At 44.9% G+C, this 144,179-nt stretch overlaps 1 protein-coding gene across 1 annotated transcript; it reads right to left on the bottom strand.

The window, feature by feature from the left end:
• LOC110437542 (uncharacterized mitochondrial protein AtMg00810-like) lies at positions 34,239-120,253 on the bottom strand. The gene is made up of 3 exons (XM_021466013.1): positions 120,016-120,253; positions 119,471-119,937; positions 34,239-34,454 (listed from the first exon to the last, which is right to left on the bottom strand). Exons 1-3 carry the CDS (start codon positions 120,251-120,253, stop codon positions 34,239-34,241), a joined length of 921 nt encoding a protein of 306 aa, XP_021321688.1.

Here is a 144,179-nt window from a genome sequence, read left to right as displayed (position 1 = left end):
GGTTCTACATTTCCGTCCATACAAAGCTTAAAGACATACCATCTGAAGGCTCTTCTACTCACTGTAGTTCTAAGAAAACTTCGCATACGGTAAACTCTTTGCACCATACCGTAATACACAAGCTCACAACATATCTTCTAAGTAATCTTTGTAGTTCCTGTGGTTCCCAAATGAGTAATTAGTAGAGCTCCTTTGGCAGTACTAGTGACATCACCCAGTTCAACACTCAACCCTTCAAATTTCAGTGCCATTTGAACTCTTCTAGCACACTTTTTATGCTCTGAGCATTTGCAAAGGCTTTTTCTCCTTCGAGTGATAGCATTTTTTTTCCAACCATAACTCTTGATTCACTCAAATCCATCGACAATGCGACCAGCTCAAATCCAACTTCCTAAAGATGCCCTTTAGATTCATACGTTCTACACAGATATCACTCCTTAGACCCAAGAAGGCAGTATCTCCATGCTCCGCTATGGATACCTCCACCTCACCTGTCAGTTAATCCAACCCACTTAGTTGACTTATGCACCAGCCACTACTTTCCTTGTATGGAGTACATCTAAGGTCTTGCTGGAATAGAACAACTCTATTTGTCAATCTTTATAACACCTTCTGTGAACCACTGATAGAATCTTATCATTCCAAGTCAATCTCTTAGTCACTCTTATGCCAAGTTCACACTGGCTCTAGCAAACCTATGATAGCCTCTTGTCATATCTATAAAACTCTAAGTCTCATTCACTTTCCTTTGGTTGTTTCCAACTCTTGCATCTTTAACTTTCTTAGGTCCATCATTAAAGATGACGTCTCCTAGATGAGAACTTCGATTAACTAGAACATACTGGTCATGCTCTCTTTAGCAATGAAGCCTTTTGAATCTCAGTAGAATCAAAAGTAGATGCAGCTTATCCACTTCCTAAGTTGTCAAGTGACCAATTTTCACTAACTTGAGCCAGAGTAGATGATTATAATCATAGGATATCTCCGGAGACACTTCTTACTTCATGGTAAATTGAGAGGGCATTAATCTATCATATCAGGGTACTACCCCCCCTTAAAATGAGATAGGTCGGGGGACAGTTTGGACTAGCTCTCATATTCCATGTATAACTTTGTAGACTTTGGTGTCACCTGATTCTCATAAGCACCACCTCCAAGCTTTGAGTATCGGCCATGACTTGTACCTCCATCCATATTATCACACTTTAATGGAACAATTTCTTGTACCAAAACCAAATTTACCAACCACTTGAGGTCCTTATCGATGATCCAACATTAACCAATACTTCTCCCTGTAACTCCTTTGATAAGACTACCCCCCTTAGAAAGGTAAACTAGGGCTTAAATGGGTAGTTTGGTCCATCTTTCAAGTGGGTTTCAGATCTTCTAATACCGAAGAGAAACTCATGTGCACTGATATGTACAAGTAGTCTGAAATTCCTCACAACATGAGAAACACCAGCGCAGTAAAAAAAGACATAACTCCTTTTCTGTTAATCCTATAAGGTCTTAGCTTATACTGTTAGAAACCTTATAAAAATCCTTACAACTTTCATATAGAAGGCTTCCTTAGTTTCTGTCATTAAACCTAGGTAAAACAGCCATATATGATATCCATCCCGACAATGTCTCAGCATTCGGTGCAGCAACTTGCAGAAATCATATCTCGAGTTACTTAGATCATATGGGGACGAGTCTTACATGGTTAAAAAGCTTATGAAGTCCTCCACAACTTCTGTATATCACACTTTTCCAGATTCTGATGCTAAGTTGGCTGAAAAGTAGGAACTGACTAGAACTGTCCAGATTTTGAAACTGTGCGGAAGCATTAACTTGTAGAGGTCATAACTCAAGTTCTATTGATGCGGTAAAGTTGCAGCTTGCATCGTTGGAAAGCTTATCAAATGATCTACAACTTTATTATAGATCCTTTTCCCAAATTCCGGAGTTACATTTGCCCAAATCAGTAGGCAACTGAAACTGGTCCTGATTCCTGACAGCTCAACTATACTGTCTTGTGATTTTCGTAATTCCCTAACCACAACAGCTATGAGGGTGATTCTTGAGGTCACAGAAGGATCTTGAAGTCTACTATTACCCAGAATTTTCACATGATTTTATAGTCCTCCGAGATTAGGGATTTGAACTGAATAAGATAAGTTGCTCCCAAAAGACAGGGTAGAGAAAACAAGAGAAACTAAAACCCATCTATTTATTCATTAGTCCTTATACCTTAGACCTATAAACTAAATGAAATTGTGGAGAAACCCACAAGATCATTGCACTCATTACAAAAATCCAACTCAAACATAAGCACTAAGACAAACCAATCAAACATTAAAGGTTCACAAAGCACACACATATGACTAAACTCAACTTTTGCCACTAACGTTTATTACAAAGGGGGACTTCCTACTTCTTAAACACGGTGTGACTGTAGCGGCATCCAGGGTAGCATCTCTTGCATGGAGTTAAGCGAGGTACGTCCTCCACCTCATTGATCTTAGGTAATCCACCACGACTTCTCCACTCATCAATCTCATCAAGGGCTTCCTCATAGTGTTGCCTTACTTCTGCCAATTCCAGTTGACTATCTTCTAGCTTTTGATGCATGACTTGGATAGTCAAAGCCATCTCCTTTAGTTGTTCATTCTGCTCCAAGTAGGGGTCAGCCATCACACATTGCAAAGTGCCTGGTGGACGACGAGGAAGATACTTCTGTTTGTCATTCTTCCTCCCTTCGTAGTGCTTTCCATGATATGCCAGAAGAGCTTGATGAGCAGCATCAGATATGCTAGCATGCTTACTGAAGCGGTCACTAAGAGACGAGTGAATAGATTCCACCACGCGTGAACCAGTAAACGCATTCCACCTTGTGATGTGTGCTTCTGTTCTCCAGTGGCTCTCATACTTAGGATGGGTCCACTTAGTGCACTTATATTCCACCTTGGCTTGCTGTTCAGGATAGTGATCTTGTAGTATACGCATAAGCCGAGGGTGAAAGAAATCTTCCCCACTAAAGGATGTGGTAAAATACTCCTTCCGTCAATAAATATGTCTTGATGGGACAGGGCGAACTTCTTCATACTCTGGTTCCGTTAATCCATAGATTCCCCGAGTCAAACATGGTCTTCCAGAGTTGTTGCGAGCAAACTTTTCGTTACGAACCATCTATGGAATTAGACCAAGACGGAGTTAGAATAGAGACAATACTTTTAGAATAGAATTGGATGACAGAAGCATAAGAATTTTAGCAAATAGCAAGGGTGAGATAGTAAGCATGAATGTAGTGAAGCAAAGATGACTAAAACGACCATTACTAACTAGGCTTGCGTCCTACAGTCAGCATTGCTCTGATACCACTTTGTAGCACCCAGTTTTAAGAACAAAACCAGATACACACCATATCTGAGCCTAGGAAGTCAAATCTCACATATAGCCACAAATAGGGGTAATATCAATAGACAATGCTTATATATAACGAGCTTAGTATAAAAGATATAACCTTAGATAGCAAACAGCGGAAAGACACTCCGTTCTTCAGGCGAAAACTCCAAATCCACAGGGACAACTGACTCGTTGAGCACAAGCCTAAACTCTTCTCCAAACTTGCAAGCTGGTACCCATCCGGGATTTTTATCCAAATAAAATGTAAAGGCAAGCGTAAGTACATCTCGTACTCAGCAAGAATAACATAGGGATCATGAGGCTCAAAGGCTAAACACTGGTTTAACTGCATGTAGCTTTTAGTTGTCACAATTTTAGCATAAGAGTAGCATCAAGTTGTCAAGACCCATAATAAACTCATGATCAGTAAGATGAATAAAGAAATAGCATAAACAACATATTAACAATAATAACATTAATGATTTGCCATTAGTTATCATTTATTCTGTATTGGTCCAAGGCCGCTCGTGACCGTGAGCACGGCTGATATATCAGTTTTACACTCTACAGAGGTTGTACACTTTCATTGTGAGTCGTGATTTACCCTTTCGCCTGAGGTCGCGAGTCTCTTAACCCCCTTCCTAGGGAGGCCAGCAGGGTTCACTATGAAGCCTTTCAAAGGTTCTTCTAACAAGTTAGGGCCGCTAGGTTTCGTTAGTCAGTCCGTGTGACTCACCCGCAGGAATCCACGGTCTGCTATCCCCCACTTGTGCCACAAGGGTAACCACTAACAAGCTAGAAAAGGTCCTCATACTGAGCTAAAGCCAGAGCCATGTAGCCCTCACAGTTGTACTGTATGTCCCGGATGGTCAGATATAGATAAGTCCTTATGGAGAGAAACTAGAGCACCATAAGATAGCCCAATCCTCCAGCCCTCTTTTTCCAACGTTGCTAAAAAGTCATCTTTTAATGTTTATTGCATAATTCTTTAGTCATATTACAAGATCATGGTTTAGTGGAGCACTAGCATAAGCTACCCAATGCAAAACCATAGGTGACAAGGTATAAGATCAATACTAGAAAATCCTTAGCAAGAAGACACATGCAATATGAATTGTGTGATTAAAGTTATTAGGAAACAAGGATGATCCCATACTATACTTGCCTTGAAACTCAGATCTTCTTTTAGTTCCAAACCTTCCACAAACTGCTTCTTGAACACCACGTAAAAGCTCACCGACTAAACTCAGTCATCACATCAACAACAATCATCGAGAGGCAATCATACAAAGCAAAACAAACCTATAATTAGAACAATACACCAACAGTATAAAATAAAGATAAAAAGTTTATAAAACAAATCTACATCGCTCTACGATCACACAGACGTAAAGATCACGAAAATCGGAGCTATAACGGAGAAGATATGAATTTTATAAGATTTCCTTTAATAAAATAATAGATTAAAACTAAGTTCAGATTTTAAAAAGTTGGAAGCATGTATAACAGAGCTACTAATATATAGATTACGCAAAAACGAATCTAACGAAATTTGAATGGATCAAAACGGAGTTAAAACGAAGAATATATGAATTTTCTAAGATTTTCTTTAGAAAAACAATTAATTATTTTGGGTCACGGAATTAAAAAGTTTCAAACTGAGAAAACAGTGTTACTATCACGTAGATGTTTTGAATACAAAACCAACGCAATTTGAACGAGTCAAAACGGAATTAAGATGAATATTTTATGTGTAAAACAAATCCAGTGGCAAACTTGTAGTTTCCTGAAAACGTATTTTGAATAAACCAGCACGGAGTACGTTTTTAAACTGTGAAAACGTATTTTGAATCAGAACAAACGGGAATACGCTTTCAGAGTTAGGAAGCGTATTCTGGAAATCCGCAAAGGACTGCGGGTTAAGACTTTAAAAAGCACGGGGGTTTTCTGCAAATTTGGCGGCCGAAGGGGTATCCTTCGATTTAGGTCGTCGGATCGCGAATGGGTGGCTAAGATTAGATCGGGGGGAATGAACGGGTCGGCCGGCCGGAGTTGGGCGTGCCCACGGCGGCGCCATGGCCAGTGATGGCCGGAGCTTGCGGTTTGGGGGTTTTAGGGCGGTAGAACGCGAACCGATTGCGCTGGGGCGTAGAGGAGCGTGATGCGGACTTACCTAGGGCAAGACCGAGGTCGGGGAGAGACTAGGGCGTGCTCGCGATAGAGATAGGCGGACGGCGAGCTTCGGCACAGGTTCGGCGAGGGTTAACTACACATAGGAAACACGAAATCGCGAAAGGAGGGGTTCAGCGACTTCGCAAGAGAGAGACGAGGCTCGGCAAGGTACTCACGGTGATCAAAACGCGTCGCGGCGGCGGATAGCTATCGGGGTGGATCTCGGCGAGAGCTTATGCGACCGGCTCGGGGATTGGAGTAGGGGGTCGCGGGGCAGCGGAGGCCGCTATTTAAAGGAGCAAACGTGCGGAGCAAGGATTGCTTGCGCGAATCGCGCGCGGTGGGTGCGACCGGACTCGTGTCCTACCCGGACTGAGGTAGGGGACGGTTCTGACTGCCGGGCCCCACCTGGCAGTGACGCTGGAACGTGGGCCCGCTCTATCAGTGGAAGAAGGGAGGGAAGAGCGCTGGCGTTGGGCTGTGCGCAGTGGGCCAGAAGCTGGGCCGCGAGGGGGGAAAGAGAAATGGGCCGAGCCCGAGACAGGGAGGCATAGAGGAAATTCTATTCCATTTTCTAAATTCTGTTTCCCTTTTTCTTTTAAAACAAAACACATTTCAAAACCAAATTTGAATTCCTTTTAAACTTTAGTCAAAACCACTCATCACAATAAACCCAATGCAACGGCATGCATGCTCAAACAATTTGTTAACTCCTATAGTAAATTTTAATTCAAAGAAAAATATTATTTTTCCTATATTTCATGGGCACAAAAATACACAATTTAATATTTCATCTTGTTTTGGAAATTGCAAATTTTGGGGTGTTACACTTTTAGACATCCCAGAATGATTCTCAACCAAAATATGCTAAAACATACAAAGTTGGCTGGCTGTCCTGGAAAATCCAGAGAGCAAGCACTTTGCAGCAGCTACTTGCAACATTCATAACTTTTAAACTACTCAGCCAAATGTAATGAAATTTGGACACGAAGTAGATAAGTAAGTTGGCTACAAGTTTGCTATAGACATGTTTTCTAGAAAACTTTATCTTTCAGCTGTTCTTGAACAAAAGCTATCAGCTACTCAGGAATGCTCTAGGAAAGGCATAAATAGCAAAAATAATATTTTACACACATAAAAAATGTAACATAGGTTCAATCCAAATGCACCAATAGATAGAACATGTCTAAGAAACACCAGAAAACATCATTGCAAGGTCTAAACTCATTTCTATTATCACCTTTTCTATTTCTTTAATTATTAAGGTGATTTAATGAGCATGCACCACAAGTGCTCCAAAAATCCTAAGAAAATTACAGCAAGCTATTTATAATATCATAAGGTTACTGTAAACTTTTCAGGGCACTTGCACATGCAGATTGTGAGCTACAAAAATAACAAGTTAGCAACGGCATGCAAGGCATAAATGTGAAACCCTATCAAAAAGTGTCAAACAACAGATTTCAGATTTTTCATAGCTTTGCTTACATATGGGTACAACACCCATCAAGTTTCACCATAAAATGAGTTATAATTTATTTACTAAAAATACTACAAGAAACTCCTATTTAAACAATAAGTATTTATAACTTCACAATCAGACCTCCAAAAATCATGATAAATGTATCAGAGCCTGTTTATGCCATGAGTAACAACACCCTAAATTTGCATAGCCATCAGATCCACAGATCACAAGATATAATTACCTCCCATTTAATCAAGATTAAATCATATCTATTTATTTCTAAAAAAACATGGCATGTTTCATATTTTTGATAAAAACTAGATTAACACAGGAATCTAGCAAAAATTGGAATCACATCATTTGGATCTGTAAAACTCGAGTTATGAATTTTTCAAAAAAAAGCAAAGGATCTGTTAAACAGTGAACTACAGGGGTGAGAGAGAGAGGCTGACAGGGGGACCCAATGGTCAGCGGGACCTGCTCGATAGCGACACAGAGACAGGGGAGACGCTCGTCGCCGGCGAAACTCGACGACGGCGAGGTCTCGGTCGGATCCAAAGGCATCTACGCGTTCCTCTCTTCAAGGCGAACTTGTTGACCTACTTTACCCGCGCTCTACTGGACCCTAGGGTGCTCGCCGTCGCGAATGGCGGAGCGGCGGTGCTGCGCGGCGTTACGCCGGCGAACCTAGGAAACGGCGACGTGGTAGAGGTTGCGGACGAGCAAGAGCGACTCAAGGCGAAGCTATAGGAAGAAGAATCACGGGCAGAGGTTAACCAGAGAGATTTGGCCACGTTGCCGGTGATCTCTGTGAACTCCGGTGAGGTGGAGCTCGCGACGGAGTTGGCAATGCGGCCTCACCGGTGCTCGGCTAAGGGAAGGAAGTGGACGTCAAGGTAGAGGACGTCGAGGCGGAGCTCTGGGGACTGCCTTGGCCGGATACGTGGTGGAGCGGCCGGGAGAGCTCGCCGAAGCGCGGCGGAGCTCGCCGAGGACGATGGTGGGCGCAATGTGGAGCACTGGAGGGGTGAATGGTGCGTCTAAGGCGTCCACTCGGTGCGTGGCGACTTGTGGACGTCGTGGGGACTGACAGGAGGTACCGTCGACGGTGTACGGCCGACACCTGGCCGGACACGCGGCGGCGGACGGCGACTGTCCAAACTGAAACGGTGTCTGAATCGCCCGATTGCAGCGACTGAATCCTGAAGTTCGTCGACGTTTTACTCTTGATCTACTCGACGGTTTTGGCTCAGATTTGTTCCATTTGGTAGAGCTACATGAGATCTACAGGTTTGCTTACAAAATCAAAGTCTAAATTGGCCTAGATTTCAAACCAGAAGGCTCCCAAGAACCCTATATCGAAACTGCCGAATACCAGACTTAGCCAAATTCGGCTGTGTGAAAACAGCACTGATTTTTGGCTTGTGGGCTAAATTTGAATGTGTTACAAGCTTTTTCATAAAAAGTCATCAACATAACTTTTGTAGCTTATGAAATTTACTACAACATTGTTTTAGATGTCATGTACATGCAAGATCCCTAACACCAGTTTCATAAAACATCTTTGAAAAGAGGTCTAGGGGGTCAATTAGGTCAATCTAGGGTTAACCATGACTTAGGGGTATTTTTGGACAAAAACTCCAACATAACTTTTGTTCAAAATGTTATGCTAAACATGATTGAAGTATTTTGGAAGAGATTATACATTCACATGCATTGGTCACCCATCATAGTCACTCATAACAAGCCATACAAGCAATTCAAGTATGCATAGTATACAATAGATGACATATGATCATGATGGATGCTTATGAATGAGCATGATGATGCTTATGTTGATGCAATGCTCATAGTTCACATGCAAGCTAACACTAGGAGTGTTACAATCCCTACCGATCAACCTCACTTCCAATGTCTCGACCCGTTAGGAAATCCAGATCCCACCGATCTAATAAACGTAGAGACAAATAGAATCCCCTTCAGAGCCGAAAACATTTCCTTAGATCTTTGGAAAGATGCTTTTCGTTCCTAGCCCAGTCCTACCAAGGGATGGAAAGACTGGTTCCTGAGAGTCAGTCATTGAAATGAAGTCCAATGGGGTGAACGGAAATTAGACCAGTGCATCAGATTATCTCTTGCCGATATGGAAAGAAACGAGTCACTGCTGATAGCTGCCTCGTACTTTTGGTCAGACACGCTCAATGCTTTTGTTTTCGGCCATGGTCCTGCTTCACCTACTCTTGCCGATGTACTCATGCTCACCGGTTTAGACATGTCCACTGCCGATAACAGTCATTTGTTTGACACCAAGCCCAGTTCTAAGGTAGAGACTCGCGCTATCGGCGGTTGGTCTAGATACATTCAGAACTACCGAAAAACAGGATCTGTCGGGGAAAGGGAGCAGGCAATTTTCTTGAACATGTGGTTGGATAAATTTGTATCCTGTGGCCGATCGGCAGGACCAACCTCTGTCTATCTATCGACAGCGGAAAGACTGGCTAATGGTGGCCGATTTCCTCTTGGCCGATACTTGCTCGGCTCTGTTTATCACCTCCTCCACCATGTAGCTAAGAAACTCCTGCTAGGCCAATCCATCGGCAATTTAGGGGGACCCTGGTGGTTCATCAACATGTGGCTAAGTGTCCACATGCATAAACGCCTTGGATTCGACCTTTTTACATAGCGTTTTCCAAGAGACATAGTCGAAGATCATGAGTTGGATGAAGAAGAATCGGCATCTCGCTCTCCTCCGAACTTTGGTGAAGCTGCATTAGTTCTACCTGGTACCGGTGGCAACGAGGACTAGGTTAGCCAATTCTTTCAGACTCGTTATGAGGGCCTGGCCAAAGACCAACGGGCATGGATGCCTTATGAGGATCCAGAAACCAGATTCCCGCTCACTTTCCACCCCTTCGACAATGCTCTCAATAAGGACCACGATCTGATGATGGCAATCATCACTCCGAGAGCCATACCAGTGAAGTTCTTTAGTAGCGGGAAAGCCTCCAATCTGACCTATGAGTTCTATAACCCATCGGCACTAGCTCGTCAACTAGCCTTTGGACAACTGCCGATTGCACTCTGCTATGCCGATGTGGTGAAACCAAAGGAAACCATAACCAGCGGTCTCGAGTGGATCAGAATAGCTCAACTTCCACCAAATGCCGATACAGATGTCGATCTATCGGCTTGGATACCGGCTCTCTTCATTACCCAGGCATACAAGCAGTGGTGAGAGGAGTGGAAGGAACACCTGTTCTGTAGATCAGCCCTCACATACCGTGGCATGATCGACCCAAAGTACAAAATTCCCGAGAACACTATAAGGTTTCAACCGATGCTTCAATCTTCTTATATTACTTTTATTTTTATCGGTAACTTACTTCCTCTCTCTTTAATCAGGTCGACGATACACCACCGATAGTCAGCAGGAGTGGAAGGTCGATCAAACTTCTCCCATCGGGCCCGATCTCTCTGATCGGTAACAATACGCCAAGCTTGGCGGCCTTAATGCACCGGGGTGTGCGTTTCAAGAAAATTACCACCAGACGAGCGAAGACATCCCCATTGGTAGCTGCTACTGCTTTGGCACAAGCTTTCAAGGTAAATTCTTGACTTCTTCAACTTATATCGATTCATTCCATAGTTACATAATTCTTTCAGGACACATCGGCTGCTATGGGAACTTCATCGGTAACTTTTACTATCCCAACCAGAATTTCATCAATTCCCTGTCACGCTTGTACTTACAAAACTTTTGTTGTTGTATCAGGAATCCGGCAAATCAGTAAAGACCAGAAGTACCAAGACAAGTGCCGATGCCCCCCAAGCCAGCCAAGCTAAGAGAAAGGGCCCCAAGAGTACTAAGTCACAGGCAAAGCGTCAGAAAACAGCGAGACCTCCTCCCCCTCCTCTAGGGTCACCGATTCATGTGGAATCGTCCCCTTCTTCGCTAGAAGCTCAGACACAACAAGTACCGTCTCCACCTCAGCCACAAGAAGAACCTCAGCCAGAAGAGACATCAGCCGATGTACATGAGCAGACCACCGATCTAGTAGGTTCAATCATAGCATCGGTAGTCTCCTCAATTCAAACAAGCATTGCACCCCCTCAAGGTAATGTACTATCTATGAAATTATTGCCGATGGACCCATTTTTTCACCTTATAATCACCTCTTTTAATTTTCAGCTGACATTGCCCCATCGGCAACTCCGGCTGATCAACCTGTGGTACCATCGGCCTCAACTAGCCAGAGACGAGAGATAGCTTTGAAACAAGTAAGCTATTTGATTATCATCCTTCATTTTACTATCATTTCATCATCAAATAACCTATCTCCCTTTCTTTTTCAGGAACAAGATTCTCTCGACAACCTGTTCTCCTTTGCCATCGAAATTTCCGATGATGAAGGCGAGGAAGCAATCTCTTCTCAAGCAATCGGGATTTCATCAGCAGAAATCAGAACAAAGCTGGAAGATTTGTTGGCCCTGCTTCATCAGGATACAGCCCAACTGGTTGATGATTCCGATCCAGCCAAGGCTCTATTTAAATCTCTCAGAGGCCAAATCCCTGCTGATGCCGAGGAGATCCTCTTCAAGGCTGCACACTTGGAGAGTCGACAGCTTCAGTACCAAAAGGCCGCTCAGCACCTCGCCGATAGAGCCACTCATGCCTAGCTTGCAGAGGAGGTAATGAAAGTAAAGCATCCTGCCGATGAGAAACACAAGAGCATCGACATTCTAAACTCCTCGGGAGATACACAGAAACAAAAGATCTCTGACCTATCGGCAAAAATGGAAGCCCTGTTGGCAGAGCTTAAACAAGTAGAAGAATCTCTGTCCCAAGCTCAACAGGAAGAAAGTCAGCTACCCAAAACGATCAAGACCCTCAAACAAGAGCAAAATGTCCAAGCTCACAAGGCACTGCAGATGAAGAGAAGCTAAAACCGGTGGAAGGCTCTGCCGATGAAGATATCAAGGAGATAGAAGAAGCTCATCAAATCCGTCTGCGCGCTATATCGGCCATCCAAGCCTTGCTGAATGTATGAACTCTTCATCAGCGGCGTGCTTTGCTCCCTCTCTAAAAACTCCTGAACATTTTGGTCTAGCCGATAGGACTATGATCGGCATCTTTTAAAACATCGCATTTAGTTCCAGTTACATTTTAATCCAGCCGATAGGAGTGTTATCGGCACTTAAACTTTTCATGCATCGACCCATAAGCTCGGGTAATACTTCTTTAAATATTTTCCATTTAATGCTCAGGGAAATTCAACTACTTTGAGAGTTTCCAAGATATAGGCATTACCGGGAGCAGACCGACTTATCCGATAAGGACCTTCCCAATTGGGAGACCACTTGCCAAATTTTGAACTCTTAGTCCCAATCGGTAATATTAGTTTCCATACCAAATCTCCATCGGCAAATTCCTTAACCTTTACCTTTTTGTCATACCATCTGGCAACATTCTTTTTATTTTCTTCTATACTTATCAGAGCCCTTAGCCGATGCCCTGCTAAATCATCTAACTCGTCTTTCATTAAAGTAGCATAATCATCGGCAGCCAGCTGATCTTGAAAAGATAGTCGCCTAGATCCGGTCTTAATTTCCCATGGTAGCACCGCATCGTGTCCATACACTAACTGATAAGGTGAAACTTTAGTCGACCCATGACATGCCATTCGATACGACCATAAAGCCTCACTTAGCAATGTGTGCCATCTTCTAGGATTTTCTTCAATCTTTCATTTGATGAGTTTAATAATTCCTTTGTTAGACGCTTCGGCCTGCCCATTAGCTTGAAGATAACAAGGAGAAGAATTCAACACTTTAATTCCCATACCGATTGCAAATTCATCAATCTCTCCCAATGTAAACATAGTACCTTGATCGGTAGTAATTATTCGAGGAATACCAAATCGGTAATAATATGCTCTCTCACAAAATCAATAATATTGGCCGACGTAACTTTCTTCAAAGGAATAGCTTCAACCCATTTAGTGAAATAATCAGTGGCAACTAAGATGAATTTATGCCATTTCCTCGATGGTGGGTAAATCTGGCCGATCAAATCATTTGCCCATCCCCGGAACGGCCAAGGTTTAATAATGGGATTCATGGCCGATGCGAGTGCCCTTTGAATATTGCCAAATTTCTGACATCCTTGACATCCTTTGAAATACTTAAAACAATCCTCAAGTATGGTCGGCCAATAATACCCATTTCTCTTGATCATCCATTTCATCTTAAAAGCCGACTGATGTGCTCCACACACTCCTTCATGGATTTCTCCCATCAAACTTTTAGCTTCATCGTCACCTAAGCACTTGAGAAGAACTCCATCGATTGTTCGATAATATAGTTCATCCTCGAGGAACACATACTTGGTAGCTTGAAACCGAACACGCCTCTCAACCTTCTTAGATGGATCTCTTAAATAATCAATGATCTCTTTTCTCCAATCATCGGCACTGATTGCCGATAACGTATTCAATATGGGTTGATATCCCGAGGCATGCTGAGCCAACCGATTAGCCTCCTCATTATATAGCCGAGGAACATGCTCTAATCGGAAATCTTTGAATTCCATTAATAGTTGTATACTTTTTTCGTAACAAGTTATTAGGACTTCACTTCAGCATTCATAACTTCCAGCCAATTGATTTATAACCAGCATAGAATCCCCGAAGATTTCAATAGCATCAGCATGAATTTCTTTTAACAATTCCAACCCCTTGATCAAAGCTTGATACTCGGCTTGATTATTCATTGACGTGGCAACAATCGGCAAAGAGAACTCATACTTCCTTCCATGAGGGGAAATTAACACTATGCCGATTCCTGCCCCCCGGTCACACGTCGATCCACCAAAGAAAAGTGTCCAAGGCACAATTTCCAAAGTCTCCACTACACCGCGATGTTGAGTCACAAAATTGGCCATGATCTGCCCTTTAACCGCTATAGCTGATTCGTAACGTAGATCGAATTCCGACAATGCCAAAATCCACTTACCGATTCTACCACTCATAATCGGCATAGATAGCATATATCGGACCACATCATCTTTGCATATAACGGTGCATTCGGCTGATAGCAAATAGTGCCTCAACTTAATGCAAGAAAAATATAGGCATTGGCATAATTTTTCAATAGCCGAATACCTGGTCTCAGCATCAATCAATCTTCTACTTAAATAGTAAATCACACGCTCCTTCCCATCAAATTCTTGAATCAAAGCCGAACCGATAACCATCCCATCGGTAGACAAATATAATCTGAAGGGCTTTCCTTGCTGAGGTGGAATCAAGACTGGAGGATTTGTCAAATAATTCTTGATTTTATCTAAGGCCAACTATTGCTCTTCTCCCCATACAAATTCTTGTTCGGCTTTTAATTTAAGTAAAGGACTAAAAGCATGAATTTTACCAGACAAGTTGGAAATAAATCGTCTGATAAAATTTATTTTGCCGATCAGAGATTGGAGCCCAGTTTTGTTGGTAGGAGCAACTATTTTGTTAATAGCATCGATAGATCTTCTGCTAATTTCAATTCCCCTCTGATGTACCATGAAACCAAGAAACTGCCCTGCCAACACAACAAATGCACATTTGTTAGGGTTCATCTTTAAACCATGTTTTCTTGTGCATTCCAACACTTTTCGCAGATCGGCAAGATGCTTCGTGAAATCTCCAGACTTAACCACCACATCATCAATGTAAATTTCTACCAGCTTGTCGATGAAATCATGAAAGATAAAATTCATGGCTCTCTGATAGGTAGCACCAGCATTTTTCAAGCCAAAGGTCATGACTATCCATTCAAACAGCCCAACATGACCAGGACATCTAAATGCAGTCTTTGGAATATCTTCTTCAGTCATGAATATCTGATTATATCTTGCATTACCATCCATGAAGCTAATAATTCGATGTCCAGCTGCAGCATCAACTAGCAAATCGGCAACTGGCATCGGGTAACCATCCATTGGCGTAGCTTTATTAAGATTTCTGAAATCAATGCAGACTCGAAGCTTCCCATTTTTCTTGTAAACTGGGACAACATTGGAAATCCACTCGGCGTACCGACACTGCCGAATAAATTTAGCTTCAATAAGTTTAGTTATTTCAGCCTTAATATTAGGAAGAATATCAGGATTACATCGACGGGCTGGCTGCTAATGTGGCCGAAATCCAGACTTGATAGGTAATCGATGTTCAACAATGGATCGGTCTAAACCAGGCATCTCAGTATAATCCCAAGCAAAGCAATCTTTATATTCCTTTAACAAATCGGTTAACTGTTGCTTACACTTAGAATCTAATTTAGCACTAATAAAAGTAGGCCTGGGCTTATCACCACTACCTATGTCTACTTCTACTAAATCATCAGCCAATGTAAACCCCTGGCCTAACTTTCCATCATCAGCGAACCTATCCATTAAAACTCCTCATCAGAACCGACTGCTTGGATCGGTGGAATTTCATAATCAGCAACTTTGAGGAAGTCCTTCTCCCAAATCTCCCCTGAGATGCACCTGGTCCTTTCATACGTACCTGAGATGCAACAATTGGCATGGATCTAATCTCTCCCTAGTAACAGATTATAAGCACCTTTTCCACTGATCACAAAGAAAGTTGTCAGCAAGGTTTTGCTGCCGATGGTCAATTCGACGCATATTGCCCCTTTAACCGGAGACACATTCCCTTCAAAGTCCTTCAGCATCATATCGGTCTTGGTCAAATCTTGATCTCCTCTCCCAAGTTTCCGATATACTGCATATGGCATAATATTAATAGCAGCCCCACCATCAACTAATATCTTGGTCATTGGCTGCCCATCAACTCTTCCTTTAACAAATAGGGCTTTAAGATGCTGCCTTTCATTATCAGCAGGCTTTTCAAAGATAGCCGTCATCGGATCAAGAGCCAACTGAGCTATCTGGTCGGAAAAATCTAGCTCCTCATCATCACTAGACGGTGCAAGGAACTCCATCGGCAACATGAAAACCATGTTAACATCTGCTGATGGCCCTTTTCCCTTGGGATGCGGCTGCTGCTGATCTCCAGATTTGCCAGGATTCTCTCCTTTGCTCAAATCTTCTCGTCTTTCGCGCTGCAGCCTCCTTTTCTGTGTCCTAGTCAACCCCTCTAGACACCTTGGAGGAAGTTGTGGCTGCCTTGCCGACGGGCGATGAGTTTCCCTTGACTCCATTCGATAGGTATTAGCATCCCTACAAAATATGAACTCATCGGGAACTCGTGCATTGGCCATCTCCTCAAGCTCCTCTTGGTTTCTGGGAAAATATCTGATACGCTCACCAAGTCTGTCATGCACACTGAGCCTCCCCCCCAGCCGATCATGAACTGAAGTTCTTCCCCTAATCGGCCCATTAAATCGCCGACCATCGTTTTGATACTGCCGATTAGGTCTATCATACCGATCATAACCATTGCAGTCAGGGCAGTCTCTGACAGTGGGCAACTTGATGTTCTGTTCCCAACAATGGATAAAGAATGGGCAATTCCAATGATCTTTATGCCGATTCCATTCCTGTCGGCGTCTTTCTTCTTCCCGATGATAGTCCTCCTGTTGGCGCCGATACCGATCCCCACATTGCTGCCAAGTCTCCCGAGGCCTTCTATGAGTTATCACAATGCCAGATCGGGGAGGTTTTCCTCAGCTAGTTCTTTCCTGGATCAAACCCTTTCCTTTGGTATCGGCAGCAGTAATTTGATGCTAAGGATCCACCGATGCACTTCTTTTAGCTGCTTCTGACGTCAAGACCTTGGTTTTTCCCTTAGCATCCAACATATTTGTTGGGAAAGGATGTTGATCGATTTTCATCGGCTTCTGAGCTTTGGAATTATCGAAGTTAATTCTCCCAGACTCTATGGTCGGTTGCAGCTGTTGCCTGAAAACCTTGCACTCATTTGTGCTGTGAGATGTTGCATTGTGCTACTTGTAGTACTTCATCTTCTTTAATTCTTCAGCCGATGGAATCACATGATTGAGTGATAACTTGATTTGGCCTTCTTGAAGTAGAAAGTCAAATATTCTATCGGCCTTGGTGATGTCAAATGCAAATTTTTCTAGTTCTTTATGCCCAAAAGGACAAGACATTAGCTTCTTATTTTTTACCCACTCTGGCAAGCCGATGACTGGTTTCTTATCAGAATCTGAGCTTACCGCCTCATCGACAAATGATACCTTTTTATTCTATGCTCTCTTAGGTTCAAAAGGTTTAATGTCTTGGTCAGAAATCCTCTGTACCAAATGACTCAGACTCTCGAACTCCTGAGAAGCATACTTGTCTCTGATATGTGGCAGCAGTCCCTGAAAAGCCAAATCGGCTAGCTACCGATCATCCAAAACCAGACTATAGCACTTATTCTTAACTTCCCGCAACCTCTGTACAAAGCTTTCAACCGATTCATCATTGCGTTGTTTCAGTCTGACTAAATCGGTGATCTTCTTCTCATGGACTCCAGAAAAGAAGTATTTATGGAATTGTTTTTCTAGATCGGCCCAAGTGATCACTGAGTTGGGAGGTAACGATATAAACCATGTAAAGGCCGATCCAGACAAAGATGATGAGAACAAGCGAACCCTTAACTCATCTCTGTTAGCAGCTTCCCCACACTGGATGATGAACCTATTGACATGCTCCATAGTTGATGTATCATCTTGTCTAGAAAACTTAGTGAAATCTGGTACCTTATACCGATTTGGAAGTGGAATTAAATCATATGCAGGAGGATACAGTGTCCGATAAGAGTAAGTGTTGACTTTGGGTTTTATCCCAAATTGGTCTCTCATTACTTCAGTTATCTTATCGGCCCAATAAGCATCGGCATCTTGCTGATGAGGCGGTTGTGGATCTGGCACCTGCTGATATGCTTCCACGTGTCTCTGAGGTGCACGATCTGCATGGAACATCGGGTTAATCATCTGACCTCCAATCTGCTGACCAAGATTGATCAGCTGATTGACCAACCCTTAATTCTGAAGCCTAGGTTGGATTTGGCCTTGTTGAAACCCTATAGCCTGATGATTCTACTGAGGCATCTGTGGAAAGACTAACTGTCCTGTCCATCCACTATTAGCATTCATCGGCATAAGCCCTGTCGATGACTGGTAATTGGGCATCATCATTGAATTGACATACCCTAGCTGTGTCATAAACCTCTATTGCATCGGCATTGAATCTGCCGATGCGTTAGGCATCTGGAACGTTGGAGCTTCAGAATTCCCACTGTAAGGTCTTGCAGTAGTAGTCATAGAGTACTGGGGACTCTGATTCATCGGTGGATTTGGAGGTGCTGATGCCATAGGAGTCTTGCCTGTCAAGTCAACCACTTGAGATGTTCCAGGACTCTTTGCCATCAAATCTGGGGGCATACCATAACCCCACCAGTTGGGAGGAACAGACCCTGACATTGCCGATGCCAATAGATCCGTGGCAAGCTTGATTTGCCCATCTGATGTTGATGGATTGGTCGTCATCGGTGTAGATTGCGCATTAGTGATCCCTAATGTGCTTGGAGGAGAAGAAGCTTCTGTACCCGCAACGGCTGTAGTGGCCGATGGAGCTGTAACCAATGATGACCCTAGCTGATGATAGGCAGGACCCACGTAATTTGGTGGCAATTGCCCTTCATTGAAAGTTCTAGCAACCGCATTGAAAACCGTGTTGGACAGCACACCAGCTTGATTGATCAAGGCGCGGTTAATAGCACTGTCAACCATGTCTTGAAGTTTACCAGGATTGGCTTCAAAAGTTATCTACCGAGGTGTCGGCAATGCTTCCTTTTGGATCACTTCGCTGTTGACGGCCCTTAAGTATCAAATTTAATTATCAAATAAATAAAGAAAAGGATCCAAATGCAACCAACATCCAGACTTAGGGTTTTATCTGATAGAATTCCACGAGTTTTGGTGTTTGTCTATTTCTACAGGGGGTTATCAGAAAATACGGAAGAAAGGCCCACACGTCGAGATTACATAGAGATATCAATGTGCCGCGCAATTATATTACATCTAGAAGACTCTAGAAGCCACAGGAAGGAAGCGGAGGCCGAACGGGGCCTGGCCCTAGGCGCCCGCCCAGGAGACTAGGGCGCCCGCCCCCCTTCTGAGTCCAATCAGGACTCTCTTTCAGGATCAATCTCCACCGACCTAAAGGATCAAGGATAACCGTTCAATCAATGTCGGTTAGATCCGACGGCCCATATTCACTTGGAGGGACTATAAAACCAAACCCCCTGGCCCCTGGAGGAGAGAGCCTCTCAAACCTAATTCATTATTCTCAAGGGAGAAGAAGCCTCTGATCAAGCCTAGAGCCACCACATCTATTAGACATCTAGATTAGCATAGCTACATAGGATTAGAACTAGAAGGAGTCAATCTTCGATTGGTTTCCGGATCTATCAAGAGGATTCTTGGTAATTCTCTAATTGTTCTTCTAATTGTTCATCTTTGTTCTTCAATATTATGAATATGACTTTGTTCTACTTCAATATATTGCTTATGACTTTGCTCTACTTGTTTATATTCAAGATTATATTGTTCTTAGTTTATCATGGTTATATACTTGGCTTAGTTAGATTTGATCTACATACATGTTTAGGATCGTATAGCGTTTATCCATTGGATCCATGGGTAAATGATAGATATTGTGTAGGCGTGGTGCTTATACCGTATTTATCTGCGATTGTACCCAATATGCAAGATCGTAGGGTAGTTCGTGATAGTGACAGCTTCATTGATTCTTATATAGTCCCCATCTCGTGTATTGGGCTGGCAGAGCAACATTATTACAGGGGTGTGATTGCTATGTTTCTCATATTCCTTGATAATATCACTATGCATGGGCGTAGTCTTTTCTCACAATGATTGCTAAGTATACTTGCACTAACTATGATAATGCTAGACTGTATAGTTGAGAATAACTTAGGAAATATTCTTGTAGTTCGTTCTAATACCATGCTAATGACTTGCTAGAATATCTAATTGAGGTGTTTATCATATTTATTATGTGGCTAAGTTATGCTGATCAGATTAATTATCTTTGTCACTATTCATTACTTTATATATCCTTTATGTGACACTTATCCCTGTATGAAAGAGTTAGATAAATTTTCACAATTATATATGCAATGATAGATACTCAGTCTCATATTCCATTCTATAATCAACATTGATGATTACTAATCCCTTCTCAGTGGTAAAAATATAAATAACGATACCTGGAATACTTCCCGGTTAAAATGCTACATCGGTATTAATCTGTGCGCTTGTAGATCCCATTCATTATTTATTTAGATGAGCAATTGCATATTTCAATACCGCGTCTATCATGTCATGCTGGGGATGACAACTTGGCTTAAGTGGTATGAGAGATAGGTTTGGCATTTTTGGCACCATTATCAGAATTAGAAACTGTCTACTTTTGGTAATGATGTTAAGAATACCCAACAAGCATTTTTGGCACCGTTGCCGGGGAAGGTTGATTACTAATCAGGAATGAATATAGGATTTTGAGTTATCATTTGCATCAGTAATATGATTGAGCTTATCAATTCTCCTATACAGTTTTACCCCGATATTTTTCTATTTTATCTTATGCAGGGGAATGAATGAATAGAAGAGATCTTCCAGGAAATTTTGTTGACAATCCCGAAGCATTATTCAGAAAAACAAGAGCAAAGCTTAAGAAGAGATCATCAACACTTCAGCAAGAAGATCATCGGAACTTGTCTTCAGAATTCGAAGCCATGGCGAACAAATCGATCCGTGAGTTCTCAGCTCCCACTACGAACAACATCCGTACTGGACCTGCTGCAGAGATTGATGACAACTTTGAGCTCAAGCCTGGACTTATCAACATGGTGCAATCCAACCAGTTTTGTGGGAAGGCACACGAAGATGCTAGTGCTCATCTCCAACGCTTCCTGGAGATTTGCAGCACATTCACCATATCAGGAGTCCCCAGAGATGCTATACTACTTCGCCTCTTCCCATTCTCACTGTTAGGAAGAGCGAAGCAGTGGTTCTATGCTACGAAGGAGAAGAATACTACGTGGGCACTCTGCTCCACGAATTTTCTGGCTAAGTTCTTTCCCATGGGCAAGACCAATGCTCTCCATGGGAAGATTACAAGTTTTCAGCAACAACATGATGAATCTGTTCTAGAAGCATGGGAGCGCTTCCAAGACTATATCCTAGAATGTCCCCATCATGGAATGGAGAGTTGGCTATTGAGGTAGACGTTTTATCATGGGCTCGGCAACAGTGCCCGAGAAACCATGGATGTTGTAGCTGGAGGAGCATTCCTATCACTCACCATACCACAAGCCACAGCTCTTGTGGAGAAGATGGCGTCCAACCAAAGCTGGAATGAAAAAAGGATCCAGACACGCAAGAAAGGTGGAGGTATGCATCAGCTCAAGGAGGTAGACATGCTGTCTGCAAAGCTAGACCTGCTCATGAAGAAGCTCGAAGATAGAGCTGGAGATAAGAAAGAAGTTATGCGCATCTATGACTTGTGAGGAGTGTGGAGATACTGGACACTCAGGCAATCGCTGCCCTGAGATGCTTGAGGATGTGAACTACATCAACAACAACAACTACTACTACTACAACTGTCCTCAACAAAATCAAGGTTGGAATCAACAGAGGTCTAACTACTTAGGTAATTATCAAGGTAACAATTCTTACAACAATAATAATAATTTTCCACCTCTGAGAGAGTTAGTGTCTAATCAAGGAAAGCTAATGGATAACCTATCTAAGAAATTGGCATCTAATGATAAAATGCTAGAAAATATAAATAATAGAATGGATAATTTCTCTACTGCCATCAAGAATCAAATTAGCTTTAATAAAATGATTGAATCTCAGTTAAATCAAATAGCTGCTGTTGTTCCTGCTACTAACCCCGGTATACCATCACAACCGGAAAGATTAGAATCTGCAAATCTTGTAGACATGTTTGATGCAGGTAACTGGAGTAACCCCGTCATTGAAGTTACCACTGACCTTCTGCCGGTCAAGAGAGGCGATCTAGGACGCCCCGTCATCCCGATCTCCATCGGCATGGTGGACTTCCCAGAAGCACTCTGTGACTTTGGCTCTAGCGTCAACATTATGCCTAGGGTACTCTATGAAAAATTCTTTACATATCCTTTATTAGAAACAACCATGTGTTTGCAGTTTGTAGATCAGACGTTAAGTTTCCCAAAGGGAATATTGAAGAACCTTTGTGTCCAAGTTGGTACCTTGTACGCCCCAGCAGACTTCGTGGTGATAGAGACCGGTAATGATGAGAGGGCACCCATCATCTTAGGGAGGCCATTCTTAAACACCTCGGGAGCTGTCATCTACGCTAGTGCTGCCAAGATCAGTTTCTACATCAAAGGGAGAAAGGAGACATTTTCCTTCAAGAACAAGACTACACAAATCCTAGACCAATCCAGACGTGAATCAAGGAAGAGGACCAACAGGAGGGACAGGAACAAGCAAGTGTGGACCGAGTCAGCTAAGATGGTCACTGCAGTTCATGGAGGTCAAGATCATCAACTTAAGTCACCATTTTTGACCAAGAAGGATGACCCAGGAATGCCAAGCATTTATTGCTCCATAAATAGATATAACTTCTACAAGACGACTTGCGACACAGGATCGGGTGTCAATATAATGGCCGCAGTCACCTATCGGCTCTTGTTCGGAACCATGCCCTTAAAATCAATATACATTCAACTCCAGATGGCAGATTAGACATTTCAAGAAGTTAAAGGAATAGTAACTGATGTCCCTGTCAAAATAGACGATCATTTTGTCTACACAGACTCTCAGGTTATTGACATGGGAGAAGATGAGTACGATCCACCCATCATCCTTGGAAGACCATTCCTCAGCACCGTTAAAGCAATCATCTACATTGGAACTGGAGAAGTTCATATGCACTTAACCTCAGAGAAGGTACGCTGCTATTTCACTGACCCTAACTATATCGTTGAAGACTCTAAGCAGGTCAGAAAACGACGCAACCGCAGAGGAGGCAAATCATCAAGGACGGATGGGCAGACTATGAAGGAGAAGTGATAAGGTCTGAAGACATACAGTTTACACAAAATTATCCAGAGGAGACCGTAGCACCGAGTAAGGAATTGAAAGAGAAGATAACTATACATGAAGAGGAGGCGCTGCCGGAAGTACCGACTCCGCCACCCAATGAATTCCACGACAACTAGAAAATGAAGAGTCCCGTTCGGAGGACTTAAAAACACCGAATGCCTTGGCAAGAGGTAAACTTGGTAGTTATCCTTTTCCTTTCAATTATTTTAAAATAGTTTGCTTAGTTAAATCAGGTTCATACTATCCTAAAAAGAAAATAAAAATGTTAAAAAACAGTAAGCCCATGTGAGTATACGAGTGGCATAAAACCCATAAGTATATTCACTGTGGTGGCATAAAAATAAAATAAAAATTTCTTTTCTGCTTTATAAAATGAAATATAAAAATAGGGAGTAATATTTATTGAGGAGTCTCAACATGATAAAGGCTAGATATTTATGCTAACACCTAATCAGTTCCGCAAAGCTTTGTTGTCTATTTGAGCTCCACATAATTGAAGAATCAAGAAGACTAGTAGACGGAGGACATTCTAATCGGTGTCAGGATACTGCCGACTTTCAAATACACCTCTGCAACCTACTAGCAACATCAAGAGAAATTACGTTAAAATTTAGCTTGGGGGAGAGCACCCCCATTTATCCCGCTAAGTATTTCTACCTATCTTTATACTTATACTATTTTAAAATATAAATATACATAACTATGGAAAACCAAATAAAGATTTTATGCTTATATATATATGTCTTTTGCTTAGTATGTTTAATAAATAAATAAAGTGGCTATGCTAATCTGAATCTTAATAATAAAACTCTTGCATGGATATGATGAATAGTTGTTCTGCCTAATTTTTAAAATTTGAAGTTCTCTCTCAAGTTTAGACATAGCTGTTATAATTTAAAGCTTGCTCTAAACCTAAACTTGTGGGAAGAAAACTTGATCTAAAGTCTAAGTTGTTAACGAATATGATATGGGAAGGTTGAGCTGCTGTTTATCTGTTCCTACAGATGCTAGAATTCTAGAGAATTTTATCTTTGAAAATCTATAAAATATTACATGATGAGTTCCTGTATGATGAAAGTTTAAATTCCTACCACAGCCATATATAAATGCTTGCTAGACTTTGAGCTACACATTTACTTTTTACTGCTTATGAGCATTGAGTGTGGTCAAGCTATGTAGACCTTTAGGAGCTTGTCATGTGGTTAAATCAAGATTCACTTACACGTTCACTCACACATGCTGCTTCTACTCCGGAAATATCATCCACATATATCCACCCATTTCCATCTCCAGAACCACCCAAAAATATTCTACTTATAATCTGGGAGAGAAGGACGAAAAATATTTCTGTTTTTTCCCCTATGAAATAAACGCTCAAGTTATCTTGTTACTACCATTTGCTATATTATCTCAAGAGATGAGTGCTCTAAAAAAATAAGAAACGAGGAAATAAAAAGGGGCAAGTGCCCGGAACCTCAAAAGAAAAGAGAAGAAAAAGTGAGACGAGAGGTAAAAATGGACAAGTGTCCGATAGTAGAATTAGGGGTACAAGATACCCACCTGAGAGAAAAAGAAAAAAGAGAGCATCTCATTCTCCTCAAAAAGTTTCAAAGAGCAAGAAAGGTATGTATCCCCTCAATAGAGCAATAAGTAGAATTAGATTTTCACCATTGTTATCACCATCATCACCACATACCATTCATTCGCCACACATGCACATCTTGATTTGACTTATTGATTTGTTTCTTTGGATCCATGGTTTGTAAGTATGTATAATAAATGTCTTGTAAGTATGTATATTTTATCTCCCACTTATGAGCTCTAGATATTAAAGCCTTATTAGAGTAGGGTGAGAGAGAAGACAATGTCACTATGCTTCATACCACAAATACTACATATTTTGAGAAAAGGCATATACCATCACTGCCTTGGTAAGGATCCAAAAATACCACAAAAGAGAGATCTAAGAGAGTCATACAAGGAATTTCTGAGTTTTATTTGAAAATCTTCAAAAACTTCAGAGCTATAGCTGATCAAGAATAAGAGACATGGCACTTGATTAGACCGTTCTATCTTTTAACTACTCAAGACAGAAGAGACGGTTACAAGTCCCATGGTGAAAGGCATTACAACAACTTCTGATCCATCGCTGAGATTATCTTTGCTCAGGGACGAGCAAGAGGTAAGCTTGGGGGAGTTTGTTGACGGCCCTTAAGTATCAAATTTAATTCTCAAATAAACAAAGAAAAGGATCCAAATGCAACCAACATCCAGACTTAGGGTTTTATCTGATAGAATTCCACGAGTTTCGGTGTTTGTCTATTTCTGTAGGGGGTTATCAGGAAATACGGAAGAAAGGCCCACACGTCGAGATTACATAGAGATATCAATGTGCCGTGCAATTATCTTACATCTAGAAGACTCCAGAAGCCACGGGAAGGAAGCGGAGGCCGAACAGGGCCTGGCCCTGGGCGCCCGCCCCCCTTCTGAGTCCAATAAGGACTCTCTTTTGGGATCAATCTCCACCGACCTAAAGGATCAAGGATAACCGTTAAATCAATGTCGGTTTGATCTGACGGCCCATATTCACTTGGAGGGACTATAAAACCAGACCCCCTAGCCCCTGGAGGAGAGAGCCTCTCAACCCTAATTCATTATTCTCAAGGGAGAAGAAGCCTCTGATCAAGCCTAGAGCCACCACATCAATTAGATATCTAGATTAGCATAGCTACATAGGATTAGAACTAGAAGGAGTCAATCTTCGATTGGTTTCTGGATCTGTCAAGAGGATTCTTGGTAATTCTCTAATTGTTCTTGTAATTGTTTATCTTTGTTCTTCAATATTATGAATATGACTTTGTTCTACTTCAATATATTGCTTATAACTTTGCTCTACTTGTTTATATTCAAGATTATATTGTTCTTAGTTTATCATGGTTATATACTTGGCTTAGTTAGATTGGATCTATATACATTTTTAGGATCGTATAGCATTTATTCATCGGATCCATGGGTAAATGATAGATATTGTGTAGGTGTGGTGCTTATACCGTATTTATTTGCGATTGTACCCAATATGCCAGATCGTGGGGTAGTTCGTGATAGTGACAGCTTCATTGATTCTTATATAGTCCCCCTCTCGTGTATTGGGCTGGCAGAGCAATATTATTACAGAAGAGTAATTGCTATGTTTCTCATATTCCTTGATAATATCACTATGCATGGGCGTAGTCTTTTCTCACAATGATTGCTAAGTATACTTGCACTAACTATGATAATGCTAGACTGTATAGTTGAGAATAACTTAGGAAATATTCTTGTAGTTCGTTCTAATACCATGCTAATGACTTGCTAGAATATCTAATTGAGGTGCTTATCATATTTATTATGTGGCTAAGTTATGCTGATCAGATTAATTATCTTTGTCACTATTCGTTACTTTATATATCCTTTATGTGACACTTATCCCTGTATGAAAGAGTTAGATAAATGTTGTGAATTATATATGCAATGATAGATACTCAATCTCATATTCCATTCTATAATCAACATTGATGATTACTAATCCGTTCCCAGTGGTAAAAATATAAATAACGATACCTAGAATACTTCCCGGTTAAAATGCTACATTGGTATTAATATGTGCGCTTGCAGATCCCATTCATTATTTATTTAGATGAGCAATTGCATATTTCAATACCACGTCTATCATGTCATGCTGGGGATGACAACTTGGCTTAAGTGATATGAGAGATAGGTTTGGCATTTTTGGCACCGTTATCAGAATTAGAAACTATCTACTTTTGGTAATGATGTTAAGAATACCCAACATTCACCGCTCCTATTGATACTGAAGGATTTCAAGCATTGCTGCTTGTATTCCTCCATGGCTTTTGCCATAGCTTGCTTTTGCTCATCTCTGAGATTGGCCTTCGTCACTGGGATGACGTTCTCCAAGTCGAAATCGGTGTTCGACATATTGATCTTGATCTTGAATCTATCCCACTAGGCGTGCCAAAAGATGTGTTGGTGCAAAAGCTGATCTGCAAACACAAAGGGCTAATACCCGATTCAAACGTTAAGGCGTGCCAGCCGATTTGACCTTACAATCGACAAAGGTGATAATTCGAACACTGAGGTGTTCACGTGGAACTTGAGAACACGCCTAGTTTGACTCGACGAATTCCTAAGAACTTGTAGCAAAAGAGAAAATATGACGAAGTCGTCGAAAAGTAGATGCTGGAATATGAGTAAAAACTTGTGTTTGATGGATTGATAGATGTGTCATTACATTGCCCTAGGGTCTACATTTATACCCTGTCCAAAGAACTACAACCAGACACGATTAGGACTCAAATTCCAAATTAAACAGAAACCGTATACAAAACGAATTCTAATAACTAAGGAAAACATTAAACTATCCCCCGTAACCGATCAGGACACCGCCCTGAATCAATCGGCAACCTCTGCGCTTTTCTTCAGAGTCATCGGCGGATTACCCGTCTACAGTCATCGGCAAACTCCGGCATTGGTCATCAGCACAAATACGTCGCCACTTCTAGACTTGGCCATATCCAGTTGTTTCCCATCGGCAGCCACCTTTATCGGCAACTTCCATGCAGACTAGTCACTACTGCTCCATCTGCCGATCTACATCCCATTTAACTCCAGATGTGTATCAAAAGATATGTATCCAAAAATGGTGTCAACACATTCGACATCAAGTTTCATAAAAAACAAGGCCTATCGGCCCTTGACGATCTTAAACAAAAAGAAAAAACTAACTACAAGGGCCTCACTGCCCTGATTCTCCAGGCCCCTGCGCGCCGAGGGGGGAAGCTCCACTTCAGCGTCGAAGAAGGTGGCCAGGGCGTCTCCCAGGGCGTCCGCGGCGTCACCAAGCTTCTACAGCTCCTCCTAGGCCTCCGCCTCGTCGTCAGGGAGGACATAGCCCTCACAAACCGCCGGCAAATCGATGTCGACGTAGTGAGAGCTCACCACCGCCAGGGCTTTCTTCACCCCGGCATGAAGCGCCTCCCTCATCCTCTCCCCAGCCCGGGAGTACAGAGCCTCAACACGGCTCTGCAAAGACGACCCCGACGCGCTCGCCAGTACACCGAGCCCCTCACATGTCGAGGCGACCACGGCCTCTAGAGCCGAACGGTCCGCCACCTCGACATCAAGTGACTTCTGTAGGGCATCAGCGGCAGAGGCTGCCTCAGCCACCTTCTTCTCCTGCTCTGTTGAAAAACAGAACGAGAAGACAAAAATTAGGAAAATGAATCCAAATGTTAAACAAGCTAAGGTAAAAGACCCAGTTCCTACCTTCCGCCCACTTTCCATTCTCCGTCGAGCTCTGATGCCAGAGGAAGACCTCGCCCTAAGCCACGGAAAGATCGGCCTGGGTTTGGTTAAGGGCAAGGTCTTTCTCGACGAGCAAAGCTTCCAACCGAGCGACCTCACCCGTGTACCTCTCGGCAGCTGCGCTCTGCTCTTGGGACTTCTGGGTACGGTCACTGGCCCTCTTCTCCAAGGGAGCAACCTTTTCCCGGGCTTCCCGAGCCTCGGTCGTGAGATCTGAGCATTTCTGTCGAAGCTCGGCAGAAACCTCACACTCCTTCGCGAGCTCCCCCTCGGCCGCCTCCCGCGCAGCCCTCTCGTCGTCGCAGGCCGCCTAGGCGCCTCGCTCCCCGCGGAGGAACGTCAATTTCTCCAAGGATGCGGCATGGAGCGCCTGCAAAATTAGGTATTATGTGTGGAACCAGTCCAAAGACATAAAACAACACTTCACCAAAGGGACGGAGACCTTACCTGGGCAAACTTAAACATGTCTCGGCTCACGAGCTCGGATGCTCGGTTAATCGCCTCGACGCTGGTGCGCCCGCACTCCTCAAGGCCCCGCCAGAGATAGGCCTCTGACGGGTCGTCCAGCATGAACCTGGCCCTCCCCTCCGGATCATCTGGGTTGCGCCAGATCACAGGACTCTGGCCCTAGGCCATGCTCCCTCCCCCTCCCTTGCGGGGGCCTCGGTTCGGGCCAGCCCCTTCCCGTGAGACCTCTCGGAAGGCACCACATTCAGCACCACCTCGGCCCTGCCCTCCTCGGCCTATCTAGGTTGACCCTGACCTCCTAGCTAGCGTCCCCTAAATGGGGAATAGCCTCGAGGGCCAGGACCGTCCCCTCTGGCTCTTGGGGCCTCGGCGTCCCCGCCTCCTTCGCCGGGGGATCTGGCGTCTTCCCCCTAGTCTCCTGCCCCCCTTCCTCGTGGGAGAGCTCACCCTCTTCGCGGCTCGAGGGGGCAATGACTTGGGCCTCGCTGACCTAGGGGTCGACTGAGCCCCCTCTTCACGGCCTTTAGGAGAGCAAGTACCACTAAAGCCACCTTGTGCTTCCGGCTGAAAGGGAAACAACGTGAATTAGAAGAAAGAGAAAAACAAAAAATCAAAAGAAAGATCAAAAAGCCAGTACATACCTTGCTCGGGGGAAGCACTGTTCTGGGAGCTTGGATCTCCCTGAGCGCCTCTCGGAGCGCTGAGGGTCGTTAGGCGGATCCCCGTCTCCCCAGCAGTTGGCACGGGGGCTTCGACGGTGGACTCGGCCCATGGCGCCTCTGCCGAGCCTTCCACCTCCGCCCCAGGCGCTGGGCAGGGCTCAGTTGGGCCCTCCGGCGCCACCGGCTATGGGGGCATCTCGGATCCGCAGCCTGGCGCCCTTTCCCCCTCTTGGGGACCTAGGGGGACAGAGCCCTCTTGCGGGGCTCCATCCTCTTCATCGTCAACAATAATATAGGGGGCGATTCTTTCGCCCCCCGGTGCCTGAGACCCCTCGGGGGCCTCCAACCCCCCTCAGGCCCTTAACCCCTCTGGGATCTCAATCGCCCCACCAACAGGGGGGATCACGTCGTCCTCCTCCTCGTCCACCAACTCGTTGAGCCAGTGCGTATCTCCCCCGCCCTCTATCTCCGAGACCAAAGTCTCGGGAGACTCTAGCGCGGGGAGCCCTGCCTTCTCGGCCTCGCGGCGGTTCATGTTGGCGGTCTCGCGGCGCTGCGCCTTCCTCGCGCTCTTCGCCTTCTATGCCTACTTGGCCCTCTTCTGCTCCTCGTTCTGGGCCCGATTCCTGGCTCGGAGCTCCTTGTTCTCCGAGACTAGGGGCAGGGAGTCCTTGACGATCCACATTCCCTGCAAACGAGTGGCAATCGAAGCTAAGGCAAGGAAGAAGAGAAACGGGCACAAAATCAAAGACAAAAGCAGAGTCTTACCAGAGAAATGTAGCCCTTCTCGGGGCGCATCGGCACCACCCGGGAATCCTTCAGATCTGGGTGTGTGGTCCTCGAGAGCCGGGTGGTTATCTCCGTTGCCGACACTGGCGTTTCCAGCATCCGCGTCCCAACCCAGGGGACCTCCCGGGTCATCTCCCACATGAACGCCCTCCGCTGCGCTAACGCCGTCGCCACCGTAGCCGCGGTAACCCTGGCTTGACGAAGCTTCTCAAGCCCCACAAGAAGGGGACTGAGCCTCTTCTAGTCCTCCATCTTCCCGGTGTACTGTGGGAGCAGCCCACCATCATTCCGGAGGTAGAACCACCCGTTCTGCCACCCCCGGTTTGATGTTGGCATGTTGCTCCGGATGTACAGGTGGGAGCGCGACTGGCGGAGCTACAACGTGCAACCGCAGCCCGCAGGGGCTTCTTCTCCCCTCCCTCATTGCGGGAGGACAACTCTGCCTTGAAAAGGTGAAGCCAGAGGTTCCAGTGGGAAGGGACCCCCAGGAACCCCTCGCACACCGTGGTGAAGACGGCCACCTACATCACGGAGTTAGGGTTGAGGTTGTGCAGCTCCACCCCATAGTGGTGAAGAATGGCTTGGATGAGCCGGCCGACGGGTGCTCCAAACCGCCACTCCAGGAAAGACAGGAAGCAAACCACATAGCTCGGAGGCGGGTTTGGCTCCCTGTCGCTCACCGGGGGAACGATCCACTCCGACGACCCCTCATCCGTGATAGGGCGGAGGAGTCCTCCCTTCACACGCGCCTCCAGCGCTGCCCTGGTCGTGTTGTAGGGGTACCAGGCGTCGTCACCGGCCATCACTGCGGGCGAAGGAGGATGCTTGCAAGATAATGTCGAGAAGGCGGCGGCAAAAAGATTAGGAGGCAAGAGCGTTTTGGGGGCAAGGGGAGGTAGAAAGGGAATAGGACCCCCATGGCTGCTTTTATAGAAGGAGCGCGCCGCGGCTTCACCTCCCACGCAGAAGATCAACGGCGAAAAGAGCAACCGTCGCTCTCTCTCTAATCAGGTGAAAAAACCAAAGCGCATAGTTCTCCCGATTCTCACGCGTACTGCGCCCACGCGCGCATTAATTTTGCAGGCAATGCGTCACATCCGGCTCAGGCGCAACAGCACGGTCGTTCTGACTCCCATGCGAGTCACCTCAAAAGGGGCGCCCTAAAAAGTCATGTTAGGGCGGTTCCTTCCAGGGCAAGCGGCGCCCGACCCCCCGCTGCGCCCGAGCCGAGCAGCAAGGCGGTTCCTTCCAAGGCAAACTCCGTCTAGCCCGACCCCCCTGGTGCAACCGGTCAAAAAACCTCTTAAAGGTAAAAAATTCCCAGGCCATGGGCACCTACATTCCAGAGGTTGAGAGACTGACCCATCAAATGGGTTCGAACAGTCGCCTCAGGATGACCGAGCGAGGGATGACTGAGGATGAGCACAATAGAGGCTATGGTCCGAGCGCCCCAAGCGATCGGCGCATCTTTTCCAGTCATATCCGAGACCCATGCGGGTGTCACGCGAGTGGGATCCCATCGAGGGAGGCACCGAGCCCACAGAACCTAACGAACGGTTCCGACATCCACCGTGACTGCCCTCGGGTACTTTGAGATGTGCCCATAGGGCCACCAGCCGACCCCTATCGAATGGGGCTCAGGCATCCACTTGGATTTACTCACCTGCAGCTCTCAGGGAGTGTGGATACTCGCCCATCGAGGGTAGTACGGCATCTTCCATCCCTCCTCCGAGCGAAAGGACGAATGAGGGGCGTAACGACAAGACGAGAAAGAACCTGATCGACCCTTGTGGGGAAAGGGCTCGGGGGCTCCCTCGCATAAAGGGAACAGCCACTACGTGCAAAGAACACGCAACCTATCCCTCGAATACTCCCGACTCCAACACTCAAGGGTAAAAGCCTTTGAAGGAATAACACCATTCCTCCAAAAGGCTCAGGGGCTACACCTGGCGGATGCGCTCGTGCGCACCCTCCGAAGGAAAAAAGTAGCTCCAAAGCAACTAAAATTGTCCCATAAAAGAGAGCCTCTGAAGGGGAGCGTTCACCCCTCCAAAGGCTCGGGGGCTACTATTGGGTACAATAAAAAGGGATACCCAAATTAAAGGAATAAAAAATACAAAAAAGGGGAATAAGGCAGATCACCCAAGATCACCAGGGCTCGGGCGTGGGTTCCGCCTCGCCCGACCCCTTGGCCTCAAGCGCAAGCTCTAGCTCGACCGACCCCTTGGCCTCAGGCGTAAGTACCGCCTCGCCCGACCCCTCTTAGGCTCGGGCGCAAACACCGCCTCTCCCGAGCCCCCATCTCGGAGCTGGGCTTCCAAGCACGGTGGTCGTACCCTCGACATGACATGCGCTGTGATCCCCATACTGCGGCGGGGCATGGCAACAACTATTCCAACCACCCCAGCCACTGTAGCCTTACCTCTTTCACTATGCAGCCTTACCTCTTTTACTGTGAAATACCACCTCACAGTAAAAGAGGTATCGAAGAGATTAACCAGTGCCACTCTTGGCTATCTTCTACTATTACAAGACATGTAGCAGTATCAGCGATCCGACCCCCACGACCTCAACAGGGCTCGGCAACCCTCCACAGGAGTAACCATGCTGCCAGCCATACTCCAAGGACGGGATGGGCAAGCTTCTACAGGGTCGAGACTGTGGCTTCACCATTCACCAGAAGGAGATCGCCGGTCGACACATGTAAAAACCCTATGTCCCCTTATGACTATAAAAGGGGAACCAAGCCCCTTTTATAGTCATAAGGGGACATGTGCTCACAACACTAGAACTCCAAACATGTGCTCACAACACTAGAACTCCAAACAAGACCACACACATTCAGAGTAGCAAGTAGTGCTCTGTCCACCACATAAAGTTGAGACCTGGGACTTAGCCCTCTCTCGCAACCTGCTTGTACACCCCTACTATAAGCACCTTTGGGTGCAAGGCAATACAGACCCCCGATCTCACACTAGACGTAGGGCACCCTTAGCCCGATCCAGTATAAACCCTCTATGTTCCACTTGCATCACCATCCGGGTTTAGGAAGACACACAGACTTATACTCGTTAGTGTCTAGACCACGAGTCTAGACGCTGACAGATAGGATATTTGATTTCTTGCTATAGGAGGGGCAAATTAAATTGTCACCTAATCATGTGATTCCATCGGCAGAAGAGTTGAAGAAGATCAAGTATTGCAAGTGGCATAATGCAACATCACACAGCACAAATGAGTGTAAGGTGTTTAGGCAACAATTGCAATCGGCTATAGAATCTAGGAGGATTAAGTTTGAGAATTCCAAAGCTTAGAAGCCAATGAAGATTGATGAACACCCTTTTTCTGCAAACATGCTGGATGCCAAGGGTAAAACTAATGTCTTAACATCTGAAGCAGCTGAGAAGAGCGCATCGGTAGATCCCCAACATCAGATCACTACCAATGATGCCAAGGGCAAAGGCTTTATCCAGAAGGGCAGCAGCTCTGGAAGGCCTCCTCGATCTGGTATTGTGATCACTGATAGGCGGCATCGGGAGACATGGCAGCAACGAGAAGATCGGTATCGCCATTAGCAAGAGGATCGACGCCGAGAGGAAGAAAGACGCCGACAAGAGTGGAATCAGCATAAACATCACTGGAATTGCCCATTCTTTATTCACTGCTGGGAGCAAAATATCAAGTTACCGACTGTCAGAGACTGTCCTGAGTGCAACGGTTATAATCGGCATGATCGGTTAGATCGACAATTCCAGAACAATGATCGACGCTTTAATGAGCTGATGAGGGGGAGGATGTCAGTTCACGATCGACTGGGGGGCATGCTCAGCGTGCATGACAGGCTTGGTGAATGTGTCAGGCATTTTCCAAGGAACCAAGAGGAGCTTGAAGAGATGGCAAATGCACAGGTGCCCGATGAATTTATTTTCTGCAGGGATGCTAACACTCATCAGGTGGAATAAAGGGAGGTTCGCTATCAACCAGTGCAAAAGACACAGCTTCCCCAATGGTGTCTAGAAGGGTTAACCAGGACACAAAAAAGCAGGATACAACGGGAAAGGCAAGAAGAATTAAGTAGGGAAGAGAGTTCTTCTGATTCAGAGAATCGGCAGCAATCAAATCCCAAGGGAAAAGGACCATCGGCAGATGTTAACATGGTGTTTATGTTGCCGATGGAGTTTCTTGCACCTTTCAGTGATGATGAAGGGGTAGATTTCCATGACCAAATAGCCCAGTTGGCTTTTGATCCAATGACGGCTATCTTCGAAAAACCTTCCGATGATGAAAGGTAGCATCTTAAAGCTCTGTTTGTCGAAGGCAGGGTTGATGGGCAGCCGATTTCCAAGATACTCATTGATGGAGGGGCTGCAATCAACATTATGTCGTATGCGGTATATCAGAAACTTGGCAAAGGAGATCAAGATTTGACCAAGATCGATGTGATGTTGAAAGATTTTGAGGGGAATGTGTCTCCAATTTAGGGGGCCATATGTGTTGAACTGACCATCGGCAGCAAGACTTTGCCGACAACTTTCTTTGTCATCTGTGGGAATGGTGCATATAATTTGCTACTAGGAAGAGATTGGATCCAGGCCAATTGTTGTATTCCTTCTACAATGCACTAGTGCCTTGTTCAGTGGGTAGGTGACAAAATTGAGATTGTTTCGGGAGATTCTTCATATGTCATTGCATCGGCAGGGTCAGATACTTATGAGAGAACCAGATGCATTTCAGGAGAAGTTTGGGAGAAAGATTTCCTCAAGGTTGCCGATTATGAAATTCCACAGAGCCAAACAGTCGGTTCTGATGAGGAATTTTAATGGATAGGTTCGTCGATGATGAAAAATTAGGACAGGGGTTTACATCGGTGGATGATCTAGTAGAAGTAGATATATGTAATGGTGATAGACCAAGGCCTACTTTTATTAGTGCTAAGTTAGATTCTGCGTGTAAGCAACAATTAACCGATTTGTTAAAGGAATATAAAGATTGCTTTGCTTGGGATTATACCGAGATGCCTGGTTTAGACCGATCGATCGTTGAACATCGGTTGCCTATTAAGTCTGGTTTTCGGCCGCATCAGCAACCAGCACGTCGATGCAAACCTAATATCCTACCTGATATTAAGGCCGAAATAACCAAACTTATTGAAGCTAAGTTTATTCGGCAATGTCGGTATGCCGAATGGATTTCTAATGTTGTCCATGTTTATAAAAAGAATGGAAAGCTTCGTGTTTGCATTGACTTTAGGAATCTCAATAAAGCTATGTCGATGGATGGTTATCCAATGTCAGTTGCTGATCTGTTGGTTGATGCTGCAGCTGGACATCAGATTATTAGTTTTATGGATGGCAATGCAAGATACAATCAAATATTCATGGCTGAAGAGGATATTCCCAAGACCGCATTTAGATGTCCTGGTCATGTTGGATTGTTTGAATGGATAGTTATGACTTTTGGTTTGAAAAATGCTGGTGCTACTTATTAGAGGGCCATGAATTTTATCTTCCACGAGTTCATCGGCAAGTTGGTGGAGATCTATATTGATGATGTGGTGGTTAAGTCTGGGAATTTCATAAAGCATTTGGTCGATCTAAGAAAGGTGTTGGAGTGCACAAGGAAGCATGGTTTAAAAATGAACCCTAATAAATGTGCATTTGGTGTATCGGCAGGACAGTTTCTTGGTTTCATGGTGCATCAAAGAGGAATTGAAATTAGTACGAGATCTATTGATGCCATCAACAAAATAGTTACTCCCACCAATAAAACTAAACTTCAATCATTGATCGGCAAGATTAATTTTATCACACAATTTATATCTAATCTATCAGGTAAGATTTGTGTTTTTAGCCCTTTGCTTAAGTTAAAAGCCGATCAAGAATTTGTGTGGGTAAAGGAGCAACAATGAGCCTTGGATGAAATCAAGAATTATTTGGCAAATCCTCCAGTTTTGGTTCCACCTCAACAAGGAAAGCCTTTCAAATTGTATTTGTCTACCGATGATATGGTCATCGGTTCAGCTCTCATTCAAGAATTCGAAGGAAAGGAGCATGTAGTTTACTATCTAAGCAGAAGATTGGTGGATGCTGAGACAAGGTATTCGGCCATTGAAAAATTATGCTTATGCTTATACTTTTCTTGTGTCAAATTGAGACATTACTTGCTATCGGCCGAGTGCACTGTTCTATGCAAAGATGATGTAGTTTGGTACATGTTATCAATGCCAATAATGAGTGGTAGAATCGGCAAGTGGATATTAGCATTGTCGGAGTTTGATCTACGCTACGAATCAACTAAAGTGGTTAAAGGGCAGATTATGGCCGATTTTGTAACTCAGCATTCTGGTGTGGTGGATGCTTTGGAAATTGTTCCTTGGACGCTCTTCTTTGATGGATCTATATGTGATCAGGGGACAGGAATCAGTATAGTTCTAATTTCTCCTCTGGGAAAGAAATATGAGTTTTCTTTACCGATTGTTGCCACCTCAACAAATAATCAAGCTGAGTACCAAGCTTTAATCAAGGGATTAGAGTTATTAAAGGAGGTTCATGCTGATGCTGTTGAAATTTTCGGTGATTCTATGCTCGTTATAAACTAGTTGGCTGGAAGTTATGAATGCCGAAGTGAGGTTTTGATAGCCTATTATGAAAGATGTGTACAACTGTTAAAGGAATTCAAGGATTTCCGATTAGAGCATATTCCTCGGTTACATAATGTAGAAGCCAATCGATTGGCTCAGCATGCCTCGAGATATCAACCCATCTTGGACATATTATCGGCAGTCAGTGCCAACGATTGGAGGAAAGAAATTATTGATTATTTAAAAGATCCATCCAAAAAGGTTGAGAGACGTGTTAGGTTTCAAGCTACAAAGTATGTACTCCTCGAGGAAGAGTTATATTACCGAACGATCGATGGAGTCTTTCTTAAGTGTTTCGGTGATGATGAATCTAGAAGCTTGATGGGTGAAATTCATGAAGGAGTGTGTGGAGCACATCAATCGGCTTTTAAGATGAAATGGATGATTCAGAGGAATGGATATTATTGGCCAACAATACTTGAAGATTCCTTTAAGTATTTCGAAGGATGTCAAGGGTGTCAGAAGTTTGGCAATATCCAAAGGGCAACCGCATCGACTATGAATCATATTATCAAACCTTTGCCATTCCGAGGATGAGCTATTGATCTCATCGGTCAGATTTATCCACCATCAAGCAAAGGGCATAAGTTTATCTTAGTTGCCACTGATTATTTCACCAAGTGGGTTGAGGCTATTCCCTTGAAGAAAGTAACATCGACTAATATGATTGATTTTGTAAAGGAACATATTGTTTACCGATTTGGTATTCCCCAAACAATAACTACCGATCAGGGTACTATGTTTACATCAGGGGAGTTTGATGAGTTTGCAATCGGTATGGGGATTAAGGTGTTGAATTCTTCTCCTTACTATGCTCAAGCTAATGGGCAGGCCGAGGCTTCTAACAAAGGGATTATTAAGCTCATTAAGCGGAAGATTGAAGAAAATCCTAAGAGATGACATACATTGTTAAATGAAGCCTTATGGTCGTATCGGATGGCGTGTCATGATTCAACGAAAGTATCACCCTATTAATTGGTGTATGGACATGATGTGGTATTGCCATGGGAAATTAAAACTAGTTCCAGGCGGGTCTTTTCTAAGGATCAACTAACTGCCGATGACTATGCTACTTTGATGAAAGATGAGTTGGATAATTTAGCAGGGCATCAGTTAAGAGGTTTAATTAGCATAGAAGAAAATAAAAAGAGAGTTGCTAAATGGTATGATAAAAAGGTAAAGGCCAAGGAGTTTGTCGATGGAGATTTGGTATGGAAGTTGATTCCACCGATTGGGACTAAAAGCTCAAAGTTTGGAAAGTGGTCTCCTAATTGGGAGGGTCCTTATCATATAAATCGATCTGCTCCTGGCAATGCTTATATTTTAGAAACCCTCGAAGGAGTTGAATTCCCTAGAGCTTTAAATGGAAAATATTTGAAGAAATGCTACCCGAGTATCTGGATTGATGCATGAAAATTTAGATGCCGATAACAGTCCTATCGGCTGGAAAAAATGTTGAGTGTATTTGGAGCAATGTATGGAGTTTTAGTGCCGATAACAATCCAATTGGCTAGACCAAAATGATTGAAGTTTTTGAAAACAGAACTAAACAAGTTATCGATGAAAAGTTCACAGATTCAGTAGAGTCTGGATGGCCGAGATTGCGCGCAGACGAATCTGGTTGGCCTCTTCTACTTCTCGAGTGTCTTCATCACCAGAGCCCTCTACTGGCTTCAGCTTCTTTTTCATGTGCAATGCTTTGTGGGCTTGGATGTCTCTTTCTTGCTGAAGAGTCTTGAGTGTGTGGGGCAGCTGGCTTTCTTCCTGTTGAGCTTGAGTCAGGGCCTCTTCCACTTGCTTAAGTTCAGCTAACAGGGCTTCTCTTTTTGCCGATACATTGGAAATCTTTTATTTCAGCTCATTCCCTGAGGACTGTAGAACGCCGATGCTCTTGTGTTTCTCATCGGCAGCATGCTTTACTTGCAGCAAGTCCTCTGTGAGCCGGGTATAAGCAGCTCTATCGACAAGGCGCTGGGTAGCCTTCTGATACTGGAGTTGGCGACTTTCTAGGTGGGCAGCTGGGTAGCCTTCTTCTGCATCGGCTGGAATTTGGCCACGGAGGGTCTTGAATATGACTTTGGCTGGATCAAAATCATCCACTAGCTAATAAGTCTTCCAACTTGGCCTTAATCTCTGCCGATGTGATTCCAACTGCCTGAGAGGAGCTTGCTTCTTCGCCTTCATCATCGGAGATGTCGATGGCAAAAGAGAGTAGGCTGTCTAGGGAGTCTTGCTCCTAGAAAAGGAAGAAGATAAGTTACTCAAGATTAAGTGTTGATAATGCGAAGTTTGGAAAATTGGATAACTTACCTGCTTTAGGGTGATTTCCTGTCTCTAACGTGAAGATGCAGCTGATACTATAGTTTGATCAGCTGGGGTTGCCGATGGAATGACTTCAGCTGAAAAGCTACGAGGATGATTATAGCTTATAAATAAATTCATTAGTTTTAATTCTGTGATCAGTACTTTACCTTGAGGAAGTATGGTGATGGTCTTTTCTAGAGGGATGACCGATGATGTGCCCAGATCAACTGGATCGGCAATCTGTTCAGATACATCGGCTGGTGTTTCTTGTGGCTGGGGTACTGATCGAGGGGGAGAAGGTGCTTCTTGCGTCTAGAGCTCCGATTGAGAAGGAGAAGATGCTATTTGGATTGGTGATACTGGACGAGTTGGAGAGGGTGGTATTGTCTTCTGACGCTTTGACTGGGTCTTGGTGCTTTTCGGACCTTTTCTCTTGGTTGGAGCTTGACTGGGCTGGGGGGCATCGGCACTTGATGTTTGGGCGCTCTTGGTCTTTGCCGATTTGCTGGTCTGCTGTTACAACAACTAAAAATGTCATGAGTTGAAATATAAAAGGATATTGGTGGAGTTTTTTGCTAAAGAATAAAAGTTACCGATGAAGTTCCCGTTGCAGCCGATGTACCCTGAAAAGATAATGTGAGTATGGGATGAAATCGGTATAAATAAAGAAAATTAAGAGTTTACCTTAAAAGCCTGTGCCAGAGTGGCAGCAGCGACCGATGGAGATGTTTTCGACAGTTTGGTGGTCGTCTTTTTGAAGCGTACATTGCGATGCATCAGAGTCGCTAGACTTGGCGCATTGCGGCCGATCAGAGAAATTGGGCCTGATTGAAGAAGTTCGATCGGCCTCCCACTTCTGCTAATTGTCAGCCCTAGGTCATCGACCTACTAAAACGTGTTGGTGCAAAAGTGAATCTGCAAACACAAAGGGCTAATACCCGATTCAAACATTAAGGCGTGCCAGCCGATTTGACCTTACAACCGATAATGGTGATAACTCAAATACTTTGGTCCTGACAACAGCGATGCGCCCGGATGCCACGGCCAAGAGGTATTCACGTAGAACTTGAGAATTCGTCGAGTTTGACCCAATGAACTCATAAGAACTCGTAAGTAAAGAGAAAATATGCGAGTTGACGAAGTCGTCGAAAGTAGATGCAAGAATATATGTAAAAACTTGTGTTTCTTTGATTGTGTTGTTCTTCTTACATCGCTATCAGGTCCATATTTATACCCTGTCCTAAAGAGTTACAACCAGGTATGACTAGGATTCTAATTCCAAACTTAGCAGAATCCGTATACAAAACAAACTGTAATAACTATGGAAATCATTAATCTACCTATCCTAGGCGATCGGCACACTACCACCATTTTCCCGACGATTCCTACGCCCTCCTCCACTATCATCGGTACATCATCCTCCATCGGCATCGGCAATTGTTAACATCAGCCATCGGCACAGATCAATCATTACACCTAGACTTGGCCATATTCTGCTGCTTTACCATCGGCATCATAACCCATCGGCAACTCCTCTGTCAACCAGTCATTACTTTTTCTCCTACCGATCCACATTTCATTAACTTCCCAGATACGTGTCCAAAAACGGTGTCAACACATGCCCCCCAATTTCGGAGTATAAAGTCATTAATGCTCCGAAATTCTCTCCTAATAATGACATCATTTTTCACAACTATTTCCTTCTGATAGCAATTAATTGCTAAATCCAAACAACCTTAACCCGGATCTCCAGCATGCACCTCGAATTTCTCAACTGCTCGAACCAAATCTCCTAAACACCCGCTCATCGGCAACTTTTCCGTTAGAGTGGACTGCCGATGAGCCAACCAGGAGATCCCGCACAGTAAAATATCTCCTAAAATCATGACCGCTTCCTATCAAATCACTTGTACAATCCCTTGATTACCATGCGAACAGTTACCATATCCACCTACACACCCTCAAATTTCATAGATATGGCAAAGAGATAAGTCAGAAATGCCCCTGCTCATTTTACCCTATAAATACTTCCTTCCTTGGTACTCTTTCTCCACCTTGTCATCCTGCATCCTCGAAACCCATCTCTCTAGCGGCGACATTGTTGAAGAGCCCAACAACTTCAACAAAAATCTTCCCCAACGGTTCTTCAAGTCTCCAGTCTTCTTCTACCCCCCGAAGAAATGGCCGTCAACTTCATCGTCCCTAAGGTTAATCTATTCCCATCTTTCCTCTCTCTATCGTACTTTTTACCTTTTTGCAAGTCTGCTGACTTAGCATTTTCTTTCTTCTTTTTCTCTGTTCTTCCAATCTTCAAACCTTTTAGGAATTGAGCGAAAAAATTGTCATCCCCACCGAGCAACCTCATCTCCAATGCCTCGGTCCATTGGGTGACCCAGATCCCACTTATTTGATCAACGCAGAAACCAATAGAATACCCTTTAGGGCCAAAAATTTTTCATTAGATCTATGGAAAGATACCTTTCGATCCTGGCCAAGTTCCACCAAGGGATGGAAGGATTGGTTCTTAAGAGTCAGCAATTCGAATGAAGTACACTGGTGTGAACGCAAACTAGATCAGTGTATCAGGCTATCTATTGCCGATATGGATAGAAATGAATCACTACTGATAGCCGCCTCATACTTCTGGTCAGATACTCTCAATGCTTTCCTTTTTAACCATGGCCCTGCTTCTCCCACTCTTACCGATGTACTCATGCTCACTGGCTTAGACATTGCAACTGCCAATGATGGTCATTTGTTCGACCGCAAAGCCGAACGAAAAGTTGAAACCCGCAACATCGGCGGCTGGTCAGGGTATATCCAGAAATACCAGAGAACAGGACTAGTTGGGCAAAGGGAACACGCCACATTTCTGAACATGTGGCTGGACAAGTTCGTCTTCTGTGGCTGATCGGTAGGACCAACCTCCGTCTACTTATCGGTAGCAGAAAGGTTAGCTGATGGTGGCCGATTCCCTCTTAGCTGATACCTGCTAGGTTCTGCTTATCACCTCCTCCACCAAGTGACTGAGAAGCTCGTGTTAGGTGAACCCATCGGCAACCTAGGAGGCCCCTGGTGGTTCATCAACATGTGGCTTAATGTCCACATGCACAAACGCCTTCGGTTCAATTTCTTCGCACAGCAATTCCCCAGAGATATTGCCGAAGATTATTTACTGACCGATGATGAATTGGCAACTCGCCCACCCCTCAATTATGGTGAGGCTGCTATAGTTCTTCCCAGCACCGGCTGTAATGAAAACCAAATCGGCCGATTCTTCCAAACCTTGTACGATGGCCTTACCAAAGATCAGCGAGCATGGATGCCTTGCGAAGATCCAGAAACTAGGTTCCCGCTCACCTTCCACCCTTTCGACGATGCTCTCAATAAAGATAATGACTTAATGATGGCAATCATCACTCCGAGGGTCATCCCAGTGAACACCTTTGGTAGTGGGAAAAACACCAACCCCACCTATGAGTTGTACAACCCATCGGCACTAGCTCGCCAACTAGCTTTTGGCCAACTGCCGATCAGACTCTGTTATGCCGATGTGGTGAAACCAAGGGAGATTATAACCAGTGGCCATGAGTGCATAAGGATAGCTCAGCTTCAGCCAAATGTCGATGCGACGGACATCGATCTTTCGGCCTAGGTACCAGCTCTCTTTATTACCCAGCTGTACAAACATTGGTGGGAGGAATGGAAGGAGCACTTGTTCAACGCATCGGCCCACACATACCGCGGCATGATTGACCCCAACTACAAAGTCCCCGATGACATTGCAAGTCTTCTACCGATACTTCAACCCTTCTGTTATTTCTGATCCTATCGGCAACTTATCTGTTTTCTGTTTATTTCAACAGGTCGATAATCCAGTGCCAACAATCAGCAGGAGTGGGAAGCCGATCGATCTTCTTCAATCAGGCCCAATCTCTTTGATTGGCCACCACGTGCCAAGTCTAGTGGCTCTGACGCACCACAACGTGCGTTTCAAGAAGACGACCACCAAATGGTCAAAATTATCCCCATCGGTAGCCGCTGCCACCCTAGCACAGGTTTTCACGGTAAAATTCCTTAATTTCCTTTGCTTGCATCGATTTCATCCTACACTCACATCATTCTTTCAGGGCACATCGGCCGCAACAGGAACTTCATCGGTAATTTTATCTTTCAACAAAATTTCATCAGTATTCTTTTATGCTTTTACTCATGAAATTTTGGTTGTTGCAACAGCAAACTGGCAAATCGGCTAAGACTAGAAGCGCTCAAACGTCAAGTGCCAATGCCCCCCAGCCCAGCCAAGCTCCGGCCAAGAGAAAGGGTCCAAAAAGTACCAAGACCCAGCCAAAGCACCAGAAGACAGCACCATCCTCTCCCCCTCGTCCAGTGTCACCGATCCAGGTAGCATCATCCCCTCTTCACCAGAAGTCCAAACACAAGAAATACCTTCTCCTCCTCGACCAGCACCTCAGCCACAAGAAGCACCAGCCGATGTTTCTGAGCAGATCACCGACCCGGCTGATCTGAGCACATCATCGGCCGTTTCGCGGAACAGACAATCACCGTACTCCCTCAAGGTAAAGTACTGATCACAAAATTATTACCGATGAATTTGTATTTATAAACTATAATCATCTTTGTAACTTTATAGTTGAAGTCATTCCATCGGCAATTCCAGCCGATCAACCCATAGCACCGGCTGCATCCCCACGCCAGAGGCATAAAATTCTTCTGAAGCAAGTAAGTTATTTGATTTTCAAATTTCACATTGTCAATACTCAATCTTCGAGTAGCTCATCTTCTTCTTTTTTTAGGAACAAGACTCTCCAGACTGTCTGTCTTCCTTTGCCATCGAAATTTCCGACGACGAAGGTGAAGCAGTTCTTCTCAGGCAGTCGAGATCTCATCGGTAGAAATCAAAGCTAAATTGGAGGACTTATTGGCCCTGCTGCACCAAGATACCGCCTAGCTGGTAGATGATTCTGATTTAGCCAAGGCTTTATTCAAGACTCTTCGTGGTCAGATCCTAGCTGATGTAGAAGAAATCCTTTTCCAGGCTGCCCACTTAGAGAGCCGTCAACTCCAGTACCAGAAGGCCACTCAACATCTTGCTGATAGAGCTGCTCATGTTCAGCTCGCAGAGGAAATGATGCAAGTGAAGCGTACCGCCGATGAAAAACATAAGAGCATCGGTGTTCTGCAGTCCTTAGGGGATGAGATGAAGAAAAAGATTTCTGATCTATCGGCAAGAAGAGAATCCCTGCTATCTAAACTCAAGCAAGTGGAAGACGCCTTAACTCAAGCCCAGCAAAAATAAAGCCAGCTGCCTGAGATGCTCAAAACTCTTCAACAAGAACGAGATGTCCAAGCGCATAAAGCATTGCAGATAAAGAAGAAGCTGAAGCCAGTGGAGGGCTCTGCCGATGAAGATATTCGAGAGATAGAAGAGGCCAACCAGATCCGTCTGCGTGCCATATCGGCTATTCAAGCTTTGCTGAACCTATGAACTCTTCATCGGCAACTCGTTCAATTCTGCCCTCAGAAAACTTCTAATCATTTTTGGTCTAGGCGATAGGACTGTTATCGGCACTTAAACATTATGCATGATCCTAGACATATTTCATCTAGCCGATAGAAGTGTTATCAGCATTTGAACTTTCATGCATCAATCCAGATAGTGGGGTAGTACTTCTTTAAATATTTTCCATTTAGTGCCCTAGGAAATTCGACTCCTTCGAGAGTTTCTAAAATATAAGCATTGCTAGGAGCAGACCGACTTATCCGATAAGGACCTTCCCAATTAGGAGACCATTTCCCAAATTTTGAACTTTTAGTCCCAATCGGTAGAATTAACTTCCATACCAAATCCCCATCAGCAAACTCTTTGGCTTTCACCTTTTTATCATACCATTTAGCAACTCTCATTTTATTTTCTTCTATGTTTATCAAAGCCCTCAATCGGTGCTCTGCCAAATTATCCATCTCATCCTTCATCAAAGTAGCATAGTCATCGGCAGTTAATTGATCTTGAAAACACAACCATCTCGAACCAATTTTAATATCCCATGGCAATACCGCATCGTGCCCATACACCAACTGATAAGGTGATACTTTGGTTGATCCATGACACGCCATCCGATATGACCATAAAGCTTCATTCAACAATGTATGCCATCTCCTAGGATTTTCTTCAACTTTTCACTTAATAAGCTTAATAATCCCTTTGTTAGAAGCTTCGGCCTGTCCATTAGCTTGAGTATAATAAGGAGAAGAATTCAACACTTTAATTCCCATACCGATTGCAAATTCATCAAACTCTCCCGATGTAAACATAGTACCCTGGTCGGTAGTAATTGTCTAGGGAATACCAAATTGGTAAATAATATATTCTTTTACAAAATCAATCATATTAGCCAATGTTACTTTCTTGAAAGGAATAGCCTCAACCCATTTAGTAAAATAATCAGTGGCAACTAAGATAAACTTATGCCCCTTGCTTGATGGCGGATAAATTTATCCGATGAGATCAATAGCCCATCCCCGAAACGGCCAAGGTTTAATAATAGGATTCATAGCCGATGCGGGTGCTCCCTGAATATTGCCAAACTTCTAACATCCTTGACATCCCTTGAAATATTTAAAGCAATCTTCAAGTATAGTCGGTCAATAATATCTGTTTCTTCTGATCATCCATTTCATCTTGAAAGCCGATTGATGCGCTCCACATACTCCTTCATGAATTTCACCCATTAAGCTTCTAGCTTCATCATCACTCAAACACTTGAGCAAGACTCCATCTACCGTCCGATAATACAACTCTTCTTCAAGGAGTATATACTTTGTGGCTTGAAACCTAACACGCCTCTCAACTTTCTTGGACGGATCCTTCAAATAATCAATCATTTCCTTTCTCCAATCATCAGCATTGACTACCGATAACATGCCCAAGATGGGTTGATACCCCGAAGCATGATGAACCAATCGGTTGGCTTCTTCATTATGCAACCGAGGAATATGTTCTAATCGGAAATCCTAGAATTCAATTAAAAGTTGTAAGCACCTTTCATAGCAGGTTATCAAAACTCGCTTCGGCATTCATAAAATCCAGCCAACTGATTTACAACAAGCATAAAATCGCCGAAGATTTCAACAGCATCGGCATGAACCTCCTTTAATAATTCCAACCCTTTGATCAAAGCATGGTACTTAGCTTGATTATTCATTGACGTGGCAACAATCAGCAAAGAAAACTCATATTTCTTTCCTCGAGGAGAAATTAGCACTATGCCGATTCCTGCCCCCCAGTCACATGTAGATCCATCAAAGAAGAGCGTCCAAGGAACGATTTCCAAAGCACCCACTACACCGCAGTGCTGAGTTACAAAATCGGCCATAATCTACCCTTTAATTGCCTTAGCCGACTCATAGTGTAGATCAAATTCCGACAATGCTAATATCCACTTGCCGATTCTACCACTCATAATCGGCATTGATAACATGTATCAGACTACATCATCTTTGCATATAACAGTGCATTCGACCGATAACAAATAGTGTCTCAATTTGATGCATGAAAAGTATAAACATAAGCATATTTTCTCAATTGCCGAATACCTTGTTTCAACATCCACCAATCTTCTACTTAGATAATAAATTACACGCTCTTTTCCTTCAAATTCTTGAATTAGAGCTGAACCGATGACCATCCCATCGGTAGACAAATATAAACTAAAAGGCTTTCCTTGTTGAGGTAGAATCAAAACTGGAGGACTTGTCAAATAATTCTTGATCTCATCCAATGCTAACTGTTGCTCTTTCCCCCACACAAATTGTTGATCGGCTTTTAACTTAAGCAAAGGACTAAAAGCACGAATCTTACCAGACAAATTAGATATAAATCGTCTGATGAAATTTACCTTGCCGATCAACGATTGAAGTTCAGTTTTATTGGTGGGAGCAACTATCTTGTTGATGGCATCAATGGATCTCCTACTAATTTCAATCCCTCTTTGATGCACCATGAAACCAAGAAATTGTCCTGCCGATACACCAAATGCACATTTATTAGGATTCATCTTCAAACCATGCTTCCTTGTGCACTCTAACACCTTTCACAGATCGGCTAGATGCTTTGTGAAATCTCCAGACTTAACCACCACGTCATCAATATAGATTTCCACCTGCTTGCCGATGAACTTATGAAAGATAAAATTCATAGCCCTCTGATAAGTAGCACCAGCATTCTTCAAGCCAAAGGTCATGACTATCCATTCAAACAGTCCAACATGACCAGAACATCTAAATGCAGTCTTGGGAATATCCTCCTCAGCCATGAATATTTGATTGTATCCTGCATTGCCATCCATAAAGCTAACGATCCGATGCCCAGCTGCAGCGTCAACCAACAAATCAGCAACCGACATTGGAGAACCATCCATCGGGGTAGCCTTATTGAGGTTCCTAAAGTCAATGCAGACACGAAGTTTTCCATTCTTCTTGTAAACGGGGACAACATTGGAAATCCATTCGGCATACCGACTGTCACGGAACCGACCAAATTATAAGAGTTCAAGTGTAGAAACGATGGACAAGCAATCAAGTTTCCAAACTTGAGCCCATATAATCTCGGTAGTCAACTGAAATCACGAAGGACTTCAAACCAACTTGCAACAAACCATGATCGTAATAGTTCAACATACATAGCGAATGTTACAAAGTCATGCATTGCCATCGAAGCGGCACCACATCGAAGTTACATAGTTATTACAACACATGTTCGTAGTAGCGGAAGCAAAATACTTTACAACACATACTTCAAAGTTCATTTCACAAGTTCTTGTTTGGCCAGGGTCTCATACCATCCATCCAAAAGCAACAGGAACGAAGTAGTTAGAGAACCGTGCCCAACGGTTTAGTCCTCATCCCCAGCGGGATAGAGACATGTCTTGCAGAAGCCATCATAAAAGATATCATCTGCTACAGGTTGGAATAAACCCTGAGTACGAGGATGTACTCAGCTAGACTTACCCGTCTAGTAAAACATAAAAGACACCAAGGATCATGCAATTTTGAGAGTAAGTGTGGCTGGCTTGACTCAATATTTGCCAAAAGCTTAATTAATTACCTACAAATTGGTATTAGCATCATATTGATCATCATTCACCTACCACTAGATTAGCACCTGTACTAAAACACATCACTTGATTATTACAAGCAATAATAACCATATCAAGTTCATCAAATGTTTTTCCTTGCTATCATCATTATCACGAACCATTGTTCTTTAGTGGATGCTACGTTTGCCGCTGCTCTGTCAAGTTCTCACTATCTAGGAGAGACGACGATTTGAATCGATTCCTATCCAGCTGGAGGGTTATTCATAGCACTCACCCAAGCATCCCCCGTCGGAGAACCAGCGGGTCACCTTTGGTACGACTCAGGAATTGCGGCTCAGATCAGCGCCGCACTCCCAGGGCTACCACTCTACCAGAGAGGTCAGGAATTTTAACTCACCTGCCTTTGGTCTTAGGCCAATGGTCCCCCACACACCGCACTTCCTCCGGTAGTGCGCACTTTATACTTGCTGGTCTTCCGACCTGAGTCATACTACTAGGCTTCGCGGTCGGAACGAGTTATCCGGCCAACTAAGTGTTAGGCATGCGTTCAACATGACAAGAGGACGTACAACGGTCGGTCCTTAGCTGCCACAGACGGAGTTACTACAACCTTGCAAAACTCCACCCGGCTTAAGTCAATTTAATCAGGTTCCAACCACAATAGCACATATAGTCAATCGTGATCCGACACAACCCTATATCGCGCAGGTGATAGGATATCACCCGACTTCTACCGATTAAAGCATGGCTAAGCTGCTACTCGATCCTAACTCTACAACCAGGTAGTGGTAAGATATCTGGACAAGGATTGAGTAACATGCAGCAAGGGTTTCATCACAACTCCTATACGTAATGCATCAATAGATATAACATAATCAAGTAAGCTTTCGAAATTAAAGTGGGAGACTTAAGATGCTCCGGGGCTTGCCTTTCACGAACGATGCGGGCTCGTGGTTCGGGCACTCAACCTCCTCTTCGGGCTCCTCGAGTCCGGCTAGTTGGACCTCCACCTCCGAATTGCCCTCGTGACCTTCGGGGTTCACCTGGAGCTCGAAAGAAGCTGTCGCGTCCGGTGCACCTATTGCATGCATGATAAGTAAGAACGGGTGCATGCTGGACGGGGATGAATGCTTGACAAAGTAATTAGGACATCACTGGACACTCATTTACTGAGTAAACTCCCAAGATAGACCCACAAGGGATAACCAAGTAACTTAGCAAGACCTAACAAGTCTAACTATAAACAGCAAGCATTTCATAACAGAGTAGCTCAGTAAACAGGTCATAACTATAGCTATAAAGATCCAACAAATATAAATTAGAACATTCTGGAAAGCTTATGAAATTGTCTACAATTCATCTTTAAACATTACAACAACATTCACAAGTTATACAAGTCATTTAAACAAAGTCCCAGGTTCTGTCCCAGAAAAACAGAGAACACCTATTTTTGGAACCTAACTTGAAAAAGCCATAACTTCAAAACTACTAGACCAAATGATCCCAAATTTAAACCACAGCTAGTTCATAAAGTTTACAACAACTTTGATTTAGACAAGTCTTCCAGAAAACCAAGTTATGAATATGCAAAGGTTGAATTATTTCCTTGCTGTCCAGAACAGCTATAAACCTTCAATTAATTATTTAATGACATAGCCAAAATATACTCAGTGTCCACCACACAACTTATAAGCACAAACATACTATGAGATTACCAGAACAACATATGTTAACACCAAAACACTTAATAACAAGGCATTTATTAATTTAGTTCTATAAAGGGACATAATTACAAGATACTAGCAAAAGTGCTCAGAAATATCTATAAAAATTACACAAGCACAAGCATGGCATCTTGACCTTACCATAAACATTTCAGAGCAATTGCACATGCCAAACTTAAGATAAATATTTAACATGTATCAAGGTGCTTATTTCACAAATTAAGAAACATGGCTTATATAGTGTCAAACAACAAATATCAGATTATCTACATGTTACTAATACCATAAGCAAGTTTGACACCAAAGTAGAGCACCAGCATAAGAACTAATTATATACTATGATTTAAATAAGAAAACAAGCCATAGAATCTGTAACAGAACCGCTCAAATTATAAGAGGTTAAGCCCGATAGCGACCATTTGCACAGTCAAACCATCCAGCTTAAACCCATATAATCCCGGTAGTCCGTGAAATCTCGAAGGATTTCAAACCACATATCGTACATACAGCCAGGATCGTAATAAGTTCAGCGGTCACCATTCACAGTAACATCCAGTTCGAAAACATTCATCGAAAACATCGGAGTGCTTAAAAGTTATTACAAACCAAGTTCACAGGTAGCGGAAGCTTCATAGTTCGAAAATAACACACACACACTTAGTCTGATACAGTGCCATAGTTTTGGTCATTCCCACAATAGCAAAAGAAAAGACGGAGTGACCATCGCCCTTGGTCTAGTCATCACCCATGGCTGGGTACAGGCAGAGGATGCAATAACCATAGTACATTTGACCATCTGCAAAACAACATGGGAGTAGAACCCTAAGTACGAGAATGTACTCAGCTAGACTTACCCGTCATAAATTAAAATAAAGACTCTTCAAGGATCATGAAGGCTATATAGTGGGGTAGCTGACAACCTTTTTGCATAACCCGCAAGATTCTATTAACATATCCTATAGAAATCTTTCTCCTTTTAATTTGCTCAAGTTGAAAATATCATTACCTATTATCTAGGTTTGCACCTGCACTATTTCAAGCAAGTATAGTGATATGATGGTACCTCATCATAGCATTCATAAAACCAGGTATCATTATAACCCAAGTGTTCCATAGTCCTTACTACGAGGACATGGCTCATGTCAAGTGCTCACTATCCAGGAGCGATGGCGATTCGAATCGATTTCTAACCAGCTGGCGAGGTATTCCCCACACAAACCACACTCACTGATCAAGTGAGCTACAGATCACCGTATTACACTATCCAGGACCAATTCGCGGGTTCGGCAGGCACCGCTAGTACCTCCAGGACCGTTCCGGCGACCGAGGTATCCAAGCTATACCAAGGTTGCGTGCCGCGCCCTCGTCGTTCTCCTGAACCATCACCAATACATCACATGGCGGCTCGACTCTCGGCCCGGATAGTGTTCAGGCTTCGCGGTCGGAACGACTTATCCTTCCAGCTAAGTGTGGGGCATGCGTTCAACATGACAAGAGGGCCGTCAACGATCGGTCCTTAATCGACACATGCAGGGGCACTATAGTCAACCCACCATAAGACCCTGCCCAGTCTCAAATTCCATTCCACACTTGGTTATCCTTTTCCCAAAGCAATCACTGCTTAATCAAGCAGGTATCCACCTATATCTCGCAGGTGACAGGAAATCACCCGACTTCTACCGGACTAAGCAAGCTAAGCATAGACTCCGTGCCTATCTACATAGGACAAGGTAGATAAACAGATGGTGATATCAAAGAGTACATATGCATCAACGGTATCAACCAATTCCTATCACTTAAATGCAGTATAGTAGAACAAGCATAATATATTATGTAAGTTAGCGAGAATAGGGAGGCGTAGAATGCTCCGGGGCTTGCCTTTCTCAAACGTGCTGGGTCTGTGATCCGGGCACTCCTGCAGCTCTTCTCCGGGTTTCGGTGCTCCAAGAGGCCCCTGCTCCTGCACTTCCTCCTGCTCCTCGGGTTTCACCTCGTTCTCTTGCGAGCCTATATGATGCATGTGTGCTTATGAGTAGAGTGCGAGATGCCCGGGGTGCAATGCTCATGCGAGAGAATACCAGATGATTATGACATGATGTATGGATGTTTTATGTGGTCATTTATAAGGTAGTCAACATCATCCAAGAACATGCAATTGAATTAAACATCTAATGCATTCTCTTCTACAAATTATCTTCAAGTGTAACCAGCAACTCACAAGATGCTTCAAAGATACACCAAACCCCTTTTTATTCTATTTAACCCATATAACAATTCATAATTTCTTTATTCATTTTTAGACCCCTCAAAAATAGCATGCATTTCTGTTCATCAATAAATTCCACAAAAATTACAGGAGACTACCAGTCAAGCATAAAGTCCACCATAAAATTTTCATAATTTTTGGACACTTATTTTGAGCTACAAAAATCACAAGATTAATTAATAAGGGCAAGTACAATTACTCTACTATGGTATAAGTGTCAAACAGCAGATTTCATATTTTTATAATTTGCCTAATATCATAAGAAACACCCACAAAAATTCTCAGATAAATTGCATGATCCAAATATTTATTAAAAAACATAAACCACTGCCATGCAAGCCTTTAAATCACTATAAATTCATTTATACACCAAATAATGTGTAGCAACATTTTCCCAGTGACTAAACATACATGCAGCGTCTGCAAAACAAGTTTCACATTTTTCTGAGTCATATTTTAATTACTATACATTATTCAAATCCAGCAAAAACATGGATTAATTATTTCTGTCCAGAAAAAGTGTTCAAACATGACATGCAATTACATCAAACTGTAGATCTGAAAATAGAGAGCACACCAAAATTTATTTCACCAGATTTGGAGCTGTGGAACCCAAGATATGGATTTTACAATTTTTAAATCAATTTCTGAAAAACATTTATTTAAGAAAACCGACGCAGAAAGCTAAACTCACCCAGATCAACACCCGCAGAGGCACTGACAGGTGGGATCCAGGGCCGTGACCCCACGGGTCAGCCGTGCAACACACCGGCCGAGCTTCGGCCGGCCGGCTCTCATCGACGGCGAGGTCTCCGGCCATGGGGTGAGCACCAGCGTGCTCCCTGCAGCGAGGCGCATCCAGGGGTACCCTCAGATTGGCCGGAGGATGACTGGAGCACCTCCGACGAGCGTGCATGGAGGCACGGCGGTGCTGCTCGCCGTGGCCAGGCCGCTCCGGTGCGGTAGAGCGCGCGCAAACAACCCTACGAGCTTCCTCACCTCACGACCGACCTAGCGCATCAAAGCATGAGCGAAAAAGGCAGGATTTTGCAAGATCCGTCGCGGTGGAGCACTCCGGTGAGGTCGGAGCAACTCCGGCGAGCGATTCACGGCGCACGGCTGCTTCTCACCTCGGTAGAGCGCACGCAGGGGCTTACCGCGGTGACGGCGAGTGCGCTGGTGCTCTTGGCGTCGAGGTTGAAGCTCTGGTGCGGTCGGCGGCGAGCGGCGGGGCTTTCTCCAACAATGGCGCACGGCGGGACTGCTGCTGCTGCTGCTGCGCGGACAGAGGGAGGAGGGAGAGGCGCGGGCGACAGAATGGAGGAAGGGTTCTAGGGGCGCGGGTTGGCATCCCGACCAGGGGGGTGGAGGTGGCTGGCCGCGGCGCGCCCAACGCCGGCGTACGGCCGCCACGTGGCCGTCGCTGGATGGGGCGAGGCGGGCGCCGCGCGCGGGAGAGAGGGGAGGGGGAGGTATGCTGGGCTGCTGGCTGGGCCGAAAGGGAGGTGGGGTTGGCCCAGCAGCGCCTGTCCCCTTTTCTATTTTTTTTTTGAATTTCTTTTTCTCAATTTCTTTATAAATTCATTTGGAATATTTAAAAATCATTTTCACCCTTTTCCCCCAAAAGTAAAGTTGTTCCAAAACAAAAACTCTACCACTTTGTTTTAATAAGCAAGACCAAATTCCAAATAGAATTTGAATTACAAATTAAAACTAGTTCTAGGTTTTCAAATAAATCTATTTTGGGGATTTTTGTATAAATTCTATTTCTCAAATTCTATGGCTCCAAAAATTGCACAAAAATATTCTCAATTCTTTTTGCACACAATCCAACTTAGTTTGAATATTTCACAATTTTAGAAGCAAGCATCATATTTTTAACATATTTAAATCACATGGGATGAAGCACATGAAATCATACTTGGAATGGATGACATGCTTATGTGATGCTATGCTTGATGAGAATGCTTATGAATGTTTTAATGAGACTAAGTGCATGCTTAACACCTAGGGTGTTACAGAATCAACATAAATTACATATCACAGATATATCAATACAAAAATCATGAAATATTTATCACAGCATTCTCATACCACTCAGAGCCTAGCATAAAAATTTCATAGCAAAAGGAGCAATATATCAAGAGATATGAATTTATACATAATTAACAAGATTAAATCCTAATAATTACTTTTCCCAGAGAACATGGTTCATTTTATATTTTTTTTAAAAACTAGCCATCTCAAGGAACATCACAAAATTGGTTTCACAATTTTTGGATCACAGGAACCAGAAATATGATTTTTGCAGAAACAGCTCAAACCCTAAGTCAAACAAAGGAGAATGAGAGGCTGACAGGGGGACCCCGCAAGTCAAGGGACCCCACACGTCAGCGACCCAAGAGCAGAGGTGTGACTTGACCGCCGGAGATCTCGTCAACGGTGAGGTCTCGGCGATGGCCAAGGGCGCCATCGTGCTCCTCGCTCCATTCCGCATCGAATGGTACCCAAAACCCTAACTCTACCGGACCCTAGGTACCTCGCCCTCGCGAATGGCGGCACGGCGGTAGTGCGCGGCCGACCGCTGGCGTCTCTGGTCGGAGACAGGGCGAAAGAGAGCTCGGCCGAGCATCAGCACGACCTAGCGGAGCTTTTGGGACAAGAATGAAGCGAAATGGCGGACTACAGAGCCCTAGCCACGACGCCGGTGACCATGGCGGAGCTCCGGTGAGGTGAGATCGCGATGGAGAAGACAATGCGGGCTTACCGAGGCTCGGCAGCCGTAGCCAACTTGACGACGGCGTTGTGGAGAAGCTAGCGGAGCGTTGGGCGGAGTCGCTTGGCCGGAGACGCTGAGACGCGAACACGCGAGCTCGCCGAAGCAGCGGCAGCGACGCGGAGAAGACGACGCACGCGAGAGAGAGCGAACCGGGGTGGAATGGCGCTGTCCACGTGACCGGGGGCGCCGTGGCGAGCTGTAGGACACGCCGAGGACAGACGAGCGGGGCCAACAGCGACGTACGGACGCCACGGGTCCAGACACGCGGCGTCACCGGTGAGCTCCCCTCTGCTGATGGCGACCCCATTCAATCGTTGATCCCGACTGAAACTCGATTTTTCACCGCGCTTAACTTCTAAACCACTTGATGATTTTGCTGGCTAATTGTTCTATGCTGTAGAGCTACATGAGGACTCCAACATTTCTTACAAGATTAAGGTTTGCTCGGCCCAGAATTCAAACTGGAAGCTAAGCAACATACCCTCGAGCAAACTGCTGTGATCCTAGACTTGTGGGTCACTTTTGAGCTAGATGTGGTCATTTTCAAGAGATGGCCATAAAACATCTTTTGTTCCTTATAAAATTTGCTACAACTTTGCTGTAGAATGTTGTGACATGAAAATATTTTATGAAACACTTTTTAAAAGCCTAAGCAAAAGAGGTTTCTAAGGGTTATACATGTAAGTATGCCTTAGGTGATTATTTTGGAGAAGTGATCAACATGAACATTGCTCCTAAGGTTGAGTTAAGCATAATTAAACTAATTACCAAGGCATAGCACACAAACATAAGCATGGTACACACCAACACAAGCATAGGGAGCATGATTAATCAAATTAAAGCATACTTAAGTATAAATTGACATGGCTCAAGGTAGATGATGATCATGGAATGCTTCAGTAGATGATAATGCTCATGTTATGCATGTGACTTATGCAACCATAACACTGGGGTGTTACACCGACACTGCCAAATAAATTTAGCTTCAATAAGTTTAGTTATTTCGGACTTAATATCAGGAAAAATATTAGGATTGCATCAGCGTGGTGGCTGCTGATGCGGCCGAAACCTAGACTTGATAGGTAACCGATGTTCAACGATCGATCGGTCTAAACCAGGCATCTCGGTATAATCCCAAGGAAAGCAATCTTTATATTTCTTTAACAAATCGGTTAATTGTTGCTTACACTCAGAATGTAACTTAGCACTAATAAAAGTAGGCGTTGGCCTATCACCATTACCTATATCTACTTCTACCAGATCATCAGCCGATGTAAACCCCTGACCTAATTTTCCATCATCGGTGAACCTATCCATTAAAACCCTTCATCAGAACCGACTGCTTGGATCGATGGAATTTCATAATCAGCAACTTTGAGAAAATCTTTCTCCCAAACTTCTCCTAAAATACATCTGGTCCTCTCATAAGTACCTGATTCTACCGATGCAATGACATATGAAGAATCTCCTGGGACTATTTCAATCTTGTCACCTACCTACTGAACCAAGCATTGGTGCATCGTAGAAGGAATACAACAGTTGGCATGAATCCAGTCTCTCCCCAATAGTAAATTGTAGGCACCTTTTCCACTGATGACAAAGAAAGTTGTTGGCAAAGTCTTGCTGCCAATGGTTAACTCAACACACGCAGCCCCCTTGACTGGAGATACATTTCCGTCGAAGTCTTTCAACATCATACCAGTTTTGGTCAAATCCTGATCCCCTTTGCCAAGTTTTTGATAGATTGTATACGACATAATGTTGATAGCAGCCCCGCCGTCAATGAGTATCTTGGTCATCGGTTGCCCATCAACCCTGCCTTTAACAAATAAAGCTTTGAGATGCTGCCTTTCATCATCAGAGGGTTTCTCGAACATAGCTGTCATTGGGTTAAGGGCCAACTGGGCTATCTGATTAGGAAAATCTACCTCCTCATCATCACTAAATGGTGCGAGAAATTCCATCGGCAACATAAATACCATGTTAACGTCTGCCGATGGCCCTTTTCCCTTGTGATCTGACTGCTGCCGATTTTCAGATTTAGAAGAATTTTCTTCCTTATTCAATTCTTCTTGTCGCTCTCGCTGTAGCCTCCTTTTCTGTGTCCTCGTCAAGCCTCCTTGACACCATGGGGGAAGCTGTGTTCTCCGCACTGGTTGATAGCGAACCTCCCTTGATTCCATCCGATAGGTATTAGCATCTCTGCAAAATATAAACTCATCAGGAACCCGTGCATTTGCCATCTCTTCAAGTTCCTCTTGGTTTCTAGGAAAATAGCTGACACATTCACCAAGCTTATCATGCACACTGAGCCTGCCCCCCAGCCGATCGTAAACTGATGTCCTTCCCCTAATCGGCCCATTAAAATGCTCATCATCGTCTTGATATCGCTGATTTGGTTTATCATGTCGATTATAACGATTGCACTCAGGGCAGTCTCTAACAGTTGGTAACTTGATGTTTTGCTCCCAACAGTGGATGAAGAACGGGCAATTCAAATGATCTTTTATGCCGATTCCACTCTTGTCGGCGCCTTTCTTCTTCTCGGCATCGATCCTCTTGTTGGCGGCGATACCGATCTTCACGCTGCTGCCATGTTTCCCGATGCCTCCTATAAGTAATCACAATGCTGGATCGAGGAGGTCTTCCAGAACTGGTGCCTTCTTGGATCAAGCCCTTGCCATTGGCGTCATCGGTAGTGATATGATGTTGGGGGTCTACCGATGCGCTCTTCTCAGCTGCTTCCGACGTTAGGACTTTAGTCTTTCCCTTAGCGTACAGCATGTTTGTAGGGAAAGGGTGTTGATCAATCTTCATCAGCTTCTGAGCTTTGGAGCTATCAAATTTAATCCTCCTAGACTCTATAGCCGATTGCAACTGCTGTCTGAACACCTTGCATTCATTTGTACTATGAGACGTTGCATTATGCCACTTGCAATACTTGATCTTCTTAAATTCTTCTACCGATGGAATCACATGGTTGGGTGACAATTTAATTTGCCCCTCCTATAGCAGAATGTTAAATGTCCTATCAGCTTTTGTGATGTCAAAAGCAAACTTTTGTGGCTCTTTATAGCCAAAAGGACAAGACATTGAGTTTAATTTCTTCACCCATTCTGCCAAGCCGATGACTGGTTCTTCATCAGAATCTGAACTTGTTACCTCATCAACAAATGACACTTTCTTGTTTCAAGCTTTCCAAGGTTCAAAAGCCTTGATATCTTGATCAGAATCCTCTGCACCAAATGAATTAGACTTTCAAACTCTTGAGACGCATACTTGTCTTTGATATGTGGCAACAATCCTTGGAAAGCCAAATCGGCTAGCTGCCAATCATCCAGAACCAAACTATACCATTTGTTCTTGACATCCCGCAACCTCTGTACAAAACTTTCAACCGATTTATCATTGCGTTGCCTCAACCTGACTAAATCGGTAATCTTTTTCTCATGGACTCCAGAAAAGAAGTATTTATGAAACTGCTTCTCTGGATCGGCCCAAGTAATTACTGAGTTTGGAGGTAATGAAATAAACCAAGTGAAGTCCGATCCAGACAAAGATGATGAGAATAAACGAACTCTTAACTCATCTCTGTTAGCAGCTTCTCCACATTGGATGATGAACCTATTAACATATTCCATGGTCGACGTGTCATCTTGTCCAAAGAATTCGGTAAAGTCTGGCACTTTGTACCGATTTGGAAGTGGGATTAAGTCATATACAGGAGGGTATGGTGTCCGATAAGAGTAAGTATTGACTTTGGGTTTTATCCCAAACTGATCCCTCATTACTTCAGCTATCTTATCAGCCCAATATGCATCGGCATCCTGCCGATGTGTGGGTTGTGGATCTGGCACCTACGGATAAGCATCCACATGTCTCTGATGTGCACGATCTCCAGGAAACATAGCATTAGCCACAGCCTATTGGCCACTGACCTGCTTAGCGAGATTCATCGGCTGATTGACTGGTCCTTGATTCTGAAAACCAAGTTGCACCTGTCCCTGCTGGAATCCCGTAGCCTGATGATTCTGCTGAGCCATTTGTGGAAATACAAACTACCCTGTCCATCCATTGTTAACATTCATCGGCGTAGGCCCTGCCGATGGCTGATAGTTGGGTGTCATCATTGGGTTGACATACCCTGTCTAAGTCATAAACCTTTGATGCGTCGGTAGTGGATCTGCCGATGCTTAGGCATCTAGAATGTTGGCATCTGAAAATTTCCAGTAAGAGGCCTCGCAGTAGTAGTTGTAGAATACTGGGGATTCTGAGTCATCAGCGACACTAGAGGTGCTGATGTCATAGGAGCCTTGCCTGTCACGTCAGCCACTTGAGATGTCTCGGAACTATTTGCAACAAGGTCCGGGGGCATACCATATCCCCACTAGTTGGGAGGAACTTGACAATTTTGGAATACGGATCTTGACATCACCGACGCCAATAGATCTGTAGCAAGTTGAACTTGTCCCTCTGATGTTGCTGGATTAGTCCTCATCGGTTTAGATTACCCAATAGTCATCCCTAATGTGCTTGGAGGAGAAGTAACTTCTGTACCCGCAACGGCAGGAGGAGCCGATGAAGCCATAACCGATGATGATCCTGGCTGATGATAGGCCGGGCCCACATAAGATGGTGGTATTTGTCCCTCTTTGAAGGTTCTAGCCACAGCATTGAATACAGTATTGGACAGCACACTGGATTGATTGATTAAAGCACGATTAATAGCATTGTCAACCATCTCTTGCAATTTACCAGGATTGGCTTCAAAAGTGACTTGCCGAGGCATCAGCAATGCTTCCTTTTGGATCACCTCGCCGCTCCTGTTGACACTAAAGGACTTCAAACATAGCTGCTTGTATTCCTCCATAGCTTTTGCCATAGCTTGCTTCTGCTCATCTCTGAGATTGGCTTCAGTTACGGCAATGATGTTCTCTGTATCGAAATCAATATTCGACATGTTGATCTTGAAGATGAATCTAGGTCCCACCGCGCGTGCCAAAAGATGTGTTGGTGCAAAAGTGAATCTGCAAACACAAAGGGCTAATAGCCGATTCAAACGTTAAGGTATGCCAGCCGATTTGACCTTACAACCGACAAAGGTGATAACTCGAATACTTTGGTTCTGACAACAGCGATGCGCCCGGATGCCACGGCCAAGAGGTATTCACGCAGAACTTGAGAATTCGTCGAGTTTGACCCAATGAACTCCTAAGAACTCGTAAGTAAAGAGAAAATATGCGAGTTGACAAAGTCGTCGAAAGTAGATACAAGAATATATGTAAAAACTTGTGTTTGATTGATTGTGTTGTTCTTCTTACATTGCTACCAGGTCCATATTTATACCCTGTCCTAAAGAGTTACAACCAGGTATGACTAGGATTCTAATTCCAAACTAAGCAGAATCCGTATACAAAACAAAGTCTAATAACTATGGAAATCATTAATCTACCGATCCTAGGCAATCGACACACTACCACCATTTTCTCAACAATTCCTACACCCTCCTCCACTATCATCGGACATCATCCTCCATCGGCATCGACAATTGTTAACATCAGCCATCGGCATAGATCAATCATTACACCTGGACTTGGCCATATTCTCCTGCTTTACCATCGACAACTCCTCTATCAACCAGTCATTTCTTTTTCTCCTGTCGATCCATGTTTCATTAACTTCCCAGATACGTGTCCAAAAACAGTGTCAACAAAACGAGAATAAATAAGTTGCCGATAAGGTTAAAGATAATAATGGAACTGAGGTATCGGTAAAGGACTTACAATGTTTTCGGGGACTTTATGGTCGGAGTCGATCATGCCGTGATATGTATGAGCCGATACCCTGAACAGATGCTCCTTCCATTCTTCCCACCAATGTTTGTACAACTGAGTAATGAAGAGAGCTGGAACCCAGGCCGATAGATCGATGTCTGTCATATCGACATTTGGCTAGAGTTGAGCTATCCAGATCCACTCAACTCCGCTGGTTATTGTCTCTCTTGGTTTTACCACATCGGCATAGCAAAGTCTGATTGGCAGTTGACCAAAAGCCAGTTGGTGGGCCAGTGCCGATGGGTTGTAAAACTCATAGGTGGTGTTGATGTTCTTCCCGCTGCCAAAGCTATTCACTGGAATTGCTCTCGGGGTGATGATTGCCGTCATCAAATCATTATTTTTGTTGAGAGCATTGTCAAACAGGTGGAAGGTGAGCGGGAACCTCATTTCTGGATCTTCATAAGGCATCCATGCTCGCTGATCTTTGGAAATGCCATCATACAGGGTTTGGAAGAATCAGCCGACCTGGTTTTCGTTGGAAGTGGTGCTACGGAGAACTATAACAGCTTCACCATAATTGAGGGGTGAGCGAGTTGCCGATTCATCATCGGCCAGTTCATAATCTTCGGCGATATCTTTGGGGAATTGCTGTGCAAAGAAATCAAACCGAAGGCGTTTGTGCATATGAACATTGAGCCACATGTTGATGAACCACCAAAGGCCTAATAGATTGCCGATGGGTTCACCTAGCAGAAGTTTCTCTGTTACTTGATGGAGGAGGTGATAGACAGAGCCTAACAGGTATCGGCCAAGAGGGAATCGGCCACCATCGGCTAATCTTTCTCCTGCCGATAAGTAGATGGAGTCCTACTGATCGGCTATAGAAGATAAATTTTTCTAGCCACATATTCAGAAAAGTGGCATGTTATCGCTGACCAACTGGTCCTGTACTTTGATACTTCTGAATGTACCCTGACTAACCGCCGATGTTGTGGGTCTCTACTTTGCGTTCGGCTTTGCGGCCGAATAGCTGGCCGTCACCAGCAGTTGCAATATCCAAGCCGGTGAGCATGAATACATCGGCAAGCATGGGAGAACCTGGGCCATGGCCGAAAATAAAGGCGTTGAACATGTCCGACCAGAAATATGAAGTAGCTATCAGCATTGATTCATTTCTTTCCATATTGACAATGGACAACCTGATGCACTGGTCTATTTTGCGTTCACCCCAGGATACTTCATTTGTGTTGCTAACCCTCAGAAACCAGTCCTTCCATCCTTTGGTGGGGTTTAGCCAAGATGGGAAGGTATCCTTCCACAGATCTAAATAAAAGTTTTCGGCCCTAAAAGGAATCCTATTGGTTTCTGCAGTAATCAAATCGGTAGGATCTGGGTCACCTAGCGGACCAAGGCATTGGAGATGGGGTTGTTCAGTGGGGATAATGATTTTCTCGCTCAATTCCTAAGATATGAAGGTAGAAAGGATAAAACAGAGGAAAAGAAGAAGAAAAAGCTAAGTAAGTAGACTTGCAAAAAGGTAAAGAATTGCGGTAAAAGTGTAGGACGGATTAACCTCAGGCACGATGAAGTTGACGGCCATTTCTTCTCGATGTAGAAGAAATCAAAGACTTGAGGATTCTTGGGGGAGTTCTTGTTGCATGAGTTCATGAGTTCTTCGTCAAGGCCGCCGCCGGAGGATGAATTTGGGGATGGAGGGTGGCAATGTGAAGAAAGAGTGCTGAGGAAGGAAGTATTTATAGGATGAAGCGAGCAGGGGTATTTCTGACTTATCTCTTGGCCGTATCCATGAAATTCGAGGGTGTTCAGGTGGATATGGTAACTGTTCATATGATAATCAAGGGATTGTGCAGGTGATTTGACAGCGAGAAATCATGATTTTAGGAGATATTTCACTGTGCAAGATCTCCTGGTCGGCTCATCAGTAGTCAACTCTAATAGAATAGTTGCCGATAAGCGGGTGTTTAGGAGATTTGGTTTAGTGATGACGGTCCTTAAGTATCAAATTTAATTATCAAATAAATAAAGAAAAGGATCCAAATAAAATCAACATCTAGACTTAGGGTTTTATCAGACAGAATTCCACGAGTTTTGGTGTTTGTCTATTTCTGCAGCGGGTTATCAGGAAATACGGAAGAAAGGCCCACACGTCGGGATTACATAGAGATATTAACGTGCCGCGCAATTATCTTACATCTAGAAGACTCCAGAAGCCATGGGACCGAAGCGGAGGCGAAATAGGGCCAGAGGCAGGGCGCCCGCCCTCTGTTGGAGTCCAATCAGGACTCTGTTTCTCGGGAGATCTCCACCAACCTAAAAGATCAAGGATAACCGTTCAATCAATGTCGGTTTGATCCAACGGCCCATATTCACTTGAAGGGACTATAAAACCAGACCCCCTGGCCCCTGGAGGAGAGAGCCTCTCAACCCTAATTCAATGTTCTTCAAGGGAGAAGAAGCCTCTGATCAAGATTTAGATTAGCATAGCTACATAGGATTAGAACTAGAAGGAGTCAATCTTCGATTGGTTTCCGGATCTGTCAAGAGGATTCTTGGTAATTCTCTAATTGTGCTTCTAATTGCTTTCTAATTATCTTTGTTCTTCAGTATTATGAATATGACTTTGTTCTACTTCAATATATTGCTTATGACTTTGCTCTACTTGCTTATATTCAAGATTATATTGTTCTTAGTTTATCATAGTTATGTACTTGGCTTAGTTAGATTGGATCTATATACATGGTTAGGATCGTATAGCATTTATCTATCAGATCCATGGGTAAATGATAGATATTGTGTAGGCGTGGTGCTTATACCGTATTTATCTGCGATTGTACCCAATATGCCAGATCGTGGGGTAGTTCGCGATAGTGACAACTTCATTGATTCTTATATAGTCCCAGGGTGTATTGGGCTGGCACAGCAACATTATTACAGGGGAGTGATTGCTATGTTTCTCATTTACCTTGCTAATATCACTATGCATGGGCGTAGTTGTTGATATTTGGGAACGCAATAAGGAATTGATCCGCAAGCGCACGAATATCGGTGAGCACTTCACCCGGGAAATTATCCAGAGTATCGTATTTATTTTTTTACCACTAGGAGAAAGAGTGCATCTGACTAACCGGTCTATTACTACTAACCTTTAGGCACAAAGAATGTCTTTCGATGTGAGTGATAAATAGAGAAGACTGCAACCGTAGTCTCCTTCTAACCTTGGTAAGGATGATCTACTGTTCTAATGGGGAGGCTAACGGAATCTAGACACCACAAAGGATGTTCGACCCGCACCTATAAACCCTATCCTTCCTGCTAACGAGATGTGATCTACAAAGGTAGCTCGGAATTGTCACGTTCCTCACTACTACCACGGTCCAGCTAGTCAGGGAATATCTATGAGTACCCCAGCCTAAACACCACGTTTACGCCAGCAATGATTACTCTAAACTCTACGCGAAGAGATTAAAGTAAACTCATAAACCATAAGAACAATAAAACAAGAACTTACTAGAATTTAGAAGTCGAATTACTGAAGAATCCTAGGAGCAAGCTTCGGGTTAGGAGAATTTGATCCCGCAGGTACAAGCTTGGAGTAGACACCGACAGGCCGGGCTTCCTCCACTCTACACCTCCACTCTATCTATCTCAATCTAGTAGAAACTAGAAGATCTATTTCTACCTTACATTGATTGCTAAGCCTAAAAAGAAATATTAATTAGAGAAGAGGTTTTCCTTCGAGGGCACCCCTCAGTCTTTATGATAATTTCTTCATGTCTTCTCCAGGGGCCAGGGGGGCCTTGCTTATATAGTCCTCCCCTTCTATGCGTTTTTGGGTCGATAGCCGAGGTGGTACTATGTTTTTCTTGATCCAATAGCTCGGTGGAATATCTCGAACGAAAGAGTCCTGATTTGGCTCCAGCAGGGGGCGGGCGCCCTGGGCCTGGCCCAGTTTTGCCTCCGCTTCGGTCTCGTGGCTTTTGGAGTCTTCTAGATGATGTAAAATTGCGCGGTGCGTTGATATCTCTATGTAATCCTGACATGTGGGCCTTTCTTCCTTATTTCCTGATAACCCCCTGCAGAAACAGATAAACAACAAAACTCGTGGAATTCTGTCAGATCAAACCCTAATTCTAGGTGATGGTTGCATATTGGTCCTTTCTCATGTTTATTTGATAATTAAAATTGATACTTAAGAACCGTCAACAAATACCCCCATACTTAGGCTTTTACTCATCCTCGAGAAAAGGATGGTTAAGAAAAATATCTGGGGTAAAACATTTAAAACATTCTCTTTATATAATTGCAGGGTGTTAAAATTCCACTGTGTACCATAGTCAGGGAAGTATATGGTTAAGAGTAAAGATCCTTTCTTCTCAATCCTGTCACTTGGAGTTTTTGTTATATTTTTGAAAGAAAGTTAGCATACCTTTTTATCCTCATAGGTTCTCTCAGATCACTCATTATCTTTTATATATATATCTCACTGAGGTTGTTTTATTTTGTAAAAATTCTCAAGCATACTTACTTTGCATTTATTGCCTGATCAAAACGAGATCCGAGGAGGGGAATGTCATACTCTTAGATCAAAGACTTTGGAAATTAAAATCTTTGTCAACTCTTGCTGGCATATTGCTTATTAGAGGGACCACGGGCTATCATCATTTTTTTTAAGTGGATACTGAGGTACCCCTAATTCTACTACCGGACACTTGTCCATTTTTTCTGCGAGGTTGTCGAGCACTTGCTCCTTTTTATTTCCTCGAAATATTTTTATTTTTGCATAGCCCATGCCTCTAATGCAATAATACTTTGGAAGAGTGAATCTTTCTGAAATAATGTCTTGATCTTAGGAGCATGATAAATCTCTCAACAAGGGTCTAACTCATTTTGAACAAACTCAATACAGAGCAGATAGCTTTTATAATCATAATTAATATTTCAGTTTTATCAGGCATATAAAACACTAAGGATGGTAGCTAGAATTTTGAATATTTTGAAATAAATTCTCCAAGCAACAATGATATCAAGAATAAGAAACTCATACTCTACCATCACATATTCCATATTGACTTAAGTAACACAGGGTTTTAAAATGATTTTATAATAATTGCAAGTTTTCAGGAAATATCACAGACTGAGATTAATCATGATTAGAAATATTTTAATCTTTTTATTTTATCATGTCGGAAACAATAATCTGCATAATCCAAAATATATATATGTGTAAAGTAAAGTGTGCAGAGTGTGTACCTGAATCGTGGAGTGGTGTAGTCGGAGTGTGTTTGGCATGTTGAGGGATCTCCACCATACTTGTTTTCTGCTTTCTTGCACAAAAAATAAAGTAGAGACACACAAGACATAATAATAATAATAGTAATACTCTTTATTGATCTTGAGGCATTTATTACAAAAGACTAGTAGCAAACTGATGATAATAGTAAACTGATGATAATAGTAAACCTAAACCGAATTTAAAGATAGATAACTAAGATGCATTGCCTCAAGGTCTAATCTAGATTACTTAGCGGCGCTCTAATTCCTTGATCTTCTTGTTGGCACTGGCAAGATCCTGCCTAAGGCCTAGTATAACGGTGTTGTGGTTAGAGAGCTGCCTAGTGAGGGAATTAATCGAGGACTGGAGGTCTATGATAACTCTATCTAGCCTGCGAACTTCCTCATCAATATCCATTATAGTCTTGCGACGCTTGGGAGGTGTCTCAAAAGCATTGAGAGAGTGCTTCGGGGCTGCCTTTGGAGGAATGAAACGGACTTTGGATGCTCTAACCCCTTCAAAGTAAGGCCTTTCCCCCTCCGTAGTGTAGCGAACGCTGCTGATCTCGCCGCTCCGGTTGGTCTTGACTCCAACGACCCTCTCATTGGGTCTAGGTGGAAGGATCCTTGTGCCGATTGGTACCTTGATAGTGGTCTTCGTCTTGGATGATGGTCCTTTGAGGAGTAGGGGTTGTGGTGGTGCGGTGAGAACTGGTTGAGCATGGTAAGATTGGGCGGAGCTGCGTTGGCGTAATGGCATGGCTTCTAGCTGACGCTCTGTGTTGGCCGGGACGAGAGCACGGGCATCGGGGTCTTCCACTGGCTCCATGTTGAGGTTGAAGGGGACGACTTCCCAATCATCGTGGTACTTCTTGGCCATTGGAGTAGCAAGGAACTAATAAAATTTTAATTGAAGTAGAGCTAATTAAGCTCTAATTGAAGGAGAGAAAGCTTGGTGGCTTGGTGTCTGAAAACTGAGGTCAGGGGTCTGTTTATATAGGGTTCAAAAGGATGCCTCTATGGGTTGTTCGGGTTGCTCCCGTCGATGTGCGTGTGAAACTTTCCATCTGAGGGATTATTCGGATCACCCTAAGTGCATTTTCCATAACAGAGAAAGTCGGGACCGAGGGGGAACAGGGGCTGGGCGCCCGCCCACTTGACCTGGGCGCCCGCCCTCTCTCTGGCCCCTCTGTGGGCCCACTTTTCCGAGCGCGTTTCTAGATGCGAAATTATTTAGAAAAATATATATATGCCCCAAAACCATCAGACCAAAATTGTTGGGCTCTAATTTTCTATGGGAAGGTAAAAATGGACTACGTCTATTTCTTCAAATTCCTCATTGGGCTCTAAAAATAATTTAAGACGTTGACCATTTACCTTGAATAACGTACCTTCGCTATTTTGAAGTGTGATAGCTCCGTGGGATGATGAATTGATTACCTTGAATGGTCCTTCCCATTTGCTCCGGAGTTTTCCATGCCCGAAAAGCTTTACCCTGGAATTAAAAAGTAATACCTTATCTCCGGGTGTGAACTCCTTCTTCTTGATTCTCTTGTCATGCCACCTCTTGACACTTTCTTTGTAGATCTTTGAATTGTGATATGCTTTCTCTCGCCATTCTTCCAATTCTGATAGTTGCATTCTTCTATAATCTCCAGCAACATCTAGGTCCATATTCCATCTCTTTATGGCCCAGTGTGCTTTGAACTCTAGTTCAACAGGTAGATGGCAAGTCTTCCCGTACACCAATTGGTATGGAGACATTCCAATTGGGGTCTTGTATGCTGTCCGGTATGCCCAGAGTGCATTGGGTAACTTGTCTTTCCACGCCGTTCCCATTTCATTTACTGTCTTCTGAAGAATATTCTTGATTTGTTTGTTGGAAGTCTCTGCTTGGCCACTTGTCTGAGGATGATAGGGGTAGCGACGTTGTGACGGATTCCATGTCTTGATAGATATTGCTTGAAGCGTTTGTTGATGAAGTGTGCTCCTCCATCACTTATCACTACTCTGGGAACTCCAAATCTTGGAAATATAATTTCTTCAAACATCCTCTTTGAACTGACATTGTCGGCATGCTTGCAAGGTAATGCTTCTACCCACTTGGAGACATAGTCAACCGCCACCAAGATGTACTCGCACTTCTTTGATGGAGGAAATGGACCCATGTAGTCTATTCCCCAGACATCAAAGAGCTCAATCTGAAGGTTGTTGGTGAGTGGCATTGCATCCCTTGTATTTATGTTTCCGTGCCTTTGACATGGCTCACATCTTCTGATATATTGCCTTGTGTCTTCATACATTGTAGGCCAATAGAATCCACACTGCCAGATCTTTGAATGTGTATGGAATGCTCCATAGTGACCTCCATATGGTGATGAATGACATCTGTCGATGATCTTCCATCCTTCCTCAGTGGTCACACATCTCCTGAGTAAGCCATCAGAGCATACTCGGAAGAGGTATGGCTCATCCCATATATGTGAACGACTTTCTTGAATATGCTTCTTCTTGTTTGCTCCTGGTGGTACATACCCTGAAACCATAAAATTAACAATATCTGCATACCAGGGGTCAGACCTGTTAATCCCGTAGAGCATGTCGTCCTGGAGTGAATCATTGATTGGGGTTTCCTGTGGACTCTTAAAATACATTCTAGACAGGTGATCAGCAACAGAATTTTCTACTCCCTTTTTATCTGTTATTTCTAAGTCAAATTCTTGGAGTAATAAAATCCATCTAATCAGGCGAGGTTTAGCGTCTTTTTTAGTGAGCAAATATTTTAGTGCAGCATGATCAGTGTAAACAATTATTTTAGCTCCAACTAAATAAGATCTAAATTTATCAATGGCAAAGACAACAGCCAGAAGCTCTTTTTCAGTGGTTGCATAATTGAGTTGAGCTCCTGTCAAAGTTTTACTGGCATAAGCAATTGCATGATGCTTCTTATCTTTAGTTTGTCCCAATACTGCCCCCACAGCATAATCACTAGCATCACACATAATTTCAAAAGGTAACGACCAATCAGGGGGTTGAATGATTGGTGCAGAGATGAGTGCTTTCTTTAATAAATTGAAAGATGTTAGACATGCATCATCAAATTCGAAAGGAGCATCCTTGGCTAGCAAAAGAGTAAGTGGTCTAGCAATGAATGAAAAATCTTTTATGAATCTACGATAAAAACCAGCATGGCCAAGAAAGCTTCGAATTCCTTTTATATTCACAGGTGGAGGTAGTTGTTCAATTACTTCAATTTTAGCTTTGTCTACCTCAATCCCTCTTTCAGACACTAAGTGTCCTAGCACTATTCCTTCCCTAACCATAAAATGACATTTTTCCCAATTAAGGATTAAGTGCTTTTCTTCACATCTTTGCAAAACCTTATCTAAGTTTTCAAGACAACTATCAAAAGTTTTTCCATAAACAGAGAAATCATCCATGAAAACTTCCATAATCTCTTCAATCATATCAGAAAATTTAGACATCATGCATCTTTGAAAAGAAGCTGGTGCATTACATAACTCAAAAGACATTCTACGATAAGCATAAGTTCCATAAGGGCATGTAAAATTGGTTTTGCTTTGATCATCGGGATGGATCGGGATTTGATGATACCCGGAATATCCATCTAAGAAACAAAAGAATGAATGGTTTGCTAACCGCTCTAGCATCTCATCTATAAAAGGTAAAGGAAAGTGATCCTTTCTCGTGGCTTTGTTTAGTTTTCTATAGTCTATGCACATCCGCCATCCTGTGACGGTGCGTTGCGGAATTAGCTCGTTCTTTTCATTCATAATAACTGTCATGCCTCCCTTTTTGGGCACAACTTGGACTGGGCTCACCCACTCACTGTGCGGCACAGGATATATAATCCTTGCATGCAGCAACTTAATAACTTCCTTTTTAACTACCTCTCTCATAGTGTTGTTAAGTCTACGTTGGGGTTCTCGAGAGGGTGTAACAGAAGGATCTGTTGGAATACAATGGGTACAAATCATAGGACTGATTCCCATAAGATCTTGAAGTGAGTAGCCGAAAACTGAGTGATGTTTCTGAAGAATGGTCATTAATCGCAGAGTTTGATCCTGAGTGAGTTTATCGCTAATGATCACAGGGAACTCTGGATTATTGTTTAGGAAAGCATAGATAAGACCGGGTGGTAAAGTTTTAAGTTCTATGGGGGGTCTAGGTGTTTCTGCAAACTCATCTAAGGGTTCAAGCTCGGAAGGTTCGTCTTCTTCTTCTGTGAAGAAAGGAGTTTCGTCTTCTAAGTCTGGTTCATCTAAAAGCTCTAGAGATGCAGCCTTTACTTCCTCCATAGGATCAGGCAAAAGATATGACTCGGCCTTATTATTTAAGGAGTGTGAAATTATTATTGGGAATTTAAAACTTTTTCCAAAAGAAATATGTAGCTTTCTAGTATGACCTTCATAAAGGAGTCTTCTAAAAGGTTGTCCTATCAATAGGTCAAAGTCCCATGTATCAAAGATATAAAAGTTCAAATGAACCATGGAGCCTTCTACCGTAAGAGGTAGGACATTAATAATTCCAAGACTGGGGACTAATCGTCCCGAAGATTCCTTTATGACCTTTGTTGTGGGGGTTAAGATAAGATTTTTAAATAGTTTAAGTGCAAAGGATTCAGACATAATGTTGATCCCCACAACAGGATTATAAAGAGCATTAAATCGATCAGAATTATAAGCACAGCGTATAGTTATAGAGGGTGTGTCCAAACGGATCACATCAGAGGAAAGCTCTGATTCCTCCAACCATTCGCTACTCATGACTGAGATAAGTTCTATCAATTGATATTCACTTGGTAAATAAATGCTAAACTGGCCGTTTTGGGGTTTGTCAATAGAATGGTAGTTTGAAATATTTCCAAAATCGGCAAAAAGATCGGATTCTATATCCTGCATGAAGTCCGGTAGTGGAATTTCTTCCTCTTGAGGCTCAGAACTTGGGATAGCTAAAGTAGATGAAGAATTTGGTAGAGTGTCTACTTCGGCTTCGTAGGTTTCATCATGAAGGGTATTATCCATCTCAGCTTCTAGGATTCTATCTAGGATCACTCTTGCTTCATCAGCAGGGATGCGAAAGAAAGAACCTCTAGACATTGTGTGTAGCATTTGTTTGTGATTTTTATGAAGACCTCGAAAAAAGTGAAATAAAAGAACAGGGTCTTCAAGATTAAGGTTTGGACCAGATTCTAAAAGATCAGAAAAACGTTTCCAGGATTTTCCCAAAGTTTCATTATCTTTTTGTTTAAAAGATAGGACTTCGAGTCTAAGGTCGGCTATACGGTCAAGGGAATAGAAATCTAGACAAAAGTTGGCTCGTAAAACTCCCCATTCACCTTGTTGTTGACTTACCTTCTGACTGTACCATTGTCTAGCTTCTCCCCTTAGAGAAAAAGGAAAAAGCTTCCAACGTAAAGTCTTATCAGAAATGCCTTCAATGCGAAGACAATCACATGTTTGCTCAAAATCTCTAATATGAAGGTAAGGGTTTTCGTCTTCCTTTCCCGAAAAAGATAGGTTTTCAATCATAGCAATCAACCTAGAACTTAACTTATACTGGGGTGTTTGGATAGGCTGTGATGATTCCCATGGTAAAAGGTCAGTTGCTAAAGGGATTGCAGACTCATGGATCGATTTAGAATTTTGGTTTTCCATAAGGTAAGAATAAAGAAAATAAATAAAGAATACAAAAGATAAGAAAAGATAAAAGTATAGATACAAGCTAATAGCAAGACACAGGTTATCTCAGCAACCGTCTTTCTCCCCGGCAACGGCGCCAGAAAATGCTTGTTGATATTTGGGAACGCAATAAGGAATTGATCCGCAAGCGCACGGATATCGGTGAGCACTTCACCCGAGAAATTATCCAGAGTATCGTATTTATTTTTTTACCACTAGGAGAAAGAGTGCATCTGACTAACCGGTCTATTACTACTAACCTTTAGGCACAAAGAATGTCTTTCGATGTGAGTGATAAATAGAGAAGACTGCAACCGTAGTCTCCTTCTAACCTTGGTAAGGATGATCTACTGTTCTAATGGGGAGGCTAACGGAATCTAGACACCACAAAGGATGTTCGACCCGCACCTACAAACCCTATCCTTCCTGCTAACGAGATGTGATCTATAAAGGTAGCTCGGAATTGTCACGTTCCTCACTACTACCACGGTCCAGCTAGTCAGGGAATATCTATGAGTACCCTAGCCTAAACACCACGTTTACGCCAGCAATGATTACTCTAAACTCTACGCGAAGAGATTAAAGTAAACTCATAAACCATAAGAACAATAAAACAAGAACTTACTAGAATTTAGAAGTCGAATTACTGAAGAATCCTAGGAGCAAGCTTCGGGTTAGGAGAACTTGATCCCGCAGGTACAAGCTTGGAGTAGACACCGACAGGCCGGGCTTCCTCCACTCTACACCTCCACTCTATCTCTCTCAATCTAGTAGAAACTAGAAGATCTATTTCTACCTTACATTGATTGCTAAGCCTAAAAAGAAATATTAATTAGAGAAGAGGTTTTCCTTCGAGGGCACCCCTCAGTCTCTATGATAATTTCTTCATGTCTTCTCCAGGGGCCAGGGGGCCTTGCTTATATAGTCCTCCCCTTCTATGCGTTTTTGGGTCGATAGCCGAGGTGGTACTATGTTTTTCTTGATCCAATAGGTCGGTGGAATATCCCGAACGAAAGAGTCCTGATTTGGCTCCAGCAGGGGGGCGGGCGCCCAGGCTTCCAGGGCGGGCGCCCTGGGCCTGGCCCAGTTTTGCCTCCGCTTCGGTCTCGTGGCTTCTTTAGTCTTCTAGATGATGTAAAATTGCGCGGTGCGTTGATATCTCTATGTAATCCTGACATGTGGGCCTTTCTTCCTTATTTCCTGATAACCCCCTGCAGAAACAGATAAACAACAAAACTCGTGGAATTCTGTCAGATCAAACCCTAATTCTAGGTGATGGTTGCATATTGGTCCTTTCTCATGTTTATTTGATAATTAAAGTTGATACTTAAGAACCGTCAACAGTAGTCTTGTCTCACAATGATTGCTAAGTATGCTTGCACTAACTACGATAATGCTATACTATATAGTTGAGAATAACTTAGGAAATATTCTTGTAGTTCGTTCTAATACCATGCTAATGACTTTCTAGCGTATCTAATTGAGGTGCTTATCATATTTATATGTGGCTGATCAGATTAATTATCTTTGTCACTATTCATTATTTCATATATCTTTTATGTGACACTTACCCCTGTATGAAAGAATTAGATAAATGTTCTCAATTATACATGCAATGATAGATACTCAATCTCATATTCTATTCTGTAATCAATATTGATGATTGCTAATCCCTTCCCAATGGTAAAAATATAAATAACGATACCTAGAATACTTCCCAGTTAAAATGCTACATCAGTATTAATCTGTGCGCTTGCAGATCCCATTCATTATTTATTTAGAAGAGCAATTGCATATTTCAATACCGCGTCTCTTATATCATGCTGGGGATGACAACTTGGCTTAAGTGGTATGATGGATAGGTTTGGCATTTTTGGCACCGTTGCTAGAATTAGAAAACTGTCTACTTTTGGTAATGATGTTAAGAATACCCAACAAGCATTTTTGGTGCCGTTGCCGGGGAAGGTTGATTACTAATCAGGAATGGAATAAAGGATTTTGAGTTATCATTCGCATCACTAATATGATTGAGCTTATCTATTCTCTCATACAGTTTTACCCCGATATTTTTCTATTTTATCTTATGCAGGGGAATGTATGAATAGAAGACATCTTCCAGGAAATTTTGTTGACAATCCTGAAGCGTTATTCAGAAGAACTAGAGCCATGCTCAAGAAGAGATCATCCACACTTCAGCAAGAAGCTTCACCCAATCAAGAAGATCACCGGAACTTGTCTTCAGAGTTCGAAGCCATGGCGAACAAGTCAATCCGCGAGTTCTCAGCTCCCACTACGGACAACATCCGCACTGGACCTGCTGCAGAGATCGACGGCAACTTTGAGCTCAAGCCTGGACTTATCAACATGGTGCAATCCAACCAGTTCTATGGGAAGGCACACGAAGATGCTAGTGCTCATCTCCAACACTTTCTGGAGATATGCAGCACATTTACCATATCAGGAGTCCCAATAGATGCTATACTACTTCGCCTCTTCCCATTCTCACTGTTAGGGAGAGCGAAGCAGTGGTTTTACACTACAAAGGAGACGAATACTACGTGGGCACTCTGCTCAACAAACTTCCTGGCCAAGTTCTTTCCCATGGGCAAGACCAATGCTCTCCGTGGGAAGATTACATGTTTTCAGCAACAAAATGATGAATCTGTTCCAGAACCATGGGAGCGCTTTCAAGACTATATCCTAGAATGTCTCCATCATGGAATGGAGAGTTGGCTATTGATGCAGACATTTTATCATGGACTCGGCAACAGTGCCCGAGAGACCGTGGATGCTGCAGCTGGAGGAGCATTCTTATCACTTACTATACCACAAGCCACAGCTCTTGTGGAGAAGATGGCGTCCAACCAAAGTTGGAATGAAGAGAGGACCCAGACACGCAGGAGAGGTGGAGGTATGCATCAGCTCAAGGAGGTAGACAGGCTGTTTGCAAAGCTAGACCTACTCATGAAGAAGCTCGACGATAGAACTGGAGATAAGAAAGAAGTTATGCACATCTACGACTCTCACATGACTTGTGAGGAGTGTGGAGATACTGGACACTCAGGCAATCACTGCCCTGAGATGCTTGAGGATGTGAACTACATCAACAACAACTACTACTACTACAACCGTCCTCAACAAAATCAAGGTTGGAATCAACAGAGGCCTAACTACTCAGGTAATTATCAAGGTAACAATTCTTACAACAACAATAATAATTTTCCACCTCTGAGAGAGTTAGTGTCTAATCAAGGAAAGCTAATGGATAATCTATCTAAGAAATTGGTATCTAATGATAAATGCTAGAAAATATAAATAATAGAATGGATAATTTCTCTACTGCCATCAAGAATCAAATTAGCTTTAATAAAGTGATTGAATCTCAGTTAAATCAAATAGCTGCTGCTGTTCTTGTTACTAACCCCGGTATACCATCACAACCGGAAGGATTAGAATCTGCAAATCTTGTAGACATATTTGATGCAGGTAATAACTAGAGTAACCCCACCACTGAATTCACTACTGACCTTCTGCCGGTCAAGAGAGGCGATCCAGGACGCCCCGTCATCCCGATTTCCATCGGCATGGTGGACGTCCTAGAAGCACTCTGCGACTTTGGCTCCAGTGTCAACATTATGCCCAGGGTACTCTATGAAAAATTCTTTACATATCCTTTATTAGAGACAACCATGTGTTTTCAGTTTGCAGATCAGACGATAAGTTTTCCAAAAGGGATATTGAAGAACCTTTGTGTCCGAGTTGGTACCTTGTACGCCCTAGCAGACTTCGTAGTGGTAGAGACCGGGAATGATGAGAGGTCACCTATCATCTTAGGGAGGCCATTCTTAAACACCTCGGGAGCCGTCATCTATGCCAGTGCTGCCAAGATCAGTTTTTACATCAAAGGGAGGAAGGAGACGTTTTTCTTCAGGAACAAGACTACACAAATCCCAAATCAATCCTGACGTGATTCAAGGAAGAGGACCAATAGGAGGAACAGGAACAAGCAAGTGTGGACCGAGTCAGCTAAGATGGTCACTGCAGTTCATGGAGGTCAAGATCATCAACTTAAGTCACCGTTTTTGACCAAGAAGGACGAGCCAGGAATGCCAAGCATCTACTGCTCCATAAATGGATATAGCTTCTATAAGACATTTTGCGACACCGGATCGGGCGTCAACATAATGGCCGCAGTCACCTATCGGCTCTTGTTCGGAACCATGACTCTAAGACCAACATATATTTAGCTCCAGATGGCAGATCAGACATTTCGAGAAGTTAAAGGAACAGTAACTAATGTCCCTATCAAAATAGACGATCATTTTGTCTACACAGACTTTCAGGTTGTTGACATGGGAGAAGATGAATACGATCCACCCATCATCCTTGGAAGACCATTTCTCAGCACCGTTAAAGCAATCATCTACATTGGAACCGGAGAAGTCCATATGCACTTCCCCTCAGAGAAGTTACGCCGCTATTTTACTGACCCTAACTACATCGTTGAAGAATCTAAGCAGGTAAAAAACGACGCAACCGCATCCAGAGGAGGCAAATCATCAAGGACGGATGGGCAGACTATGAAGGAGAAGTTGTAAGGTCAGAAGACATTCAGTTTAAACAGAATTATCCAAAGGAGACCGTAGCACCGAGTCAGGTATGGAAAGAGAAGATAACTATACATGAAGAGGAGGCGCCACCGGAAGTACCTACTACGCCACCCAACGAATCCCAGGACAATTGAGAAAATGGAGAGTCCTGTTCGGAGGACCTAAAAACACTGAACGCCTTACCAAGAGGTAAACTTGGTAGTTATCTTTTTCCTTTCAATTATTTCAAATAGTTTACTTAGTTCATACTATCTCAAAAAGAAAATAAAAATATGAAAAACAGTAAGCCCCATGTGAGTATACGAGTGGCATGAAACCCATAAGTACATTCACTGTGGTGGCATAAAAATAAAATAAATATTTCTTTTCTGCTTTATAAAATGAAAATATAAAAAATAGGGAGTAATATTTATTAAGGAGTCTCAACATGATAAAGGCTAGATATTTATGCTAACACTTAATCAGTTCCACAAGCTTTGTTGTCTATTTGAGCTCCACAGAATTTAAGAATCAAGAAGACTAGCAGACGGAGGACATTCTAATCGCTGTCAGAATGCTGCTGACCTTCAAATACACCTCTGCCACCTGCTAGCTACATCAAGAGAAATTACGTCAAAATTCAGCTTTGGAGAGAGCACCCCCATTTATCCCGATAAGTATTTCTATCTATCTATCTTTATACTTATATTATATTAGAATATAAATATATATAAACCATGAAAAACCAAATAAAGATCTTGTGCTTATATATATCTTTTGCTTAGTGTGTTTAATAAATAAATAAAGTGGCTATGCTAATCTGTATCTAAATAAAACTCTAGCATAGATATGATGAATAGTTGCTCTGCCTAATTTGCACATTTTAAGTTCTCTCTCAAGTTTAGATATAACTGTTATAATTTAAAGCTTGCTCTAGACCTAAACTTGTGGGATAAAAACTTGATCTGAAGTCTAAGTTGTTAACGGATACGATATGGGAAGGTTGAGCTGCTGTTTATCTGTTCCTAGAGATGCTAGAATTCTGGAGAATTTTATCTTTGAAAATCTTTAAAATGTTGCATGATGAGTTCCTGTATGATGAGAGTTTTAAATTCCTACCACAGCCATATATACATGCTTGCTAGACTTTGAGCCACACATTTACTATTTACTGCTTATGAGCATTGAGTGTGGTCAAGCTGTGTAGACCCTTAGGAGCTTGTCATGTGGTTAAATCAAGATTCACTTGCACATTCACTCATATATGCTACTTCTACTCCGGAAGTACCATCCACATATATCCACCCATTTTCATCTCCAGAACCACCTAAAAACATTCTACTCCTAATCCGGAAGAGAATAACCAAAACTATTTCTATTTTTTCCTGTGAAATAAATGCTCAAGTTATCTTCTTACTACCACTTGCTATATTATCTCAAGAGATGAGTGCTCTAAAAAAAAGAAGAGAAAAAAATACGAGGAAATAAAAAGGGGCAAGTGCCCGGAACCTCGAAAGAAAAGAAAGTGAGACGAGAGGTAAAAATGGACAAGTGTCCGACAGTAGAATTAGGGGTACAAGATACCCACCTGAGAGAAAAGAAAAAGATAGAGCATTGTTGACACTAGCTAACACCACTTAGATACTAGGTTGTCATCCCTAGCATGGCGCCAGAGTGTACAAAGGTATTTATAAATGTAAAGGCTTTCTAGAAAATAATCTATTCTATCCGCAAGCGCACAGATAAAACACCTCATTGTAGCATTTCACCAGGATAAGTATTCCAGGTATCGTTATTTATAATTTTGCTTAGGGGATCTAAAGAAGATGGAATTAAAACAAGGGACAAAATCTATCAAGGCATAGACTAGAGATAAACTTGCAAGAACATGATTACTAATGAGAAACTCGTCACACAGTCACATACTTTAGCAGGGGGTAAACCATAAAGATAATGATAATAAAGTATAAGTTCATGGGTAGATAACACAGCGATTAGAAAATAGACTACTCCTCATATATGTAGGTGATGTCGGATTAGCTAGAGAATGGATTCTAAGTTATCTACTAACTACTAAGTCATAATCTACTCTAGTTATCTACAAGATCATATATAGCATAAAAGACTCTTCATTCATGTATAAGGAACATTGATAAAGTAAATCAGAACATCGCATGACTTACTCCACAATACCGGTTCTGCCTGTCCTATCAACGGAGGGTGGACTATATAAGAATCAACGAAGCTGTCACTATCGCGAACTACCACACGACCCGGCCAATAGGATACATTTGCAGATAAATAACATCTAAGCACCACGCTCACATGTGATCTATCACCTAACTCCCTCGCGTCAAGAGCTAAGCGCTTTGCAAACTTATACATAAACTCATTATCAATTATAACTATATCAAATATTGAACTAGAGCAAACTAAGAACATAATAATTAGAGACATAATGCAATTAGAACAATAGAATTAGAGAAAGATATGAATAATACCAATCTTTATTACCGAAGATCCGAATCCAGAGCGTAGTGCTCTACTTCTCTAATTGCTATCTAATCAAACCTCTAAACTTGAAGGATTAGGGAGTAGCTAATTCTAATTCTCTGTGGGAGAGAGATCTAAACCCTAACTTTGACGGCTACCTCTGAATAATGATTTCTCATCTCTCCTCCAGGGGCCAGGGGGTCTGGTTTTATAGTCCCCTCAAGTGAACGTGAGCCATTGGATCAAACCGACATAGATTGTATGGTTTAGATTGATCCTTTAGGTCGGTGGAGTCTTGCCCCAAAGCAGAGTCCTGATTGGCCTCTTGGCCTAGGCGGGCGCCCAAGGGGGGTGGGCGGCCGCCCAGCTCCCGAGCCCGATTCGCGTCCCGTTCGTTCCCGTGGCTTCTGGATCCTTCTAGATTGAGGAAAATTGCGCGGCACGTAATTATCTCGTTGTAAACATGACATGTGGGCCTTCTCTCCCTATTTTCTGATAAACCCCTGCAGAAATAGATAAACACCAAAGCTCGTGGAATTCTGTCAGATAAAACCCTAATTCTAGATGTTTGTTTCATATTGATCCTTTTTCATGTTTATTTGATTATTAATTTTAGTACTTAAGGACCGTCCACAAACTCCCCCAAGCTTACCCTTTGCTCGTCCCTGAGCAAACAACTAAACTCAGACGGATCATGAGTTGCTTCGATGTTTTCTTTCCTGACAGGCACACATGCTTTTACATAAAAATTCTTCCAGATTATAGTGAAGTGTTATGGAGTTTAGCACCTACACTTAAGTCTTAAGTAATCGAAAGACAAAATATTTAAGTCAAGCACTATCCCTCCTGTCTATACTTCACCTTTGTTCTAGAGTTTTTCATAAGTTTTTAAAATAAAACTCAGAGTTCCTAGCAATGATTCTCTCAAGCCTCTCTATATGTGGTATTTGTGGATCCTCACCATAATGTCACTTTCCTATAGCTAATGGAATATTTAAGTGGAGCTTATAGGAGTGGAAAACAGCTCATACATATGTTGTCTAATCGAGCCATGGATCCAAAGGAACTCAGCATATGATTAAATCAAGATGTGCATGTGTGGTGGAGTAAATGATAGTGATGGTGAAAATGCAATAGTGTTAATAAATGTTAGTTCTCATTGCTCCTCATATTGCTATCTCTCCTCTTCTTTTTGATCTTTGCTTTGGGAGAACATGGGCTATCTTTTTCTTTCTTCTTTTTTTCAGGTGGGTAATAGATACCCCTAATTCTACTGTCGGACACTTGTCCATTTTTCTCCGCTCAAGTGGGCATCTTTGTACCCCTAATTCTACTTCGGACACTTGTCCATTTTTACCTCTCGTCTCACTCTTTTTTCTTTCTTTTTCGAGGTTCCGGGCACTTGCACCTTTTTATTTCCTCGTATATATTTTTGCATAACCCATGCCTCTTCTGCATTGAATCCTTTTAGAGAGAGAGAATAACAATATTCGGGACAGTGAGTGATAATATTTTTAGCAATTTTAATGATTGGTGATGAATGCTGTGGTAGATGTGTGCAAGTGAATATCTTAATTTAACCACATGAAAAGCTCCTAAGGGTCAACACAGCTCGATCAAACTCAATGTAAATATAGTAAAAGATGTTATAGCAAGTATGGCTGTAGTAGGTAGTTTGTTATGCTAGGAACTCATCATGTGATTTGTGAGTTTTCAAAATAAATCTCCAGAACTTAGTGTAGTAGGAACAAGATAAACAACAGCTCAACTTTATATCATGCCTTTCTCTTACCTAGACTTTAGTTTTGTGCTTCCCAAAGATAGTAATTTTAGTTTTAGTAATTCCTCGAAGAATTCTAATATAAAAGCTAGGTACTTGTAAGTAAGCAAACAGAGCAACTGTTCATCATTTCCATCATGCATCTTTTTGGTCTTTTTATTTTTTTAGAGATTAAACTTAGCAGAAAAATAAAGCACACTTATCTACACACTCTTTTTATTTTGTTTTCATGTTTATTAAGTGCAGTAGATTAAAGCAAGAAAATATTTATTTGGTTTTCTAAGTTTTCCTTTTAAGATAAATAAAATACTAAGACAGAATAGAATAAATAAGAAGAGCAAATAAAAACTTACTTGATAAATTAGGGAGGAACTCCCCCAAGCTGGATGTTGACGTGGGTCTTACCCGATGTTCCAGAACCGCATCATGGTTGTGATGTTGTTGTTCATTGTTGTTGTATCTTGTCTCAGCTCTTGTACTGCAGCGGCATGGTCCTGGTTCCATTTTTGTTGCTCTTCCAGGAGTCTCCCATGTTCTGCTTGCGTGTTCTGGATGTCGAGGAGGGTGTTGACGGTACGAGTGAAGAAAGCACCGGCCTCTTGATAGTAATCATTCGTGAAAGCGTAGGAGGCGTCGGAGTATCGTCCTGCATCAAATTGTGGTGGAGGTCTAGATCCTGAAGCTCCATATGGATCAGTGGAGTACCTGCCCGTATGAAAAGGCGGGTTTGTCCACTGGTGATCTTGGCTCTCCGGCCATGTCTCCTCTGTTGGCTCTTGTGGTTGCGCATGCCGAGCCCATGGGTCTCGAAGGACTCGTGGATTGTAATCGCAATAATGCAGGTGCGCTGCTTCTTCTGGTCCAGGGTCAGCTCCATACCAAGTGCGTTCTCAGTGAGTGGTTATCCTTTCAGATGCCACTCGCTGTGGAGTTCTCTGGTTCACTGGTGTTGCTGCAATCTCAATCAAAAAGTTTTGCACAGAGTAGAGGCCAAGGTTCGGGTTAGGTAACCGAATCTTGCCTTTATCATCATATAGCATATACATTATATTCCCCTCTTTCTTTAACATCCGAGCTTGTCTAAATGTGTCATAGCCATGATAAATTCTTAATTCTTCTATGAAGTCCAACGATGAGTTTTCTAGTAAGTGAAGATTAGTGGCTAGACGAGTGATAAGTGAAGTACATCCTACTGGTCCCTGAAGACTAGGTATACTAAGCCAATGTGAAACTAATAGTGTAACAGGTGAAGTGGGTACTTTACTAATAGCAGCATATAAAAGTTGTAGATCTCCTACTCTTACTTTCCTAATATCATCGCGATAGAAAAGATTGTACCCAAGCCATTTGTGAAACATCCTAAGAGTGGGGTGTTCCATGTCACTGGTTCGGGCTTGACTGTAAAAATTATCTCTAGATATTTCTCTCCAAAACTGGTGTCTCTCAAAATTGGGTAAATCGGAGTCAATGTTCAGGATGCATCTTGAAGAGAAACCAAGATGGTCGCTCAGCTCTCTCCAGGATAACATAATTTCTTGTTTGAACATCCGAAAAACAATTCCCCCCCCATAGTATTGTAAGGTGCAAAGAAATTCGAGGGTGAGAAGACGAGAACCCAGTTCGGTTATATTCCAAAAATTTGTCCAACCCATCATTTGAAAAATTAAGTCAAATTCAGTGTCCATACCTGTTTCTCGTAGTAGGATTGGATCGATAGTAGGGGTGTGAATGAAATCTTTGTTCTTCAGTTGCTGATAGACTTCCTTCTCTCTTCGGGTCTTCAGTCCAAGGTCTCCTATCTTGAGAAGAACCTTAACTTGCTGGCCTGATGAAGATGATGGAGCTTGTGTGGGTGTCGGGTCGACGTTCATCTCTGATGGCTGTGAGGAGTGTCGGGATGAACTCCTTGTTCCAATGTTCTTGAGAGCCTTCCCTGCATTCTTCACCTTCTTAAACATCCTGCAAACAAAAGTTGGCAAAAACACAACTGGTGGAAAATGTGAGATAAAATGTTAGTGGTCAGTTGTCCGGAGTGTCAGTAGTCCGGGGGTTAATCGTTCAAGACAAGTTTCTATTTTAGTAGAGCTTCCCCTAAACAATTTTTACTTCCGCTTCGACAACGGGATCACTACTTGCTAGGTGACAATCATTCTCTCAAAAGAACTCCAACCTTTCCCTTCCACTCTCCTCTTTCTCTCTACTCTCTTCTCTTCACTACAAAAGCTCCTTCTCGGGAAACTGAGTTGTGTGTGGTTTTCTGAAGTGTTTGTGTGAAGAGAAGGGGAGCTGGAGGTGGCCTTTTATAGGCTGAGGAGGGGACAGGGCGGGCGCCCAAGGTAGGTGGGCGGGCGCCCACCCCTGGTGTCCATCCTGGGTGTGCTTCCTCCACTTGCTTCCTTGCTTTGATCTCACGCAGAATAATATTGTGTTGGTGGTGGTTGGACGGTGGAAAGATGTCAGGTGAGTGGAAACATATTGGTGGATGAAATTATGTGATGGGATGTATGTGAGATGAAGTGTATGACATGTGGGACCCAAAGAGTGTGGGTCATGCTTCTAGAGTATCAATATAAATAAATATAATGCAGGAAAATCTATGAGAATTGAAACTAATTGAAAATGATAATGGAAAATATTTTTTGTGCCTCCACAATAATTAATAAATATGGGTTGTTACACACCACAAATATTATTTATATGGGGCTTTTTGATTATTATAATTATGCTATGACTAATGCAAGAATTAATTATGCAAGAAGTTAAATATGAGAAAATTAATAATGCGGATAAATACCGATTTACCTCCCGGTGAGGGTTTGGGATTTTTAGGTCCCCCAAGCTGGACCTCCAAATCTTTTAATCTTCTGAGTTTCCTTCCTCTGGAGATGGTGTTTCCAGTGGTTCTTCATGAACTTCCTTCACTGTAGAGTCTCTCTCTGGTCTGGGTTTGAATGTGAAGTGTTCTTCTTGACCGTTTATGTTGAACTTGATTTCGGATTTTCCGACATCAATGTGGGCATTGGCAGTGCTCAGAAATGGCCTTCCAAGGATGATGGACACTTTTGAGTCAGGACTCATGTCCAGTACTATGAAGTCTACTGGCACTAGGAAATCTCTGATCTTGACTGGAATGTTCTCGGCGATGCCCAACGGGTGTCGAACCGATTGATCCGCTAGTTGTAGGCACATTGATGTTGGTTCTAAGGTTGCATGATCAAGCTTTTTGTAGACTGATGCTGGCATCACACTGACACTTGCTCCGAGATCACAAAGTGCATTGTTGAAGTGTTGGTTTCCGATCGAGCAATCAATAGTGGGACATCCGGGAACTTCCTTCTTCTTTGGTGGCTTATTGAGGATGGCCGCACTACATTCTTCTGTCAGCTTGATAACCTCAGTGGTGGGCAGTGGTCTCTTCTTGTTAAGAATATCTCTGATATACTTTGCATATGTAGGTACCTGTATGGCATCGAGCAGAGGTATGTTGACATATAATTTCTGAATGACCTCTACAAACTTACCAAACTGCTCATCCGACTGCAGTCCTCTGTTTCTTCTGGGAAATGGCAAATAGTTGGTGTCGTAAAAATCTTTCCTCATTTCTCCAGTTCTTGGTGGTTGGAGCAGATCTTCTGCTTCAACTGGGCTTTCTTCTTCTATCACTGCTGGTTGCACTGGTGCTGATGTTCTTTGTTTCTCTTTTGGGTATGGTGGATCTCTGGTGGCTTTGCCTCCTCTAGTAGTTATATTCTTTACCTGCTCAAGGTTAGTAGCAACAGGCAGTGCATCAGCTAACTTTATTAATTTAAGCTCTACCCTTTTATTAAGAGTGTTTTGCTCATCAAAGGCAGTTAGTAGAAAATCCATTTTATTGTGTATATCTTTTAGAGATGATTCATTTGTATCTAGCCTTTGTTTAACTTCATCATTAATTTTGGTTTGTTGAGCAATTATCTCTTTTAATGAAAGTTGCTTGATAGTATTACCTGAATTCATACCTTTGCTATTGGGTTGACTCGAAGTTGGTTGATATTTGTATGGTGTCTCAATGGCCCTTTGATCTTCTTTGAACTTGGCCCTCTGGTCAATCCAATGGAGCAAACTTTCAATATTAGTTGATAATGCATTTACTTCTTTTGGTATTTCTTCAGTTTGATGACAATGTTGAGCTTTATCTTGGAACCAGCTTTGGTTTTCTGCTATCTTATCCAAAAGTATCTCTGCTTTTCCAGTTGTAAGCTCCAAGAATGATCCTTTAGCAGATGCATCTAGGCACTCACGAGTCTTCTGGGTTAATCCATGGTAGAAGGTCTGCATAAGTAACCATGTAGCCATTCCATGGTGAGGACAATCTGATATGTATCCTTGAAAACGCTCCCATGCTTCTGAAATGGCTTCTGTCTTCTGCTGTTGGAAACTGACAATATTTCCTCTTAAGGCAGTTGTTTTGCCTATAGGGAAAAACTTTGATAGAAAGGCATCTGACAAGTTCGTCCAGTTGTTGATATTATCTTGATGAGTGTAGAACCACTTCCTCGCTTTTCCTTCTAGTGAGAATGGAAAAAGACGAAGTAGTATGACATCTTTGTCAACTCCGTTGATGTGGATTGTGCTTCCAATTTCTAGGAAATTCTGCAAGTGTGCACTGGCATCTTCATGTGCCTTTCCACTGAATTGTGTAGCTTGTACCAAATTGATGAGGCTTGACTTGAGCTCAAACTCGGGTATTCCTTCTTCTACTGCAAATCTTGGACCGGTTGGAACGTTGTCAAGACTTGGAGCAGAGAATTCTTGCAAGGTCTTTTGTGCCATAGCTTCAGCAATTGGTAGTTATCTTCTTCTTCTCTAGATTGCTTTGGTTCTAATGATGGAGAGTTGAATGTACCCAAATTCAATCCTGTTATACCCTGTATAAAAATATAAACATAGAAAAACAACAGGGTGAACCTGCCAAAGCAGAGGTGCCTTGTTATGATTTCTCACTTAGTAGCTGTTTTATGCAATTATTTCTCTATAGTCTAGTCTAATATTTTATATGAATAACCTTGATTGATTTTCTGGCTTTCCTTACCGTTCCTAAATATTACTCCTTTATTCCCTTTTACGACTTATTCCTGAGACTCATATAATTCCTATAAGATTCCATAAGTTCCCCGGCAACGGCACCAAAAATGCTTGTTGACACTAGCTAACACCACTTAGATACTAGGTTGTCATCCCTAGCATGGCGCCAGAGTGTACAAAGGTATTTATAAATGTAAAGGCTTTATAGAAAATAATCTATTCTATCCGCAAGCGCACAGATAAAACACCTCATTGTAGCATTTCACCAGGATAAGTATTCCAGGTATCGTTATTTATAATTTTGCTTAGGGGATCTAAAGAAGATGGAATTAAATCAAGGGACAAAATCTATCAAGGCATAGACTAGAGATAAACTTGCAAGAACATGATTACTAATAAGAAACTCGTCACACAGTCACATACTTTAGTAGGGGGTAAACCATAAAGATAATGATAATAAAGTATAAGTTCATGGGTAGATAACACAGCGATTAGAAAATAGACTACTCCTCATATATGTAGGTGATGTCGGATTAGCTAGAGAATGGATTCTAAGTTATCTACTAACTACTAAGTCATAATCTACTCTAGTTATCTACAAGATCATGTATAGCATAAAAGACTCTTCATTCATGTATAAGGAACATTGATAAAGTAAATCAGAGCATCGCATGACTTACTCCACAATACCGGTTCTGCCTGTCCTATCAACGGAGGGTGGACTATATAAGAATCAACGAAGCTGTCACTATCGCGAACTACCACACGACCCGGCTAATAGGATACATTTGCAGATAAATAACATCTAAGCACCACGCTGACATGTGATCTATCACCTAACTCCCTCGCGTCAAGAGCTAAGCGCTTTGCAAACTTATACATAAACTCATTATCAATTAGAACTATATCAAATATAGAACTAGAGCAAACTAAGAACATAATAATTAGAGACATAATGCAATTAGAACAATAGAATTAGAGAAAGATATGAATAATACCAATCTTTATTACCGAAGATCCGAATCCAGAGCGTAGTGCTCTACTTCTCTAATTGCTATCTAATCAAACCTCTAAACTTGAAGGATTAGGGAGTAGCTAATTCTAATTCTCTGTGGGAGAGAGATCTAAACCCTAACTTTGATGGCTACCTCTGAATAATGATTTCTCCTCTCTCCTCCAGGGGCCAGGGGGTCTGGTTTTATAGTCCCCTCAAGTGAACGTGAGCCATTGGATCAAACCGACATAGATTGTATGGTTTAGATTGATCCTTTAGGTCGGTGGAGTCTTGCCCCGAAGCAGAGTCCTGATTGGCCTCTTGGCCAGGGCGGGCGCCCAAGGGGGGTGGGCGGCCGCCCAGCTCCCGAGCCCGATTCGCGTCCCGTTCGTTCCCGTGGCTTCTGGATCCTTCTAGATTGAGAAAAATTGCGTGGCACGTAATTATCTCGTTGTAAACATGACATGTGGGCCTTCTCTCCCTATTTTCTGATAAACCCCTGCAGAAATAGATAAACACCAAAGCTCGTGGAATTCTGTCAGATAAAACCCTAATTCTAGATGTTTGTTTCATATTGATCCTTTTTCATGTTTATTTGATTATTAATTTTAGTACTTAAGGACCGTCAACAAGCATCTCATTCTCCTCTCATAAAAGTTTCAAAAAGCAAGGAAGGTATGTATCCCCTCAAAATGAGCAAATGTAGAATTAGGCTTTCACCATTGTTATCGCCATCATCACCATACACCATTCATTCGCCACACATGCACATCTTGATTAAACTTATTGACTTGTTTCTTTGGATCCATGGTTTGACTATACAATAAATGTCTTGTAAGTATGTATACTTTATCTCCCACCTATGAGCTCTAGATATTAAAGCCTTATTAGAGTAGGGTGAGAGAGAAGGCAATGTCACTATGCCTTATACCACAAATACTACATATATTGAGAGAAGGCATATACCATTACTGCTTTGGTAAGGATCCAGAAATACCACAAAAGAGAGATTTGAGAGAGTCATACAAGGAATCTCTGAGTTTTATTTGAAAATCTGCAAAAACTCTAGAGCTATAGCTGATCAAGAATAAGAGACATGGCACTTGACTAGACTGTTCTATCTTTTAACTACTCAAGACAGAAGTAACGGTTACAAGTCCCATGGTGAAAGGTAAAGTAAGTAAGTTTTAAGTCTTGACAGTTTACTCTAACTCAGAGATGAGATCTTATTTAAAAGCATGTGTACCGTCAATTTTTAAAGTATTGCAGCAACTTCTAATCCATTACTGAGTCTATCCTTGCTCAGGGACGAGCAAGAGGTAAGCTTGGGGGAGTTTGTTGACGGTCCTTAAGTATCAAATTTAATTATCAAATAAATAAAGAAAAGGATCCAAATAAAATCAACATCTAGACTTAGGGTTTTATCTGACAGAATTCCATGAGTTTTGGTGTTTGTCTATTTCTGCAGGGAGTTATCAGGAAATACGGAAGAAAGGCCACACGTCGGGATTACATAGAGATATTAACGTGCCGCGCAATTATCTTACATCTAGAAGACTCCAGAAGCCACGGGACCGAAGCGGAGGCGAAACGGGGCCAGTGGCAGGGCGCCCGCCCTCTGTTGGTGTCCAATCAGGACTCTGTTTCTCGAGAGATCTCCACCGACCTAAAGGATCAAGGATAACCGTTCAATCAATGTCGGTTTGATCCAACGGCACATATTCACTTGAAGGGACTATAAAACCAGACCCCCTGGCCCCTGGAGGAGAGAGCCTCTCAACCCTAATTCATTGTTCTTCAAGGGAGAAGAAGCCTCTGATCAAGATTAGAGCCACCACATCAATTAGATATCTAGATTAGCATAGCTACATAGGATTAGAACTAGAAGGAGTCAATCTTCGATTGATTTCCAGATTTGTCAAGAGGATTCTTGGTAATTCTCTAATTGTGCTTCTAGTTGCTTTCTAATTATCTTTGTTCTTCAGAATTATGAATATGACTTTGTTCTACTTTAATATATTGCTTATGACTTTGCTCTACTTGCTTATATTCAAGATTATATTGTTCTTAGTTTATCATAGTTATGTACTTGGCTTAGTTAGATTGGATCTATATACATGCTTAGGATCGTATAGCGTTTATCCATCAGATCCATGGGTAAATGATAGATATTGTGTAGGCGTGGTGCTTATACCGTATTTATCTGCGATTGTACGCAATATGCCAGATCGTGGGGTAGTTCGTGATAGTGACAGCTTCATTGATTCTTATATAGTCCCTCTCTCGTGTATTGGGCTGGCAGAGCAACATTATTACAGGGGTGTGATTGCTATGTTTCTCATTTACCTTGCTAATATCACTATGCATGGGCGTAGTCTTGTCTCACAATGATTGCTAAGTATGCTTGCACTAACTATGATAATGCTAGACTATATAGTTGAGAATAACTTAGGAAATATTCTTGTAGTTCATTCTAATACCATGCTAATGACTTTCTAGAGTATCTAATTGAGGTGCTTATCATATTTATATGTGGCTGATCAGATTAATTATCTTTGTCACTATTCATTATTTCATATATTTTTTATGTGACACTTACCGTTGTATGAAAGAGTTAGATAAATGTTCTCAATTATACATGCAATGATAGATACTCAATCTCATATTCTATTCTGTAATCAATATTGATGATTGCTAATCCCTTCCCAGTGGTAAAAATATAAATAACGATACCTGGAATACTTCTCGGTTAAAATGCTACATCGGTATTAATCTGTGCGCTTGCAGATCCCATTCATTATTTATTTAGAAGAGCAATTGCATATTTCAATACCACATCTCTTATATCATGCTGGGGATGACAACTTGGCTTAAGTGGTATGAGGGATAGGTTTGGCATTTTTGGCACCGTTGCTAGAATTAGAAAACTGTCTACTTTTGGTAATGATGTTAAGAATACCCAACATTTAGGTGGTCGAGAAATTTGAGGTGCATGCTGGAAATCTAGATTAAGGTTGTTTGAATTTGGCAATTAATTGCTGTCAGACGGAAATAATTGTGAAAAGGGCATCATTATCGGGAGAGAATTTTGGAGCATTAATGATTTTATACTTCAAAATTGGGGGGCATGTGTTGACAGCATTTTTGGACACGTAGCAGGAAGGATAATGAAGCTTGGATCGGCAGATGGAAAAGTAATGACTGGTCAACAAGGGAGTTGCCGATGGCCTATGATACCGATGATGAAGCAGCATGAGGGAGGTATAGTTAAGTCCAGGAACAATGGTTGATCGGTGCCGATGGCTGGTGTTGACGATTGCTGATGCCGATGGAGGATGATATGCCGATGATGGTGAAGGAGGACGTGGGAATCGTTGGATGAATAGTGGTGGTGTGCCGATCACCTAGGATAGATAAATTGTTATTTTCAATAATTGCTAGAGTTTATTTTATGTACAAGTTCTGTTTGATTTGGAATTAGAATCCTAGTCGTATCTGGTTGTAACTCTTTAGGACAGAGTATAAATACAGGCCTAGTAGCAATGTAAGAATCAATCCAATCAATCATACACAAAGTTTTTACATCTATTTTCGCATCTACTTTCGACGACTTCGTCAACTCGCATATTTTCTTTTACTTACGAGTTCTTAAGAATTCTTTGAGTCATACTCGACGAGTTCTCGAGTTCCGTGTGAATACCTCTTGGCCGTGGCATTCGGGCGCATCGCTGTTGTCGGGACCAAAGTATTCGAGTTATCATCTTTGTTGATTGTAAGGTCAAATCGGCTGGCATGCCTTAACGTTGAAATCGGGTATTAGCCCTTTGTGTTTGCAGATCCACTTTTGCATCAACAACTGGTGGATCTCCACTTAACCCCAGCTAGGCCGCCGACGGCGGCTGGCCGGTCAAATTTGGCAGACCGTACAACAAGGGTGTCTCCAAGATAACTAGCAGAATGGAACAAAGACGTAATTTATTCCCCCTTGAATCCTTTTGATCTTCTCATCCTGTTTGGTTTGAGTATAGGTTTCTTTTAATTTATTTATTTCAGTTTCAGTAGATGACTCGATAAGCTAGAGTGGGTAATGAAGGTGTACAAATCAACATTCAGGAGGTCCACAAATCAACATTTAGGCCATCAAGGTATATATAATCAGTAAACTTGTCATGGCATCTCCATTTTCTATGCAGGTAAAAAAATCAAGCCTTAAGTAATGCCTGAATGTTATGAGTACTACCACTTCTGCTGATTTTATAAACATTGACTAGTTGCATCGTAGGTTCGGGATGTGGTGGTGGTAGCTTCTCAGTTCATGATCCTAGATGAATTCATGCATTTTCTGGATAAATCAAAATTTCATGTGTTTCTGTGTATTGGATGTAGCTAAGCTTATGACATTTTTCATCAATTTTTGTTGAAACTGTGGTGTCCTCATGAAGCAATTGGTTGCGCCATGACAGATTCATTACTCGCTGGGCACCGCAAGCTATGCAACAATATTTCATCCTTGTAGGAGGAGCTACATCTCTAATCTGTTCATCACCCGGTGCCGTTCATAAGAGTGGGAAAGCAAGAAGCCATCTTTCTATTGGTTCATATAATTATCTAACCCTAACATTTGTATCTTCTAAATATAATGAAATGCATGATCGATTTGAGTAATAATGATGATTGGCTATATTCAGTCAAGCAAATCAGTCTATTTAGTTATGATTTTCATGAAATATTAATGCATGTTTTTTGATGGGAACTGGAAAGACTCTTCCCTCAAGGTATGTCTATGGTTCTGGTTACTCCCAGATAAGATGTTAAATCTGTCTTAGAGAACGAAAAGAAAAGAAAAGAAAGATATGGGTAGCAGAAAATTATACTGTACCAGAATATTTCATTGATTGGTGATGATAGTGGTGAAAAATTATTTGTGTAATATAACAATAAACTCAAGGCAAATGGGAATTAGTAAAATATTATTGTTGATTACACTAACTTGCATTTCATTATAGAACAATAATAATATAAACATTGAGTGTCATGTCCAGTATTTCAGTTAGCACTATATTTTCCTTTTAGTGAAACACACATGATAGTTCTATTTTCATTGACTAGGGTTGGATTTTTTTTCCCAATTCTACCATGTACATCCAAATCTATCCAATACCAATATTGTCTTCATCAATGACATCCTTGGGCAACAAGTGCAAACCTATAAGACCTACTAGCCTACTCCCTTACTCTCATAGTGCTCTTTCTCATTCTCATTGTTAAAAAACAATATATGCAACCATAGAATGGACCCTTCCTCTCCCTCCCCCACCACCAGCCCCCCCGGAGTGTAGGCATGATCTAACTGCAAATCAAAAACTGAACTGCCTGAGGGCAGCTTGGCCAGAGGCCGCTTGGATTGTATTGAAATGCAATGAGAACTCACGGATACAAGGGAGAGGGGGCTGCTGCATATATAGCCTAGAGAGTAGACAGCACCCCAACATGTCCCTGACAGATTCTAACCACCTAAAGCAAACTGTCTACAACAACTTGGTTCATAAGGCACCATGTTTAGCTTGGCTGCCAAGGAACCTATTAGGTAAAGCAAAACACAATTACAGTAAAGTAAATGGTAACTAGGCTAACACTAGGCTAACCCTGTCAATTCTCCCCTTAGCCTTGTGTGCCTTGGGGTTGATCTGCCTCAAGCCAATTCTTCCCCTCATCTCCTAGAATCTTGCCTTGCCTAGAGACTTGGTCAGAATATCAGCGAGTTGATCAGTAGTGGACACATGCTCAGCCTTGATAGTTCCATCTTCTAGACAGCTTCTGAGGAAATGGTATTTGTGTTGATGCAAAACTGATCTGCAAACACAAAGGGCTAATACCCGATTCAAACGTTAAGGCGTGCCAGCCGATTTGACCTTGCTATCGGCGAAGGTGATAACTCGAATACTTTAGTCCTGACAACAGCGATGCGCCCGGATGTCACGGCTAAGAGGTACTCACGCGGAACTCGAGAACACGCCGAGCTTAAGTCGACGAATTCCTAAGAACTCGTAATAAAAGGAAAAAAGTATGACGAAGTCGTCGAAAAGTAGATGCTGGAATATGAGTAAAAACGTGTGTTTGATTGATTTCTTGATGATCTTGATTACAAGGTCCTAGGGTTTATATTTATACCCTGCTCAAAGAGCTACAACCAGACACGATTAGAATTCGAATTCCAAATTACACGGAATCCGTATACAAAACGATGCAAATAACTAAGGAAATAATAAAACTATCCTTCGTGACAACCCGAAACTCCTCCAGATGACAACTGGCAGCTTCCGGACTCCTCCTTCGCGTCATCGGCAATCCCCTTGCCATAGTCATCGGCAGATCTTTTTACCCAGCCATCGGCACCATATTACTGCCTGTGGACTTAATCACATTCAACTTCTCCCTCATCGGCAACCATCCTCATCAGCAACCCGCATTGTACTGCCACCCTATCCTGCCATCCTGGACACGTGCCCAAAAACGGTGTCAACACATGCCCCCCAGTTTCGGAGTATAAAACTATTAATGCTCCGAAATTCTCTGCAGTAATGATGCCTTCTCCGCAATTAATGCTCCTAATCTGGTAACCGACAACCTCAATCTGGACAACTCTGATCCTAATCCTCCGCAGATTCCTCGAAATTCCCAACTTCCTAAACGGGCATCTTTCTTAGTCGTACATCGGCAACAATTCCGTTATAAAGATCTGCCGATGCTCTGACCAGGATATTCGCAAAAAACGGTTACCCCCCGTCTATCCGCCCATCGGCAAGATGACCGTTATAGAATATTGCCGATGGACCGACCAGGAGATCGCGCACAGTAAAATATCTTTAGATAATGACCGCTTCCTGTCAAATCACCTGCACAATCCCTGGATTACCGTGCGAACAGTTACCATATCCATCTGAGTACCCTCGGGCTTCTCGGATGCGGCAAAGAGATAAGACGAATTTGCCCTTGCCCATCTTGTCCTATAAATAGTTCCTTCTTGGGTACTCCTCCCCCATTACACCATTCTACTATCGAACTTTGCTTTTCCAGCGGCGGCGCCATCTACAACCCTCAAGACCTCCGACAAGCACTCTTCTTCATCAACTCCGGTGCCCTCCAACGTCCTCTTCACGACAAGATGGCCATTGGCTTTGTCGTCCCTGAGGTCAGACTTCCATCTCATCTGCTGTACCTTTTTCTCGCATTCCTGTTCATCTGCGATTCATCTTACCGAATATTTTCCTTTCCCTTTTTCTTTGTATTTTTATTCTCCAAAACACTAGGAGTTGTCCAACAAAATTGTCATCCCTACCGATCAACCACACCTTCAGTGCCTCGGCCCTCTAGGGGATCCAGATCCAACTGACCTTATCAATGCAGAAACCAACAGGATTCCCTTTAGAGCTGAAAACTTTTCTTTAGATCTGTGGAAAGACACCTTTCGTTCTTGGCCCAGCCCTACCGTAGGGTGGAAAGATTGGTTTTTGAGGGTCAGCAATTCTTATGAAGTTCAATGGGGTGAGAGAAAGCTAGCTCAATGCATTAGGCTATTCATTGCCGATATGCACAGGAACGAGTCATTGCTGATAGCTGCATCCTACTTTTGGTCAGACACCCTCAATGCTTTTGTTTTTGGCCACGGCCCTGCTTCTCCTACCCTTGCCGATGTAGCCATGCTTACTGGGCTAGATATATCTTCTGCCGATAGCACCCACTTTTTTGATACCGCCCCCAGTGCCAAAGTGGAGACTCGCGCTATCGGCGGTTGGTCAGGGTACATCCAGAAGTACCGCGGGAGAGGGCCTGTCACCACAAAGGAGCAAACCACCTTTCTGAACATGTGGCTGGACAAGTTTGTATTCTGTGGTCGATCGGCAGGACCGACGTCTGTCTATCTATCGGCAGCAGAAAGACTGGCTAGCGGCGGCCAATTTCCTCTCGGCCGATATCTGCTCGGCGTTGTTTACCACCTTCTTCATCAGGTAGCCCAGAAACTCCTGCTTGGCCAATCCATCGGCAACTTGGGAGGCCCCTGGTGGTTTATTAATATGTGGCTCAATCTGCACCTGCATAAGCGCCTTGATTTCAACTTGTTCTCACAGCACTTCCCAAGAGATATAGCCGAGAATCATGTGTTAGGTGAAGAGGAATCGGCAACGCATGCCCCCTTGAACTTTGGTGAAGCCGTTATAGTCTTACCTGGTTCAGGGAACAATCCGGATCAGATCGGCCGATTCTTCGAAACTCTGTATGAGGGTCTGGCCAGAGATGAACGACCATGGCTGGCTTATGACGACCCAGACAGCATGCTCCCTCTGACCTTCAATCCATTTGATGAAGCTCTTGACAGGGACAATGAGGTGATGATGGCAATCGTGACTCCCAGAGCCATACCAGTGAATTTCTTCGGTAGCACGAAAACCTCCCCCAAAACCTATGAATTTTATAATCCATCGGCATTAGCTCGCCAGCTAGCTTTCGGCCAATTGCCGATTGCACTTCCTTATGCCGATGTAATAAAGCCCAGAGAGCCCATCGCCAACCTCCTCGAGTGGACTCGAGTAGCCCAGCTACCACCAAATGCCGATACAGATATAGATCTGTCAGAATGGGTTCCAGCCGCCTTTATCACTCAGGCATACAAGCTATGGTGGGCAGAATGGAAAGAGAATCTATTCTGCAGATCGGCCCTCTCATACCGCGGCATGATCGACCCCGAATACGAAGACCCTGATGACACTGTAAGTATTTTAAACCGATGTCTCATTTTCCAATACTATTCCCATCGGTAACTTACCCCTGTATTCCTTTTGCAGATTGACAACACCCCCCCATCGGTTAGCAGGAGTGGCAAGCCGATCGACTTATTCCCATCAGGCCCGATCTCTTCAATCGGCCATAATGCTCCTACTCTGGCTTCCATCTTGCACCGGGGTGCGCGTCTCAAGAAAGTTACCACCAGGAAAACTCAGACATCACCAACGGTAACTGCTTCCACTCTGGCGCAAGCTTTCAAGGCAATCTGTTAAAACCTTTTTCATTTATACTGACTATCTTTGTATCGGTTATCTGTGCTCATAAACTCCTTTTTGTTGTTGCAGCAAACTGGTGCATCGGCAAAAGCCAAACGCCAAGGTGCCGATGCCCCCCAGTCTAGTCAGCCAAAGAGGAAGGGCACCCAAGGTGCTAAGGCTGGAACAAAACGCCAGAAAGTGGCAACTCCTCCTCCGATGTCCCCAATCCCGGTGGAATCTTCCCCTTCTCCTCCAGAAGTCCAGGCACAGCAAGCACCATCTCCCCAACCAATACAGGAAGCACCACAGATGGAAGAACCCCAGCAGGAAGAACCTCAAACGGCAGGTACATCAGCTGACGTAGGTGAACAAACAACTGGCCCGACAGGCCCAGTTATATCATCGGCGGTTTCCCCGACTCAGGCAGCTGTTCTCTCTCCTCCGGGTAACATATCTCAACAATACTTCCGCCGATAAACTTATTCTCATTTAATCTCTTAATCCTTCCTGTCTTCTTTCAGGCGATATCGTTCCATCGGCAACATTTGCCGATCAACCTGTAGCTCCATCGGCATCTTTGAGTTAAAGGCAAGAAATCGCCTTGAAGCAAGTAAGTCATCCAATTTTCCACCAGTATCGTCTGCCGAAGTTTTGACCATAAAACTGACTTATTTCATCTTCATTTTCAGGAACAAGATTCTCCCAACAGCTTATTCTCCTTCGCCATTGATATCTTCGAAGAAGAAGGCGAGGAAGCAAGCTCCTCTTGGGCAGTTGGAACTGTATCGGCAGAAACCAGAGCTAAGCTGGAAGAGTTATCGGCCATACTTCATCAAGACACAACTCAACTGGTCAATGATTCTGACCCAGCCAAAGCTCTGTTCAAGACCCTTAGAGGCCAAATTCCTGCCGATGCTGAAGAAACACTCTTCCATGCTGCACACCTAGAAAGCAGCCAGCTACAGTACCAGAGAGCCACTCGACGCCTTGCCGATAGAGCCGCTCGAATCCAGCTTTCTGAGGAGATGATGAAAGAAAAGCTCTTAGCCGATGAGAAACATAAGAACATCGGCACCTTAAAGTCCTCAGGTGATGCACTGAAGCAGAAAGTGTCTGATCTATCGGCAAAAAGAGAAGCTCTACTGGCCGAACTCAAGCAAGTAGAGGACGCTCTGTCCCAAGCCCAGCAAGAAGAGAGTCAACTGCCGGAGACCATCAAGCACCTTGAACAAGAACGAAACGTCCATGGTCGCAAAGCGCTGCAGCTGAAGAGGAAGCTGAAGCCGATAGAAGGTTCTGCCGATGATGATATCAAAGAGATAGAGACAGCCAATCAGATTCGGCTGCGCGCCATATCAGCAATCCAAGCGCTGCTGAGCATCTGAAGCTTTCACCGGCAACACACCTTTGTTTTTCCGCTTTTAGTTTTTAGTCTAGCCGATAAGACTGTTATCGGCATCTTTTGAAACATTAAGTCTGCCCTCGAACATTTAAATCCAGCCGATAGGAGTGTTATCGGCACTTAAACTTTTATGCGTCGACCCATATGCTGGGGTAGTACTTCTTTAAATATTTGCCATTTAATGCTCTGGGAAATTCAACTCCCTCGAGAGTTTCTAGAATATAGGCATTACCAGGAGCTGAGTGTCTTATCCGATAAGGACCTTCCCAATTAGGAGACCACTTTCCAAACTTCGAACTTTTAGTCCCAACTGGCAAAATCAACTTCCATACCAAATCCCCATCGGCAAACTCCTTAGCCTTTACTTTTTTATCATACCATCTAGCAACTCTCTTCTTATTTTCTTCTATACTCATTAAAGCCCTTAACCGATGCCCTGCTAAATCATCTAACTCATCGGTCATCAAAGTGTCATAATCATCGGTAGCCAATTGATCTTGAAAAGATAATCGCCTAGATCCAGCCTTAATCTCCCAAGGCAACACTGCATCATGTCCATACACCAATTGATAGGGTGACACCTTGGTTGATCCATGACAAGCCATCCGATAAGACCACAGTGCTTCATTTAACAATGTATGCCACCGCCTAGGATTTTCTTCAATCTTTCGTTTAATAAGCTTGATAATTCCTTTGTTAGACGCTTCGGCCTGCCCGTTGGCTTGAGCATAGTAAGGAGAAGAATTCAACATTTTAATTCCCATACCGATTGCGAATTCATCGAACTCCCCCGACGTGAACATGGTGCCCTGATCGGTAGTAATCGTTTGGGGAATCCCAAATCGGTAAATAATATGCTCCTTCACAAAATCAATCATATTGGCCGATGTGACTTTCTTCAAAGGAATAGCTTCGACCCACTTAGTGAAATAGTCAGTGGCAACTAGAATGAACTTATGCCCTTTGCTAGATGGTGGATAAATCTGGCCGATCAGATCGATGGCCCACCCCCGGAACGGCCAAGGTTTTATTATAGGATTCATAGCCGATGCGGGTGCTCTCTGGATATTACCGAACTTTTGACAACCTTGACATCCCTTGAAATATTTAAAACAATCTTCAAGTATGGTTGGCCAAAAATATCCATTCCTTCGAATCATCCACTTCATCTTAAAAGCTGACTGATGCGCTCCACACACTCCTTCATGGATTTCCCCCATCAAACTTCTGGCTTCATCATCACCCAAGCATCGGAGAAGAATTCCGTCGATAGTTCGATAATACAATTCATTTTCAAGGAGCACATACTTGGTCGCTTGAAATCGAACCCGTCTTTCAACTTTTTTGGATGGATCTTCTAGATAATCGATAATTTCTTTCCTCCAATCACCGGCACTGACTGCCGATGTCGCATTAATCATTGGCTGATATCCTGAGGCATGCTGGGCTAACCGATTAGCGTCTTCATTATGCAATCGGGGAACATGCTCCAATCGGAAGTTCTTGAATTCCTTTAACAGTTGCGTACTTCTCTCGAAATAGGTTATGAGAACTTCACTTCAGCATTCATAGCTTCCGGCCAATTGATTTATAACCAACATGGAATCCCCGAATATTTCAACAGCATCAGCACGAACTTCCCTTAACAACTCCAACCCCTTGATCAGAGCTTGATACTCAGCCTGATTATTTGTTGATGTAGCAACAATCGGCAAGGAAAACTCATACTTCCTCCCCTTAGGAGAAACCAATACAATGCCGATTCCTGCCCCCCGGTCACAGGTAGAACCATGAAAGAAGAGCGTCCAGGGTGCAATTTCCAAGGTTTCCACTAGACTGCAATGCTGAGTCACAAAATCGGCCATGATCTGCCCTTTGACTGCCTTAGCCGATTCGTAACGCAAATCGAACTCCGACAGCGCTAAAATCCATTTACCGATCCTACCACTCATAATCGGCATAGATAGCATGTATCGGACCACATCATCTTTGCAAACAACAGCACATTCAGCCGACAACAGGTAATGTCTCAGCTTGATACATGAAAAATATAAGCATAAGCACAGTTTCTCAATGGCCGAATACCTGGTTTCAGCATCAATCAACCTCCTACTCAAATAATAAATTACTCTCTCTTTCCCTTCAAATTCTTGAACTAAAGCTGTAACTAAATATAATTTGAAGGGTTTCCCTTGTTGAGGTGGAACTAAAACTGGAGGATTTACTAGATACTTTTTGATTTCATCCAGAGCCAACTGCTGTTCTTCTCCCCAAACAAACTCCTGATCGGCTTTCAATTTAAGAAGAGGACTGAAAGCACGAATTCTCCCAGATAAATTCGATATAAATCTTCTGATAAAATTCACCTTGCCGATCAAGGATTGGAGCTCGGTTTTATTGGTAGGGGCCACTATTTTATTGATGGCATCAATAGATCTTCGACTAATTTCAATACCCCTCTGATGTACCATAAAACCAAGAAACTGCCCTGCCGATACGCCAAATGCACATTTGTTGGGATTCATCTTCAATCCATGCTTCCTTGTGCATTCCAACACTTTTCGTAAATCGGCAAGATGCTTTGAGAAATCTCCAGACTTAACCACCACATCATCGATATAAATTTCTACGAACCGATGAACTCATGAAATATAAAATTCATGGCCCTTTGATAGGTAGCACCAGCATTCTTTAACCCAAAAGTCATGACTATCCATTCAAATAGTCCAACATGACCGGGACACCTGAATGCGGTTTTTGGAATATCTTCCTCTGCCATGAATATTTGATTGTAACCCGCATTACCATCCATGAAGCTGATAACCCGATGGCCGGCCGCAGCATCAACCAGTAGATCGGCGACAGGCATTGGGTATCCATCCATCGGCGTAGCTTTATTGAGATTCCTGAAATCAATGCACACCCGAAGCTTCCCGTTCTTCTTGTAAACCGGAACAACATTGGAAATCCATTCGGCATACCGACACTGCCGAATAAACTTAGCTTCAATAAGTTTAGTGATTTCGGTCTTAATATCAGGTAGAATGTTAGGATTACATCGGCGGGCTGGTTGCTGATGTGGCCGAAATCCAGACTTGATGGGTAGCCGATGTTCGACAATTGATCGGTCTAAACCAGGCATCTCTGTATAATCCCAAGCAAAGCAATCTTTATATTCTTTTAACAAACTAGTCAATTGTCGCTTACACTCAGGATCTAATTTAGCACTAATAAAAGTAGGCCTAGGCTTATCACCACTACCTATATCTACTTCTACCAAATCATCGGCCGATGTGAACCCCTGGCCTAATTTTCCATCATCGGCGAATCTATCCATTAAAAACCGTCGTCAGAACCGACTGCTTGGATCGGTGGAATCTCATAATCGGCAACTTTGAGAAAATCTTTCTCCCAAACCTCTCCTGAAATGCACCTAGTCCTTTCATAAGTATCCGCTTCTGCCGATGCGATAACATAAGAAGAATCCCCTGGGACGATCTCAATCTTGTCACCTACCCACTGAACCAAGCACTGATGCATTGTAGATGGGACACAACAATTGGCATGAATCCAATCTCTCCCCAATAATAAATTGTAGGCACCTTTTCCGCTGATCACGAAAAAAGTTGTCGGCAAGGTTTTGCTGCCGATGGTCAACTCTGCACATATCGCCCCCTTGACTGGAGACACGTTTCCCTCAAAGTCTTTGAGCATCATATCGGTCTTGGTCAAGTCTTGATCCCCTTTCCCAAGCTTCCGATATACTGCATACGGCATAATATTAATAGCAGCTCCACCATCAACTAGGATCTTAGTCATTGGCTGCCCATCAACCCTTCCTTTGAGGAACAAAGCCTTAAGATGCTGCCTTTCGTCATCGGCAGGTTTCTCAAAGATAGCCGTCATCGGATCCAGAGCCAACTGAGCTATCTGATCAGAAAATTCCAACTCATCGTCACTAGCTGGTGCAAGAAACTCCATCGGCAACATGAAGACCATGTTGACGCCAGCCGATGGACCTTCCCTCTTAGTGTCTGACGGCTACCGACTTCCAGAGTTCTCTCCTTTATTTAGCTCTTCCTGCCTTTCTCGTTGCAACCTCCTTTTCTGTGTCTTGGTTAATCCTTGAGGGCACCATGGAGGAAGTGGCCTTTGCCTTGCCGTCAGGCGTTGGTTCTCTCTTGACTCCATGCGATGCGTGTTAGCATCCCTGCAAAATATGAATTCATCGGGAACCCGCGCATCAGCCATTCCTTCGAGCTCCTCTCGGTTCCTGGGAAAATACTGGACACGGTCACTAAGTCTGTTGTGCCCACTGAATCTGCCCCCCAGCCGGTCATGAACTGACACCCTTCCTCTGATCGGCCCATTAGCTCGCCGTTCATCATCATAATAACGCCGATCGTTCCTATTGTACCGATCATAACCGTTGCATTCAGGGCAGTCTCTAACAGTAGGAAGCTTGATATTTTCCTCCCAACAGTGGATGAAGAATGGGCAATTCCAATGATCCCTGTGCCGATTCCACTCCTGTCGGCGTCTTTCTTCTTCCCATTGATAATCTTCCTGCTGGCGTCGATACCGATCTTCCCGTTGCTGCCATTTTTCTCGAGGCCTCCTATGAGTTATGACGACGCCAGATCGAGGAAGCCTTCCTGACTAGCTCCTTCCTGGACCAAGCCCTTACTTCTTGCATCGGCAGTAGTAACTTGATGCTGAGGATCTACCGATGCACTCTTCTCAGCTGTTTCCGACGTTAAGACCTTGGCCTTCCCCTTAGCATCCAACATGTTTGTCGGGAAAGGATGTTGGTCTATCTTCATCGGCTTCTGGGCTTTGGAACTGTCAAATTTGATTCTCCCTGTCTCTATAGCCGATTGCAGCTGCTGTCTGAATACTTTGCACTCGTTGGTGTCATGGGAAGTTGCATTATGCCACTTGCAATATCTCATCCTCTTCAACTCTTCTACCGACGGGATCACGTGGTTAGGTGACAGTTTGATTTGACCTTCCTGAAGTAGAAAGTCAAATATCCTATCGGCCTTGGCGGTGTCAAAGGCGAACTTCTCTGGTTCCTTCTGCCCAAAAGGACAAGACATCGGCTTCTTGTTTTTTACCCACTCGGCCAAACCGATTACTGGTTCCTCATCGGAATCTGAGCTTGTTGCTTCGTCAACAAATGACACTTTCTTATTCCATGCCCTCTTAGGCTCGAAAGGCTTGATGTCTTGATCAGATATCCTCTGCACCAAATGACTTAAACTTTCGAACACCTGGGAGGCATACTTATCCCTGATATGTGGCAACAAACCTTAGAAAGCCAAATCGGCTAGCTGCCGATCATCCAGAACCAGGCTATAGCATTTATTCTTGACCTCTCGTATCCTCTGCACAAATCCCTCAACCGACTCATCATTACGTTGCCTCAACTTGACCAAGTCGGTGATCTTCTTCTCATGAACCCCCGAGAAGAAGTATCTGTGGAATTGCTTCTCTAGATCGGCCCAAGTAATTACTGAATTAGGAGGTAATGATATGAACCAAGTAAAGGCCGATCCAGACAATGATGATGAAAATAGACGAACCCTCAATTCGTCCCTGTTACCAGCCTCTCCACATTGAATAATGAACCTGTTGACATGCTCCATGGTCGACGTGTCGTCCTGTCCGGAAAACTTTGTAAAATCCGGTACCTTGTACCGATGTGGAAGCGGGATCAAATCATACGCTGGAGGATACGGTGTCCGATAAGAATAAGTGTTGACTTTGGGTTTTATCCCAAATTGTTCCCTCATTACTTCAGCAATCTTATCGGCCCAATACGCATCGGCATCTTGCCGATGAGGCGGCTGCGGATCTGGCACTTGGTGGCGAACCTCCACATGTCTGTTCGGGACGTGACCTGCATGGAACATTGTATTGGTCACCTGTCCTCCAATCTGCGGACTACCAAACTGCTGTCCACCGATTGGCTGTCCTCCGAGTTGCTGTCCAAAATTTATTGGCTGGTTGGGAATTCCCTGACCTTGGAACCCGGGATAAACCTGCCCTTGCTGGAACCCCGTAGTCTGATAACCTTGCTGGGGCGACTGTGGAAAGGCTTGCTGTCCAAGCCATCCATTATTAGCGTTCATCGGCATAGGTGCTGCCGATGATTGTTAATTGGGTACCGTCGTTGAATTGACATACCCCGACTGGGCCATAGGCCTCTGTTGCATCAGCATTGACTCTGCCGATGCGTTGGGCATCTGGAACATTGAATCTTGAGGATTTCCAGTGTGAGGCCTTGCAGTAGTAGTTGTGGTATACCGAGGACTCTGGTTCACCGGCACATTGGAAGGCGCCGATGTCATAGGAGTTTTGCCCCTCATGTCAGTTATCTGTGATGTTCCCGGCGTCAACTCTGGAGGCATACCATAACCCCACCAGTTAGGAGGAAGATTTAACCCTGACATTGCCGATGCCAACATATCTGTTGTCAGTTTATGCTGCCCAACTGAAATTGGTGGGTTGGTTGCCATCGGCATAGATAGTGCACCAGTAGTCCCCAACGTACTTGGAGGGACGGCAGACTGTGCACTTACATTCGTCAAGGCAGCCGATGGAGCCGTGACCTCTGGTGCCGTTGGCTGATGATGGGAGGGCCCCACATAATCTGGCGGGATTTGTCCTTCCTTGAAAGTTCTTGCCACGGCGTTGAAAACCGTATTAGACAGTACGCCAGCTTGGTTAATCAACGCTCGATTGATGGCATTGTCTACCATATCTTGAAGCTTGCCAGGGTTGGCGTCGAAGGTGACCTGCCGTGGTGCCGGCAGTGCATCTTTTTGGACCACTTCGCCGCTCCTGTTTATGCTGAAAGACTTCAGGCACTGCTGCTTGAACTCTTCCATGGCTTGGGCAATAGCTTGCTTTTGCTCATCCTTGAGGTTGGCCTCCGTCACGGGGATGACGTTCTCTTGATCGAGGTCGGAGATCGACATGTTGATCTTGATCTTGAATCGGTCCCACTGGGCGTGCCAAAAGATGTGTTGATGCAAAACTGATCTGCAAACACAAAGGGCTAATACCCGATTCAAACGTTAAGGCGTGCCAGCCGATTTGACCTTGCTATCGGCGAAGGTGATAACTCGAATACTTTAGTCCTGACAACAGCGATGCGCCCGGATGTCACGGCTAAGAGGTACTCACGCGGAACTCGAGAACACGCCGAGCTTAAGTCGACGAATTCCTAAGAACTCGTAATAAAAGGAAAAAAGTATGACGAAGTCGTCGAAAAGTAGATGCTGGAATATGAGTAAAAACGTGTGTTTGATTGATTTCTTGATGATCTTGATTACAAGGTCCTAGGGTTTATATTTATACCCTGCTCAAAGAGCTACAACCAGACACGATTAGAATTCGAATTCCAAATTACACGGAATCCGTATACAAAACGATGCAAATAACTAAGGAAATAATAAAACTATCCTTCGTGACAACCCGAAACTCCTCCAGATGACAACTGGCAGCTTCCGGACTCCTCCTTCGCGTCATCGGCAATCCCCTTGCCATAGTCATCGGCAGATCTTTTTACCCAGCCATCGGCACCATATTACTGCCTGTGGACTTAATCACATTCAACTTCTCCCTCATCGGCAACCATCCTCATCAGCAACCCGCATTGTACTGCCACCCTATCCTGCCATCCTGGACACGTGCCCAAAAACGGTGTCAACAATTTGATTCTGATATGCTTGCTCTTCTCATGGAAGACTGGATTCTTGGCCAGAGCAAGTGCAGACTTTGTCGAGGGTATCAACAAGGGGTACCCTCACCAATGCGTATAACGAGACCATCCGTACATAAAACTAGTTCCTCGATTCGACGCTCCGTCTGCACATACGCGCAACCATCGATGACCGTAGCCTCGAAGACGGTAATAGCGTCGAGCGAATCAATCAGGCGTCGAGCTCTGGTTACCGTCGAATACGGAACAAGCTTATGCGGATCAGGAGGCGTCGAGCGTAAGGACGCCGCCGCCGCCTAACGCGCGCACGCGAGCCGGGGCATTAAATGCGCCTGGTGCTTCCCCACCTAACACATGGGTCACGGGAGGCGTGATAGGGAACAGGCATCCGTCCCATCGATCTTTTTGCAGCCTTCCCCACCAAACGGCGCAGGGCGTGTCAGGACGAGGGAAACAGAGAGGACGCGTCTAATCAAGACCCCCTCGAGGTAGCCAAGGTCAGCGCTTCAACATCGGGACGCCGTACGACATCCGACCCTCGACCAGGCAAGGATCCTTCCAGGGGACGAGTCGGGTGTCGCTGACAACATCCCCACCACTCCGCCGGATTTGCCGCCAGGACGTACAAGCGTACATCCGTCGAACCAATCCAAGATGGCACGTAGAGCAGAATGCAGGGGCACGCGTAATCATCACCAGGCTACCAAGACGAGACGGCTCGAGGCCATGCCGGTACGGAAGCCCCGAGTAGGTCAGCGCTCCATGCTGCTATCGACTCCTATTCTGACGCCTATACATGTATCCTGGCCCTCTCCTTGGAACTATAAAAGGAGGGACTCAGGAATAGAACGGCAAGAGACCACGCTCATACATAGTAGAGCTCCCCACTTCATACCACGCTTGTATTCACCCCTGTACGAGCACTTAGGTGCAAGACAATACAAACTCTATCCCCCCCGCTGGACGTAGGGCCTTCTCTTGCCCGAACCAGGATAAATCTCTGTGTCTTCTTGCATCACCATCCGGGAAAGGGAGCACGCATACAAATTTACTCGTTGGTGTGACCCCCCGGGGGAAAAACACCGACAGTTGGCGCGCCAGGTAGGGGTCCTGCGTGTTTTTCATCGATTTCCCACTCCTTTCCGGATGGCCACTCTTGCCTCGCCGTTTCCGCGCTCCACGGTGATTTGGTTTGGGAGTCTCGAGTTCATGTCTACGGGCTCCGGCTACGACATGATCTTGCTCTCAGTCAAAGGACCAGGAGGAGCCCGCATTACGCCAGCACGGTTGAAGGCCCCGAGACGCCCTCACCACCACGCCTCCCCGCCTAAGAAGAGGCGCGGACAGCACCACCGCGGCCCCTCTGCTTCAGCACGACCAACAACTCGTGCGAGGCAGGACGTAGGCCACAAGTCGGCAGCACCGTGTGGCGGAGCAACAAACGCGACGACTCAGCACCGCGCAACGACGGGAGGAGACGCGTCTCGCGCGCTCTCCCCCGCCGCTGCTAGGCTACTTCCACACGGGTTGTTCACTCCAAGAGCGGCACTGCCGTTCGGATTGAACAACGCCGCGGCGTCGCTCGCCAGGGCGATATGCCCAAGCGCCCAGACGTACGTAGAAAGACCAATGGTCCTCCCACGTGGCTCTGAAGCGCGACGGCCGGCGTCAGAGCTGCCGGACCTTTCCCGGGTACGAGGCCTCCGTCGTCTAGGCCCCGGACGATACACGATCACCTCCCTCAGGCAGCGATTGCTGGAGGAGGGACGTGGGTGTTTCCACGCCGCCAAACCGGACTCCGACTCCGAGACTGATAGCTATGACCCTACGAGGGAATGCTATCACATCGACGGGGCGGTAGAAACTACCGACGAGACACAGGATGCTGCTGCGGGCGGTCGAGCCCCCGCGGCACGAGAAGACCCCAGGACGCCTGGGAACGACGGACAGGTCGACCCCCCTCCACAGGAAGACAGAACCGCGCAGCTCGCGCAGCTGCGGGAGCTCAAGATGAAGCTCGACGAAGACCGCGAGCGCCTCGTCCTGCTCGAGCAAATCCTCGAGCAAGACCTGCCGTACCCGCCGGGCGGAAGTGTCCGCAGACGCGCTCGAGAGGTACATCGTCAGATCGTCGGCGACGTAGAGCCAGAGCAACCTGTCAGCCGTTTCCCTCGAGCAGGCCAGAATGTAGTGGCAGCGACGATGCTGCTACGTAACATGCCAGAGCCGTCGAATTCCCAGGCCCGATGCATTCGAGATGAGGTACAAACATTGCTCCAGGTGGCGGCGGTTCAACAAGCCGAAAGTTCGGCATCTCGACGACGAGGAGCTGCCACAGAGAAGCGCGACGAACAGCCTCAAAACGAAAAGGAGGTGTCAGTCCATCAACAACCTCCCCCTCGAGGCAGAAAGACCGCTCTCATCCTCCCCATCGACAATCAGCGTCGACACGATGCGCGGCACGACATCGAAGAAAATCGACGCCGTCGGCACGGAGACGCGGAAGAGCGCGGTTACACCGCGCATCGCGGCGGGAGATACGACAGCGACGAGGACCGGGTGGCTCCCAAGCCACCGGGCCCACGGGTGTTCAGCAGGGCGATCCGCAACACGCCCCTGCCCAATCCATTTCGACCCCCGACCAGCATCGCGAAGTACAATGGAGAGACCAAACCAGAGTTGTGGCTGGCCGATTTCAGGCTGGCCTGTCAGCTAGGTGGTGCTCGAGGTGATGATCGAGCCATCATCAGACAGCTACCCCTTTTCCTCTCCGACACCGCCCGTCGATGGCTCGAGGAACTCCGTGCCGATCAGATCCACAACTGGGTTGATCTGGTCAGAGTCTTCGAGGGTAACTTCAAAGGGACCTACATACGGCCAGGGAACTCGTGGGACCTCAGCAAGTGCAAGCAGAAGTCAGGAGAAACTCTTTGGGAGTATGCTCGACGCTTCTCGAAGCAGCGCACTGAGCTGCCGCACATCCCTGACCATGACGTCATCTTGGCGTTTGTCTCGGGCACCACCAGTCGAGACTTGGTGCGGGAATTAGGTCGCAATCGACCTCAGACCGTCGACGAGCTGATGGACGTAGTAGCCAACTACGCGGCAGGGGAGGAGGCAGTCGGCGCCTTCTTCAGCTCAGAAGGAAGAAAAGGCAAGCAGCCCATCGACGAAGATGGGACCCCCAGTCGAGGCCTCAAGAAAAATAAAAAGAAGCAGAAAGTGCGGCAGTTCCACCGGGAGGATTCCGATGACAACCTTGTCGCCGGCATGGATCGAAAGAAGCCTCGAGGCCCTCCGGATGGAGGCATCTTCGACAAGATGTTGGAGGAGCCGTGCCCTTACCATAAGGGAGGCGCCAACCACAAGCTCAAGGACTGTCGTATGCTGAGAAAGCATTTCGACGGTCTGGGGTTCAAAAAAGATGCGCGTGATGACTCCAAGAAAGAGAAGGGTGGCAGCAAGGAGGACAACAAAGATGACGACGGCTTCCCCACCGTCCACGACTGCTACATGATCTATGGCGGGCCCTCGACTCAATTGACCACGAGGCAGCGCAAAAGGGAGTGTCGCGAAGTCTTTGCGGCAAGAATGGCGGTGTCCCAGTACCTTAGCTGGTCAAGCACTCCTATCACTTTCGACCGAGAGGACCACCCCGACAAGGTAGTCGCCCCAGGCGTCTACCCGCTCGTCGTCGACCCCATCATCGTCAACACCCGGCTCTCGAAAGTGCTGATGGATGGCGGCAGCAGCCTCAACATCATCTACCTCGAGACCCTCGACCTCCTCGGCATAGATAGAGGAAAGCTCCAACCAAGTGCCGGCGGTTTCCATGGCGTCGTGCCAGGAAAAAAGGCGCTGCCAGTAGGTCGAATTGACTTACCGGTCTGCTTCGGCACGGCGGCCAACTTCAGGAAGGAGACCCTCACCTTTGAGGTAGTTGGGTTCCGAGGCACATACCACGCCATCATCGGGCGCCTGGGCTACGCCAAGTTCATGGCTATACCCAACTACACCTACTTGAAGCTGAAGATGCCCGGTCCCAAAGGCGTCATCACTGTCAGTTCCTCCTTCGAGCACGCGTACGAGTGCGACGTCGAGTGCGTCGAGTACGGGGAGGCGGTCGAGAGCTCCACCGAGCTCGTCGCGAAGCTCGAAGCCCTGGCCGCTGAGGCTCCGGAGCCTAAGCGCCACGCGGGCAGCTTCGAGGCGGCGGAAGGAACCAAGAAGATCCCGCTCGACCCCAACAACTCCGACGGTAAAGTGCTGACGATCAGCACCGACCTCGACCCCAAATAGGAAGCTGTGCTCGTCGACTTTCTCCGTGCAAATGCCGACATGTTTGCATGGAGTCCCTCGGACATGCCAGGCATACCGAGGGAAGTCGCCGAGCACAACTTGGAGATTCGAGCCGGTTCCAAGCCAGTGAAGCAGCGGTTGCGCCGATTCGATGAGGAGAAGCGCAAGATCATTGGCGAGGAAGTCCACAAGCTTTTGACGGCCGGATTCATCAAGGAGGTTCATCATCCCGACTGGTTAGCAAACCCTGTATTAGTTAAGAAAAAGAATGGGAAAATGAGGATGTGTGTCGATTATACTAGTCTGAATAAAGCATGTCCAAAAGTTCCTTTTCCATTGCCACGTATTGATCAGATTGTCGATTCTACCGCGGGATGTGAAACCCTTTCCTTCCTCGATGCATATTCTGGTTACCACCAAATAAAAATGAAGGAGTCCGACCAGCTCGCGACCTCTTTCATCACACCTTTTGGGATGTATTGCTACGTGACCATGCCATTTGGGCTTCGAAACGCGGGAGCCACGTACCAACGTTGCATGCTCCACGTATTTGGCGAACATATAGGGTCAACGGTCGAGGCCTACGTCGACGACATTGTCGTCAAGTCAAAGCGACGAGGAGACCTGATCCAGGACCTCGAGATTGCCTTTAGCTGTCTACGCACCAACCGGATCAAGCTCAATCCCGAGAAGTGCGTTTTCGGTGTGCCTCGAGGCATGCTCCTAGGCTACATCGTTTCGCAGCGCGGCATCGAGGCCAACCCCGAGAAAGTCTCGGCCATCACGAGAATGGGGCCGATCCGAGACATCAAGGGTGTGCAGAGAGTCACGGGATGCCTGGCGGCTCTGAGCCGTTTCATCTCGAGACTAGGAGAAAAGGCATTACCATTATATCGACTCCTGAAGAAGGTCGAGCGCTTTTCTTGGACCCCCGAGGCCGAGGAAGCACTCGAAAGGCTGAAGAAGACGCTGACCTCGGCACCAGTCCTGGTTCCACCTCAACCTGCAGAGCCGCTGCTCCTCTACGTCGCGTCGACGACCCAGGTCGTCAGCGCGGCGGTGGTGGTCGAGAGGCAGGAGGAGGGACATGCGCTACCAGTTCAGAGGCCAGTATATTTCGTCGGCGAGGTGCTTTCGGAGACCAAAGCACGTTATCCCCAAATCCAGAAGCTGATTTATGCCGTAATCCTTGCCCGTCGTAAGCTGCAGCACTACTTCCTTGGCCACCCCATCACGGTGGTCTCGTCTTTTCCTTTAGGCGAAATAATCCAGAGCAAAGAGGCCACGGGAAGAATAGCAAAATGGTCGGTCGAGCTCATGAGTGAGACTCTCACTTATGCGCCTCGCAAGGCCATCAAATCGCAGGCCCTGGTAGACTTCATCGCAGAATGGACGGACACCCAGCTCCCCCCGACCCAGGTCCAGGCGGAACTATGGACGATGTATTTCGATGGGTCACTCATGAAAACTGGGGCCGGAGCCGGCCTGCTGTTCATCTCACCCTTGGGCGTCCACATGAGGTACGTAATCAGGATTCATTTTGCCGCATCTAACAATGTCACAGAATATGAGGCCCTCGTCAACGGTCTCAAGATCGCTATCGAGTTAGGAGTCCGACGCCTCGACGTCCGAGGTGACTCCCAACTCGTCATCGACCAAGTAATGAAAACCTCGAGCTGCCACGACCCAAAAATGGAAGCGTACTGCAAAGAAGTCCGTCGACTCGAGGACAGGTTCCACGGTCTCGAGCTTGTCCATATCGCTCGACGCTACAACGAGGCAGCCGACGAACTCGCCAAGATCACATCGACCAGAGGCACGGTGCCGCCTGATGCATTCTCAAAAGACCTTCACGAGCCATCCGTCGACCTAGGCACGGGGGCTGGCGTCGACGCCACCACCGCCCAACCAACCAATGCTGTCGATACGCTCTTGAAGGTGGAAGAGGTGATGGAGATAGAACGACGACCAGGTCGACCGTTCGATTGGCGCACGCCGTTCCTCGACTGCCTCATCCGCGGTGAGTGGCCAGAAGACCGGTCAGAGGCTCGTCGTATCGCTCGACGGGCCAAATCATATGTGATCTATGGCGAAGACAATGAGCTATATCGACGGAGCCCGACGGGGGTCTTACAACGTTGCATCACCGTGGAAGAAGGCCGAAAACTCCTCGATGCTTTTCGACAAGGCTTCTACTGGCCAACGGCCGTGGCGGACGCCATCGAGCTCGTACGCTCGTGTCATGGGTGCCAGTTCTACGCCAAGCAGACGCATCTGCCCGCCCATGCTCTTCAGATGATACCCATCACCTGGCCGTTTGCGGTGTGGGGGCTCGATTTAGTAGGACCTCTACAAAAGGCGAAAGGAGGATACACCCATTTGCTGGTGGCCATTGACAAGTTCTCCAAATGGATCGAGGCTCGACTCATCACCAACATCCGCTCTGAGCAGGCCGTCCTCTTCTTCACCGACATCATCCATCGGTTTGTGATCCCCAATGTCATCATCACCGACAACGGCACCCAGTTCACCGGCAAAAAGTTCTTGGACTTCTGCGATCAGCATCACATCCGTGTGAACTGGTCTGCAGTAGCCCACCCTCGAACTAACGGCCAGGTCGAGCGTGCCAACGGCATGATTTTGCAGGACTCAAGCCAAGGATCTACAATAGATTGAAGAAATTCGGCAAGAAATGGGTCGAGGAGCTTTCCTCAGTCCTATGGAGCCTTAGGACAACACCGAGCAGGGCCACAAAATACACCCCGTTCTTCATGGTCTACGGCTCTGAGGCTATCCTCCCCACAGACCTTGAATATGGGTCACCTTGACTCAAGGCCTACAACGAGCAATCGAACAAAGAGACTCAAGAAAACGCGGTCGACCAACATGAGGAGGCTCGAGACATGGCCCTCCTCAACTCTGCCAGATATCAGCAAAAGCTTCGACGCTACCACGACAAGCATGTGCGCAAGAGGGACCTCAACGTGGGCGACCTAGTCCTACGACGCCGGCAAAGCAATCAAGGACGCCACAAGCTGACTCCGCCTTGGGAAGGCCCGTACGTGGTGGCCGAGGTCCTGAAGCCGGGAACGTACAAGCTGGCGGACGAAAAGGGGGCAATCTTCACCAACGCATGGAACATCGAACAGCTACGTCGATTCTACCCCTAGAAGTTCTAAACTTATGTTCCTGCTTACGTTTTGTACCAGGACTTTGTAAACGAATGAATGAATAAATAAAGTCCTTCCCTCGAAGCAATTCTTTTTTGTGCCGAGAAGATTCATAAGTCACGATCTCGACGTTAAAAGGGGGCGCCGACTATGACCCATCATAGTCAGCACCCCCTCGGGGGCTACCAGGGGGACGACCCCCACCCGAGTGTCAAAAAAACCAAGAAGTTTTCTCTTCTTACGTAGTAAACCTTGCACGGTTCAAGTAGCTAAGGCGCCTCGAGCCCCTCAAAGGCCGAGGGACAACGAGCTGGAGAACTCCTACGCCCCCGGGCTACGGAGACTCCACTCACTTCCCCACCATTGAAGTGATCGAGGTGGTCTTTTACGAAAAATCGAGCAAGGGATACAAATGTAGGCGCAAAGAGAAACGAAAGCATCAAGCGGAAAGACAAAATAAGCATTTAACAATTACGAAAATGATACAGTATCAGTTAACCACAGAATTAACAAGGTATCATACAAAGGGCCTCAGGCGCCCTGAGCAAGCTCGCAGGCCTCAGTCCGCGGCACGATCCTCACCGCCCTCGCCTCCGCCCGAGCTAACCTCAGGAGGGAGCACCTCAGGCTCGAAAAGCTTAGCCAACCTTTCCCCAGAAGCCTCCGCGTCGTCGATCAAGGCATGGAGCCTCTCCTCGTTCTCCGCGTCGGTCTTGGAGATGTCGGTGACGAAGCCATGAGACACCACCTCCATGTCGTAGGAGAAGCCCGAGCAGACAACCGCCATCGCCCGCTTCACCCCGATGTGGAGGGCGTCCCGCACCCGATCTCGCAGCGTCGCGCCTATGTAGCACAGCTGGTCGACCAGGGCGTCGCCTCGAGCACCCTCCCTCGACTCATCCATAGGCTCGACCTCCCAAGAAGTCGAGAGATCACTTATCGCCGTCCGCACTCGACGGTTCAAAGCAACCTCCGCTTCGAGCTGAGCCTTAGCGTTGCGAGCCTCGGCTTGGGCGGCCAGGAGTTCGTCCTTGAGCCCTGTAACGGCCAATACAAGATACTTTAGAAAAAACCAAGCACACCTCGAAAAAAGAAGTCTGATAGAGGAAACATACCGCGTATAGTCTCCTCGAGGGCCGTGTTCTCGCCGACCAGCCTGGTGTTGGCCCCCTCGATCTCTTTGTTGGAGCGTGCCAGCTCGGTGTTGGCAACGCAGAGATCCTCGATCGCCTTGCCAGCCTGAACAATGGCCCCACTCTTCTCCAGCAGTTCTCCCTTCAGACGCTCGACGTCGTTAGAAAGACTGCGGGATCGAGCCCGCTCCGCCTCGAGACCTTCAAGGGCCTTCTTCTTGGCTTCCTCTGCGGCGCCCCTGGTGACCTCGCCGTTCACATGCTCCACCTTCATCTTATGGAAGGACTCTCGGACAGAGTCCAGGTCGGATTTAAGGAGGCCCTTCTCCTTGTCCAGATCCGAGATAACGCTCTTGTAGGACAGGGCCTCCTCCCGGGCTCTGGACGCGGCCTCCTCGACTCTAAGAGCCCGCTCCCGTAGCTGCATCATCTCCTCCTCCGCCTTCTTCGAGGCCTCTCGGGCCTCGGCCAAGGCAGCCTCCCTCGCCTTCTTCTCCTCCTCGAGTGCTATGAGATCCTTGTAAGCTTTAAGGAGCTTTTCCTGTGACTCGAGGAGTTGATCCTTGAGGAGGGGGAGCTGCTCCCAACCGCCCCTCGTGGCGTGTATGAAACTGGACTTGATGCGGGAGGTCTCTTTCATATCCTGCGAATCAAGGGTCGGGTGGATTAGAATACAGAAACCAGAAAGCACCATGAGGATTGAAGTTCGAGAAACACTTACGAAATAAGCCGGGCCGAGCCCGTTGTTGATAACGTCCGAGAGGAGCCCCACCACATGCTTCATCCAAAGGCGGAGCTCCTCGACGTGTTCCCACTTCTCCGCCTCCTTCCGATCGTCGAGGAAGATGTCGGGCTCAGACGGGTCGTGGGAGGCCCGGATACGAATGCGATCGGGGCACCAGTGCTCCATCTCCCGGTCGGCCCGCGCCTTAACGCCACGGATGAGATCCTCGACGGTCTCGAGAGATCCCCCATGACGCAGGAACAGGTCGACGAGGCATGGGAACCGCCCGTCGTCGTCCACCGTCTTCCAAGTTCCGTCCTTAGTCCCCGATGTCCCGATTTCATCCTCCTCGGAAGGAAAGCGGTCCTCCCAAGCCCGACGTTCCCGGAGGAACCCTGGGGCGATCCCGTCCATGCCGTAAATTGTCCCCTTGATCTCGGACTCGGGGTCGACGGGGGTGCGCTTCAGGCAGGCGAGCGCCACCTCTCCGTCCGCTCGCCCTGGCTATGCCCGGATCGCGGCAGGTGCCCCCGGGAGGAGCCACGCCGGGGTTGGGGGGCCGTACACCGGCAGATCCTCCTCCTGCTCGCCGAGCTCTTGCGGCTCCGGTGGCACTGGCTGGGCCGGACCTTGGGGCGGAGGCTCGAGCAGTCCCTCCTCTTGGCCCCCCTGCTGCTGCTGCTGTTGCTGCTGCGGTTGCTGCTGCGGTTGCTGCTGTTGCTGCTGCTGCGGTGGTTGCTATTGCTGCTGCTGCTGTTGTTGTTGCTGCTGTTGTTGTGCCTCGTGCTCCTGTGGCTGCCGCGCCGCCTCGCGCTCCCGCTGTTCATCCTCCTCCCTCTTCTTTTTCTGCTCCTCGAGGGTGCGGACGCCGGCGGGCCAGGGAGTTGATCCCGCGACATGAGGGGTCGACGTTTCCTCCTCCATGGGGCGGGCACCCCCAGACGCTCTGTCACCATCAGACGTGTCGCTGATGGTGATGGGTTCCCCCTCGACCCCCAATAAAGGGGGCTCGGGGGTTCCCTCTGACGTTTGCGTCTGGGGCGCCTCACCACCAGTCGACGGCGACGGGGTAGGCACAGGACGAGCCGGGGCCCTCTCGACGTCGGCTGGAGGTTGAGAGTCGGAGGAGCCTACAAAGCGAAGGGTAAGGGCCAGATGATACAGTAGCCAACACGAGGGCCTCACAAGACCCAGAAGTAAATTACGGACCTGGTTCCTTGGAGGCGGCTCCCGTTTTGAGCCTCTTTGCCATAGATGGCTGGGCCTGCTCGAGGGTCCGCTTCAGCCTGAGAAAAGATCGCTATATGAGAAAAGATCGGCAGAGGAACAGGAAGACAGAAGCCACAACATCGAAAGGGCTTACCCCACAGGGAGAACAGCTCGCCTCCCGCTGCCCCGACTAGCGGGCCTCGAGCCACCCCGCGTCAGGGCTCCAGGTCCCTCGAGGGCAGGCGCCGCCCCAGGCGCGTCGGTTCCCGCCTGACGGGCACCGGGACTAGCGCTCCTGCGGCCGGCCCCTCCTTTCTCGGAGGCCGCGGCGCGACCGCGAGTCAGTGGCCCCTTCGCCAGGGGCCTAGCCTGACCGCTCTCTCTGGGCGCTGGGGGAGGGCGCGGTGCGTCTTGGCCCGTCTTGGGCGCGGGAGGTGTGTCGGCCCGAGGGTGATGAGATCCACTCGGACCCTCCCTCGACGTCTCCGTCCGGGGGGCGTCGACGTCGCCTCGAGACAGGCCCTCGAGGATCCGGTCGAGACGTGACGCCATCCCCTCGGAATCATCACTGTCGTCGTCATCATCATCATCATCGTTGGGGGATTCTTCCTCAGGCTCCCCCCTCTGCCTGGATTTAGCCCGACGCGCCTCTAACGCTTGACGGTCAAGGTTCTTCTTCTTCTCCCCCTTCTTGGCAGAGTCCTTGGCGGACTTTAGCTTTTCGGCAGATTGGCGCCGTTTATCACGGTCGGCCTCGTCCTCCTTTACCGGAGGCCTCGAGGACCGGACGTCGATCCGTCCCTGTCAAAACGAAGGCAAACTTAGAAAAGAAAGGGAGAGGGGAAGAAAAGGAACCCGAAATCGAGGTTGCACGCAAGAAGAAAACATACCAGATCTATCGAGCCGGCGTCTGGCCTCATGGGGAAGCCGTTAACATGCTCCGGCTGAAAATCGCCGGCAATTGCAGCCCTGACTCGGGCCGCGACTTCGTCATCCGTCGGAGCTTCGTTTGACATCCGGCACGCCTCTAGGTCCCGAGATGAAACGCCGGGGCCCATCTCGTCCATCCTCAACGGCCGAGACATCAAAGGGAGAACTCTCCGATGATGAACGGCCGAGAGAACGAGGGCGGCGGTCAAGCCCTCCGAACGCAGCTTCTTCATGACGTCGAGGAGGGGGTCGAGTCGAGATTGGTGAACTTGGACGACGCCGTACGTCCAATTCTCCGGTCGCTCCGTGATCAAGCGCCCGGTATAGGCGGGCAGCAGGTCGTCGTCGTTCCTCAGGTAGAACCATTGGGAGTCCCAACCGGCGTGGTTCGTCGACAGTCCCACCGGGATGTACTCGCGCGGCCTCTCCGACTTCCCCGTCTTCAGCACGAGATTGAGGCAACCCGCCCGCACAGGTTTCCTCACGCCGGTGGTCCCAGTGGGGGCGTTGAAGAGCTCGCCCCTGTAGAGATGGAGCCACAGCTCCCAGTGCGGCATCATCCCCAAGTAGCCCTCACACACGGCGGCAAAGACCGCCGCGACGGTGATGGTGTTCGGGGAGAAGTGCTGGAGCTCCACCCCGTAGTGGAAGCAAAGGGCCCGCATGAAGCGACTCGGGGGAGCACCCAGGCCGTGGCGGTGGAACTTGGCAAACGACACCACGTAGCCCGCAGGCGGCTGGGGCTCCCTGTGACTCGCCGGCGGCGCGATCCACTCCGGCGACGATAGTGAGGTACGGCGGCGCAGCAATACCTCTTTCTCAAGATCTAACAGCCGGCGCTCCGTCATCGACGACGGGCGCTAGTCGTCGGCGGCGATGAGTCTTACAGGCATCTTGGCCGAAGAGGCGGTGGATCCGCTGCTGCACGAGGAGGCGTGTGCGCGTAAGACGGCGAGAGAGCTAAGACAGCGAGGAGGCAAAGGCAACGAGAGAATGGGAGTGAGAGGGCGGAAGGAAGAGGAACGGCGACGTCGCCACGACGCATTTATAGGCCGCAATCTGCCAATGGATGGATCCGATAAATGAGGTAACTCCCCCCATAAATGCGCCGTCTAACGGTCCTTTCCCTCCTCACAGGCCGGACGCTCCGAGTTCCCCGCCGATACAGTGTCGCAACGTCACTTACCTCAAAAAGTGCGGCCAACGGGCCGAAAGACGAACCGGCACGGCAGCTTCCTTGCTTCGTAAGCCAAGGTACGTGCCCTCAACAGTCTCGAGAGGTCGATGGCTGGCCCGTCGAAAGGGTTCGACAGCCGATCTCGAGCACCAAGAGTCAGGGATCCCCAGCGAGCGGTCGAAAATCGAGGCCCGCCTCGAAGACTCGCTGGCGATGTCCAAGGTAGGGTCGAGACAGTCGAGAGGAATCCCCTCGGCGGGAGGCATCGAGCCGCTGGACTCTGTCGAATGAGACCGGTATCCCCGACCACGTCGACCCTGCTTTATGAGGACGCCTCCGGGCTGCAGCTGACCCCCTCGAAAGGGGCACAGGTTCTCACTTGGACTACCCGCTAGGAACTCGATCTGGGGTGGAAGACGCTCGCTCTATCGAGAGTACGTCGAAACCTCCTCGCAAGGCAAAGACAATCAGGACCCTCCACCACTGGTGTCGACAGTGTCTATGCAAGTTAGGCAAAATAACCCTCGAAGGAGTTAAATACTCCCTCGAGGGCTCGGGGGCTACCCCCGCGGGGTCGCTCGCGCGCCCCCACGGAACTTCGACTGTAAAAATAAAAGTCTCCACCCGAGCGCCAGCGCTCAAATGGAGACTCGGGGGCTACTGTCGAGGGTATCAACAAGGGGTACCCTCACCAATGCGTATAACGAGACCATCCGTACATAAAACTAGTTCCTCGATTCGACGCTCCGTCTTCACATACGCGCAGCCATCGACGACCGTAGCCTCGAAGACGGAAATAGCGTCGAGCGAATCAATCAGGCGTCGAGCTCTGGTTACCGTCGAATACGGAACAAGCTTATGCAGATCAGGAGGCGTCGAGCGTAAGGACGCCGCCGCCGCCTAACGCGCGCACGCGAGCCGGGGCATTAAATGCACCTGGTGCTTCCCCACCTAACACATGGGTCACGGGAGGCGTGATAGGGAACAGGCATCCGTCCCATTGATCTTTTTGCAGCCTTCCCCACCAAACGGCGCAGGGCGTGTCAGGACGAGGGAAACAGAGAGGACGCGTCTAATCAAGACCCCCTCGAGGTAGCCAAGGTCAGCGCTTCAACATCGGGACGCCGTACGACATCCGACACTCGACCAGGCAAGGATCCTTCCAGGGGACGAGTTGGGTGTCGACTGACAACATCCCCACCACTCCGCCGGATTTGCCGCCAGGGCGTACAAGCGTACATCCGTCGAACCAATCCAAGATGGCGCATAGAGCAGAATGCAGGGGCACGCGTAATCATCACCAGGCTACCAAGACGAGACGGCTCGAGGCCATGCCGGTACGGAAGCCCCGAGTAGGTCAGCGCTCCATGCTGCTATCGACTCCTATTCTGACGCCTATACATGTATCCTGGCCCTCTCCTTGGAACTATAAAAGGAGGGACTTAGGAATAGAACGGCAAGAGACCACGCTCATACGTAGTAGAGCTCCCCACTTCATACCACGCTTGTATTCACCCCTGTACGAGCACTTAGGTGCAAGATAATACAAACTCTCTCCCCCCCGCTGGACGTAGGGCCTTCTCTTGCCCGAACCAGGATAAATCTCTGTGTCTTCTTACATCACCATCCGGGAAAGGGAGCACACATACAAATTTACTCGTTGGTGTGACCCCCCGGGGGAAAAACACCGACAGACTTATTGTCCATCTTCAGTTCCACCACCTCGACATTCCTATCAAGGAGCTCAGCTAGCAGCCTTGACAGCCATAGGGCTTGAGTAGCAGCAGTGGAGGCAGCGATGTACTCAGCTTCACAGCTGGAGAGTGCCACCACCTTCTGCTTGATGGAGTGCCAGCTGACCAAGTAGTTGCCGAGGAAGAAGAGTACTCCACTCATGCTCTTGCTTGTGTCAACGTCGTCGGCGAGGTCACTGTCGGTGTAGCCAATGAAGCGGGCGCTCCTAGGGGCCTTGGTGAAGTGTAGGCTAAAGTTGAGCGTGTCGGTGATGTAGTGCAAGATACGCTTGACTGCAGCTTGATGTTCCACCGTGGGCCGCTCCATGAATCGACTGACATAGCCGACTATGAATGCCAGCTCAGGGCGGGTGCGCACCAGGTAGCGCAGGCTTCCAATGAGACACCGATAGTGCATGGGATCGACTTCAACAGCAATGATGTTCCTGCTTTATCAAAGCTGTGCTTCCATTGGAGTGTGGGCTGGATTGTAGCCATCCATACCCGCAAGCTCTAGGATTCTCTTGGCGTAGTGGGTTTGCTGAAGTGAGATCCCGGTGGTGTCCTGGTGCACTTCAACACCCAGATAGAAGTTGAGGAGGCCAAGATCACTCATGTCGAAGGTCTGCTTCATTTGTGCCTTGAAAGCCTCCACCTCTTCATCTCCAGTGCCGGTGATGATCAAATCATTGACGTAGACACCGATAAGAAGGACAGTGTGCCCACTGCCCCACCAGTACATTGCTGCTTCATGGGCGCTCTGCTGGAAACCCATCTTCTTGAGCGTTGCATCCAGCTTCCCGTTCCACGCGCAAGGCTTGCCATAGGCCATAGAGAGCCTTGCAAAGCTTGTAGACCTTCTTTTCTTCTCCGGCGACGGCGTAGCCCGGCGGCTGCTGCACATACACCTCTTCCTTGAGGTCGCCGTTGAGGAAGGCTGATTTGAAATCCATATGGTCGCCCCACCCTTCTTGAGCCACCAGCGCAAGAAGGACCCAGACGGACTCCATGCGCGCTACTAGAGCGAAGTTGTCGTCGTAGTTGATCCCTTCTTGCTGGATGAAGCCCCGTGCCACCAGCCTTGCCTTGTGCTTGATCACCGCGCCTAGCTTGTTCTTCTTGAGCTTGTAGACCCACTTCAGTGAGATGGGGCGATGACCAGGCGGGAGATGCACCAGCTCCCAGGTGTGATTCTGCTCCACTGACTTGAGATCTTGCTCCATTGCTGCTAGCCAGGCTGGGTCTTCCTTGGCCTCGGTGTAGCTAGCTGGCTCTCCGGCATGAGTCAGGTGGAGCTCGATGAAGAGGCGTGGAGGAGGCTTCGGTGTGGGTGCATCACAAAGGATGTTGCCCACCATGTGGTATTGCAACGGTTCATCATCATCGTGGTAGGCGTTGAGGTGGTCTTCATCATCCTCGTGTGGAGTGGCGAACTCCACATGGCCACCATCCTTAGTTGCAGCTGATGGAGTCGCTGGTGATGCAGAGGAAGCAGGGGCCAGGGATGGTGGCGCAGGGGAAGCAGAGTATGACAGCGCTGTTGGTGATGGTGATGATGTCCAAGTAGAGGGCCCGATTGGGGTGGCCTCACTCTGCTCGAACTCCCCTGGAGCTGGACATGGCAGCGAGGAAGCACCAGGTGCCCCTTCTTGATCTCCAGGCGTCCAGAACTCGACGGTGAACTCGCTTCCTGCTGCTGTTGAGCTTCCTGTGCCTGGGTGGACCAATCCCATCGCCGTCCTTCATCAAACACCACATCGCGGCTCACCTTCACCCTTTGCATCACTGGATCGAGGATCCGGTAGGCCTTAGCCCCTTCCGCGTAGCCAATGAAGACGCCAAGATTGCCACGGTTGTCCAGCTTCTATAGCTGGCCTAGGTCCTTGGCGTAGGCGATGCAGCGGAACACCTTAAGGTGGCCCACCGATGGCACACGTCGATGCCAGGCCTCGTAGGGGGTCTTGCCCAGCAAGCTCTTAGTCAGCGATCGATTGAGTAGATGCACCGCTGTCACGACCGCTTCTCCCTAGTACTTGGTCGGCATCCTCCTCTGCTTCAGCAGCGCACGGGTAGTGGCGACCATAGTCTGATTGCGGTGCTCGACCACATAGTTCTGCTACGGCAAGTGAGGCGCACTGAAGTGGCGTCGAACACCTTCACTGGTGTAGTAGTCCGCAAACTCGGTAACGGTGAACTCCCCACCGTTGTCAGTGCGCAGAACCTTCAGCGCGTGGCGGCTCTCCTTCTCTACTTCTAGCTTGATCTTCTTGACGGCATCAGCAGCGACATCCTTGGTGGCCAGCAAGGTGACCCACATGAAGCGCGACATGTCGTTGACCATGAGAAGGAAGTAGCGTCGGCCCCCAAGGTTGCCGGAGTCACTGGACCGCACAAGTCGCCGTGAACGAGCTCCAGGGGCCTCTCGATGCTGTACAGAGCTTGTTGAGCGAAGCCATAGCGACGCTGTTGACGGTCCTTAAGTACTGTTGATATTTGGTAACGCAATTAGAAAATGATCCGCAAGCGCACGGATATCGGTGAGCATTTCACCCGGGAGGTTTTCCGGAGTATCGTATTTATATTTTTACCACTGGGAGAAAGGGTGCATCTGACTAACCAAATCTATTGCTACTATCCCTTTAGGCTACAAAGAATGTCTCTCGATGTGAGTGATGTATAGAGAAGACTGCAACCGTAGTCTCGTTCTAACCTTGGTAAGGATGATCTACTGTTCTATTGGGGAGGCTCACGGAATCTAGACAACACAAAGGATGTTCGACCCGCACCTATAAACCTACCCGTCCTGCTAACGAGATGTGATCTGCAAAGGTAACTTGGAAATGTCACGTTCCTCGCTACTACCACGGTCCAGCTAGTCAGGGGATATCTATGAGTACCCTAGCCTAAACACCACATTTACGCTAACAAGTGATTACTCTAATACTCAACCGGAAGAGGATTAAAGTAAACTCATAAACCAAAGAACAATAAAACAAGAACTTACTAGTATTAGAAGTCGAATTACTGAAGAATCTTAGAAGCAAGCCTCGGGTTAGGAGACTTGATCCCGTTGGTACAACTCGGAGTAGACACCGACAGGCCGGCCTTCCTCCGATCCATACCTCCACTCTATCTCTCTCAATCTAGTAGAAACTAGAAGATCTATTTCTACTTTACATTGGTTGCTAAGCCTAAAAAGAAATATTATTTAGAGAAGAGGTTTTCCTTCGAGGGCACCCCTCAATCTCTATGATAATTTCTTGTCTCCTCCAGGGGCCAGAGGGGGTATCCTTATATAGTCCTCCCCTTCTATGCGTTTTTGGGTCGATGGGCGAGGTGGTACTATGTTATTCTGGATCCAATAGGTCGGTGGAACGTCGTGTGCGAAGAGAGTCCGGAACGGAGTCCAGAGGTGGGCGGGCATCCAGGTCCTCAGGGCGGGCGCCCTGGGCCTGGCCCCTTTCGGGCTCCGCTTCCTTCCCGTGGCTTCTGGAGTCTTCTAGATGGTAGAAAATTGCGCGGTGGGTTGATATCTCTATGTAATCCCGACATGTGGGCCTTTCTTCCTTATTTTCTGATAACCCCCTGCAGGAATAGACAAACACCAAAACTCGTGGAATTCTATCAGATAAAACCCTAAGTCTAGATGTTGATTTCATTTGGATCCTTTTCTTTGTTTATTTGATAATTAAATTTGATACTTAAGGACCGTCAACAAACTCCCCCAAGCTTACCTCTTGCTCGTCCCTGAGCAAGGATGAACTCAAGAGTTTCTGCAGTGGTTTCATTTCTTAGAAGTACACACGCATTTAAGCAAGATCTCATCTCTGAGTTAGAATAAACTGTTAAGACTTAAAACTTACTTACTTTACCTACACCATAGGACTTGTAACCGTCACTTCTGTCTTGAGTGGTTAAAAGATAGAACAGTCTAGTCAAGTGCCATGTCTCTTATTCTTGATCAGCTATAGCTCTAGTGTTTTTGTAGATTTTCAAATAAAACTCAGAGATTCCTTGTATGACTCTCTCATATCTCTCTTTTGTGGTATTTCTGGATCCTTACCAAGACATTGATGGTATATGCCTTCTCTCAAAGTATGTGGTATTTTTGGTATGAGGCATAGTGATATTGCCTTCTCGCTCACCCAATTCTAATAAGGTTTTGATATCTGGAGCTCATAGGTGGGAGACAGCTAATACATACTTACAAGACATTTATTGCATAGTCAAACCATGGATCCAGGGAAACAAGTCAATAAGTCAAATCAAGATGTGCATGTGTGGTGAATGAATGGTGTATGGTGATGATGATGATAATAATGGTGAAAGTCTAATTCTACTTTTGCTCTTTTGAGGGGATACATACCTTTCTTGCACTTTGAACCGTTTTGGGGAGAATGAGATGCTCTATATTTTCTTTTTCTTTCCTCTCAGGTGGGTATCTTGTACCCCTCATTCTACTGTCGGACACTTGTCCATTTTTACCTCTCGTCTCACTTTTTCTTTTCTTCGAGGTTCCGGGCACTTGCCCCTTTTTATTTCCTCGTATATTATTTATTTTTTCTTTTTTTTCTTCTTTTTTTTAGAGCACTCATCTCCTTAAATAATATAGCAAGTGGTAGTAACCAGGATAACTCGAGCATTTATTTCACAGGGAATAACAGGGATAGGATAATATTTTTTGCTATTCTCTCCCGGATTAGGAGTAGAATAATTTTTGGGTGAATGTGGAGATGGAAATGAGTGGATATATGTGGATGGTACTTCTGGAGTAGAAGTAGCATGTATGAGTGAACGTGCAAGTGAATCTTGATTTAACCACATGACAAGCTCCTAAGGGTCTACACAGCTTGACCACACTCAATGCTCATAAGCAGTGAATAATAAATGTGTGGCTCAAAGTCTAGCAAGCATGTATATATGGCTGTGGTAGGAATTTAAACTCTCATCATACAGGAACTCATCATGCAACATTTTAAAGATTTTCAAAGATAAAATTCTCCAGAATTCTAGCATCTCTAGGAACAGATAAACAGCCGCTCAACCTTCCCATATCGTATCCGTTAACAACTTAGACTTCAGATCAAGTTTTCATCCCACAAGTTTATGTCTAGAGCAAGCCTTAAATTATAACAGTTATATCTAAACTTGAGAGAGAACTTCAAATTTGCAAATTAGGCAGAGCAACTATTCATCATATCCATGCTTAAGTTTTATTAGATACAGATTAGCATAGCCACTTTATTTATTTATTAAACACACTAAGCAAAGCATAAAATCTTTATTTGGTTTTTCATAGTTATGTGTATTTATATTCTAATATAGTATAAGTATAAAGATAGATAGAAATACTTATCGAGATAAATGGGGGTGCTCTCCCCCAAGCTGAATTTTGACGTAATTTCTCTTGATGTAGCTAGCAGGTGGCAGAGGTGTGTTTGAAAGTCAGCAGTATTTTGATAGCGATTAGAATGTCCTCCGTCTGCTAGTCTTCTTGATTCTTAAATTCTGTAGAGCTCAAATAGACAACAAAGCTTGTGGAACTGATTAAGTGTTAGCATAAAAATCTAGCCTTTATCATGTTGAGACTCCTTAATAAATATTACTCCCTGTTTTTATATTTTTGTTTTTTATAGAGCAGAAAAATATTTATTTTATTTTTATGCCACCACAGTGAATGTACTTATGGGTTTTATGCCACTCGTCTACTCACATGGGGCTTACAGTTTTTTAACATTTTTATTTTCTTCTTATGATAGCATGAACCTGATTAACTAAGCAAACTATTTTAAATAATTGAAAGGAAAAGGATAGCTACCAAGTTTACCTCTTGGCAAGGCGTTCGGTGTTTTTAAGTCCTCTGAACGGGATTTTCTGTTTTTAGTCATCCTGGGATTCGCTAGGTGGCGTAGTCGGTGATTCCGGTGGCGCCTCCTCTTTGTGTATAACTATGTTCTCTTTCCACACCTGACTCGGTGCTACGGTCTCCTCAGGACAGTTCTGTTCAAGTTGTATGTCTTCAGTCCTTATCACTTCTCCTTCGTAGTCTACCCGTCTGTCCTTGATGATTCGCCTCCTCTGGTTGCGGTTGCGTTGTCTTCTTCTTGTCCTGACCTGCTTAGAATCTTCAACTATATAGTTAGAATCATTAAAGTAGTGGCGTACCTTCTCAGAGAGGAAGTGCATGTGGACTTCTCCGGTTCCAATATAGATAATGGCTTTGATAGTGTTTAGGAACGGTCTTCCAAGGATGGTGGATGGATCATACTCATCTTCTCCCATGTCAATGACCTGAAAATTGTCTGAAGCTAATGTATCTTGGTTGTAGGAGCATGGTTCCATGCAAGAGCTGATAAGTGACTGCGGCCATTATGTTGTCGTTAGATCCGGTGTCGTAGAGTGTCTTCTGAAAAGAGTATCCATTGTTTGTGCATTCGATTCTTGGAACACCAGGGTTGTCCTTCTTGACCAAGAAAGGTGACTTGAGTCGACGATCTTGACCTCCTTGAACTGCAGTGACCATCTTAGCTGACTCGGTCCACATTTGCTTGTTCCTGTTCCTCCTGTTGGTCCTCTTCCTTGGTTCATGTCGGGATTGCTCTGAAGTTTATGTAGTCTTGTTCTTGAAGGAAAATCTCCTTCTTCCCCTTGATGTAGAGACTGATCTTGGCAGCATTAGCGTAGATGACACTTCTGGTGTTTAGGAATGGCCTCCCTAAGATGATGGGTGCCCTCTCCTCAGTACTAGTCTCTATCACCATGAAGTCTGCTAGAGCATACAAGGTACCAACTCGGACGCAGAGGTTCTTCAATATTTCCTTTGGGAAACTGGGTGTTCGATCTGCAACCCTGGGCATTTTGTTGACGCTGGAGCCAAAGTCGCAGAGTGCTTCTGGGAAGTCCACCATGCCGATGGAGATCGGGATGACGGGGCGTCCTAGATCACCTCTCTGAGTAATTAGGCCTCTGTTGATTCCAACCTTGATGTTGTTGAGGACGGTTGTAGTAATAGTTGTTATTGTTGTTGATGTAGTTCACGTCCTCAAGCATCTCAGGGCAGTGATTGCCTGAGCGTCCAGTATCTCCAGTGTGTTTGTGCTCGTAGATCCTAGTTCTTCACTTGGTGGAATCTTGTGGAAGCTTTCCTTTCTTAGCGGTTGTGCATCGTGTTTGTGGCACCCTCCATGAATCATCTCTTATGAGCTACGTCTTTCTTGTGCAAATTGTTAAACTTCATGTGTCACTTTCTTCATCTCCAATGAGTTTGCATCTCTGGACTTCCCAGGTTGATATTGAAAGTTTTCCTACAGGGGTTAGTCCAACAAAATATCCCATATCTACTATAGCATACTATCGGCTCAAAAATCAACCTAGACACCATGTCTAACTTGATTTAGGAGGGCATTTTAACCTAAGCACCATGCTTAATTTAAAAATCCTTTGGAAGTAAGATCATCATTCCTAAACTAAGCACCATGCTTGATTTAAGAGATAAATGAAACTACTCCAAACCTAGACATATACTAAAGCAAATAAAGGTAGCATGAGAGCATTTATAGCGATCTATCAAGTGGAGGTGAAGTAGTGTAATTAGTACTTAACAAATTGAGCATCTCTCAAAGGTAGGGACAACCAACGTAGCAACATGGCAAAGGATGTTTTTATGTAAAGTACTCCCCCAAGCTTGAATTTTGCAAAATTCAAGTTTGGATGAATTTAATTCAATGTTGTGTGATGGTTGGTTGGACATACCTTGTGCTTGTCATTCATCCGATCTTCTTGCTCCAATCCTGGAAAGGTTAGTGACAAGAATACCCGAAGGAATATTTCTACAATTATCTTTATATGCTCAATACACAAGGCAATGTTGCAAATAATTAGAAGTGCTTGTTTTAGGACACTAAGCTTGTCCTTGGGGAACCATCAATTAACTCAACGAGATCTGCAATATTTATTATAGACATACGCGACAACCGCCCTTTTAAAGTTTTTATAAATAGAAAAGAAGAGAGGGTTGGAGATCTCAAATGTGGTAAGGATGGAGAGACAAATTGATTGGAGAGATGTTTTATATGAGCAAGGACTGGGTGAGGTATTTATGAAATAACTTCCATGCTCACTGTTGTTTCTCTCATTCTCAAACTCCAAGGATGATTCTTCATGAATGTTTAAAATTCCTCTAGGATTGTCTCTCAAGTTTGTTTTATCTATCCGTTCAATGGTGATAGCACATGGATTTTTAATGCCCTCTAGCCATTGATGTTGCTCTTCTCGATCCTCCTTCTTATGCATGGGATGTCTAGATAGATTCATAGGATTATCGAGAGGTTCAAGAGAAAGACCATAGTAGAATTTATTAAGCTCAAGGATGGGTTGGATAGCCGAATTATGGGATTGAAATGTTTGGAAATCGGCTATTGAAACTTCCTTTCCTCGTCTGGGAGATGATTCCTTCTCTATCTCTATGATTTTTCTATGAAGACTAGTACAAGAAGGATGTCCACAAATGAAGACATACCTTCCTTTACTAATAGATAAAGAAAGAAAGACTCTACCAAAGGTTATATGATTAAGACCAATGTGAAAATATCGAGAAAAAACATGGTCTTGTAGGGCTAGGTCTAAACCAGAATTTATAGAAAGATTAACAGATTCCCTAGGTGTAGCTAAAAGTGCATTATCTTTTTGATTAAAAGATAGGACCTCAGCTATAGAAAAGGGTTGGTTTTGACCTATTGCAATCAACTCCGGACACAGATCATAATTAGGGGTAGAGCATGTTGACTCCCATGGTCTATGGCTGGTCTCCGAAGGTGCAAAGAATTTAATAATAGGTATGGAATTTGAGTTATCCATAAAGATAAAAATAAAAAGATAAAAGAATAAAAGTATAAAAGTATAATACAAGATAATAGCAAGACTCAAAGTTATCTCAGCAAACCGTCTTTCTCCCCGGCAACGGCGCCAGAAATGCTTGTTGATATTTGGTAACGCAATTAGAAAATGATCCGCAAGCGCACGGATATCAGTGAGCATTTCACCCGGGAGGTTTTCCAGAGTATCGTATTTATATTTTTACCACTGGGAGAAAGGGTGCATCTGACTAACCAAATCTATTGCTACTATCCCTTTAGGCTACAAAGAATGTCTCTCGATGTGAGTGATGTATAGAGAAGACTGCAACCGTAGTCTCGTTCTAACCTTGGTAAGGATGATCTACCGTTCTATTGGGGAGGCTCACGGAATCTAGACAACACAAAGGATGTTCGACCCGCACCTATAAACCTACCCGTCCTGCTAACGAGATGTGATCTGCAAAGGTAACTCGGAAATGTCACGTTCCTCGCTACTACCACGGTCCAGCTATTCAGGAGATATCTATGAGTACCCTAGCCTAAACACCACGTTTACGCTAACAAGTGATTACTCTAATACTCAACCGGAAGAGGATTAAAGTAAACTCATAAACCAAAGAACAATAAAACAAGAACTTACTAGTATTAGAAGTCGAATTACTGAAGAATCTTAGAAGCAAGCCTCGGGTTAGGAGACTTGATCCCGTAGGTACAACTCGGAGTAGACACCGACAGGCCGGCCTTCCTCCGATCCATACCTCCACTCTATCTCTCTCAATCTAGCAGAAACTAGAAGATCTATTTCTACTTTACATTGGTTGCTAAGCCTAAAAAGAAATATTATTTAGATAAGAGGTTTTCCTTCGAGGGCACCCCTCAATCTCTATGATAATTTCATGTCTCCTCCAGGGGCCAGAGGGGGTCTCCTTATATAGTCCTCCCCTTCTATGCGTTTTTGGGTCGATAGGCGAGGTGGTATTATGTTATTCTGGATCCAATAGGTCGGTGGAACGTCGTGTGCGAAGAGAGTCCGGAACGGAGTCCAGAGGTGGGCGGGCGCCCAGGTCCTCAGGGCAGGCGCCCTGGGCCTGGCCCCTTTCGGGCTCCGCTTCCTTCCCGTGGCTTCTGGAGTCTTCTAGATGGTAGAAAATTGCGCGGTGGGTTGATATCTCTATGTAATCCCGACATGTGGGCCTTTCTTCCTTATTTTCTGATAACCCCCTGCAGAAATAGACAAACACCAAAACTCGTGGAATTCTGTCAGATAAAACCCTAAGTCTAGATGTTGATTTCATTTGGATCCTTTTCTTTGTTTATTTGATAATTAAATTTGATATTCAAGGACCGTCAACAAGTACCATATTTAATTGTCAAATAAACAAATAAAAGGATCCAAATGCAACCAACACCCAGACTTAGGGTTTTATCTGACAAAATTCCATGAGTTTTGGTGTTTGTCTATTTCTGTAGGGGGTTATCAGGAAATATGAACGAAAGGCCCACACATCGGGTTTACATAGAGATATTAACGTGTGCGCCAATTTTTTATCATTTAGAAGACTCCAGAAGCCACGGGAACGAACAGGAGGCCGAGCGAGCCCGAGGGCAGGGCACCCGCCCTCCCCCTTTGGGCGCCCGCCCTGCTACAGGAGCCAATCAGACTCTGTCTCGAGGATTATGCTCCACCGCCTTTGAGGATCAAGGAAAATCGTGCGATTAAGGTCGGTTTGATCCTACGACCCACGTTCATTTGAGGGGGCTATATAAGCTGGGCCCCTGGCCCCTGGAGGAGGCATCCCTATTCATTATTCATAGACAGAGCAAAAGCTAGGGTTTGGAGATGAGAGCTCCCCTCTCTTCTCTAAACTAGAGTAGATCTAGATACTAGCGAGATGGAGAGCGAGGGAGGATTGGATGAGAGGCCGGCCTGTTGGTTCTTCCTCCGGTTGTACTTCGCCATGATAAAGCTCTAATCAAGTTTGCTCATGGGATGACTCTGGTAATCTACTTCTATCTCACTATGCAATTACTATCCATGTGTATTCTGGTTCACAACTCTTTTGAGTACTTTTAATCTATAGGACCCTATAGGTTAGAGTTGTAGTATAGGTGTAAGCGTGGTGCTTAGACCTAGATTACTTGTGGATATCCCCTGTCTAGCCGGATCGTGTGGTAGGTCACGTAGGTGACAGCTATGTTGGTCCTCTGTAGTCCACGTCCCGTTAGCAGGACTGGTAGGGTTTATCAGCCTGTGGATAAGCATCCTTTGTGGTGTATTCTTATCATGTGGTTTGTCCCAGACATAGACATACCCCTTTGAAGTAGAGAAACCATAGTTATCCTCTCTATTCTCCTACCATCGCCCATATACTAGATTGCTCTACTCTCTATTCCCATATTATCACCCATTGTTACCTTAACTTTAATATTGTTCTTATTCAATTCTACCATATTTCCTACCTATCTATCTAGGTTAAGTTAGAGCGTAGACCAGTTCTCCCGTTTCCCTGTGGATACGATAAAACCTTTAACCGGGTAAAAGCTACAACGGTATCCATGCGCTTGCGGATTTATCTGTGTGTGTATAAATACTATAGTGTTGACGGTCCTTAAGTATCAAATTTAATTATCAAATAAACAAAGAAAAGGATCCAAACGAAATCAACATCCAGACTTAGGGTTTTATCTGACAGAATTCCACGAGTTTTGGTGTTTGTCTATTTCTGTAGGGGGTTATCAGTAAATATAGAAGAAAGGCCCACACGTCGGGATTACATAGAGATATCAACGTGCTGCGCAATTATCTTACATCTAGAAGACTCTAGAAGCCACGAGAAGGAAGCGGAGGTCAAATGGGGCCTAGCCCTAGGCGCCCGCCTAGGAGACCAGGGCGCCCGCCCCATCCTGGAGTCCAAACAGGACTCTCTTTCGGGATCAATCTCCACCGACCTAAAGGATCAAGGATAACTGTTCGATCAATGTCGGTTTGATCTGACGGCCCATATTCAGTTGGAGGGACTATAAAACCAGACCCCCTAGCCCCTAGAGGAGAGAGCCACTCAACCCTAATTCATTATTCCTCAAGGGAGAAGAAGCCTCTGATCAAGCCTAGAGCCACCACATCAATTAGACATCTAGATTAGCATAGCTACATAGGATTAGAACTAGAAGGAGTCAATCTTCGATTGGTTTCTGGATCTGTCAAGAGGATTCTTGGTAATTCTCTAATTGTTCTTCTAATTGTTCATCTTTGTTCTTCAATATTATGAATATGACTTTGTTCTACTTCAATATATTGCCTATGACTTTGCTCTACTTGTTTATATTCAAGATTATATTGTTCTTAGTCTATCATAGTTATATACTTGGCTTAGTTAGATTGGATCTATATAAATGTTTAGGATCGTATAGCGTTTATCCATCGGATCCATGGGTAAAGGATAGATATTGTGTAGGCGTGGTGCTTATACCATATTTATCTGCGATTGTACCAAATATGCGAGATTGTGGGGTAGTTCGTGATAGTGACAACTTCATTGATTCTTATATAGTCCCCCTCTCGTGTATTGGGCTGGCAGAGCAACATTATTACAGGGTAGTGATTGCTATGTTTCTCATATTCCTTGCTAATATCACTATACATGGGCGTAGTCTTGTCTCACAATGATTGCTAAGTATGCTTGCACTAACTATGATAATGCTAGACTATATAGTTGAGAATAACTTAGGAAATATTCTTGTAGTTCGTTCTAATACCATGCTAATGACTTGCTAGAATATCTAATTGAGGTGCTTATCATATTTATTATGTGGCTAAGTTATGCTGATCAGATTAATTATCTTTGTCACCATTCATTACTTTATATCCTTTATGTGACACTTACCCCTCTATGAAAGAGTTAGATAAATGTTCTCAATTATACATGCAATGATAGATACTCAATCTCATATTCTATTCTATAATCAATATTGATGGTTGCTAATCCCTTCCCAGTGGTAAAAATATAAATAACGATATCTGGAATACTTCCTGGTTAAAATGCTACATCGGTATTAATCTGTGCGCTTGTAGATCCCATTCATTATTTATTTATAAGAGCAATTGCATATTTCAATACCGCGTCTCTCATATCATGCTAGGGATGACAACTTGGCTTAAGTGGTGTGAGGGATAGGTTTGGCATTTTTGGCACCGTTATCAGAATTAGAAAACTGTCTACTTTTGGTAGTGATGTTAAGAATACCCAACAAGCATTTTTGGCGCCTTTGCCGGGGAAGGTTGATTACTAATCAACATTGGATATAGGATTTTGTGTTATCATTCGCATCACTAATATGATTGAGCTTATCAATTCTCTCATATAGTTTTACCCTGATATTTTCTTATTTTATCTTATGAAGGGGAATGTATGAATAGAAGACATCTTCTAGGAAAATTTGTTGATAATCCCAAAGCATTATTTAGAAAAACAAGAGCCAAGCTCAAGAAGAGATCATCAACACTACAGCAAGAAGCTTCATCAAATCAAGAAGATCACCGGAACTTGTCTTCAGAGTTCGAAGCCATGGCGAACAAATCAATCCGTGAGTTCTCAGCTCCCACTACGGACAACATCCACACTGGACCTGCTGCAGAGATTGATGGCAACTTTGAGCTCAAGCCTGGACTTATCAACATGGTGCAATCCAACCAGTTATGTGGGAAGGCACACGAAGATGCTAGTGCTCATCTCCAACACTTCCTGGAGATTTGCAACACATTCACCATATCATGAGTCCCCAGAGATGCTATACTACTTTGCCTCTTTCCATTCTCACTGTTAGGAAGAGCGAAGCAGTGGTTCTACGCTACAAAGGAGAAGAATACTACGTGGGCACTCTGCTCTACAAACTTTCTGGCTAAGTTCTTTCCCATGGGCAAGACCAATGCTCTTCGTGGGAAGATGACAAGTTTTCAGCAACAACATGATGAATCTGTTCCAGAAGCATGGGAGCGCTTGCAAGATTACATCCTAGAATGTCCCCATCATGGAATGGAGAGTTGGCTACTAATGTAGATGTTTTATCATGGGCTCGGCAACAGTGCCCGAGAGACCATGGATGCTGCAGCTGGAGGAGCATTCCTATCACTTACCATACCACAAGCCACAGCTCTTGTGGAGACGATGGCATCTAACCAAAGCTGGAATGAAGAAAGGACCCAGACACGCAAGAGAGGTGGAGGTATGCATCAGCTCAAGGAGGTAGACATGCTGTCTGCAAAGCTAGACTTGCTCATGAAGAAGCTCGATGATAGAGCTAGAGATAAGAAAGAAGTTATGCACATCTACGACTCTGACATGACTTGTGAGGAATGTGGAGATACTGGACACTCAGGCAATCACTGCCCTGAGATGCTTGAGGATGTGAACTACATCAACAATAACAACAACATCTACTACTACAACCGTCCTCAGCAAAATCAAGGTTGGAATCAATAAAGGCCTAACTACACAGGTAATTATCAAGGTAATAATTCTTACAACAATAACAATAATTTTCCACCTCAGAGAGAGTTAGTGTCTAATCAAGGAAAGCTAATGGATAACCTATCTAAGAAATTGGCATCTAATGATAAATTGCTAGAAAATATAAATAATAGAATGGATAATTTCTCTACTGCCATCAAGAATCAAATTAGCTTTAATAAAATGATTGAATCTCAGTTAAATCAAATAGCTGTTGTTGTTCCTACTACTAACCCCGGTATACCATCACAACCGGAAGGATTAAAATCTGCAAATCTTGTAGACATGTTTGATGCAGGTAATTGGAGTAACCCCGTCATTGAATTTACTACTTACCTTCTGCTGGTCAAGAGAGGCGATCCAGGACGCTCCGTCATCCCGATCTCCATCGGAATGGTGGACGTCCTAGAAGCACTCTGCGACTTTCGCTCTAGTGTCAACATTATACCCAGGGTACTCTATGAAAAATTCTTTACATACCCTTTATCAGAAACAACCATGTGCCTGCAGTTTGCAGATCTGACGATACGTTTTCTAAAAGGAATATTAAAGAACCTTTGTGTCTGAGTTGGTACCTTATATGCCCCAGCAGACTTCGTGGTGATAGAGACCGGTAATGATGAGAGGGCACCCATCATCTTAGGGAGGCCATTCTTAAATACCTCGGGAGCTGTCATCTATGCTAGTGCTGCCAAGATGAGTTTCTACGTCAAAGGGAGGAAGGAGACGTTTTCGTTCAAGAACAAGACTACACAAATCCCAGATCAATCCAGACGTGAATCAAGGAAGAGAACCAACAGAAGGAACAGGAACAAGCAAGTATGGACCGAGTTGGCTAAGATGGTCACTGCAGTTCATGGAGGCTAAGATCATCAACTTAAGTCACCATTTTTGACCAAGAAGGATGACCTAGGAATGCCAAGCATCTATTGCTCCATAAATGGATACAACTTCTACAAGACGACTTGCGACACCGGATCGGGCGTCAACATAATGGCCGCAGTCACCTATCGGCTCTTGTTCGGAACCATGCCTTTACAACCAACATACATTCAGCTTCAAATGGCAGATCAGACATTTCGAGAGGTTAAAGGAATAGTAACTGATGTCCCTGTCAAAATAGACGATCACTTTGTCTACACAGACTTTCAGGTTATTGACATGGGAGAAGACGAGTACGATCCACCCATCATCCTTGGAAGACCGTTCCTCAGCACCGTTAAAGCAATCATCTACATTGGAGCTGGAGAAGTTCATATGCACTTCCCCTTAGAGAAGGTACGCTGCTATTTTATTGACCCTAACTATATCATTGAAGACTCTAAGCAGGTCAGAAAACGACGCAACCGCAACCAGAGGAGGGAAACTGTAACACTCCTAGTGTTAGCTTGCATGTTAACCATGAGCATTGCATCAACACAAGCATCATCATACTCATTCATAAGCATCTATCATGATCACATGTCATCTTATGTATACCATGTATGATTGAATTGCTTGTGTGACTTGAATTGAGTGACTATAAGGGGTAACCAATGCAAACAAGTGTACATTGTCTTCCAAAATACTTCAATCATGTTTAGAATATCATTTGGAACAAAGTTCATGTGGAGGGTTTTGGCCAAAAATGCCCCTAGGTTAGGGTTAAACCTAGAATGGCATAATTGACCCATTAGACCTCCTTTAAAAGATGTTTTATGAAACTGGTGTTAGAGACCTTGGATGTCTTTGACACCTGAAACAAAGTTGTAGAGAATTTCATAAGCTACAAAAGTTATGTTAATGACTTTTTATGAAAAAGCATAGAACACATCCAAAAATTGCTCACAAGCCAAAAATCAGGGCTGATTTCATACTTAGCCGAATTTGGCTAAGTGTTGGATCACGTAGTTTCGACCAAGGGTGATTGGGAGCCTTGTAGTTTGAAATCCAGACCGAGTTAGACTTTGATCTTGTAATCAAAGTTGTAGAGATCGTGTAGCTCTGTCTAGAGGATCAAATCCTAGCCAAAACCATCAATCGAGCTGTGAGTAAAACGTTGACAAAGTTCGGGTTTCAGTCACTGTTGGCGACGACTGAATCGCGTGATTCAGTTTCGTCAGAAACCGTCCGCCGCCGCGTGTCCGGCCAGGTATCGGTTGTACGCCGTCGACGACCCCGCCTGTCAGCTCCCACGGCGTCTCCAAGTCACCACGCACCGAGTGGACGCCTCAGACGCGCTCTCCACTCGCTCAGTGCCTCCCATTCCGCTCCGCCGTCGCCTCAGGGAGCTCCGCCGCGCTTTGGGGAGCTCTTCCGGCCGTTTCACCGCATCTCCGGCCAAGCCAGCCCGCCCAGAGCTCCGCCTCGACGTCCTCTACCTCGATGTCCACTCCATTCCTTTAGCCGAGCACCGGTGAGGTCACATTGTCATCTCCGTCGCGAGCTTCACCTCGCCGGAGTTCACAGGGATCACCGGCAACGTGGCCAGACCTCTCTGGTTCACCTCTGGCCGTGATTCTTCTTCCTATAGCTTTGCCTTGAGCTGCTCTTGCTCGTCCGCAACCTCTATTGCGTCGCCATTGCCTGGATCCGCCGGCGTATCGCCACGCAGCGCCGCCGCTCCGCCATTCCCGACGGCGAGCACCCTAGAGTCCAGTAGACCGCGCGTAAAGTAGGTCAACAGAGTCGCCTTGATGAGAGGGACACGTAGATGCCCTTAGATCCGGTCGAGACCTCGTCGTCGTCGAGCTTCGCCGGCGACGAGCATCTCCCCTGTCCCCGTCTCACTGACGCGTGGGTCCCGGATGTCAGTCTCTCGGTTCACTCCCTTTGGGTCACTGTTGTTACAGATCCTGTGCTGTTTTTGTAAAATTCATATCTGGAGTTTTAGAGATCCAAATGTGGTGATTACAATTTTGCTAGGTTCCAGCATAAGTCTAGTTTTTAATAAAAATATGAAACATGCCATGTTTTTGCAGAAATAAAAAGATATAAATTAATCTTGGATTTTGAGTGGGTAGTTATATCTTGAGATCTGTTGATCTGCTGGCCTTGCAAATTTAGAGCGTTGTTACTTATGTTATGAATAGGCTCTGATAAATTTTTCAGTATTTTTGGAAGCCTGGTTAAGAAGTTAAAAATAATTCTTGCTTTAATAGGAGCTTCTTATGATATTTTTAATAAATAGGTTATAGCCCCTTTTGAGGTGAAACTTGTTGAGTGTTGTACTTATGAGTAGACAAAGCAAGGAAAAATCTGAAATCTGTGGTGTGACACTTTTTGATAGGGTTTTACATTTATGCCTTGCATGCCTTTGTTAGCTTGTTATTTTTGTATCTCACAATATGTATGTGCAAATGTTCTGAAAATTTTACAGTGATCTTATGTTAGCATAAGTAGCTTGCTGTAATTTTCTTAGGATTTTGGGAACACTTGGAGTATATGTTCATTAAATCACCTTAATAATTAAATAAATGGAAAAGGTGATGATAGAAATAGTTTTAGACCTTGCCATGATGTTTTCTGGTGTTTCTTAGATATGATCTATCTACTGGTGCAATTGGGTTGTTCCTTTGATACATTCTTAATATGTGCAAAATATTATTTTAGCTATTTTTGCCTTTCCTAGAGCATTTCTGTACAGCTGATAGCAATTGATTAAGAACTATTTGAAGATTGTGTTTTCTGGGAAACTTGTCTACAACAAACTTGTAGCTAACTTACTGATCTACTTCATGTCAAAATTTCATGACATTTAGTTGAGTAGTTTGAAAGTTATGCATGTTGCAAGTAGTTGCTGCAAAGTGCTTGCTCTCTGGAATTTCCAGAGCAGCCAGTAAACTTTGTATGTTTTAGCATATTTCGGTTGGGAATCATACTGGGATGTCTAAAAGTGAATTGTAGACAATTTGCTAAGCTTTCTAGAAAGTACTTACTTGCTTAGTTTGGTTAACAGATGCGTGAGTTATGGCTGAAACTTATGACTGGTTGGTTTGTTTACTAAACCAGTGGCTGAGTAGGAGTAACTAGAATTCGTTAACTTGTCTATTTAGTCTCTCTAACAGAGAAGAAGTGTGCACTTACTTGTTATTCCATGATTCAATTAATCTGCGAAGTTTATACTCATGTTACGCCTTGTTTTATGTCTCTTTGGCTCCCCATCTTGGCATCATACATCATATGTGCATTCTCCATATTCATCTCCTTGTCATGCATACATAGGTGTACCCAAGGGAGTAACGGTGCTGGAGTTCGAGTTGCCGGAGCTGGAAGGACAGCAAGGGGAGCAGCCTCAAGGAGCTGAGGAGGAGGAGGATTTGCCGGAGTGCCCTGACCACCGTCCCTCTACCTACGTTGAAGGCAAGCCCCAGAGCATTATAAGCCTCCTACTATTTTATTATCATGATCAGCTATCAAGTGACTATGGTTATATATTGTTGCATTAAGTGGTAGGCGTTGATAAGACACCCTTGCTGCATAATGACTACCTTGTCCACCTTAAACATAACCAAAGTAGGACCAGGATCGAAGTAATGCTTAGCCATGCTTAGCTCGGTAGAAGCCGGGTGATTTCCTGTCACCTGCGAGAGTTAGGTGGATGATGATCACGGTTGGCTATATTTGCTATCGTGGAATGAACCATAAGCTAATAATGAACTTGAGACCAGGCGGGATGATGATAGTGCAGCAACAAGGCATGGAGGTCTTGGGTGTGAATCTATCCCCGTCTGTGTCGTTTAAGGACCGAATCGCTGTACGTCCCCGTGTCATGTTGAACGCATGCCTATCACTTAGTTGGCCGGATAAGTCGTTCCGACCGCGAAGCCTACGAGTGCAACTCCGGCCGGATACCCCGATCTGGTTAAAGTGCGCACCCCGGTTGGTAGTAAGGATGTGCGAGGAGTCAATGGCGTAAGACCGAGGTGTCAGGTTAGAGTCCTGACCCTGGCAGATTGGCGGTCCCTGGGGGTGCGGCGCCGTACGGACCCGCGAATTGGTCCGGAGTTGTGCTAAAGGTGATCCGAGCTGCCATCATGAAGTATGCTTGGGTGAGTGTTAGGAATACCCCTCCAGCTGGATAGGAATCGATACGAATCGCCGTCTCTCCCGGATAGTGAGAACTTGACTTGGGCAGCGGCAACGTAGAACTCACTAAATAAACTTAATGGTTATGATGAGAATGTTGATGGCTATGTGATAATCCGGATATGGTTATTATTGTAATGCTTAAAGACTCAAGTGTATGCTTAGAGCAGGTGCTAATCTAGTGGATAGTTGCTAAGTAATGAACTTGCTGCTGAAATCTGATAAATGAATTACTTATAACAAAGGCTTTTATGCAAAAGGTGAGTCAAACCAGCCCACAAAGATCAGCCTTGCATACTCCTTGGTGTCACTTTATTTCTGGTTTATGACGGGTAAGTCTAGCTGAGTACATTCTCGTACTCAGGGTTTTATTTACCCCTGTTGCAGATGATGTCGTCTATCACGGCTATTGCGCTAACTATCATCACCTAGCTGCGGATGATGAATAGATCATGGGCGTGATCACCTCCTTTATCTTCAGTTGTGCTTTTGCTGGGACTTGACCATGGAACTGGCATGTATTATAAACTGAGTTGGTGTTGCTTCAAAACTACTTTATTTCCGCTACCGCTATGGTTTGTAATAACCTCTTTAAACTCTGATGTGATGTAAAACTATGTTCTGTGATGAATGTTGTAATCTGTGATGGTGATGCTTGATCATGTACGATCTTGGTTGTATGTTGGTTGAATAGAGGTCTTTTGAGATTTCGTCGGACTACCGGGTTTATATGGGTTCAAGTCCATTGGCTTGACTGCCTCCGTGGTCGCTAATTCACTTGAATTCTTATAAATTGGACGGTTCTGTTACAGCTGGCATTAGAGCAAGATTAAGCATTTAATCATCATAGACGTATTTAAAAACAAATGAATTTGGTTTTTCCAAGCTAATTTGGCAAAATTAGGCTATATGTAGGACTGTTTTAAAAATGTTTTGATAACTTATACCATGCCAGTGGTCATGCCCTTTATGCCCATATAAGGACTTCTAGGTGGCTTAATATTACTAACATGGAAGTTTTTCCTTTCGTCGTCCATATGGCGTGTAATTATATGGATACCGCTTACTTAAGTGGTAATGAATGGATCACATACCTCTACGTCATGGTAAGCTTGTTTGTTTTCTTTCGTCGTCCATACGGCGTGAAATTGTATGGATGCCACTTGCTTGAGTGGTAATGCATGGATCTATATGCCTCTACGCTACGGTAAGTGTGAGCTGTGAGAGCATGACCGTCTAACCGTCGGTCTAGGGGAGTGTTAGATGTGGTTACTGGAATATTTACATGTTTCACACATGTATATATGAAGGTACTTAATTGTGGGTAGTAGGTGCAGCCATGTATACATATTTGATGTATAGGTGGATGTATCCAAAATGGATAGTGTGCTGCGATATATGTTTGGGAATATATATCGGAGTACCTAGCTTGATTGCTGATGTTTGGAACTACATTTCTGCACTTATACTATTGTGGGGCTGGGCTGAAATGAAATCTTCTGCAGGTACCCTAACAACGAAACGTGTAGACCGTGTAGTTGCGTATAAAGAGTGCACGTATGTATGCCACCGACTATACCGTTAGAACTTTCTTCTAGGTTTGGAAAGGACGTATGGAACGTGCATGCATCATGAATCATTCATATATTCTTTATGCACTACTTGGGTATTAAATTCTGAAAATATATTTCTTCATCTCTCCTTGTAATTAATCTCCCGTACTCAAATGTGGTCTTTCTACAGATGGCAGCCCCGCACGCAAGTGAGACTTTCCTGGACATGTTTGGCACTCCTACTTTGTTGTGGAGGGTGCTGAGTTCAGTTGGATATGAAGAACCACCTAAGTACACTTGGACCGAGTCTGAGCATGCAGGGGCCTTACCTTGGGTAGATGTCCAAATTACAGTTCCCCCTTGTCCAAATAACCCACAGTGGCTAGGTTGGATAGTTGACTGTGATGGCCAAACTCCTTGGGAGGGTGCCCAAGTAGCAGCCCTGGAGGTTTTGCTAGAGATTTGCCAAGAGCATGGTGATGAGCTAGTGAATGGCCAAGCGGGATCCCTTCCCAGAGTGAGTGTGAGTGACACATTTGTGTCCCAGATAGGGAATGAGTCCTTAGAGACGAGAGAAATCTTGCTAGGATATAGCTCTAGCCCTGCCATGAGCGCCATGCTAGCAGTACTTAAGTTGTACTATGTGCGCTAGGACACCTACATAGATGCCATGCTAGCGCTTCAACAAGCACAAGTTGGGCAGCGCAAGCTGCGCAAGCGCGTGCGTAAGCACTGCAAGGCTTTTATGGATGCCCAAGCTGAAATCCAAAACTATCATACAGCTTTGCAAGCCCGCCGCAATGAAGTTGCAAACGCAGTTAGAGAGCGCAATGAAGCACAAGCCCGCATGATGCAAATGACTAGAGAGAGAGATGAGGCTATGCGCTTGGCTGAAAATAGAGAAGCTGCTAGAGTTAGAGCCTTGTTCCATGCTGAAATGAGAGAGGAAGAGCTGATTACTAGGATTGCTGAGCTGCAGTTAGATGTCCATCGCTTAAATAATATCATAAATCCTATCCCACAACCAGCCCCTTTTAATCATGAAGAAGCTCCTAGTGAGGAAGATCAGGGTGATGGCATCATCTCTAATGGAGAATCTGAGGAAGATATGTAACTTAGCAATAATTCCATGATCATGTATCAGTTCCATCTCTTTGTGTGTAATGGACATATAATCTGAAATTTAGTTGAGACTCTATGTATTTGGCCATGGTGCCCCTCCTGTAAACCCTTAAGTTGTGGCAATGACTCTATGTAACCCTATGCACTTATTTGTGATGCTCCATGTTTTATGTTGAGCCTAAATAATTCTCTGCAATGTCTTAAATCTTTGAGAAATTTTGGCTGTGATTGATCGCGAGAATAACCAAGTGTCATGGAAGATATTTTCTTATTATACATGGATTATTGCGGCTCAATTTATGTGAATTTACTTCATTAAATTCCGTATGGCAGCAATTGAAGTTCATAATAATTATATCTGTCACCTGAAACAATCGCTTGGTATGCCTTGTGCAGATGGCTCGCAATACTCGCTCCGGTCACAACGAGGTGCCGCCACCACCACCTCCTCCCCCGCCTACGCCGACTGAGCTGTTGGCAGCTCTTGTTGAGGGCCAGCGAATGCTCAATGAGGCAATGCAAACTATGGCGCAGCAGAACCGGGGTGGTCTCCATGCCCGCCAAGGTGGAGAGGCAAATCAGTATAGCAGTTTCAAGGATTTCCAGGATACCAAGCCGCCGCTTTTCAAGGAGGCTGTTGAACCTCTAGAAGCTGATGAGTGGATCAACACCCTTGAACAGAAATTAAGTTTGCTAAGGTTAACCGAAGAGCTAAAGGCGGAATATGCAGCCCACCAGTTGGAGGGCAAAGCAGGTGTTTGGTGGAGTCATTACAGGACAAGCTTGCCCGCCAATGCTGTTGTAACCTGGGACCAGTTCCAAACTGCTTTCAGGAACACTTATATCCCACAAGGCTTAATGACTATCAAGCATACCGAGTTCATGAACCTGACGCAAGGCACTAGAAGCTTAACTGAGTATCTTCATGCTTTTAATAACTTGTCTCGCTATGCTCCTGAGATGGTTGACACCGAAGTCAAGAAGCTCGCTAGTTTCAAGAGAGGGTTGGGACCCAAGTTGTCCAAGAACATGGCTGGTAACAAGAGTACCACCTTTAATGAGTTTGTGAGTGATGCATTGACTCAAGAGAACTTCAATGTTGTGTATGCCGCGTCCAAGAACCGCAAGAGGGCCTATGAGGCAGGTGCTTCACAGTCCAAGGCTCCAGTGGCAAGTAAGCCGGCCTATCTCCCACCCAATGCTGTGACAAGGTACAGGCCGCCGCAGAAAAAGTCTAATGTGAAGACAGGAGTTCGCAAGTCCTTCACAGTTGCTCTCCCAAGGGGTGCCACGGGTCAGGGAGGTCCCAAGAATCCTCCTGATAACCGCCCCTGCTTCAATTGCAAACAAGTTGGTCATTGGGCGAGAGATTGCCCTTATCCTAAGAGAAATGTTGCGGCTGGAGGCAATAACCGTATTGGTCGTGTGCACTATATTGACACTTGCTAACACCACTTGAATACTAGGTTGTCATCCCCAGCGTGGCACTGGAGTGTACTATGGTATTTATACGCACACAGATAATCCGCAAGCGCACGGATACCGTTCAAGGTTTTACCCGGTTAAAGGTTTTATCGTATCCACAGGGAAACGGGAGAACTAATCTACGCTCTAACTTAACCAAGATAAGTAAATAGGTGTGAATAGGAAAGATGGTAGAATCGAATAAGAACAATATTAAAGGTAAGATAACAATGGGTAATAATATGGGAATAGAGAGTAGAGCAATTCTAGTATATGGGCGATGGTAGCAGAATAGAGAGGATAACTATGGTTTCTCTACTTCAAAGGGGTATGTCTATGTCTGGGACGAACCACGTGATAAGAGTACACCACAAAGGATGCTTATCCATAGGCCGATAAACCCTACCCGTCCTGCTTACGAGAGGTGGACTACAGGGGACCAACGTAACTGTCACCTACGCGGCCTACCACACGATCCAGCTAGTCAGGGGATATCCACAAGTAATCTAGGTCTAAGCACCACGCTTACACCTATACTACAACTCTAACCTATAGGGTCCTATAGATTAGAAGTACTCAAAAGAGTTGTGAACCAGAACATACATGATTAGTAATTGCATAATGAATTAGAAGTAGATTACCAGAGTCATCCCATGAGCAAGCTTGATTAGAGCTTGATCATGGCGAAGTACAACCGGAGGAAGAACCGACAGGCCGGCCTCTCCTCTAATCCTCCTTCGCTCTCCATCTCGCTACTATCTAGATCTACTCTAGTTTAGAGAAGAGAGGAGAGCTCTCATCTCTAAACCCTAGCTTTTGCTCTGTCTATGAATAATGAATAATGATCAAGGGGTGCCTCCTCCAGGGGCCAGGGGGTCTCGTTTTATAGTCCCCTCAAGTGAACCTGGGCCGTCGGATCAAACCGACATTGATTGAACGGTTATTCTTGATCCTTTAGGTCGGTGGAGCATAATCCGCGAGGTTGAACGTGATTGGCCGAAATAGGTGGGCGGGCGCCCAGTAGGATAGGGCGGGCGCCCTGTCCCGGACTCCGTTCGGTCTCCGCTTTCTTCCCGTGTCTTCTGGAGTCTTCTAGATGT

The sequence above is a fragment of the Sorghum bicolor genome, chromosome 8, assembly GCF_000003195.3.
Source record: "Sorghum bicolor cultivar BTx623 chromosome 8, Sorghum_bicolor_NCBIv3, whole genome shotgun sequence".
Classification (NCBI taxonomy): Eukaryota; Viridiplantae; Streptophyta; class Magnoliopsida; order Poales; family Poaceae; genus Sorghum; species Sorghum bicolor.
The sequence above is the reverse complement of the archived record's forward strand: the minus strand, read 5'-3'. Positions and strand labels throughout refer to the sequence as shown.

What these genes read in the sequence shown, in the direction of transcription:
- LOC110437542 (XM_021466013.1), bottom strand. Translation starts at nt 120,253, where the DNA reads ATGTACTGGTGGGGCAGTGGGCACACTGTCCTTCTTATCGGTGTCTAC. An exon ending in GAGAATCCTAGAGCTTGCGG is followed by an intron (nt 119,938 to 120,015) that starts GTATGGATGGCT and finishes TTGCTGTTGAAG; the next exon opens with TCGATCCCATGCACTATCGG. An exon ending in TGAAGATGGACAATAAGTCT is followed by an intron (nt 34,455 to 119,470) that starts GTCGGTGTTTTT and finishes TAACCCTTCTAG; the next exon opens with ACACCATTGGGGAAGCTGTG.